Genomic DNA, 144,179 nt, shown 5'->3' on the forward strand with positions numbered 1-144,179 from the left:
ATATTGTGCGCAATTCTGGTCTCCTTCCTTTTGGAACGAAGTTGTGAAACTTGAAAGGGTTCAGAAAAGATTTACAAGGATGTTGCCAGGTTGGAGGATTTGAGCTATAGGGAGAGGCTGAACAGGCTGGGGCTGTTTTCCCTGCAGCATTGGAGACTGAAGGTTGACTTTACAGAGTTTATAAAATCATGAGGGGCATGGATAAAGTCTTTTCCCTTAGTGGGGGAGTCCAGAACTGGAGGGCATAGGTTTAGAGTGAGAGGGCAAAGATATAAAAGATATATAAAAGGGGCAGTGTTTTCACGCAGAGGGTGGTATGTGTATGGAATGAGCTGCCAGAGGATGTGGTGGAGGCTGGTACAATTGCAACATTTAAGAGGCATGAATAAGAAGGGTTTGGATGGATATGGGCCAAGTGCTGGCAGGTGGGACTAGATTGAGTTGGGATATCTGGTCAGCATGGGAAAATCTGTCTCCATGCTGTACATCTCTATGGCTCTATGTTATATAATTTAGTTCACCATAAAAAAAATGTCAGAATACTCATGACTAACTAATACTTTTCCAGTGCAAAAATAGAAATACAAACTCACAAACCAAGAATCACACTTAAACAAATGCAATTTCACCGTATTGAAAACCAAACACACAGTTATTTTAAAGTTCGTGATAGAAAGTGACTTAGAAAACATTTGTTTAGATTAATTAAGGCTGTTTTTACTGACATTCATAGTGCATGAGCCCTGTGTGAAATGTCTTGCCATGGCATATGTGGGCACATTTATTTTCAAGGGTTTTTTGATGTATATGTGTTCCTGAAATGATGACATTGCTGGTAAATGCCAGCCTTTGACATGTTGAGGGAGTGGGCAGCTGCATTGTTGATGCGGTATAATGTGGATAAATGTGAGGTTATCCAATTTGACAGCAAAACCAGGAAGGCGGCTTCTTACCTGAAGGGTGAGAGATTGAGAAATGCGGAGGCATATCAAGACCTGGGTGTCCTTGTAGACCAGTCGCTGAATGTAAGCATGTAAGTGCAACAGACAGTGAAGCTAAAGGGTAAGTTTTCCTTTGTGGCAGGAAGCTTCAAGTACAGGAGCAGGGATGCCTTGCTGCATTTATAGAGTATTAATGAGACTACACCTGGAATATTGTGCAGTTTGAGGAAGGATGTTCTGCTAATGGTGGGAGCACCACAAAGATTTACCAGACTGATATCTGGGATGGCCAGACTGACGTATGATGAGAGACTGGATTGGTTATGATTGTATTAACTGCAATTTTGAAAAATAAAGGATGATCTCACAGAAACCTTTTAAAATTCCGACAGAGCTAGACAGGGTAAATGTAGGAAGGATGTTCCCAGTGACTGGGGGAGTCCAGTACCAGAGGTCAGTGTTTAATAACATAGGGCTGGACAGTCAGGACTGAGATGAGACAAAATCTTTTCACCCAGAGAGTGGTGATCCTGTGAAATTCTCTATCACAAAAAGCAGTTCTAATCAAACATTGAATGTTTTCAAGACAGAGGTACATGCGTTTTTCGGGATGAAAGGAATCAAAGAATATGGGAGAAAGTAGGAACAGGGTACTGTGCTATAATCATATTAAATGACAAAGCAAGCATGAATGGGTCTATACGTCCATCTCCTGCTGCTATTTTCTGCATTTCTGTTTCTTTTTGACCGTCTGGAATTGACCTTTGAGAAAGTGTTGATAAGTTACAATGAGGTCATATTGGAAAATAGTTGATGAAACAGCATCATAGCTTATTGCTTGCTTTGAATATAAATTATTCAGTAAGGGCAGGGTTCTTTTTCAATATTCCATCCTGAATCAGCACACTCACTGCATTGAGTTCTGAATGTTGTGCTGATTTGATATTGATGTTGGGAATATGCAGAAAGAGAGGGAGAGCAAATGGTTCAACTCATAAAGGTCTAATAATTTCATCCAATTTAAGCAGCTTTGAAGCATTTGTATTCACTGCAGATCATAAAAAAATGCTGCAATTACAATGCCTTGTCGCAAAAAAATGTTCAGATCAATCTGGTTTCAGCCAATATTTGGCTTTTGACAACCCTCAACCCTGAGTTACAGACACATCAATCTAATTAGGTATCCCTGCTAACTGCGGCTCATCCAGGAAAGGGGAGGTGTTAGAGGACATACAAGTGGCAGGGGCACAGAGAATGGGATTGGGAGGGCTGACAGGCACTGGGCTGGGGAGGAAGAATTGGGAGGGAGAGTTTGGGGGCAGAGGGGAGGAGAATGATCCCTTGCCGCAGCTCATCTCTCTGAGGTTAGGTTGAAGTCGGCTTTTCTGCTGAGAGTTAAAGGAGCAAGAATGGTTCAAAACCCATTACCATCCCTTGAAGAATGAGGAGAGATGTCGTGAAATTTAAATGATGTGGAGGTATTGGTGTTGGACTGGGGTGGACAAAGTTAAAAATCACACAATATCAGATTATAGTCCAACAGATCTATTTGGGAAGTACCAGCTTTCAGAGTGCTACCCTTTCATTAGGTCACTGTGGAGCAGGATCATAAGATCATAAGACATAGAATTTATTGCAAAATATTACACTGATTCATATATGACTGAAAAGATATACTGAGCAAACCTGAATTTTAAACAGCATGACATGTTTAAAATCCCTTTAGTTCTTTTGTTCCAATGGGATTGGGCTAGTGGGTGAAAGGAACAAACACTTCAGTGTACAAACAATGCACTGTCCCTTAAACATTCCAGAAAAGTGGAATAATAATAGAAAGTGCTGGAGATACTCAGCAGGTTTGACAGGATCTGTGGACAACCACACAAATTTAATGCTTTGAGTCCAGTCTGACGCCTTCACAGAGACACAGCACGTAAACAGACCCTTCGGTCCAATCTAATCTCATCCCATTTGCCAGCACTTGGCCCAGATCCCTCTAAACCCTTCCTATTCATATACCCAGAGAAACTCAGTTGGTCTGGCAGCATCTGTGGAGAGTGAAGGAGTTAATGTGGGGGACAGTGTATCATGGGAATCTTCACATCATTAGATTGAGATAAAGGGGAATAATCTGTTTAAAATTCAGGCTTGTTCAATATATCTTTCCAGTGATATATGAATCAGTGTAATCTTTTGCAGTAAATTATGTGTCTTATGATCCTGCTCCACAGCGTCCTAATGTAGGGGCAGCACTCCGAAAGCTAGTATTTCCAAATAGATCTGTTGGATTATAATCTGATTTTTAACAGTGGGATTTTGGAATGTTATGGCCAGGAGAATCAGGGAGATCCCCTGCTACTCCCTTCTACTGCCAATCCCAGCTTAGAGCTGCCTGTTCAATGTACACAGACTGAATACTTCAAAAGTGGTTTTACTTCCGCCAGTGCACTGATGGAACATTAAGGAGAATCTAACTGTGCTGGCTTTTCACAGATCCACTGTTGAGAGACATCACATGACCGATCATTCCATCCTCCATTACTGTATATTTCTGCACAGTCTTCATCAGAAGCATTATTTGGTTCACCCTCAGACCAAAACCTAAAGAAAAGATGAGAATACAATTCATGATGAGAATTCATACTGCAAATTAATGCAAAATCCCAGTGAGACTCAAACAGTTGAACTTCTAAGAATGGCTGAGTATGCCTGTCAGTTGTACTAAACCACAGTAATGAAACCGAATGGATTAACTGGCATTGACCTGGCCACCGGAAAAGACAACAGTTTATCTAGCCTTACCAAACTTGAAAATTCCACCTTTCTAACATCGGGGCTGAGGGTGTAGTGTGGGGGCAGACCCACAATTGTCTCACAGACTCATCAAGCAATAGCATTCCACCACTCTACTCACAGAATCTCAGCATCCTAACATCACGATAAATAGAATAGGGTATTTGCCTGTTCCACAGTAAGGTCAGGCACATGCATGATGGCACACTAGTTTCTGGCTGGGAAGGAATGACCTTGGAGAGTCCTCAACAATCTGTCCAGTCAAACATGGTCGTGAAAACCTCCTGCTGACCATCACTCAGTGTCCTGTCTGGGCTGTTGAATCAGTTCTGCAGCATTTTGAACATCATTTGAATACAAAGTTGAATAACAAGAGCACAGAATGTACTATATGTGGGGGAATCTCTGCCCAGCGCTGAGAGTGACTCAGGAGGACCTCTGCTGACTGAGCTTGCCAGTGACATAGTGGCTAGAATGAACCGGTCACAAGTGATGAGGGTTCCATCAAGAGGCAAAATCTACTTAACTTTGACCTCCCCAAGCTATGGATACATCTATCCATGTCAGTAAGTTAAGAACAAAAGGATTCAAGACTCAAAACTGGGCATCAGTGAGGTGCTATGGATCATCAACAGCAGTTGAACTGTAGTCCATTGTAACCTCATGGCTGGCAGAGTGAAGAATTTAAAATCTGATTGAAGATTTGTAGCTCGGGTGTCCGTTGTTGTGGTTCTGCTCGCCGAGCTGGAAGTTTTTGCTGCAAACGTTTCGTTCCCTGGCTAGGGAACATCATCAGTGCGGTGGGAGCCTCGTGTGAAGCGCTGCTTTGATGTTTCTTCCGGTATTTATATTGGTTTGTTCTTGCCGCTTCCGGGTGTCAGTTTCAGCTGCAGTGATTTGTATCTGGGGTCCAGGTCGATGTGTCTGTTGATGGATGTTCTTGCCGTTTCCGGGTGTCAGTTTCAGCTGTAGTGGTTTGTATATGGTGTCCAGGTCAATGTGTCTATTGATGGAGTTTGGGGATGAATGCCATGCTTCTAGGAATTCTCTGGCTGTTCTCTGTCTGGCCTGTCCTATGATAGTGGTGTTTTCCCAGTCAAATTCATGTTGCTGGTTGTCTGAGTGTATGGCTACTAGAGATAGCTGGTCGTGTCGTTTTGTGGCTAGCTGATGTTCATGGATGCGGATTGTTAGCTGTCTTCCTGTTTGTCCTATATAGTGTTTTGTGCAGTCCTTGCATGGTATTTTGTAAACTACGTTAGTTTGGCTCCTGCTGGGTATTGGGTCCTTTGTTCTAGTGAGTTGTTGTCTGAGCGTGGATGTTGGCTTGTGTGCTGTTATGAGTCCTAAGGGTCGCAGTAGTCTGGCTGTCAGTTCTGAGACGCTCCTGACGTATGGTAGTGTGGCTAGTCCTTTTGGTTGTGGCATGTCCTCGTTCCGTGGTCTATCTCTTAGGCATCTGGTGATAAAGTTGCGTGGGTATCCGTTTTTGGCGAATACCTTGTATAGCTGTTCCTCTTCCTCTTTTCGCAGTTCTGGTGTACTGCAGTGTGTTGTGGCCCTTTTGAATAGTGTCCTGATGCAGCTTCGTTTGTGTGTGTTGGGGTGGTTACTTTCATAGTTTAAGACTTGGTCTGTGTGTGTTGGTTTCCTGTGTATCCTTGTGGTGAATTCTCCGTTGGGTGTTCTCTCTACTAACACGTCTAGGAATGGGAGTTGGCTATCCTTTTCTTCTTCTCGTGTGAATCGGATTCCTGTGAGTGTGGCGTTGATGATTCTGTGTGTTTTTTCTATATCTGTGTTTTTGATGATTACAAAGGTGTCATCAACATATCTGATCCAGAGTTTGGGTTGGATTTGTGGTATGGCTGTATGTTCTAATCTTTGCATAACTGCCTCTGCTATGAGTCCCGAGATTGGTGATCCCATGGGTGTTCCGTTGATTTGTTCGTATTACAGCTATACAAGGTATTCGCCAAAAACGGATACCCACGCAACTTTATCACCAGATGCCTAAGAGATAGACCACGGAACGAGGACATGCCACAACCAAAAGGACTAGCCACACTACCATACGTCAGGAGTGTCTCAGAACTGACAGCCAGACTACTGCGACCCTTAGGACTCATAACAGCACACAAGCCAACATCCACGCTCAGACAACAACTCACTAGAACAAAGGACCCAATACCCAGCATGAGCCAAACTAACGTAGTTTACAAAATACCATGCAAGGACTGCACAAAACACTATATAGGACAAACAGGAAGACAGCTAACAATCCGCATCCACGAACATCAGCTAGCCACAAAACGACACGACCAGCTATCTCTAGTAGCCATACACTCAGACAACCAGCAACATGAATTTGACTGGGAAAACACCACTATCATAGGACAGGCCAGACAGAGAACAGCCAGAGAATTCCTAGAAGCATGGCATTCATCCCCAAACTCCATCAATAGACACATTGACCTGGACACCATATACAAACCACTACAGCTGAAACTGACACCCGGAAACGGCAAGAACATCCATCAACAGACACATCGACCTGGACCCCAGATACAAATCACTGCAGCTGAAACTGACACCCGGAAGCGGCAAGAACAAACCAATATAAATACCGGAAGAAACATCAAAGCAGCGCTTCACACGAGGCTCCCACTGCACTGATGATGTTCCCTAGCCAGGGAATGAAATGTTTGCAGCAAAAACTTCCAGCTCGGCGAGCAGAACCACAACAGAGTGAAGAATACAGAAGGTATGTTGGGAATAGCACCTGGCATATCAGAAACCTGACAAATTGGTGAAGTGACAATGCTGGACACAGAACATGTAATGATCAGAGAATTAAGGACATGATAGACGGCACTAAATGATCTCAACAACCGACAAGTCAGATCTAATGCAAGAAAAATACTGCAGATCTGAAACAAACACTTAGAATGCTGGAGAAGTAGCAAATATGATCGCTTCAGTTAAGAATAAAAGGATACAGAAAACAGGGATCAATAGGCCATGTAGTTTGACATCTAGCATGGTCACGGTGTCAGTCAGAATTTGTCATGAAGGAGGTTATTACTGGGCACTTCCAAGAAATAAAAACAGAAAATACTGGAGATGTTTAACAAGTCTGACAGAATCTCTGGAGAAAGAAATAGACTAGGTTTCTCTCCACAATGCTACCAGACCTGCTGAATTTCTCCAGCATTCTTTGTTTAGGCCAGCTTGAAGCTCTGTAGTCCCACCACATATAGTCATGAATGGTGGTGGACATCAAACAACTTGCTGAAGGAGGTGGCGAGAAATACAGAGTGAGTAATCCATCTCATCCACCTCCAGTGGCCACCAGCATCACAGCTGCTGGTCTACAGCCAATTTGATTCACTCCACATGATATCAAGGAATGGTCAGAGGTTATAGATATGCAAAGACTATGGGCCCTAACTTTCTGGCAACAGTACTGAAGACTTGTGCTGCAGAACTACCATGGCCCAAACCAAGCCCTTTTAGTAAAGGAAAAAGTATCTTTCAGAAGAATCAATGCTTCTTCAATAGTATTTTGTTTTAGTTATTTAAAGCAGTCAAAGATTATTTTAAAATATAACATCTCGAAGTATTACCCATGCAGCTAAGCATTGGATATTTAAAGTTTTGAAGCTTTGATTTAAAGTTTTGATATGTACAAAATTGTAACAATATCTAATCTTCTGTCAGTCATCCACAGAGTCTTTCAAGTGAGTGGATGGTTTAAATATCTACTTCTTATTTTCTCCCTCCCTGTTACCCAAATCATACATTTGCTCAGTTTCATTTCAAACACCTAAATACTGCTTCCTGCTCTAACAGTGGTAGAAGAGCAGGAAGACAGTGAAGATACACTGTCACTCAATCTTACACATACCGCCACCAGCTCAAAGATAGACACGACAAGCAATTTAAAAGGTACAAGAGAAGTAGGATCTGCAAATGGTGAAACATTGCTGTCAGGTCGGAGAGAATGGAAATCTCAGTTGCCAGCTCACCAGAAGGTGAGTTTACCCTCTGCTATGGCTGTAGAAGATGCAGAAGACAACTTCAATGCCCAGGCTATACAGGAAGAGTGATGGGTATGCACTTTAAAGTGCTCAGAGAATTGAGAATCTTGCCAGAAGGTCTCCATTGAAATTTCAAGGTGCATTGAAGAATCTGGTACTAACTTGGCACAGGGCCTTGTGCAGAGATTGGACCCCATTCCTCAAAGATTTGGATGGTCACTTTCATTCATAAATCTGTGGAGTCAAACAGGGTCCGGAATCCTTGCAACACATGCACTACTGTTCCAATATCTTCGTGTGGGCAGTAGGATCTCAGACAGATGCTGGTATGGCTCTAAAAACCAGAAGGTAATGCAACTCCAGCAAAGCTCGTGAAAAAGCTGTTCTCTATCAAGAGTGCAACCTAATAGGCTCTGCCACTATGGTGCCTGTTGAAAATAGCTACTTCTACTCTCCCCTTTCTTTTCTAGCAGCTTGTTATTTTCTCCACACTGTCCTGGTCATTCTCAATGTGAGGAATAAACACTCCTTCGGCAGCACTGGAAGTTACAGATTTTTGAACAAATCCTTCAATCACCAAAATAAAATCAGCCAGATCAGCTTATACTCTATCAAAATATTTTAAAAGTCCAGAAATGCAGGGAGGGATTCCGGTTTCTGGATTGGAGGGAGGGATTCCGGTTTCTGGATAGGAGGGAGGGATTCCGGTTTCTGGACAACTGGGGTTCTTTCTGGGGAAGGTGGGACCTCTATAAAAAGGATGGTCTACACTTGAACCTGAGGGGCACCAGTATCCTTGGGGGGAGGTTTGCTAGTGCTCTTTGGGAGGGTTTAAACTAACTCCGCGGGGGCATGGGAACCAGGACTGTAGCTTTAGGGTACAGGACCTTGAGTGTAGGGAGGTTAGGAATAATGCAGCGATCTCTAAGGAGGGTGCCTGTAACCAGAAAGGTGGATTGAAGTGTGTATACTTCAATGCCAGAAGTATAAGGAATAAGGTAGGTGAACTTGCAGCGTGGGTTGGTACCTGGGACTTCGATGTTGTGGCCATTACAGAGACGTGGGTAGAACAGGGACAAGAATGGCTGTTGCACGTTCCAGGGTTCAAATGTTTTAGTAGGATCAGACATGGGGGTAAAAAAGGGGGAGGCGTGGCATTACTTGTCAAAGACAGTATCACAGCAGTGGAATGGACGATGGAAGAGGACTTGCCATCTGAGGTAGTTTGGGCTGAGGTTAGAAATAGGAAAGGTGAGGTCACCCTGTTAGGTGTTTTCTACAGGCCTCCTAATAGTCCTAGAGAAGTAGAGGATAATATTGCAAGGATGATTCAGGAAAAGAGTGAAGGTAGCAGGGTGGTTGTTATGGGGGACTTTAACTTCCCAGATATTGACTGGGAGAGCTATAGCTCGAGTTCATTAGATGGGTCGGTGTTTGTACAATGTGTGCAGGAGGGTTTCCTGACACAATATGTCGACAGGCCAACAAGAGGGGAGGCTATATTGGATTTGGTTCTAGGTAATGAACCAGGCCAGGTGTTAGACTTGGAGGTAGGTGAGCACTTCGGGGACAGTGACCACAACTCGGTGACTTTTACTTTAGTGATGGAGAGGGATAATCGTGTGCCGCAGGGCAAGAGCTATAGCTGGGGGCAGGGAAATTATGATGCAGTGAGGCATGACTTAGGATGTGTGGATTGGAAAAACAGGCTTCAAGAGAAGAACACTAATGAGATGTGGGGAGTGTTCAAGGAGCAGCTACTGCGTGTCCTCGATAGGTATGTACCAGTCAGGCATGGTGTAAAGGGCCTTGTGAGGCAGCCGTGGTTTAGTAAGGAATTGGAGTCCCTTGTGAAAGGGAAGAAGGCGGCATATGTAAAGATGAGGCGTGAAGGTTCAGTAGGGGCGATTGAGTGTTATAAGGTAGCCAGGAAGGAGCTAAAGAGGGAGCTAAGAGAAGCGAGAAGGGGACATGAAAAGTCTTTAGCTGGTAGGATTAGGGAAAACCCAAAGGCTTTCTATAGGTATGTCGAGAATAAAAGGATGACTAGGGTAGGTATCGGTCCAGTCAAGGATAGTAGTGGGAAGTTGTGTGTGGAGGCGGAGGAGATTGGAGAGACATTAAATCAGTACTTTTCCTCAGTATTCACTCAGGAACAGGACACTGTTGCTGATGTGAATATGGAATCACAAATAATTAGAATGGATGCCCTGGAAATATGCAGGGAAGAGGTTTTGGGAATATTGGAAAGGATGAATATAGATAAGTCTCCTGGGCCTGATGGCATTTACCCCAGGATCCTATGGGAAGCTAGGGAGGAGATAGCAGAGCCATTGGCCTGGATGTTTATGTCGTCGTTGTCAACAGGAATAGTACCAGAGGACTGGAGGATAGCGAATGTGGTCCCATTGTTCAAGAAAGGGAGTAGGGATAGCCCTAGCAACTATAGGCCAGTGAGTCTGACTTCAGTGGTGGGCAAAGTCTTAGAGAGAATGGTAAGGGATAAGATTTATGAACATCTGGGTAGGAATAACGTGATCAGGGATAGCCAGCATGGTTTTGTGAAGGGCAGGTCGTGCCTCACAAACCTTATTGAGTTCTTTGAGAAGGTGACTAAGGAAGTGGATGAGGGTAAAGCAGTAGATGTTGTGTATATGGATTTTAGTAAGGCGTTCGATAAGGTTCCCCATGGTAGGCTAATGCTAAAACTTCGGAGGTATGGCATTGAGGATACATTAGAGGTTTGGATTAGGAATTGGCTGGCTGGAAGGAGACAGAGGGTAGTAGTTGATGGATTATGTTCATCTTGGAGCGCAGTTACTAGCGGTGTACCACAAGGATCTGTTTTGGGACCATTGCTTTTTGTTATCTTTATAAATGATCTAGAGGAAGGATTGAAAGCTGGGTAAGCAAGTTTGCGGATGACACAAAAGTCGGTGGAGTTGTGGATAGTGAGGAAGGAAGTGGTAGGTTACAGCGGGATATAGATAAGTTGCAGAGCTGGGCGGAAATGTGGCAAATGGAATTCAATGTAGCTAAGTGCGAAGTCGTTCACTTTGGTAGGAATAACAAGATGATGGATTACTGGGCTAATGGTAGGCTACTTGGTAGTGTGGATGAGCAGAGGGATCTTGGTGTCCATGTACACAGATCTCTGAAAGTTGCCACCCAGGTAAATAGTGCTGTGAGGAAGGCATATGGTGTACTGGGCTTTATTGGCAGAGGAATTGAGTTCCGGAGTCCTGAGGTCATGTTGCAGTTGTATAAGACTCTGGTGCGGCCTCATCTGGAGTATTGTGTGCAGTTTTGGTCGCCATACTATAGGAAGGATGTGGAAGCTTTAGAACGAGTGCAGAGGAGGTTTACCAGGATGTTGCCTGGAATGGTAGGAAAATCTTATGAGGAAAGGCTGAGGCACTTGGGGCTGTTCTCATTGGAGAAGAGAAGGTTTAGGGGAGATCTGATAGAAGTGTATAAGATGATTAGGGGTTTAGATAGGGTAGATACTAAGAACCTTTTACCGCTAATGGAGTCAGGTGTTACTAGGGGACATAGCTTTAAATTAAGGGGTGGTAGGTATAGGACAGATGTTAGGGGTAGATTCTTCACACAGCGGGTTGTGAGTTCATGGAATGCCCTGCCCGTATCAGTGGTGAACTCTCCTTCTTTATGGTCATTTAAGCGGGCATTGGATAGGCATTTGGAAGTTATTGGGCTAGTATAGGTTAGGTAGGATTCGGTCGGCGCAACATCGAGGGCCGAAGGGCCTGTACTGCGCTGTATCCTTCTATGTTCTATGTTCTAAATGCACTGGAATTGCATAGAGTTGTAGAAATGTGCTGAATAAATATTCAAGCAATTAACTTGCAACTAGAACATAGAACATGGAACAGTACAGCACAGAACAGGCCCTTCAGCCCACGATGTTGTGCTGACCACTGATCCTCATGAATGCACCCTCATATTTCTGTGACCATATGCATGTCCAGCAGTCTCTTAAATGTCCCCAATGACCTTGCTTCCAAACTGCTGCTGGCAATGCATTCCATGCTCTCACAACTCTCTGTGTAAAGAACCTGCCTCTGACATCCCCTCTATTCTTTTCTCCAACCAGCTTAAAACTATGACCCCTCCTGTTAGCCATTTCTGCCCTGGGAAATAGTCTCTGGCTATCGACTCTATCTATGCCTCTCATTATCTTGTAAACCTCAATCAGGTCCCCTCTCCTCCTCCTTTTCTCCAATGAAAACAGTCCGAGCTCAGTCAACCTCTCTTCATAAGATAAGCTCTCCAGTCCAGGCAGCATCCTGGTAAACCTCCTCTGAACCCTCTCCAAAGCATCGACATCTTTCCTGTAATAGGGCGACCAGAACTGGACACAGTATTCCAAGTGCGGTCTAACCAAAGTTTTATAGAGCTGCAACAGGATCTCACGGCTCTTAAACTCAAGCCCCCTGTTAATGAAAGCCAAAACACCAGATGATTCCTTAACAACCCTGTCCACTTGGATGGCCATTTTAAGGGATCTATGTACCTGCACCCCAAGATCCCTCTGTTCCTCCACACTGCCAAGAATCCTATCCTTAATCCTGTACTCAGCTTTCAAATTCGACCTTCCAAAATGCATCACCTCGCATTTATCCAGGTTGAACTCCATCTGCCACCTCTCAGCCCATCTCTGCATCCTGTCAATGTCCCGCTGCAGCCTACAACAGCCCTCTATACTGTCAAGACACCTCCAACCTTTGTGTCATCTGCAAACTTGCTGACCCATCCTAGTTTGTTGGTCTTTTTAACAAACACTGTTGGGAGGTTCTGCATGCCACTGAGGGTGTGCTCAGGTGTGGGAATTTCAGAGGGTGGAGGCTGGAGCTCTGGATGAGTTACACCAAGGTTTGTCTGCTGCGTACAAAGCTGGTGTACATTGATGTGCATGTACACAAACTCTCTTATTAATACAGCAGTCAGCACTCTCTGCAAGTGAGTGCCCACACACCAGAGATGTCACTTTGCAACTTAAAGGGATCTCATCGTGCCCGTTAGACAGCTCCTGTCCTGCTCAGCTTCAGTCCATTCGTCTCTAATTTTCCAGTTTAACTAAATAGCTGAAGTTAAACTTGAAAACACATCCAGCTTTTATTTTTGTGTCTAGTGTCCCAAATATTGTCCAAAATGTACAATCAGAAAGTGAGCTCACTTTACAGAGGAAGTGTAGTCCATTCCATCCACCCAACGCCAATGACCTTCAGAGATAGAATCAGTGAGTCCAATCCAGTAACGTTTGTTTTGAATCAACGTTTTTATAAATGCCTGCCAAGTAAATAAAAGGGTTATTACAGTAAATGGAATAAAGCAGGTTGTTGGTATTGTTAATGGCAAGCTATCTACTTAACAATCCTCTACCTGAAGACTCAACTAGCTTCACTCCCTTGGGAACAGCAGTGATGAGTATAAGCCTGTCTTTATAAATGATTAAATACTCCACTCTTGTTATTCTATTTTCTATTCATTCAATGGATGTGAGTAGTAATTGTTGATCATCCCTAATTACTGGTGGCGAGTCACCTTCGAGAATGGTAGCAGTCTAAGGGGAGTGGTTAAAGGATTTTAACCAAGCAACAGTGAAGGAACATCGATACAGCTCCAAGTCAGGATGGAGTGGTTCTTGGAGAGGAATTTACCAGTAATAGCCCTGAAAATTTCACAGGTTTGGAAGATGCTGTTGAAGCAGCCTTGATGAGTACGATGTTAAATACTGTTCCCACTGTGCAATGTTGATGGTTAACTGCTGACAGTGGTGATGTGATGTCAATCAACAACAACAAAGGCCACTTTGTCCTGGATGGTGTCAAGCTTGCACACTGTTGGAGCTGCATTCATCCAGGGAAGTCGGAGTATTTGATCACATTTTGGTCTTTTAGACAGTCTTTGGAGAGTTGGGAGGTGCTTGCTACAGGATTCATAGAATCATACAACATGGAAACTGGTTGTTTGGCCCACCATGTCCACGCTGACCAAGAAGCCTAAAATTACCTTTTGTTTTATTTTACCTGCACTTGGTCCATAGCCTACTCTGCCCTGGTCCTTTGAAATGCTCAACCTTGATATTTCTTAGATGTTGCGAGTGTACCTGCCTTTACCACCCCATCAGGCAGCATGTTCCAAATTTCTACCACCTTCTGGGTGAAAAATCATTTCTCAAAACCGCTCTAAATGACTTACTCTTCACCTTAAACATATACCCTCTAATCTTAGTCACCTCTGCATAGGGAAAGGATTCTCTAGTTCATGCTTCTCATAGTTTTGTAAACAGCCTCATAACAAGGATTTTCCATTGTCCAGGCAATATCCTGGTAAATCTCTTCTGCACCATCTCCAGTGCAATGATGTTATTCCAGTAGTGTGGTCACCAGAATTGCACACAGTATTCCGTCTGTGGCCTAACTAATATTTTATAAAGTTATAAGAAGACTTCCTTGCTCCTATAGTCTATGTCCCAGTTAATGAAGGCATTACTATCTTCACTATCCTGTCTACCTGTGCTGACACCCTCAGGGATCTGTGGGCTTGTAAACCAAGGTCCTTTTGTCTCTCAGTACTCCCTAGGGACTTACATTCATTGTCTGTATCTTTCCTTGATTAGACTCCTAAAATGCAATAGCTTACATCTAACAAGATTAAATTCCATTCGCCATTGCCCAATTTACCAGTTGATTAATATCAGACTGTAGCCTGAGACCATCCTCCTCACTATCAACAACACCAAAATGTTCATGTCATCAGCAAACTCACTAATTATACGTTCTATTATTACATCTAAGTCATTCATGAGCATGACAACTAGCAAGGATCTCAGCACCAATGCCTGTGCTATACCACTGGTCACCGGCCTCCACCATGACTCTTTGCCTCATATTTGAAAGCCAGTTTTGGCTTCAGTTTGCCATATTACCGTTGGCCTCCTTGACTCTTCCCTTTTAGACAAGCCTTTCATGTAGGACCTTGATAAAGACTTCACTGAAGTCCAAGTAAACCGCATCTTCTGCATGATCTTCAGCAAGATAATTAGCCACCTTTTCAAAAACCTCAACTGAACCAGTCAGACAAGATCTCTCTCCAACATATTCACACTGACTATCCCTACCCTTCCAATTCATCTTGTTCATCAGAATTGTTTCCAATAATTTCCCTACCATTCTCATCAGACTAGCTAGTCTTTAATTACCTGGCCTATTCCTGCTGACGTTCTTGAACAAAGGAATCACATTAGCTATTTTCCAGTCATCTGGCTCTTCAGCTGTGGCCAGTGAAGTGGTGCTTGTATGGAATGAGCTGCCAGAGGAAGTAGTGGAGGCTGGCACAATTACAACATTTAAAAAGCAAGTGGATAGGTATATGAATAGGAAGGGTTTGGAGGGACATGGGCCAAGTGCTAGCAAATGGAACTAGATTAGGTTGAGATATCTGGTCGGCATGGACGAGTTAGACTGAAGGTTCTGTTTCTGTGCTGTACATCTCATAGACTCCTGCAGCACAGAGACAGGCCCTTTGGCCCAAGCTAGTCCATGCTGATCAAAATGTCTACCTACGCTAACATCATTTCTCTATGCTTGGCCCATATCCTTCTAATCCTTTCACATCCTTGTATCTACCCAAATATCTTTTTAATGTTGTTAATGTGTCCACCTCAACAACTTCCGCCAGCAGCTCATTCCATTTGCATGCCACGCTCTCTGTTAAAAAAAAGTTTTCCCTCAGGTTCCCTTTTATTCTTTGCACTCTAACTGATACCCTTCTAGTCCCTGATTCCCCAATCCTGGGAAAAAGACTGACAGCATTTACCCTATCCATGCTTGACATGATCTTATACACTTCCATGAGATCTCCCCTCAATTTCCAATGTTCGGAAAAAAAGTCTTAGCTTGTCCAACATCTCCCATAACTCAGACCATTGTGTCCTGGCAATATCCTTGTAAATTTCTTATGCACTCTTTCCACCTTAATGCATCCTTCCTGTAGCAAGGTGACCAAAACTGAACACAATGCTCCAATTACAGCTTTACCAATGTCCTGTAAAACTGCAACATTATTTCCCAACTTCTATACTCAACGCCCTGACTGATGAAAAAGCCAAAAGTCTTCTTCACTGCCCTCTCTACCTGTGACTCCACTTTCAGAGAACTGTGCACCTGAACTCCAAGGTCCCTCTGTTCCACTGCACTCCGCAAGGCCCTACCATTCACCATGAAACTCATACCTTGTTTTCCAAAATACAAGACCTCACACTTATCTAGATGAAACTCCATTTGCCATTTTTCAGTCCATTTCTCCAGCTGATCAAGGTCCTGCTGCAATTTCTGATAACATTCATCACAGTCCACAATACTGCCTATTTTAGTGTCATCTGCAAACTTACTAACCATGCCTTTGTATTTTCTCATCCAAATCATTGATATAGATTACAAACAGCAATGGCCTAGCAATGACCCTGAGGCACTCCTCAAGTCACTGCCAGGGTCCTAGCAATCTCCTCCCTTGCCTCCCATAGCAGCCTGGGATAGATAACATCATGTCTAGGGTTTTTATACAGTTTATTACCAGGTAAAGCATCTAATATCTTCTTGTTAATCTGAACATGTTCTAGAACCTCACCATCCCAAATTAAATCTCCAGCTAAATGTCTTTCTCTGCTGTGAATACAGATGAGAAATATTCATTAAAGACCTTACGTACAGATTACCCCTTCAGTCAGCGGTTAGCATTGCTGCCTCACAGCACCAGGGTCCCAGGTTTGAATCTAGCCATGGGTGACGGTCTGTGTGGAATTTGTACATTATACCATCATCTGCAAGTTGGTTGGACTGGTTTCCTTTCACAGTCCATAGATGTGAAGTTTGTGTAGACTGGGAATGTTAAGTTGTCCATAGTGTCAACTGATGAATAGGCTAGATGGATTAACCATGGAAATATGGGGTTACTGGGATAGCGTGGGGGTCTGAGTCTGGTCTGAGGTGGGAGCTAGGTCTGCAATTGTTTGGGACGTTGTTCAGCGGTTCAGTGCAGACTCATTGGGCTGAAATGCCGGAGATTCTATGATTCTAATAGGTCCCACACTTTTCTTGGGAATCCTCTTGCTGTTAATACACTGAGGAGATGCTTGGCGTTTTCCTTAGTTCTATCTGCCAAAGATATTTTGTGGCCCCTCTTGCCATCTTGACTTCTAGTTTAACAATCTCCTACACTCTCTATATTTTTGAAGGGCCTCCGCTGTTTACCATGTGCTGTACCTGACATATGCTTCATTCTTCCTCTTTGTCAAATACTCAACAGCCAGGCTTCCCTGGTCTTCCCTTTCACTCAGAGCAGAATACAGTGGCCTGAGTTCTCACTGCACTACTCTTAAAAGGCTCCCACTTTCCAAATGTAGACTGACCTGCAAATAGGTGATCCCACTCGATGTTCACCAGATCCTATTGAATTGGCCTTCCCCCACCCCCCCAAAATTCTGACACTTAACTGCTGCGTTATCCTTATCCCTTTGCATGACACCTTTTATCCTTACTGAGTTATGGTCACTATCCGGGGAGAAAGTGAGGACTGCAGATGCTGGAGATCAGAGCTGAAAATGTGTTGCTGGAAAAGCTCAGCAGGTCAGGCAGCATCCAAGGAACAGGAAATTCGACGTTTCGGGCATGAGCCCTTCTTCAGGATTCCTGAAGAAGGGCTTATGCCTGAAACGTCGAATCTTCTGTTCCTTGGATGCTGCCTGACCTGCTGAGCTTTTCCAGCAACACATTTTCAGCTATGGTCACTATCCCCAAAATTCCCTTTGAAGCTTCAACCACTTGACTGGCTTCATTCTCTAGGATTAGTTCGGACACTTCCCTTCTCCAGCATAACCGTCTATGTTCTGACACTAAAAGATCTCCTGGATGCACTTTAAAATTTCCAGCCTGTTTAATCCTTTCACACTAAGGCGACCCCAGTTAGTGTTAGCACATCTGGAATTAAGAATCTACCATTGACCATGAAACTGTTGCTGATTGTCAGAAAACCCCACTTGGTTCACTGATCTCCTCCAGGAAAGGAAACCTGCCATCCTGGCCTGGTCTGGCCTCCATGTGACTCCAGACCCACATCAGTTGTATCAATCACTGTAATGTCTCAACAAAGAAATGAAATGGATCAGACCACAGCACATGGCCTGCAGTGGTTCAAGAAGGAAAACTAGGGTAGAGCAATAAATGCTGGCCCAGCCAACGATGCCCAAATCACTGAATCAGAATAAGTTTAAATTTCTTACTTCTATAACCCTGTTTCTCTTACATCTCTCTGTGATTTGCCTATATATCTGCTCCTGTATCTCTTTTTGGATGTTAGGAGGCCTGTAGTATGATCTCTGCAAAATAATCATCCCATATTATTTATAATTTTTACCCGTATAGCCTTACTTGAAGGTCTTTCTAAGATATCCTTTCTCATTACTGCAGTGATGGTTTTCTTTGTCAATAATGCAATGTCTCCACATCTTCTACATCCCTCCCTGTTGCAGCTGAATGTTGAGCTGCCAATCCTGCCCTTCCTTCAACAATCCTTAGTGATTGCAACAATACTATGTGTTTCCTGTCTGCTGGACTGTCCTTCCATATCTGTTTCTGAGATGCTAACCTTCCATTGTAGCTACTGTATTTATATAGCTCATTCAGTTCAGCATTTGTCAATGATAACCCGCATGATGTTCATTGTGAGGGAATCATTGATGATAATGTCATTGAAAGACAAGGGCTGACGTTTAAATTCTTTCCTGTAGGAGATCATCATTGCAGTGAACTTGTGCAGCATGAACATCACTTGCCAATTTCCAAACCTGGATATTGTCCAGGTCTTGTTGGATTAATGACTGCTTTAGTATCTGAGGAATCGGGATGGTGTGAATCATTGTGCAATCATCGGTGAACATCCCCAGTTCCGATCTTATGATGGAGGGAAGCTTGTTAATGAAGCAGCTGAAGATGGTTTGGCTTAGGACACTACCCTGAGGGAATCTTGCAGACATGTCCTGGAGCAGAGATGATTGACCTCTAACAACCACAACCATCTTCCTATGTGCCAGATATGACTCCAACCAGCTGTGAGTTTTCTCCCTGATTCCCAATTGCTCCCAATCCCTGGTATGCTGTGGCTCCTTGATGCCACACTAACTCTACAGGGACAGCTTGTCTAGGGGAGTAGCAAGTTCTGGACCAGAGATCTTTGGTACTATTGCCGGAAATCTGTCAAGAACTGTAGCTTCTGCAGTATCCAATGACTCCAATTGTTTCTGGATATCATGGAGCCTGGGAATTTCTGGACAGCAACATGATCCAAGACAAGGCAACCATTTCAGTGATGGGTCATTGCTGCTTTATTCACGCTGGACACTGAGCTGAAGATAGTGAAGGTGAAAGGTTACCTGGACAGTTTGTTCCCTTAACACCCTGTTTAGGTGAAGTAGGACTTCAAGAGTTGGCCAGTGATGAGCGGCAGGAGGATGTGACTGTGAGCCAAGTTGGTGTTGGGATCCAGTGCTGGAGTGCTCTCATGTCTTGATTTTTACCAGCAAGTTTGAGGTAGTTGTTAGCTGTCTGGATAAAAATAACTATTGTGGGTGTAATTGCATCTAAAATTACCAAAGCTCCACAATGTAGGAATCATTCACATAGAGGCTGTGAAGTGAAAATGACAGTGTCAATACTAATGTTATTTTCCCATGGCTGAGCAGTAGGGAACATTAGGGTACAGTCTGTAGGTTAGGGATCAATCATTTAGGACTGAGATGAGAAATTTCTTCAGTCAGAGGATTGTAGTCCACACCAGAGGGTGTGGATTGCAGACTGAGTTTGACAGATTTATGATCTCTCAGGGAATCGAGGCATACTGGGTAGTGAGTGAGATCAGAAAGGAATGCAGATGACTGTCCGTGATCATATTGAATAGCAAGACAGGCTTCGGGCTGATCTTGTCGAATCTTGCTGCTTATATTCTGTCTCCGTGAATTTCTAGTCAATATTGTTCCTGAGGTCACTGAGAAATGACCAGAGGTTGGTGTGTTTGAAATTGTTTGAATCTCTTACCTGTTCCTCCGGCTTGTTAATGACAACAAGGTTGGCATCCAGTGATGCACAGGCTCTCTGGGCCTCTGTCCAAGTCTTGCTTTCTGATGAGAAGTAATAACAGTTTTGTTGAAATCGCCTCCAGTCTTCAGGACATTTCCCAGATAGTTCTGCGAGGACATGGAAATAAATGTTTGAGCTAACAGGGACACTGCAGTACCTCATTAATTCCTTGCTCACTGAGATTTTACCAATATTGTAATATTACTGGTTACCCACCATTACAATGCCTTGCCCAAAGGAACGTTCGACACTGAGACTCACTGTCTAAGGGTATGATGTTTAAATCTCAGCTGAACCAGACCCAGTCCCTTTGCAGCACACACTGAAGCTAGGAAATGAGTCCAGCCAACCCAATGATTTGTAACTAAAGACCTGCAGGTCCCAATCCCAGAGACAACTTGCCAGTCCCAGGAATCACCAGGACTGGCCAACCTTGTAGAGGTTAATCAGAAACAGCCAGAGGGAGAGGCAGTCAGGGAGGGATTTGCAGAAGAGAGAAAATGGTTAGCAGGATAACAAATGTGAGAGAAAGGGGCTTTGGGGTAAGGGTGGTGTCTTGAAGCATGATGAGGTGAGGCTGCAGAGGAACGATAAGGGAGATTTGAGAGATCGAAAAGCAATGATCTGATAATCACTGATGACCCATGTAAAATTGTGAGCTCCCCTTTGGCAAGTGTCAATTATGTGTTTTATTCTGGATGTTTTTGGGGGAATCAACTAAATAACAAGCTCAGTCATTCAGTTGATGTTTCTAGTTTTGCTTTACCCAGTTTAGTTTCATGAAGGTGGATGAGAGGGGTTGCTTGTGGGCCATGTATTGTCAGACTGTGGAAGTCTATAATTCTGCTCCTGTTGGTGGCCCACAGCACCTTGCGGATGCCCAGTTTTTGCTACCAAGGCTGCTCCTGACCATTCAGTCCGGTGACAGTACCAGACTCCACAATAGAGGTTATTCTCAATATGTTAATGAGAGTTTGATTTCTTCAGGACTGAACAATGTTCACTTTCACCCATGTCACAGTGGAGAGATAAGTCTGTAATGCTGGGAGAAGATGAATTTGAACAGAATCTGTCACCTGTTTGGTTTCCTCACCTGTCAATAGTTTCCTCACCTGTTACAGCGCAATTCTGGCAACTTTCAAATTCATTCACCAACTGTACTGCTGATTGGTTCTCCACAGCAGGTTATGCTCTGTGTACTAGTACCTTCAGCCCTTCCTCCCAGTACTATTCAATGTCAAGGGAAGGTGTTTCATTGAAAGTTGAATGCTGTGTGTGACACTGAAAGATACTCTTGCCCCCTTGACCAAAAACCATAGAACATAGAACATTACAGAGCAGTACAGGCCCTTCAGCCATCGATGTTGTGCTGACCTGTGATACCAATCTAACCTACACTATTTCATTGTCATCCATATGTTTATCCAATGACCATTTAAATGCCCTTAAAGGTAGCAAGTCTACTACTGTTTCAGGCAGAACATTCAATGCCCTTACTACCCTCTGAGTAAAGAATCTACCTCTGACATCTGTCCTCTATCTATCACCCTTTAATTTAAAGCTATATCCCCTCATGCTAGCCATCACCATCTGAGGAAAAAAGCTCTCACTGTCCACCCTATCTAATTCTCTGGTCATCTTGTATGTCTCTATTAAGTCACCTCTTAATCTTCCTCTCTTGAATGAAATCAGCCTCAAATCCATCGGCCTTTCCTCATTAGACCTTCCCTCCATACCAAGTAACATCCTGATAAATCTTCTCTGCACATTTTCCAATGCTTCCACATCCTTTGTATAATGCGGCGACCAGAGCTGTATGCAATTCTCCAAGTGTGGCTGCATCAGAGTTTTGTACTGCTGCAACCTGACGTCATGGCTCCAAAATTCAATCCCTCTACCAATAAAGCATAACACACTGTATGCCTTCTTAACAACCTTCTTAGTGGGCGGCACGGTGGCACAGTGGTTAGCACTGCTGCCTCACAGCGCCAGGGACCTGGGTTCAATTCCCGCCTCAGGCGACTGACTGTGTGGAGTTTGCACGTTCTCCCCGTGTCTGCGTGGGTTTCCACCGGGTTCTCCGGTTTCCTCCCACAGTCCAAAGATGTGCGGGTCAGGTGAATTGGCCATGCTAAATTCCCCGTAGTGTTAGGCAAGGGGTATATGTAGGGGTATGGGTGGGTTGCGCTTCGGCGGGTCGGTGTGGACTTGTTGGGCCGAAGGGCCTGTTTCCACACTGTAAGTAATCTAATCTAAAAAAACCCTATCAACCTGGGTGGCAACTTTCAGGGATCTGTGCACATGGACACTGAGATCTCTCTGCTCATCCACACGACCAAAAATCTTACCTTTAGCCCAGTATTCTGTATTCTTGTTACTCCTTCCAAAGTGAATCACCTCACACTTTTCCACATTAAACTCGATTTGCCACCTTTCAGCCCAGCTCCGCAGTTTTTATATGTTCCTGTGTAACCTGCAACATCCTTCCACACTATCCACAACTCTACTGCCTTCAGTGTCATCCGCAAATTTACTAACCCATGCTTTTTCGCCCACACCCAGGTCATTTATAAAAATGACAAACAGCAGTGGCCCCAAAACAGATCCTTGTGATATACCACTAGTAACAGAACTTCAGGATGAAGTCTAGGATGAATATTCCCATCAACCACCATCCTCTGCCTTCTTTCAGCTCGCCAATCTTTGATCCAACCCGCTAAATCACCCTCAATCCCATGCTTCTGTATTTTGTGCAATACTGCGGGGAACTTTATCAAATGCTTTCCTGAAATCCATATATACTACATCAAAAGCTTTACCCTCATCCACCTGTTTTGTCACCTTCTCAAAGAACTCAATAAGGTTTGTGAGGTATAACCTACCCTTCACAAAACCATGTTGACTATTCCTAATCAGCTTATTCATTTTTAGGTGATTATAAATCCTATCTCATATGATCATTTCCAACACTTCACCACAACCAAAATAAGGACCACTGGTCTATAATTACCAGGGTTGTCTCTACTCCCCTTATTTAACAAGGAGACAACATTTGTTATCCTCCAGTCTTCCAGCACTATTCCTGTAGACAATGACGACATAAAGATCAAAGCCAAAGGCTGTGCAATCTCGTTCCTAGCTTCCCAGAGAATGCTAGGATCAATCTCATCCGGCCGCAGGGACTTATCTATTTTCACACTTTCCATAATTACTAACACCTTCTCCCTGTGAACTTCAATCCCATCTAATCGAATATCGTGTATCTCAGTCTTCTACTTGATAACATTGTCTTCCTTAGTGAATACTGATGAAAAACATTCTTTCAGTGCTTCCCCGATCTCTTTGGACTCCACTTCTGTCCTTGACTGACCCTAATCTTATTCTCCATTAGGCCAGTGGGGCCATGAGCTTTTGTGAAGACCGAGGTTAATGTTGAGGACTGCAGTAGAAATTCTCACATGACTAATTGACCCGAATTATCCGTCTGGTTTGTCAGTTCTGTTGATGAGTGAACACTTTAAATCCAGTTGATCAGAAATTAAATGTAACATAGAACTGAATAGGGTCCTGCAGCTTTCATTCAGCTAAATCCTATCCTGATACTAAAGTCCAAAGCAGCATTTCACCTAGTTTTATAATTGAAGACCTCAATGATCCACATCAGAGATCATTGATGCAGTGTGTGGGAGTGAGCCTGCCTGAGGAGGTGCTAGCAGGTTCCTGCTGTCTCGAGCAGCACACTGATGAACCAAGTTTAGTTTCCTCTGGTAACAGCTTGTCCTCATCATGTAACCCTTCAAACATAGGTAACCCTCTAATTAGTCAGACCTGACCTTAAATTAATAACTGAAGCTGTGTTTGGGTCTGTCAGGGCACACGTTCTGAGTAAATCTCCCAATGGAAGCTCAGAATGAGGCCAGGGCACCTCATTTAAATTCTCCATGGCAGTTTCCTGTCCAAAATCGATGAACAGCTCTGACCCCAATGCAACATCCCGTGAGAAAGTGGGAAATAACAGCTGCAGTTACACATTGCATTGTAAACTCTCTCTTCTCATGACTGTCACCCGTGTACAAACGTTAACAAGGCTGATATACACCTTTCCTGTCATCCAGCTACATGCAACATTCCTCACTCAGTTCCACCCTTAACTGTACAGAGAAACAGCTGTAGTACCACTTCCACCTCATTCCCTTGCAACACCCCAAAGATCCTTCCTTCATTTCCAGGGCTCTCCTATTTCTCATTGGTGCTATAACTTATTGACATGGTTCACAATGCCGTGTCAGTTTACCATGTCCTGCTAAAGAGTGTCATGGAGACTTCACAATGACATCTTACAATTCCTCCAGTCACCATAAGACCATACAACATAGGAGCAGAAATTAGGCCACTCAGCCCATCCAACTCTGCTCTGCCATTCAATCATGGCTGATAAGTTTCTCAATCCCATTCTCCTGCTTTCTTTCCATAACCTTTGATCCTCTTGGCAATCAAGAACCTATCTATCTCAGTGTTAAATATACTTAATGACCTGGACTCCACAGCCTTCTGTGGCAATGAATTCTTATAGATTCACCACTCTCTGGGTTAAGAGATTTCTGAGTTGAAAACTGTGGCAATGGAAAAGCACAGCTGTTCAGGCAGCATCCGAGGAGCAGAAGAGTCAATGTTTTGGGCAGAAGGCCTTCATCAGGAATGTGAAGGCGAAAGGGGCTGAGAGATAAATAGGAGGGTGGGAGGTTTCTCCTTATCTCCATTCTAAAAGGTCTTCCCTTTACTCTAAGGCTGAGCCCTCGGTTCCCAGTCTCTTCTCCCATTAGAACCATCTACGCAACATCTATTCTGTCCAGGCCATTCAGCATTCTGTAAGTTTCAATTCGATCTCCCCCTTCTCCCCCCCCCCCCCCGCCCTCCAGTTCTTCTGAACTCCATGGCACAATTGCAACATTTAAGAGGCATTTGGATGGATATATGAATAGGAAGGGTTTGGAGGGATATGGGCCGCGTGCTGGCAGGTAGGACTAATTTGGGTTGGGATATCTGGTCGGCATGGACAGGTTGGACTGAAACTGTTTCCATGCTGTATATCTCTATGACTCTATGATTCAGCCCAGCCTCAGAGTGAGTGTCGAGAAATTGGTGAACTCTTTGAATTGGAGACATCAGTCAAGACCACTTACTGCTATTTTGCATTTGGGCTAGATCCATCTTGAAGTCAGTTTCTAATGTTTTCATGTCACTGGACAGCTGTGTAACTGAAAAGGAAACATGATAATTCACATATCAGCATAATGTTTAATAGTGTATGTTTCTCAAATCCCACAGGGAGAAAATTACATGGTAAACTTACCTGTGTATCTTGCCTTTGATGACCCCATGTGTACACACTGTTGTTAATCTGCTGCTAGTGATTCTGCTCTGGGTTTCCAAGCTGTGCGCGCGCGCACACACACACACACACACACACACACACACACACAGTAGTTGCTCTGTTGTGATGTCTGCTTTATAACTTCTAACCTGCTTTACTGTTTTAAATAAACTAACCAACAGAGTTAATCAATTGACACGTAACAATTCATTATTCGCCCATTCTGATGAACATGCCGATCCAAAATATATAAAATGTGAATTCAAAATGCAGGACTGAGGATTTCACAACAATCTCCACCCTGATAAACTGAATGGGTGACATCCCAACAGGCCCAGCCTCACACAGGTCCATCTTCACCTAATCCGATTCACTCCGTGTGATTTTGAGAGACAGCTGAGAGCACTCAGTGCAGCAAAGGCTGCAGGAACTGACAATATAACAACTGCAGCACTGAAGACATGTGCTCTACAATTTGTTTTCTTCAATTCAATCCAACTGTCCCAGGGAAGCTCCAACATTAGGATCCTCTGCCTGTATTCTATAAGCACTGAGGGTGCAGGAGAGAGGCAGTAATGTCACACAGTGAAGTAGTGAGACAGAACAGAGATGAGGTGATGGGACAACAGTGCAGGGATTAAGGATGGACATCACACCACAAGACAGAGCATGGAAATTTCAAAGGCCCTGCTCTCCTGTCCAGCTGAGGCAGAGTCCGGGAGGTTTCTAATTCACTCCAACCAACTCAACAAACTGTAACCAGGACCCAAAAACACAGAAGCACTGTTCTGAAGAAGGGTCACTAGAATGAAAATATTAACCCTGCTTTCTCTCCACACATGCTGCCAGACGTGTTGAGTATTCCCATCAAGTTTTGATTTTGTTTTTCAAGAGGACAGTGTGGTTTGGATATAACAGCTTCATTTGTCACAAATTTTACTGTCCAGAATCAGACGGAATGATTAATTACATAGCACTATAACTGTACTGATTAACTGTTAGACTTTAGTTCCTGACACAGATAAACCCAGGTCATAACACTGAATGCTTACTCCAGTGACTGTCACACAAACAGGACCATCCTCCTTTACACCATCAACAGGTGGAACTGCAACCCTCCTGAATCGAAAGGATTTCAGCCCAGTCTCAAAGTGAGTGTCAAGAGAATGACTGGATCCTCTGACAAATTGAGAACTCTCTACATTGTGGAGACATGATGATCAGTCACACCCACTCACCGTTGTGTTGCAATTGGGCTAGACCCATCTTGAAGTCAGTTTCTAACATTTTCATGATGGTGAACAGCTGTGTAACTGAAAAGGAAACAGATGATAATTCACACATCAGTATAAAGTTTAATATGTCTCTCATATCCCACTGGGAGAAAATTACATGATAAACTTGTCAATTTATCTTGCCTTTAAGGACCCCATCTGTACACAATGTTGTGAGTCTACTGCTCATGATTCTGGTCTAGGATTACAAGCTGCACACACACATACACACACACACACGCACAACAGTTGCTCTGTTGTGATATCTGCTTTATAACTTATAACCTGGTTCACAGTTTTGAATCAACTATCTGTTAAGGACGAGGCCAGACTACTCATAACTGAAGTAGGAAGCCCAGACCATAACTTTACAACTTGTTTCGTTAAGTATGAAATGAAAATTCCCTGGAGTAAGTTAGCTAGGTTGACTACCAGGTTTAAAAACAGGCAAAAATGTATTCACAAAATTACAATGAAACACAAAGAACAGAATAAATAACCCTTGCAGATCTCAGTGTATCCAAACTGGACTTAATTATGCTGTTCCACATATACACAATAGTCCCAATTAGCAAACCACTTCCACACAGAGCAAAAAAATGAAACAAAAGCTGACAGGTCAAATTTAGAAGGGCAGAAGGAGAGAGAGACTAGCAGTCTGTTCCTCCATAGAGCACAGCTGAACTCCCCCTAGTTCTGGACTGAACTATTCACCTGGAGAGCTGGCCATACCCGCAACTTATGCAGGTTTCTTCTGAAACATGACCACTTTGGCCTGAAGTCTCATCTGTTTACATATAATGAAAAGGCCTCTGAAAATGCTTTTTCATCTCTGTACCAAAGTAACCACCTCGGAGCCGGGAGGTGAGTTACAGCTCCTCTGAAGAAAACCAAGGGCATGGCATCCTTAAAAAAAAAACAGCTTTGTGACATAACCAACAGAGTTAATCAATTGACAAGGAACAGTTGATTATTAGCCCATTCTCATGAACGTGACATGGTAAAAAGTGGTGGTAAACAAATTGCTGATGAGACTTATTATCCTTAAAGTCAAAAATTAGTTAATCCATGCAGTGGGAGAGTTTCAAAATCACAGTTTGCTATCAAGGAGAAAAGTTCCTTTCAAGAGATTTGCTTGAGAGAGACAAGTGATCAGGTGTGTGAAAGATTGATGGCAAGTAAAGTAAGGACAATGATATTCCACCTGAATGTGCAGAAAACTCCCTCATTTAGACTCAGAGAGATGTGCAGCACGGAAACAGACTCTTTGGTCCAACTTGTCCATACCGACCAGATATCCCAACCCAATCCAGTCCCAGCTGCCAGCACTCGGCCCATATCCCTCCAAACCCTTCCTTTTCATATACCCATCCAGATGCCCAAGACCACCCTCTGTATGAAAAGGTTACCCCTTAGGAATCTTTTATATCTTTCCCCTCTCACCCTAAACCTATGCCCTTGAGTTCTGGACTCCCCCAACCTAGGGAAAAGACTTTGTCTATTTATCCTATCCATGCCCCTCATGATTTTAAAAACCTCTATAAGGTCACCCCTCAGCCTCCTATGCTCCAAGGAAAACAGTCCCAGCCTGTTCAGCTTCTCCCTGTAGCTCAAATCCTACAACCCTGGCAACATCCTCGTAAATCGGTTCTGAACCATGCCAAGTTTTACGACATCTTTCCAATAAGAAGAAGACCAGAATTGCACGAAATATTCCAACAGTAGCCTAACCAATGGCCTGGAGTAAAAAGTGAGGTCTGCAGATGCTGGAGATCAGAGCTGAAAATGTGTTGCTGGTTAAAGCACAGCAGGTCAGGCAGCATCCAAGGAACAGGAAATTCGACGTTTCGGGCCAGAGCCCTTCATCAGGAATGATTTCTGATGAAGGGCTCTGGCCTGAAACGTCGAATTTCCTGTTCCTTGGATGCTGCTTGACCTGCTGTGCTTTAACCAGCAACACATTTTCAGCAGTAACCAATGTCCTGTACAGCCACAACGTGACCTCCCAACTCCTGTACTCAATGCTCTGACCAATAAAGGAAAGCATACCAAACACCTTCTTCGCTATCCTATCTACTTGCAACTCTACTTTCAAGGAGTTATGAACCTGCACTCCAAGCTCTCTTTGTTCAGCAACACTCCCTAGGACCTTACCATTAAGTGTATAAGTCCTGCTAAGATTTGCTTTTCCAGATTTGCAGCACCTCGCATTTATCTCAATTAAACTCCATCTGCCACTTCTCAGCCTATTGGCGCTTGTGGTCCAGATCCTGTTGTAATCTGAGGTAACCATCTTTGTTATCCATTACACCTCCAATTTTGGTGTCATCTTCAAACTTACTAACTGTACTTCTTATGCTAACAGCCAAATCGTTTATGTAAATGATGAAATGCAGTGGACCCAGCACCAATCCTTGCGCCACTTGACTGGTCATAGGACTCCAATCTGAAAAACAATCCTCTACCAGTGCCCTCGGTCTTCTACTGTTGAGCCAGTTTTGTATCCAAATGGCTCGTTCTCCCTATATTCCATGAGATCTAACCTTGCTAACCAGTCTCCCATGGGGAACCTTGTCAAATGCCTTACTGAAATCCATATAAGGTCACATCTACTGCTCTGCCCTCATCAATTTGCTTTGTTCCTTCTTCAAAAAACTCAGATCAATTTTGTGAGACATGATTTCCCACGCACAAAGCCATGTTGGCTATCCCTAATCAGTTGCAAATGTGTTGCTGGTCAAAGCACAGCAGGCCAGGCAGCATCTCAGGAATAGAGAATTCGACGTTTCGAGCATAAGCCCTTCATCAGGAATAAGAGAGAGAGAGCCAAGCAGGCTAAGATAAAAGGTAGGGAGGAGGGACTAGGGGGAGGGGCGATGGAGGTGGGATAGGTGGAAGGAGGTCAAGGTGAGGGTGATAGGCCGGAGTGGGGTGGGGGCGGAGAGGTCAGGAAGAGGATTGCAGGTTAGGAGGGCGGTGCTGAGTTGAGGGAACCGACTGAGACAAGGTGGGGGGAGGGGAAATGAGGAAACTGGAGAAATCTGAATTCATACCTTGTGGTTGGAGGGTTCCCAGGCGGAAGATGAGGCGCTCCTCCTCCAGCCGTCGTGTAGTTGTGTTCTGCCGGTGGAGGAGTCCAAGGACCTGCATGTCCTCGGTGGAGTGGGAGGGGGAGTTAAAGTGTTGAGCCACGGGGTGATTGGGTTGGTTGGTTCGGGCGGCCCGGAGGTGTTCTCTGAAGCGTTCCGCAAGTAAGCGGCCTGTCTCCCCAATATAGAGGAGGCCACATCGGGTGCAGCGGATGCAATAGATGATGTGTGTGGAGGTACAGGTGAACTTGTGGCGGATATGGAAGGATCCCTTGGGGCCTTGGAGGGAAGTGAGTGTGGAGGTGTGGGCGCAAGTTTTACATTTCCTGCGGTTGCAGGGGAAGGTGCCGGGGGTGGAGGTTGGGTTGGTGGGGGGTGTGGATCTGACGAGGGAGTCACGAAGGGAGTGGTCCTTGCGGAACGCTGATAGGGGAGGGGAGGGAAATATATCCTTGGTGGTGGGGTCCGTTTGGAGGTGGCGGAAATGGCGGCGGATGATACGTTGTATGCGGAGGTTGGTGGGGTGGTAGGTGAGAACCAGTGGGGTTCTGTCTTGGTGGCGGTTGGAGGAGCGGGGCTCAAGGGCGGAGGAGCGGGAAGTGGAGGAGATGCGGTGGAGGGCATCGTCGATCACGTCTGGGGGGAATCTGCGGTCCTTGAAGAAGGAGGCCATCTGGGCTGTGCGGTGTTGGAACTGGTCCTCCTGGGAGCAGATGCGGCGGAGACGAAGGAATTGGGAATATGGGTTGGCGTTTTTACAGGGGGCAGGGTGGGAGGAGGTGTAGTCCAGGTAGCTGTGGGAGTCAGTCGGTATATAATAGATGTCTGTGTTGAGTCGGTCGCCCGAGATAGAAATGGAAAGGTCTAGGAAGGGGAGGGAGGAGTGTGAGACAGTCCAGGTGAATTTGAGGTCGGGATGGAAGGTGTTAGTAAAGTTGATGAACTGTTCAACCTCCTCGTGGGAGCACGAGGCAGTGCCGATACAGTCATCGATGTAGCGGAGGAAAAGGTGGGGGGTGGTGCCAGTGTAGTTGCGGAAGATGGACTGTTCCACATATCCTACGAAGAGGCAGGCATAGCTGGGGCCCATGCGGGTGCCCATGGCAACTCCTTTAGTTTGGAGGACGTGGGAGGATTGAAAAGAGAAGTTATTCAGGGTGAGGACCAGTTCAGTCAGTCGAAGGAGGGTGAATCAGTCTTTGCGTTTCCAAATACATGTACATTCCGTCCCTCAGGATTCCCTCCAACAACTTGACCACCACCGACGTCATGCTCACTGGTCAAATTCGGAGATAGATGACCTCTGACACAATTCAAAATGTTTCAGCAGGAATAAAGCTATGTGGAGAGATTTGACAATTTAGGCCTATGTTCTTTAGAATTTTTTAGTTTAAAGACATGATCTAATTGAGGTTTTCAGGATATTATCAGGCAACATCAGGGTAGATGAAGATAAACTATTTCCACTGGTTGAAGATTCTAGGACACACACACACACACACACACACACACACACACTCTCAGAAGCAGGGCCGAGCCATTCTGGAGCGATGCTGGAAAGCACTTCGACACGCAACGAGTCAGTGAGATTGGAACTCTGTTCCTCAAATGGTGGCCAATACTAATTAAATTATGCAATTTAAATTTGTGATAAAAATGTTCGCATTTTGTCTATCATGGGATACAAGCCCAAGGCAGATAAATGGAGTTTGGTCACAGATCAGCCATGACCTTATTGAATGGTACAGTAGGCTCAAGGGGCTGAATGGCCTCCTGCTGTACCTATATAAAATCCAGTGATTATGGGACATATATACCAGCAACATAACTCAAAAAGTCTTGAATTCCTTCCAGCTGGTTAAAGGAGTTACAATATAAATTTAAAAGTGAGGATGTCAAAGATAGTAAACTCAAGATCAATAATAATGCCCCATGGTGGTAAGTGTAGAAATGCAAGGACATCTCAGATGAATATATATGACTGAAAAGGTTGTGTAGGTTGGAGGGATTCAGATTTCTGGGATGTTGGGACCATTTCTGGGGAAGATGGAATAAGCAGGATCGGTTGTACCAGGGCAATGGGGGTGGGGTGCTGTCTGATAATGTTGTCATAACGATTTAAAACAAGAATAGCAGAGGGGTGGGAACCCAAGCAGGGAGACAGAGTCATAGAGATGCACAGCATGGAAACAGACCCTTCGATCCAACCCGTCCATGCCGACCAGATATTGGATGGAGGAAATACACAAAAGGCAGGATAGTAAGGAGCAGAAGTGGAGCTATAGTATATACTAAAATCAAGTTGACTAACAAGGTTAACAAGACAAACCTCATGTCAATATGTCTCAGTCAAAAAGCATTCTAAAGAGTCTGGATGCATTAATAGTGTAAATAGATCTACCTGTACACGGTGTAATGGACCAGGCCGTACCCCTTCAAACATTTCAAGAAGGTAACCCATACCCTAACGTTTTTAGTTATTTTAAACAGGTTTGTGGCAGATATGTCAGAATGGGCCCAGCTGGCTCAAGCACTCAGATTTAAACAAAACGGAAATCCTTCACATACTACTGAGTGAAACACAAACAAAAGAGAACAGAATTAAGAACAACTTAACCTATTTGGAAACCCAGTCGTCTCCATTGCAACTTAATGATACTGTTCCCAATACCTGAAACATCCCCATTAACAGCCTTTTCGCAAAAATGGGAAAAGTAAAACCCAGGTTCTTCCAGAGAGAGAGAAGAGGATCAGCATGGAGCTGTTTCCTTGGGTCCCCAGCAGCTTCTCAGGGTTCCCAGCTAAAACCTGACCAGCAGCTGCTGCAAACAAAAGCAGCCAGACTGCTAAGTGCAAACCAAACCCTGAATGGGAGAACTGGCCACTCTCCTTCCATTGGACAAATTGTTTAAAAAACACTTTAAAACTTTTTCATGTAGATCATTCCAGACATATTGGAACCTCTGCCTTTCTGACCCCTCCGAAGAAAAGACCAAGGACAACATCACCTTATTAAAGGAGCAGCAGTGTCACAGCAGTTGTAATGTAGTTGTTAATACAAGGTCATGGCTGCAGGGTGACTGAATCTCTGTGGTTATTTAATATTTATGGATGGCAGACAAGTAAGAAAAGAGTTGGGGTGGCATTGTCTGTAAGAAAGTAAATTAATGCAATCGTGACCATGGACAATGGCTGAAAATATTCTGTTGTATAACTACATAGATGGAGCTAAGGAACACTGAGGGCAGGAAATGTTAATCGGAGCTCTCTTTTGCCTCCCAAACAGTAGCAGAGGTAAAACAGAAGGTAGTAAACAGGAAACCAGAGACACATACAATAAGGGCACCAGTGTATGTGACTTTAATTTACATTTCGATTGGACAAGGGAGAAAGTGAGGACTGCAGTTGCTGGAGAGTCAGAGTCGAAAAGTGTGGCCATGGGAAAGGTTAGGAATATCCGAGGAGCAAGAGAGTCGATGTTTCGGGCATAAGCCCTTCATCAGGAATGTGGCAGCCAAAGGTTAATACTGCAGAGGAGGACTTTCTGGAATGTTTACATGTTTTTTAAAATGTCAGTACATTTAAGGAGCCAACTAGACAGCAAGTTATGGTAGACTGGGTATAGTGCAGTGAGAAAGGATTTATAACAATTTTGTTGAGTCGGGTGTATTGGGGAAGAGTATCAATAAATTATAAAATGGTTCCTTAAGGGGGGAGAGTGAGGAAGTTGATTCTCAAACTCAGGTTCTGAATCTGAATCAAAGGAGCCAGGAGGGTGTCAGGCACAAGTTGGCCCTAATGGATTAGGAAGTGTTATTAAAAGGGTTGCTGTGGATCGGCAGAGCTTAATATTTTTAAAAATGTTTATGTAAATTACAATTATTTATTTCTATAACAAAAATACAACAAGAAAGGTGACTAAACCATGATAGAAAAATAAGTTGGGGTAGTTTTAGCATCAATGATGTGGAGAATGCTTGAGTCTAATATAAAAGTCATAATGGCAAAACAATTGCATTAATGGGATTAAACAAAATCAGCATGGGTTTATGAAAAAGAAATCACGTTTAAGGCATCTACTGAAGTTTTTTTGAGGATATAATCAATAGATAAGGGAGTGCTAATGGATGTGTTTTTTGAGATTCCATGAAGGCTTTCCTTATAGTGTGGAAACAGGACCTTCAACCCAACAAGTCCACCCTCTGAAGAGTAACCCACCCAGACCCTTTCACTCTATATTTAGCCCTAATACACCTAACCTACACATCCCTGAAAACTATGGTCAATTTAGCACAGCCAATTAACCTAACCTGCACGTCTTTGGATTGTGGGAGGAAACAGGAGCATCCAGAGGGAACACACACAGACATGGGAAGAATGTACAAACTCCACACAGTCGCCCAAGTCTGGAATCGAACCCGAGTCCCTGGCGTTGTGAGGTAGCAGTGCTAACCACTGAGCCACCGTGCCACACCCTTTTGATAATGTCCCACATAAGAGGCTAGTGGGTAAAGTTAATGCACATGGTTTTGGGGGCATCATGCTGGTAGGAATGGTAATAGTGTAAGGGGCAGTGAGAGACAGGAGATGATCCTACAGCAGTATGTATCAGAACAATGTAGAAGGAGGCATTGCCATACTTGGATCTTGGGAATAGAAACAGAGCAACATAGAAAGTAAGTAACATTCGACCCTATCATTCAATATGGTCATGGGTGATCATATTTAATTTTTTGAGGATGTAACTCTGAAGATGGACAAGGGAGATCCAGTGGGTGTAGTGTATCTGGACTTCCAGAAAGCTTTTGTTAAAGTCCCAAATAGGAGGTTAGTGAGCAAAATTAGGGCGCATGGTATTGGGGGCAAAATACTGATTTGGATTGACAATTGGTTGGCTGACAGGAAACAAAGAGTAGTAATAAACGGCTCCCTTTTGGAATGGCAGGCGGTGACCAGTGGAGTACCGCAGAGATCAGTGCTGGAACCGCAGCTTTTTACAAAATATATTAATTATATAGAAGATTATATTAATAGTAACATTAGCAGATTTGCTGATGATGCAAAGCTGGGTGGCAGGGTGAAATGTGAGGAGGATGTTAGGAGATTACAGGGTGACCTGGACAGGTTAGGTGAGTGGACAGATGCATGGCAGATGCAGATTAATGTGGATAAATGTATGGTTATCCACGTTGGTGGCGAGTACAGGAAGGCAGATTACTACCTAAATGGAGTCGTTAGGTAAAGCGGCAGTACAAAGAAATCTGGGTGTTCTTGTACACCAGTCAATGAAGGCAAGCATGCAGGAACAGCAGGTAGTGAAGAAAGCTAATAGCATGCTGGCCTTCATAACAAGAGGGATTGAGTGTAGAAGCAAAGAGGTTCTTCTGCAGCTGTACAGGGCCCTGGTGAGATTGGACCTGGAATATTGTCTACAATTCTGGTCTCCAAATTTGAGGAAAGACATTCTGTCTATTGAGGGAGTTCAGCGTAGGTTCACGAGGTCAATTCCTGGAATGGCGGGACTATCTTATGTTGAAAGATTGGAGTGACTGGGCTTGTATACCCTTGAGTTTAGAAGACTGAGAGGGGATTTGATTGAGACATATAAGATTATTAAAGGATTGGGCACTCTGGAGGCAGGATGGGTGAGTCCTGAATTAGAGGACACAGCTTAAAAATAAAGGGTAGGCCATTTAAGGCAGAGATGAGGAGAAACATCTTCACCCAGAGAGTAGTGGGTGTGTGGAATGCTCTGTCCCAGAAGGCAGTGGAGGCCCAGTCTCTGGATTTGTTTAAAAAAGATTTGGATAGAGCTCTCAAGGGCAGTGGAATCAAGGGTTATGGAGCTAAGGCAGGAACAGGATAATGATTGAGGAAGATCAGCCTGATCCTATTGAATGGTGGTGCAGGCACGAAGGGCAGAATGGCCTACTCCTACACCTATTGTCTATTGTCTCAGTATGCCATTCCCACTTCTCTCCATACCCCCGATCCCTTTCACCTCAAGGGACATGTCCAACTCCCTGAGGGAAGAAATTCTTCCTCATAGAGTCACAGAGTAATGCAGCATAGAAACAGGTCCTTCGGCCCTAACTGGTCCATGCTGACCACTCAGCTAATTCCACATGCCTGCCTGATACTCGGGTTTGGGATATCTCATCTGGGCTGTAGAGGAACAGGAGTAGGAGGAGAAAGATCAAGTGGTCGTGGTCCATGCAGTTACCAGTGACATGGATAAAACTAGGGCAGAGGTTCTGCTTAGGGAGTCTGAAAAGCTAGGAGCTAAATTAAAAAGCAGAACCAAAAGGTAATAATCTCTGGATGACTAACTGAGCCACGAGTTAGTTGGCACAGGGTCAATAAGACTAAGTAAGTATATGTGAGGCTCAGAGATTGGTGTTGCAGAAATGGATTTGAATTCGTGGGATGTTGGGGAAGAAGTGGGCGGCACGGTGGCACAGTGGTTAGCACTGCTGCCTCACAGCGCCTGTAGACCCGGGTTCAATTCCCGACTCAGGCGACTGACTGTGTGGAGTTTGCACGTTCTCCCCGTGTCTGCGTGGGTTTCCTCCGGGTGCTCCGGTTTCCTCCCACAGTCCAAAGATGTGCGGGTCAGGTGAATTGGCCAAGCTAAATTGCCCGTAGTGTTAGGTAAGGGGTAAATGTAGGGGTATGGGTGGGTTGCGCTTCGGCGGGTCGGTGTGGACGTGTTGGGCCGAAGGGCCTGTTTCCACACTGTAAGTCTAATCTAAAAAAGGGACCTGCTCTGAGGGGATGGTCTTCATCAGAACTGTACTGGGACCAGAGTTCCAGCAAATCGCTTAACTAGGGTTTTAAACTGAATAGGGGTGGGGGGGGGAACAGATCAGTTATAGGGGAGCTTAGAAAACGCAAATTAAAGGAGGAGGTAAGAGTGCAGAACTCAGGAGAAGATATTAAAATCTCCAGCACAGACACAAATCGAGTGTTTGGAAAGGGTTAGCTGTCAAACTTCAAGCACACTGAACAAACGAATTACAATAAGAAAAGGGATGGTTAATCCACGACTGAAGGTGTTATATCTGAATGCATGCAGTGTAAGGAACATGGTAAATGAGCTTGTGGCACAAATCGAAATTGGCAGGTATGAAGTGGTGGGCATCATGGAGACATGGCTGCAAGGGATCAGGATTGGGAGCTGAATATTCAAGGATACCCATCCTATCGAAAAGATGGGCAGGTGGGCAGATGGGATAGGGTTACATTATTAGTAAGAAATGAAATTAAATCAATAGTATGAAACAAAGTAGGCACAGATGGTGTTGAACTGTGTGCGTAGAGCTGAGGAACAGCAAAGTTAAAAAAAAAACTATATTTGGAATTCTGTACAGGCCTCCAAACAGTAAGATTGGGGGCACAAGATACGCCAGGAGATAAAAAAGATATGCAGGAAAGGCCAAGTTACAGTGATCATGGGGGATTTCAATTTGCAGGTGGGCTTTGAAAATCAGGTTTGTAGTAGATTTGGAAATGGATTTGTGGAATGAATGTGAGATGGCTTTTTGGAACAGCTTGTGGTGGAGCCCACTTGGGAACAGGCAATACTGGATTTAGTGTTGTGCAACGAGGCAGACTCGGTAAGGGATCTTAAGGTGAAGGACCCCTTCGCAGGCAGTGATCATAATATGATTGAATTTATTCTGCAGTTTGAGAGGGACAGCTGAATAAAGGCAACTACAGAGGCATGAGGGAGGAGCTGGGTAGAATTGATGGGGAGAGGCCTAGCAGGAAAGACAGTGGAACAACAATAGCAGGGGTTTCTGGGAGCAATTCAGGAGAGACAGCAGCGATTAATTCCCAGGGAAGAAAAAGCATAGTGCAGGGAGGGTGAGGCAACCATGGCTGACAAGGGAGGTCAGGAAAAACATAAAAGCAAATGAGAAAACAAATAATGTGGCAAAGGGCAGTTGGAAACCAGAGGATTGGAAAGCTTACACAAATCAACAGAGGGCAACAGGAAGGGAAATAAGGAGAGAGAAGAATAAATCTGAAGGTAGCTTAGCCAATAGTATAAAGGATGATTAAATCTGAGGATAAGCTAGCCAGTAATATAAAGGGAAAATTATTCTGAGGGTAAACTAGCCAGTAATATAAAGGAAGACAATGTAATGGAAAATTATTCATTTACTGTGAAATTTCAAGAGAAGGCTTTTCTTCAAATCAATGCTGTCCTGATCTTTGTAAACGATGCTTTGATGAAAGCCTGCAGTTAGCTTATCTCTGTTTGAATTCTGTAAGCATTCAACTCGACTTTGCGATAGTCGAACTCAGCGAAAGCTGAATAACTGTTATGTCTAGGGCCAGGGGATGAGAGGATAACAACTTGTGTTTCCCTAGTCTCTGCCCTTGAGAGTGTGATAAGGAACGTTGTAAGGCAGGCTTCTGTGTAATGTTTCGGTACTCTTTGCATTGAGGCATCCAAATTAGTGTAATGAGTCAAAATCCAGCAGGATTTTTAATAAAGACCCTTTCTTTGCTCTTGTAGTAATTGAGTCAAGTCGATTTAATTTCCACGACAGTAAACCTGGTGGCTTGTCCGGGATCCCAATACTGGGTGAGATTCTGAAGATTCCCAGGAGGCGCAGGCGCCAGTGCCTTGAAGATCTTTCAATTCATCTCAAGCATTGATTTGGTCCCTTTGCATGAGAGGACTGGGAATTCGTGGATCGCCCCAGCACTGGGGGTTCAAATCGAATAGACTCGGGGTAAGAGTCGTGGCTTAAGTAATCCTACATAGAGACTCATTCTAAGAGAATAAATGCAACAGGAAAAGGGTTCAGTAAACTCTCGCGTGGTATTAGAGTAAAACCCCAAGGGAAGAGTGTGTAGGAGACAGCAAGGTTGAGGATGATTTTAGACTGAGAACCACCACTGGCTGAGTTGGACTCGTCTAAGACGTATCAGGTACGTGGTTTCTTGGTTTATGAAAACCAAGGCATTGAGGCAAACGCGCCCAATGCGAGAGGGGACCTCCGGAGGTAAAAAGCAAGTCAAAAGGAAGAAAGATGAGAGTGAGTGTGAGAGAGAGAGAGAGAGAGCTGAACACTTTTCCAGTTACACTAAAAATGGACTCTGGCAAGAGCAAACAAAGGGAGAATCCACACAGGACTTGGAATGGCCAACGAAAAATACAATACATGCTAAATAATTACGTCCCAGAATCAGTAGAGCAGTTAGAATTGTGGATCAAGGAATGTGGTTTTCCGGAAGGAGAAAGTTTGAGTAAAAGACAGCTGGAAATGTTGAGGTCGAGGTAGGAAGAGAGAGAAAGGAGAAAAGGAAGAGGAAAATAGAATCGGTGAATTGGAGTGCTTATAATATGTGCAAGGCTGAGGCTGATATCAGAGAAAGGAAATTTTAAGTAAAAGATCAAATGCGCGTACAAACACCAGTGCACATGCAGACACGTGCGGGAAAATAACCTAACGAAGCTGTACAGTGTCTTAATTCTGTTTCAAACCCTGACCTTGATGACTGCCCTCTGAGACCTACAGCCTCCCCTATGAGATCCGCCTGGCGAAGGTTCCAAGTCAGCGGCCCCGCCTCAGGGTCTGCTGAATCACCGGTAGCAGCTCGTACCCCCAACAGATCGAAGCAAGAAGGCCAAGAGAAGTATAAGTGGCCAGCAGTAAATGTCCATGCCAGAGTAGCCAACCCACAAGCAGAAGAAAATGGAGACTTTAATGCTTTTATTGCAACGCTGGCAACCGCCTGTAGGAAGGAATTCCCAGTGCAAATGGACATGATCAAAATAGCAATGTGTAAACAGCGAGAAGGTGAGACAGTGTCCCAGTACCTTACGCGCCTCACTGATGTCTGTAATGTCCATGGTGGACTGAGACCACCTGAAGACATAACGGCAGCAGAAATCACGCCGTATGAGGCACACCTGAGGAACAGCTTCATCAATGGAATGAAGAATGAAATAGGGTAAAAGATGGTCACCCGGCCATTGGAGGAAGGTACTGCAGAAAAGGAGGTCGTGGAAAAGGTGCGGGCAGAGATACATCTGGCGGGTGCTTTGTTTGCGGAGCAATGGACCACTGGGCGAGACAGTGCCCACACAGACAGCCCCAATCGGCCCTGGAGGCTGAGCGACAGGGTGACTGACAGGGGAAGGCTGAGGTGGAAGTGGGCAGCCCACAAGGTATAGGTAAGCCTCTTTATGCTTGGCAACGAAGACTTGCTTATGCTAATCGCTTCTACTAACCTTATGGGCACTGAGACATGTCACACCTCTATGTTGGGTGCTGAGATTGTGAAGTGTGGACAGTATGTCCAATATCACAATGATGCATAGAAGTTGATGCCGACCTCTATGTTACATGTGGAAGGTACATCAGTTACCTTTTTGGTAGATAGAGGGGCAACATAGTCAGCCCTTAAATTAAACCAGTTTAGACAATCAATGAAAATAAAGATGAGTGAAAAGTTCCTGAACACAATGGGTGCATCAGGAGTCATGGTGCAGGAGAGATTTTCTGCACCCCTATTGTCGAAACTAGTAATGGGGAAACATTCCAATTCTCCTCCTTGTTATCGGAATTTTGTCCTTTAAATCTGATGGGTCGGGATCTCATAGTGAGACTGGGGTTAGATTTGGTCAGTACTCCGACAGGCTTGCAGGTAATTCAAAGGGAAGATTTACCAGTGCAGGCTGTAAAATATGACCCACGACCCCGATGTATGTCTATGAGTGGCGATTAAGCCAGAGAGCGATAATTTCAGTGAGTGATTCACTCACCCTGGAAGGAAGCAACCATGTTAATCCTATTAACACTGATTTTCTTGCTGGTGATATGCTGCACTGAACATCACACATACACCACAATGGCCCTGACAAACCATTGAGAAGGATTGGTTCAGGAGACTGGTTAAACCAGGTCAGTTGTTATTGTGCTCATTTTTTGGAGAGATCACGTGTGCAGTCAGTGTGAACTTATCTAAGGTATCTGTAACAGCAAGCAGATCCTATCTTTTTGATGTGGAAGGCTCCGCTCCTCACGTGTCACTGGTGGTGACAGGTGGCAGGATTTGGGACCATGGATGCTAATGGCATAAAGAACGAAAGGTTGAGTCTTCAGGGACAATGTGGGTATCTGGTTCAATGCAGATATGTGAACATATAAAAAGAAACTAAATTGGCTAACACAGGCTAATAGGACAGTCCAGGTAACCCCCGCTAGCCCTGAGAAGCATTGGGGGATAGCCTGGTGTTTCTTTAAGATAGAAGTCTCGGACCCAAAATTAAAAATGGTCCCTACTGAGCTGTGGGCAAAGGGCAAACATGATGTGGGCTCATACGGGGCTGTGAGCCCATAAGGTTAACCCCAAAGTCTGAGTATCGTCCTTGCAGAGTACAATACCCTTTAAAACCCAAAGCTATAGAAGGAATTATTCCAGTCTTTGAATCCCTCTTAAAGGCTGGAGTGAAAATCCCCTGTGAAAACTCACCAGTGAGAACCCCCATTTTTCTGGTCAATAAGGCAAACATTCCCAGTGAACCAGAGGAATGGAAGTTTGTTCAAGACTGGCAAGCAGTCAATAACGCTGATGTTCCACGCGCCCCAAATGTTCCCAACCTTATAATACATTGGCTCAAATTCCACTGGACAGCAAATGGGCTCTGATGTAGATTTAGCAAATCCCTTCTTTAGTGTACCAGTACACCCAGATAGTCAATTCTGGTTTGCTTTTTCATTCAAATGAAAATCATATACCTTCACGCAGCTTTGTCAAGGTTACTGTGAGTCCCCCACCATATGTAATGGGGCTCTGCGCAGGAGTCTGGAGACTCTTGCTCTAACCCCGGGGTCAGCGCTTTTACAGTATGTAGATGATCGCTTGATAGCAGCACCAACAAAGGAATGATGTCAGAAGGATACCCTTGCGTTGCTCTGCCATCTAGCAAGAGAAGGGGCACAAAGCCAGTCTCACAAAGCTACAATGTGTACAACAACAGGTGAAGTTCTTCGGTCACTTAATATCTGAACAAGGGAAGGCTATTGGTCAAGACAGAGTTCAAGCAATCCAGCAAATTCCAAAGCCTGAAGAAACAATTACTATCCTTTTTGGGCATGTGCTCCTACTGTAGAATGTTTATCGCACATTTTGCAACCCTTGAGGTGCCCCTAAGTGACATAGCCCATGGCAAAGGTTTGCAGAACCAGAGTCCGTTGCAGTGGACCCCAGGGCTGAGAGTGCCTTTGTTGAATTAAAAAAGGCGCTCCAAACTACACCTACGCTGGGGATTCTGAATCCAAACAAGCCTTTTGTACAAACGGTGGATGAGAAGCGTGGCTGCATGACATCTGTGCTGTTGCAGGATCATGGGGGAAGATTGAGGCTGGTGGCAGATTGTTCAACTAAACTAGACCCCGTAGCGGCAGGATTGCCTAAATGCCTGCGAGTCATGGCCGCAGCTGAAAAGGCTCTTATAGAGTCCAGGGATATAGTTGGCTATGGTGAATGAACCCTTCTGCTCCCACATGCAGTATCCTTACTGCTGTCCGAGCAAAGGACCGCACACATATCAGTTATTGGAGATGCCTAACATTACAATAAAGTGATGTAACGTCCTTAACCCTGCTAGCTTTCTCCCCACGGAAGGAGATGGAGACCCACATGGTTGTGTCGCTATAACTAATGAAATTTGCAGCCCTTGACCAGATTTGCAGGATTCGTAGTTTTTGTGGATAAGTCAACATTCAGGAGCAAGGAGACGGGCCAGAATTGTGTTGGGTATGCTGTAGTGACTACATATGAGATAGTCAAAGCGGGACCACTCCCTTCTCATCTGTTGGCACAAGCAGCGGAGCTGATTGCCTTGATTGAGGCCTGTAAATTGGCTGAGGGAAGGACAGTGAATATTTACACCGAGAGCAGATACACATTTGGGGTTGCACATGATTTTGGAACTCTGTGGAAACACAGGAGCATCTTGATCTCCACCAGAAAGCCCATCACACACCGCGGCCTGATTTCTGACCTCCTGGAAGCGGTCCTATTGCCTAAATCAATCGCTGTGTGTAAATATGAAACTCACATAAAAAAATAATGATTTTATTTTCCAAGGCAATGCAAGGGCAGACTCAGCAGCAAGAACTGCAGCCCAGCAGCTGCCAAGTGAGCAGATTGACTTGTGTATGACAAAAATTTGTACCCCAACAGACGTACGGGAGTTACAGTCACAGGCCACACCGGAAGAAAAGCATGAGTGGACAAAAGCAGGATGCAGTGTGAGGGAAGGAGTATGGTGTGGTCCCAATGGTAAACCCTGTCTACCACGATCATTATTTCCATTCTATGCCAAACTGACACACGGTAAGGACCATATGTCAAAAGGGGTGGGGGGGAATGTATCACAGTATTTCGGCACACTGGTACACCCACGGATTTACTCATTACTCCCAGAAGTATTGTGAATGATGTGTTACCTGTGCCATTAATAATGTGGGGCAGGGGAATACAGATGAGTCAGGCAGCACACCCCCAACCCCAAAAACCTTTTGAACATTTTCAGATGGATTTCATTGAACTAACACCCAGCGAAGGGAAAAGGTACTGTCTGGTAATAGTTGATCTGTTTTCCAAATGGGTGGAAGTGTTCCCCACCCCTAAACAGGATGCCAGTGCAGTAGCCAAAGCTTTGCTAACTGAGATAATTCCGAGATGGAGCATCCCTGAAAGGCTTAGTAGTGACAATGGGACAACATTTGTCAATAATGCCTTACAGCAGATCAGTGATTATCTGGGAATAAACATGAGACAACACTGTGCCTACAACCCAGCGAGCGGTGGGGTAATGGAAAGAGAAAATGGTACCTTAAAAAATAAATTGACAAGATGTTATGTTACTGTATAAAACTCTTACACTTTTATCTGAAATACAGAATCAAGTGAAAGCAGCACTACCCCAACCAGCAGGAGGGAAGCTGCATGATCTAGACCCTGGAAACTGGATAGTGGTGAAAGACTTCAGGAGGAGAAACTGGAAGGTGACGAGGTGGCTGGGACCATTTCAGGTGCTCCTCACAACACAGACAGCAGTTAAGATCGCAGAAAGAACCACGTGGATACAAGCCAGCCATTGGAGGCGTTTAGCTGGGCCTGAGGAGACATCGGACGGCACCGGAATCAATTAAGTGCAAGTAGTGATTAAAGCCTCATGTGAATATGAGGCTGCCCCAACTCACACCTTTAGCAAGCGCCCTGGTAGGACTATTCATAAGGGCAGGTGCATTGCGTGGACCCCACCCTAGCATGGCTTTGACAAGTGTGACGTGTGAACATGGGATGTGTATAGGGCACACCAGAGCAAGTGACGATACCACCACAAAGCTGTGTTTTGGGCAGGGGGTGTCTGAGGAAAGGCCTGGTGTTTCCTAAACATTTTCTGATGTGTAGCTATTCTGGCTCTGTATTTCTTTGTTGTTGTTGCTGTAGTTGTCCTTGCTGCCATAAAATGATAAAAAGGAAGGCAATGTAATGGAAAATTATCCATTTACTGTGAAATTAATTATCCATTTACTGTGAAATTTCAAGAGAATGCTTTTCTTCAAATCAATGCTGTACTGATCTTTGTAAACGATGCTTTGATGAAAGTCTGCAGTTAGCTTATCTCTGTTTGAATTCTGTAAGCATTCAACTCGACTTTGCGATAGTCGAACTCAGCGAAAGCAGAATAACTGTTATGTCTAGGACCTGGGAATGAGAGGATAACAACTTGAGTTTCCCCAGTCTCTGTCCTTGAGAGTTTGATAGGAACTCTATAAGGCAGGCTTCTGTGTAATGTTTCGGTACTCTTTGCATTGAGGCATCTGACTTAGTGTAATGAGTCAAAATCCAGCAGGATTTTTAATAAAGACCCTTTCTTTGCTCTTGTAATAATTGAGTCAAGTCGATTTAATGTCTATGACAGCAATATCCTCGTAAATCTTCAAAGTGGACCACAACCAATGGATATTTATCCTCCCACTCCAAGTTCCTCTGCAGCCCAGATGAGATATGCTGAACCAAGCAGCAGGCAGACAATTGGAATTAGCTGAGTGCTCAGCATGGACCAGTTTGGGCCAAAAGGCCTATTTCTAAGCTGTATTACTCTATGATTCTATGATAAGAATTTCTTCCCTCAGGGAGTTGTGAACCTGTGGAATTGTCTCCCACAGGAAGTTGGATACACACTGCTATAGGATCATCTCCTGAATGCAATCGATGATTGCCTGTCACTCACTGCCCCTTATGGTATCACATTTGCTACTCAATGTTTCACTTCATTAAAGTGTTTGGAGATCAGAGATAGGCTGAAACCTCCATTTTGTTTGCTATGGTGAGTTTATTGGAGACAGCCCAATGAGATTTCCCTTCTATCTTCCCAAATGTTCTTTATTAACTAATGACCTTTTACTTTGGGATGTCCCTCACATCCAATGCTAGTGTTACCTTATCACACGCCACTCCAGCCACTCAACAGCTACGTCCCAGAAGATGAGCACCCCTTTGTGCCAGGTCCATTGTTAAAAGCTCCCTATGTACCTTGATAAGCAGTGTCAGTCTGGAACTGCTCTGCACAATTCCTGGCATTTGCTGTGGCCATGGTGGACAGGTGGAAATAGGTGCCCCACTTTGTGGGTAGGACCTGAAGGCCCTAACAGACAGAGGACCTCCCCCTCCCCTCGGATCTGCAGTGGAGGCCATGAACCCAGAACATCACATTCTGATCTGAGGCTATCATCCAGGTTTAGTGCATAAATAGTGAGAAAGATCCAGTTCGAGGGGAGGAAGGTTATGTCCTTTTCTATTCTGCCAGCATAAATGCCAACACCTTCCCTCCAATGCCTTCTGTTGCACCCACCTCCCACCAGGGCTCATGTTCTCCCACTTTCACTGTTTCCTGTAACATCTTCCCTCACTCGGTTATCCAACCCAACCCCTGACACCACTAACACTACATGCCTTCCGCACTGCCCATATACCTCCCACCTACAACAGCAGCAGCTGAGCTGCCCACTTTCATCCTCCTTAATGCCCTCTCCCCCTTCTCATCCCACGAGAGGTCCAGCCCACACTCGGGGCAGAAAGCCTCAGGACCAGGATTTGCCTTATGCCCCTTTTGTGAAGGTTCCTGACTCTAACCCCCCTGAGTGACTGACTGAGTGTATCCAAGCCTCTGGAATGGCATTCCAGTGACTTCTCATAACTGAAACCAGTTGACAATTAATACAAACACCCTGCCTTTGTGTCTGTACGAAATGACATGACAAGATAGCAGTAATATGAGGAGGTTGACTTGCTCGCTAAGTTGGTAGGTTTGGCCTTGACAGGATAGCTGTGGAAGGGTTGGTGATTTCCCCTTGTGGGAGAATCTAGGACCAGAGGTACATTATGTTAGATTAAAGGAATACCCATTTAAGAACAAGATAGGGAGTAATTTTTCTCCTGGACGGTTATGACTCTCAGACGGCTGTTAACTACATTCAAGGCTGTGATATGCAGCTTTTTAATCAGGGAAATCAAGAGTTATGGGGAAAATGCAGGAAAGTGGAGTTGAGGGTTATCAGATTCGTGATGATTGAATGATAGAGCAGACTCGGTGAACTGAATCATCTACTTCTGTTCCTCCATCTTGTGGTCCTACAACATCTCTGGAGTGAGACCTGTTGAGGAAAGAAAAGTAATCCCCACACGGGCACATGCTGCTATCAGTGATTCCTTCTACCTTCTCAATATCAGGTGAAAGCAACTAGAGTTCAGTCAGACAAGCTGCAGAATCAGGAAATATTGCAATAGAATGAGCATGTCACTGGGGTGCTCCCATTACTGATACAGACATCACCTCCTCCAAATGTCAGCCCAATTCCCTCTCTGACTGGTGAGTGATCCTCATGACATGGCATTAAGATTCATAGCAGAAGCGGCAATGCAAAGTCTAGAACAAACAGCCCTATCAACCATCAAACCAAAAATGTGGGTCCGCTATGTAGATGACACCTTTGTCATCACAAAATGAAACAAGACATTTAACATCATCAACAACACCCTTACAGGCATAAAGTTCACCAGGGATGAAGAAACCGACAACAAACTCACATTCCTGAACGTCACAGTCGAAAGAACAGGCAATGGAGAACTCCAAACCTGCGTATACAGAAAACCGACAAACACTGACCAAATACTTAACTACACCAGCAACCATCCCAACACACACAAATGAAGCTGTATCAGAACACTATTCCAACGAGCCACCTCACACTGCAGCACAGACGAACTTCAGAAAACAGAGGAGAACTACCTATATAATGTATTCAAGAAGGACGGATACTCAAAAAATACAGTCCGCAGATTCCTCAAGAACAAACCACTACAAGCAGACCAGACACACCAGAAACCCTAACCGCCTTACCATACATCAAAGAAGTTTCAGAAATGACAGCCAGACTACTACGACTCCTCTGAATCCTAGTAGCACACAAACCCACCAACACTCTCAAACAAAAATTAACAAACTTAAAAGACCCAGTACAACCCATAGACAAAACCAACATCATCTACAAAATTCCATGCAAGGACTGCCACAAACTCTACGTAGGAAAAACAGGAAGAAAGTTAGCCACCAGGATACACGAACTTCAGCTAACCACAAAAAGACACGACCATCTCTCCCTCGTAGCCCTACACACGGAGGAGAAAAAAAACACCATTTCGACTGGGACAACACATCAACCCTAGGACAGGTTAAACAAAGACATGCCAGAGAATTCCTAGAGGCCTGGCACTCCAACCACCACGCCATAAACAAACACATAGATCTAGATACCATCTATCAACCCCTCAGAAAACAAACAGGAAATGACATCACCACAAACCCCAGGAACCCTGTCCAGGACAAACATATAAATAGAAAGCATGAGACAGCAGCTTCGCTCCACTTGGAAGTCGCCACTGATGATGTTATCTAGTCAGGTAATAAAACGTCTGGATATCAAACCTACAGCTCAACGAGCAAACCTACACCCTAAATTAAGAACTGTCCTGTCCTGATCTTGACAATGTTGAGTTCTCTGGGATTTTTCATCAAGAGGATTTGGTGTGTGAAATGGTGGTGAAATTGGGAAGACAACGCCATACCAACAATTTCCATGGGGAATGTTAGGCTGTGGGTGCACTACTATCTCCTGCTATTAAAGCAATGTTTAGGAAGACTTCACAGTTTGAGATCAGGTCATAAGGCTTTATGATGCTGAGCAGTGGAAGCAGCAATTGAGGGGCTCAGTCCATCTCACCGAGATCTCTCAATAAATACTCAGTATTCTGTAACTGGGCAGATGGTAGTGATGTCCTTGTTAAGATAAAAGTCACTTGGTATTTATGGTCAGCTCAGGTCACAAACACTTTCAAATGTAACGGTATCCAACCCCACCACTGACCCCAGACCGACAATTCAAAGCCAACAATGTCACTGGCCTGAAATGCCCTGCCAACAACTCATCATACCCTTGAACATCTCCCTGTTACACAGCCCTGCTGGGCCCCATTCGACTGTGTCATCCCTTTCACCATCAAACAGGTGAAACAGACATTTTCCCTCAGCTTACAGAATGGACAAAATTCAAAATCTATCAGGATAATATTTATATGGTTGACATTAGAACAGAAACTTATTGACACAACATTTTCACATAAACCCGAGTACATCCTGGTGGAATGACAAAGTCTTATTCTTCCTTTACCGAAGATGCATCATTGGTACAGTTCATGTTGCTTCAGAAAATTAACAGTTGAGCTGCTCCCATTGTTGAGATCCTCTGAGATGATGTGCTCTGGGTTTGGATTCTGTGAGGGCTTTGTCAATGACTGCTTTCCCCTGCAGGGGATATACTTCCCCATGAGGAGACAAAGCAGCAAGTGGGCTACTGACTGAGGTGAGGCAATGGATGAGGTGCAGTGCTTTGAGTGGAGTCCAAATCTCCTTCCGCCATTATCACCCAGGCTCATTTCACTGCTACATTACATTTGTCAATTGACATTGGAGTATTCATACAGCACTAACCCTAACCTTACCATGACACAGTTTAAAATGTCACAACACTTACAGAGTATCACTGCAGTGATAAGCGTCACCACGGACAGCAGGATGGAGATACCCAGGAAAATGTAGATAACGAGAGATGACCATTTTCCTTGGACAGATTGAACACCTCCATGATCTGTAAAGTGTAAGAGAAGGTCATCACTGAAAGGATCAGAGGAGCCCACTTTGTGAACATGAGTGCAAACCCTTTCTCGTTTGTGCTGGAGTAGAGATAGCACAGCAGGTTAGGCAGCATCCAAGGAACAGGAAATTCGACATTTCGGGCCAGAGCCCTTCATCAGGAATTCCTGATGAAGGGCTCTGGCCCAAAACGTCAAATTTCCTGTTCCTTGGATGCTGCCTAACCTGCTGTGCTTTAACCAGCAACACTTTTCAGCTCTGATCTCCAGCATCTGCAGACCTCACTTTTTACTGGAGTAGAGATATTAAATCAACTGTCTCACTCTGATGAAATAATGTAAAATGATTCATGGAGAATGTACTGTAATTCACTAAACTGCCAGATAAATTCACACTTTGGGATAAGTGCACAATTCCAACAGGGATCCTGTGGAGTAACATACATTTCTCCCAAGTACTTACTGTAATAAATTACATGCAACTTCATGTCTTACTGAGCCTTTTCAGAGGTAAGGATCAGTCACACTGTTCCAGTTTGAATTCTCATGCAGACCGGAGGAGACATGGTTCATTAATGTGCCATTCATTTCTCCATGCAAACACTTCTTACATTTTTCTCTGGAGAACATCATTAAAGTGTTTCCCTGTTTGCTGTCTTTGTCCAACTTCCTGCTTGTCTCCCCTGAATTTCTTGACAGAAGAATTTGTTTTCCACTTTTCCAAGATAGTGCTAGCACAGTGTCCCTCCCTTTCCTTGGCTTCAGCTCATTTGGGCCCTGGGTATCAATAGGTGCTAGTCCTCCCTCTCTGATCCTCTTAGAGGTGATGACAATGTCAGTATCTGGGTCCATCACAATGAGTGCCACATTGTTTGATCCTGTTCGTGTATCAGCAGGTTTATTTTCCAATGGGTTTCCCCATCGGTACCCAAATATGCAACAATTCTTCAGAATCTGAAAACTGTAAACCATCATGTTTGTGTAAATGCTATACTCAAGGGAGTTGGGGAAATGGAATAGACACATTTGGAAAAATGCAATTTAAGCTGACCATGTAAAGTTTGTGTGATGTGTTGTGAAAGAGAATGTGAGGAATTTGAATTAAGCAGGAACATCAGGATTACCTTCCGATCTTGGCAATGATCATTATCTCAGTGACAGCTGGCCAAATGGTTTCTGTGTGCACATGCAGAATATTTGTTCTCAATTGTTAGTTATCCATTCCAGACAAAACACTAAAGCATGGCTTTTGTACTCTTCAAGCATGATGGATTCTTTCCTTTAATATGTTGAACATAACTGATTGTTTAACTTTATTTTCTCTCTTGCTTATTATTTGTACAGATCTTCTTAATAATAATCTGCTCCAGAACCTAGGCACCAGGTTAATATCCTTCTGAGTTAACTCATTGACTTGTTATGATGCCATCAGCGATTTGTGAACGTAAGATTAAAGAGCACAGAGTATCCTGACACTTTTCAAGATTTAGATTTAGATTTAATAGTTCTTCATTCAAAAATACAGTTTCCCACACTTCGACTAAACATCGCTTGAACATTTTCTGTGAAATAGTCACTTTTTTCAATTGGTCTTGCAGCATATCATATTCCACCTCCCCATTTTTGTGTTGTTTGCCAGTCCCTTAACCATGCTATTACATTCGAGCCCAATATGTTGAGATGTCAAAGTAATAGATGGAGTGTTTATCCTGGAAGGGTCCCCAGTGCAGACAGCCTTCCACGAACAAAACAATTGCTCCTCTAACCTTGGCTCCTGCTGTTCAGCCAACTTTGACCTAACAAACCTCTCAGAATTTCTGCAGAATCTCTATTTTTCCGCTCCTCCCCAGAAAAACAAAAGGATTTTTTTTTGCTGAGTAGTGAAAGCTGATCCTGGTTTTACTGCTCTGGTGGTAGCCTACTCACCACTATATCTTTGGTATTGTACTGTTACCATGGCCTGAGATTACAGTGTTAGTCCTGACTCTAATTCCATATTTCAGCCAGGGATTCAGCAAACCCAGTACCATCTGACTTATTCAGGGATGTGTGATGAATCCACGATCTATAATCTACTTCTCATTTCCATGTGACCAAGATATGAATTATTAACACACACAGAATTTGAATGAAGTCTGCATTTCTTTCTGTCGAGTCCTGTCCTAAAACTGTCGAACATTATGTTCTGACATCTTCATGTGAATTTATGATCTATTTTCTTGTTCCTGTAATGCATGTGAAATAATTGTGCAGTTGTACTTGTCACATAAGTTACCTGAACATAATGTCAGCTGATGTTAAAAAGACAGGAACACATTTAAGTACATTTATCTTACATTAGTGAAGGCAAGAAAAAAATCTCTGCTCTGTTCCCTGTTTCAAAATTCATCTCTCTCTCTACATATTTTACCCTGATGAGTCGTAATGCCGAAGTGGTAAAGAGCATAATTCTTTTCAACACAAATTATATTAAACATCAATAGCTCAAGATGTTAGATGGTGTCAATTTGTAATCAATTACTCTGTCGCAGAACAAAGCTCCATTTGTTTGGGTACTGCCTTCGCCTGCACAGAGTGTGTTTAATAAACTACACCATAATTGACAGTGGTTAGTATTGCTGCCTCACAATGCCAGGTACCCGGGTTCGATTCTAGCCTCAGCTGATTGTCTGTGTGGAGTTTGCACATTTTTGCCATGTCTGTGTGGGTTTCCTCTGGGTGCTCCAGTTTCCTCCCACAATCCAAAGATGTACTTGTTAGATGAATTGGCCATGCTAAATTGTCATAGTGGTCAGGGATATGTAGGCTAGGTGCATTAGTTGGGAGCAAATATAAAATAATAGGGTGGGGGAATAGGTTTGAGTGGGATACACTTCGGAGGGTCGGTGTGGATTTGTTGAGCCAAAGGGCCTGTTTCCTCACTGTAGGGATTCTACAATTCTCTGAATATGTTCCTTCGTGATTTTGGCTGAATAAGTCACTTTGATGTATTTTTTAAAAATCTAACTGTTAGTTTAGAGCATGATTTCAAATTCTGGTGTCATTCCAAGTGTGGTCAGCATTTCAGATAGAAAATGAATAACACAGTCAATGACAGAAGTGTTGTCCATTTTAAGGATGTTGTGCTTGAGAAACACTGGGATAACCTTCTATCCAGTGAAATCAGTCAGAAACAAACAATGGAAATGATGCCATTGGTATAACACCGAGTGAAACCTCACTTTGTATTGGAAAGAAATCATTAATCAGACTTCTCAATCAGTGTACAGAGCGTGAACACAAACTGTAATAGTGGGATTAATCATTCAGACATTCATGATGTGTGTGACAGTCGAAATCAGCTGCAAAACAATGCGTCTCATTCAGGCACCTACAGTCGTGGGTTAAAAAAAATCATGGGAATGCCTGACAGGCCAATACACAGAGATTGTCAGACTGGTATCAGTATTAGCTTCCCAGCAATTATGTATAAATTTCATTGTAAACAAGCATATTGAGTGTGAATGTTACAGCATCAGATTTCAATCACTAGAAACAGGTTTTTCAACAGTGTACCGTATATACTCGTGTAAAAGTCAAACGTTTTGGACTATTTTTAAAACGTTAATCATTTTAATGGTGTCATTATCTGAATAAAAGTGTGAGATATTAGCTACATATATCTTTAATTTGTGGGGTTGACTAATACCCGGTACTAGTTTTGAGGGGCTGAAATTCATGCTGCAGATCGAGATACCGTATTATTAGCAGAAGTCGATTTGATCACACAACTAATCCCAGATAAAGAAGAAAAACACAATGAATTATGGCAAAGGGAATTACCGGGTAACCAAGAGAACCAAGAATGAATTATGAGGAGGATAGTTTATTTGAACATTCCAGGATGAAAATTTAACATGTCAAAGATTCAGTGAAACCTTGCAAAATCCCACTGTTCAACAACGTCATGGTCTGGTATAGTGGCGCACTTAAAGTGAAACCTTTATTGAATTCTGGATGCATCAATGTCTTGAACTTTCCTGCCAAATTCTCCCATTTACTCTCTATGTTAAGAATCTCAGCAAAATTAATAAACTTGTCAAATACTTAAAGATATATGTAACTAATATATCTCACTTTTATTCAGATGTTATTGCACCATTAAAATGATGAATTTTTTTAACAATATTACTTTTGGATGGACAGTGAACAAAGTGCGTTAAGTACTGACAGACTCAGTACGGTCTGAATGAATGAATGAATCAAAATGTGCTCTCGTAAACCAAAGGAGAGTTATGAATGAATGAATAAATTCATTAATTAATAGAGACATAATATAGTAACAAAGAGTGATGAGTGCAATTGCTGGTATGAATGGATGAATGCTATTTCCTTTAAGTGAATTAATTAGAACATGCAGTTTCCTTTGTAAGAGGTTTATGATGTGATATAGTGGGGTCAACTTTTACACAAGATATATGGAAAATACAAGATTTTTTGGCCAAAACTAAGGGAAACTCTTTTACATGAGATCAACGTTTACACATGTATATACAGTAATTAAAGTGGCCACGACAGTGTTCCAGAAACGGGATCAACAGCTTGGCTCGAAAATCAAACATTATGATATTCTGATCATTTGTTCAGGATTATAGAAACATAACAGGAACAGTGAATCAGCCAGAAGGGAAAAAGCAGCATTCAGTTTAATGAAGAGAGGGGTGATATCCCAGAGAAGTAGTGAAATATACAATCTACCTCCCAAGTGAGGTCAGAAGTGGGAATGCTCACTGATAATAGCACAATGTTCAGCACCATTCATGATTCCAGACACTGAAGCCGTCCTTGTTTAAATTCAACAAGTTCATCCAGGCTTGGACTGACAAGTGATAAGTGACATTCACGTCACAAAAAGACCAGGCAATGACCATCTCCAGGCAGAAAACAGCCTACATATTATCCTCTGCCATTCAATAATGCTCCCATCAAAGAATCCCCCTCGATCAGCATCCTGGATTTTACCATTTACCATAAACTGAGCTGGACTCACCATATCAATGCAATGATTACAAGAACAGGTCTGGGCCGGAAATATTGTGCTGAGTAATCTACCTCCTGACTCCCCAAAGCCTGTCCACCATCTACAATGCAGCAGTGTGATGGAACACTCCCACTTGCCTGAATTGGTGCAGTCCCAACAACACTCAAGAAGCTTGACCCCCTCCAGGACAAAACAACTTGCTGGATTTGCACCACATCCACAAACTTTCAGCCACTCCACCCACCAAAGCTCAACAGCAGGACTGTGCACTATTTGACAGAATTGTACTCCAGGACAATCTGTAACCTCATGGCCTGCATATCCCCCATTCAATCATTAACACTAAGTCAGGGGTTCAATGGAGAGTGCAGGAGGGTATGCCATGAGTATCACCAGGTATACCTGAAGTTGAGGGGAAGCCACCAAACAGGATTACTTGCACACCAAACAGCATAAGCAGCGAGTGATAGACAGAATGATGTGATCCTATGACCAACGGATCAGATTGAAGCTCTGTAGTCCTCCTATATCCAGTCAGGAATAGTGGTGAATGATTAGATAATTAACGGAGGAGGAGGCTCCACACGTATCCCCATCCTCAATGATGGAAGAGTCCAGCACATCAGTGTAAAAGATAAGGCTGTAGGTCTCATAGCAATCATCAGCCAGAAATGCGAGTGGATGATCCATGGTCTCTAACAGATACCAGATTTCAGCCAATTCAATTCACTCCATGTGATATCAAGAAACAGTTGAAGACAGTGGATAGTGCAACAGCAAGGGTCCCTGATAACATCCTGGCAATAGTACTGACGACTTGTGCTCCAGAACGTGCCGCTCTCCTAGCCAAGCTGATCCAGTAGAGTTACAACACTGGCATCTACCTGACAATGCGGAAAATTGCCCAAGCAGCATCTGCTCAGCAATAACTTGCTCAGTGATGCCCAGTTTGGGTTCTCCCAAAGTCACTCAGCTCCTGACCCCATTCTAGCCTGGGTTCAAAAATGAACAAAAGAGCTGAATTCCAGAGGGGAGGGCAGGGGAGAGAGAGACAGCCCTTGACATTAAGTCTGAATTAAACCAAGTGTGGCATCAAGGAGCCCTAGCAAAACTAAAATCAATGGGTATCAGGGGGCAATACCCAAGACCCACCAGTGAAAAAAAAATAGTGCGTGTGCCAATGCCCTGAATAGTATCCTTGTCCATGCCAGTAGGTACCGTTGGTACATGGTGAATGTGCTGTTGGAAGAGTATCATTGCAAAATGATTACAATTGGCCAATGTATGGTATATAACTGATATCAAAAGAAGTCATGTGGAGCAAGCGGAGGATGCTATTCCTATGAAATAAATAAGATCACTGATGGTGATGGGCTGATCTTCGCTGCTACCATGGGCTACTGTCACTTCCAGACTACCTCGAGGTTACTAGTTGCATCTGGTAATGGTTACTGTGAAGGAAAGACTAGTGCCAGCGCTGAAATCTCAAGACTATTGTCTGTAAAGTGACAGCACTGCTGATGGTGTAGCATCAATGAATATTATTCATTTGTGGATGTACAACTCAGATTTGAGGACAAATTTATCCATAAAAAATGCAAAGTACAATTATTGTTGGAGGAACAGGAACAGAGAGAGTGGGAGGCCAACTGGTGATGGAGAAACACATTCAGGTTTTGTTGAAATATGAGGAAGCAATAATTCCAGGGAAGAACCATTATCTCAAATGGTGATGGCCATGTTAGGTTATTAACACAGGATTATTAATCCAGGAAGCGGGATAATGTTCAAGGGATCCATGTTCAAATCCAAGTCTTGGCAGATGATAAAAATCTGGAATTAAGATTCTAATGCCAGTTAACAGGTAAACAAAAACTCATCTAGTTAATTAATGTCATTGTCCTTCCCTGGTCTCGTCTGTATATGACTCTAGATGTGGTTGACTCTCAACTGCTCTCTGGGATGAGCAATAAATACTGGTCTGACCAATACATACTGGTCTGGTCAATAAATACTGGCCTGACCAATTAATACTGATCTGGCCAGCCAAGTCCATGTCCTGTGAGTGAATACTTTAATACAGTGAATACTCTGTATTGGGTCTTTTAAGTTCATGAGCTGCTGTTTTAGTGTGTTGGTGGGTTTGTGGGCCACTATGATGCCAAAAGGTCTGGGTAGTCTGGCAGTCATTTCTGAGATGTCTTTGATGTTGGGGGGAGTGGCGAGGGTTTCTGAGTACACTTTGTCTGCTTGTTTGGGTTTATTGCTGAGAAATCGACAGACAGTGTTCATTGGGCACCCATTCCTTTTAACAGGAAAACAACTTATACAGACCAACTACTGAACTACAGAAGCAATGATCCCAACACCCACAAACAAAGTTGCATTAGAACATTATTTCAATGAGCCACCACACACTGTAGGACAGGGAACTATGAAGAGCAAAGGAAAATCACCTCTACAGCGTATTCAAACAGAGGCATCACCAACCCAAGAAAACCTAAACACATAAAGAGAAAGCGGGGTATAACACCAGTGCTTCACCAGAGGCTCACTGATGATGTTACCGAGTATGGTGAGGAAACGTCTGAAAGCGAGCAAACTTACATCCAAACAATGGAAAATTGCTGTCGCCAATATCAGGCAAAAAACTGGGTAAAAACAAGGACTGCAGATGCTGGAAACCAGAGTCTAAATTAGGGTGGTGTTGGAAAAGCACAGCAGGTCAGGCAGCATCGGAGGAGCAGGAAAATTGATGTTTTGGGCAAAGGCCCTTCATCAGGAATAGGGGCAGGAAGCCTTAAGGGTGGAGAGATAAATGAGAGGAGGGTGGGGGTGGGGAGAAAATAGCATAGACTACAATCAGTGAATGGGGGTGGGGATGGAGGTGATAAGTCAGAGAGGAGGGTGGGGGAAGGTAGCAAAGCCGTCAGTAATGTGGCTGAAATGTTATTTCTATGTTAACTGTAAATGTCAATTACAACAGACACCTTTGTGCAAGTTTAGAGACTACTGGAACTGCCCAGGATTCAGTCCCTTCTAGAGTTGGGGCCATGTAGCAGCATTACCAAAAGATAAAGCCCCACTGTCCTTAATCACAAGCACAGGTCGGAATAAGTGCAACAGAAGCTGGCCATCTCTGTTGTGAATGTGGAGCAGGAACTGTAAGGAGAGCTTTGCCCTTCGGTTGTGTATTTGCAATGGTGAAACTAGATCTGGATGACGCATGTGGGCAGGACATGATCTGCAGGATTTGGATTATTCCACACAGTCAGGGCAAGAGGTAGGAACATTCATGGAAACAGATCTGCTTTGGCCAGTCCTTTGGATTCGAAATCTACAAAACTTGCTGATTGTACATGCTTTATTTATAAAGGACATTAAAAAAGTTATAATTCTCTTGAAAAGTGACTTCTTAGTCAGAAAGCAAACCATTTAAAAAAACACAGAAGCTACCTGGGGTAGATTTGTGAAAAGAGTGGAACTAACAGGAATTCAAACTAAACTAATTAATTCCTGGGAGGATTGTTTGAATTAGAAATAAGGTCCCCTTCCCATAGCTCCGACATGCACCAAAATGGGACAGCTAGCAATCCTAACAATGAAAGCTGCTTGCTCCCCGATTCTCACAGCTCTCAGTATCCCCAGTGAAGCACTGTCATCTGTTTGTTAGTCATTCGTGTTCCCAATATCCTTCCTCCTCCCATCTAACTGACAGTTATAACAATGTCCTCAGGATCAGTATGATGAAGCTGCTCATGACATTTATATTCATAAATTCTCCAACTCCCTTCAATCAGACAGCAATGCTGCTATTGTAATCACCTTTGAAGGGAGTACACAAGTGTTTCCATGGATTTCTGGATCACTCTGAGAGTGTCTGTATTAGACTGAGAGGAACGGTATCTTATATTGATCATTCTCCATGCGATAGCCCAATATTAGTTGCAGTTGCTCATGTAACTGGAGAAATACTGCTCAACAGCTGCCCTTAAATAGACATCAATCTGTTGCTAAAATGTGGTTTATCTCATCTCTCATTCTTGCAGCCAACGTGGTGACAATTCCAAGTCTCTCCGGAAGACACTGTGGTATTTCCAACTATATGTCCGTCCACGTGGTAGCCATGACAACAGCAGATCTGCTGGTTCTAGTCATCAGTGCAATGGGGTACTGCACCTTCAGTTCCCATGTCCCAATTTCCTTCCTGTCCCAGTCTCCTGTGTGGAGGTTCCTTTCATACCTGACTATTGTCAATTTGGACTGATGGGATCAGTTCCCAGTTTCCTTCCCATGTGACTGTTTCAATGCTGTCTGTGACTATCAATATCAGCAAGAAATGCAGGAGTGCTCACAACATCACTGTCCTTGGTCAGTTTCTGTTGGTACTTCAACCCCAGTAAATCATTCACAGGGTGCCCTGGGGATGTCGGTCAAATGCAGGGCTTTTCTCCTCAGCTCCAGGGACAGTGTTCATCTGGTTTCTCAGCATCTGGCTCCTTTGGCTTCCTTTCCTATTGACCCTCGTGTTGAATTCTTGAACTGTCTGGTCTATTCCCCTGGCAAACAAAACCCACAGAGCACACCCAGGCTACAGAGACTGTCTCAGTCATCCACAGATTGAGAACCGGAGGAAATCAATCATGTTGATGTTGCAGTGGATCGGGTCCGTTCATATTGTTGTGGTTGACAGGGCAGTGAGCTTTGTGTCTACCAGAGGATCACACCCCGCTTCTCCAGAGCCGATGGACACATTGCTTTTTGAGTAGAGGCTTTGCTAAAGTTTCTGAGTCATGTACAGAACCCATGAATTTAAGTAGCCCCCCCCCCCACTCCTCAACCCCATGTAAATTTAGAAAGGAACTGAAAAATATGAAATCCCTCTGGACACCAGCGCTGAGACTGTTTGGGAAATTCAACTAAAATGAGATTTGTTCACAACTGAAGCTCGGTTCCAATTCAACAGAAGAGCTGAGATGTTTGGAAATCAGGATCAAAGCCTGAGATTTTTGGAAAGGTTCAGGGGGTCTGGCAGCATCAGTGGGGGAGAAGTCCGAGTTTGCCAACTCTGGTTTGGCTTCCAATTTCCATTTGCTTTCCATCACTGGGGTTCTTTCTTTGTGGTGGTCTCAGGAATCTCAATTCATTACTTTGGGCAGAGTTAGTTTATTTTGTGAATAACGTTTCTTGTCTGCTCTGGTTTCATAGCACCTCATGCTGCATTCATTTTTCCATGACTTGGAGATGCCGGTGTTGGACTGGGGTGGACAAAGTTAAAAATCCCAAAACACCAGCTTAGAGTCCAACAGGTTTATTTGGAAGACTAGCTTTCAGAGCACTGGTCCGTCATCAGGTGGTTGTGGAGGTTAAGATGATGATCACAGAATTTATAGCCAAAGGGATCCAGTGTCATGGAGGTGTGATACTGTAAACAATCCCAGATTAAAACTTTCACCTTTTATAATGGAATATGCTGGTTTCTGTTCGACATGTAAATCCCAGAACTTCCCTCAAATTACATTCTCAAGTTAGCCCAATGTTTGAAACAATAGGAGTGAAGCGCACACTTATCAGTTTATGGGGTGAATTTGTTTTTTCAGAATTACATTTTATTTTGCTCAAAAACTGTATGAATCCATGTAAAACTCTGTACAACTATAAGGAGGGTTTGTCATTCTGACATAGCATTGGGCCACGGACAGATTTCACACCTATTGGTTGAAAAACTCAACTAATTTGAGAATGTAATTTGGGGGAAGTTCTGGGATTTACATCTCGAACAGAAACCAGCATATCCCATGATAAAAGGTGAGAGTTTGAATCTGGGATTGTTTACAGTATCACACCTCCATGACACCGAACTCCTTTGGCGATAAATTCTGTGAGCATGATCTTCACCTCCACAACCACCTGATGAAGGAGTGTCGCTCCGAAAGCTAGTGCTTCCAAATAAACCTGTTGGACTCTAACCTGGTGTTCTGGGATTTTTAGTTTCATTTTTACAGTGAGACCATAGGATAGGCCATTCGGCTCATCAGGTCTGCTCAACTTTTCACTGAGATAATCTGGTCATCTTCTCTATTGTCCTGATAAATACTGCGGCCTGAGAGAGAGAATACAAACAGACTGACTTCAGCCGTGCTATTGAACACGTGGGGTGATGGAGGATTGCAGATTCAGGAGATCTTCCAAACCACATTCATGCATCAATCCATTCACACTCCGAGCCTTATGACCATTGATTATTTCGAAGGTGCCCAAGATGTTTGTGAATATTGAAGGAGTGGGTTTGAGTAAGAGCCTCATTTCCAAACAGAACGGTCCTCCTGCACCACGGTGAGTGTCTCAGAAATTCGAGAGTAATTGATCTGAGGTTCTTTTCCTTCAATATGATTTCATGTGTTGGAATCCCTTACTGTCCTTAGAGCTGATGGAGGTGCTTCTTGAGCTGATCTTGCTGGGTTTTAATGCCCTGCATTTGGCTGTCCCACACTCTAAAAGTAACCCAGGGGCTGGAAATAATTAGCAGCGTTGATTATGCATAGCAAATATTTAGAAATGAAAATTGCAGTGTGACTTATTGTACTGCAATCAGAATGGTGATGAACTGTGGAATAAGGTGCAGTTATTCCCAGAGAAAGACAATGCGTCCTGACGGCCGCCAATCCAATCGGAAAGAAATCCTGGAACTGTTCTGGTATTACAATAAACCAAAGTGTAATGACCATATACAACACATTCTGCTTGCATCTTATTGGCTAATCCAAATGGTCAGTGTAGTTGGAGGAAAGGAGAGTGCAGCTGATGTGACAGTGGGCTGCACCATCATGTGATTTAAAGAAAGATTGACCCACACTGTGTCCGGTTCAGGGCGTGTGTTAACACTGATGGTGTTTGTACCTGATGTGCAATACTGTCTCAGTGTGAAATGCTGGAACACATTCTGCAGTCACCATCTCTGACACTCAGTACCCTTTTGTTTACCAGATGGAAGCAAAGAATGGGTGTGTTTCTCATGTGGGACATGGCAAAGATATCAGGGAGAGATCATCAGGTGGTCTTGGATTGCGGTGGTTCTGATCTCTGAAGTTTGCATCACATTTAGCTCACTTGCAGTCATTGCTTAGACTTTTGAGTACAGGACTTGGGAGGTCATGTTGAGGTTAATCTAAGTTGTACAGGGAATAAAGACCATTTCTCAATCAGACACTTCCCTCCTCGTCAATTCTTCAATGTTTCACTATCTCCTCCTCAACGTCTTCACTTCAAGATCTTCCACAAAGATTTCAGAGTGAGTCAATAACTCCATCAGTTAAAGGGATTCTCACACTATTTTTCTGACCAATTGATTCATTATTCACACCATTGGTGAGGCCTTGTCTGGAGCACTGAGTCCACTTCTGGTTGCTCAGTTATGGAAAAGTTGTTATTAAACTGGAGAGGATTCAGAAAAGATTTCCCAGGATTTCCCAATCTAAAAATAGATTGAAAAGGATGGGACTATTTTCACTGGAGCAGAGGAGGTTAAGGGGTGACCTTATAGAAGTTTATAAAATCATGATGGGTATAGAATGGCAGGTGTCTTTTCCTGAGGCCTGAGGTTATAACACTTCGAGATTAAAGGGGATTATTTTTTAAAGTGTGAGGAAAAATAGTTTAAAAAACGTAAGGGGCAAATTCCTTACACAGAGAGTGGTTCGTTTGTGACATTAACTTCCAGAGAAAGTGATGGATATGGGTACAGTTATAATGTTTAAAAGACATTTGGATAAGTGCATGAACAAGGAATGTTTGGAGGGATATGGGCCAGTAGCGGCCAAGTGGGACTAGTTTAGTTTGGGATTATGTTTGACATGGACTGGTTGGACTGAGGGGTCTGCAGTTTCCATGCTGTCTGCCTCCATGTGAAATCAGAACTGTCAATGTGACCAATTAGTATATTGAAGTGCTGTCGATGTTACACTTTATAGTAAAAGAGATTGAACTATTTGGCTTTTTATTCTCACGATGTGTTCCCATGAAGTACTCGGGGAACAGAGATCCCTCTGAAACAAACCTATACTGGAGAAACCTTCACAGAGATCATGAGATATCTGTCCCCCCAAAAAAATCAATTCCAACAGATCATCCATCCTGTTTACCACATCATCACAGACACCCCTTTGTGTCTTCCCGACACCCCCCCCCCCCCCCCGCCCTCCCCCGCTCCTTTACATAAAACTGTCAATGCTGGAATGTTTTAACATTAGACCTAATGGTCATGCACTTGCTGAGGTCACACATAAATGTATGGGTCATACAAAACCCACACATATCATCAGTTATTGTGTCATCTGCATCGTTAAAAAAATCAAAGACACATTTCTCAATCAGACACCTCCCTCCTCGTCAATTCTTCCATGGTTCACTATCCCCTCCCCACATCTTTGCCTCATGGATTTCAGTGTGAGTCAATAACACCATCAGTTAAAGGGATGGTCACACTGCTTTTCTAACCAATTGATTTATTTCATTGTTTGTTCACAACACAAACAGTTAAAAGGGATGGTCATGGAAGAGTGTCTGACCATATTATGTTACCTCACTGATCAGCTCTAAAATCCATTAATTCTGAAGAAGTGGAATTTCTTCACAACTCTTTGTCTCAAACAATGAGAAATATTTACATTGTTGTTCATTGATCTGAAGGTGAGTTACTTCCAGTTAATTAACAAAGATTGAGTAACCTGTACAATAATGACTAGATTATGAATGTTTACCTGACTTTAGGTTTTGCTGTTTCCTGTCTTGTTTCACTTGATCATAATTCACATTGGTGTAAATGTTGTCTAGCTCCATGTTCTCACTCAGAGGATCTTCACGCCTTTAGCAACAACTAGAAAAAAACGATGTTTTTCTCAGTTTTAGTTCCTACTTTTCTTGTGAAAACCACATTCATAGATTGTGTCTGGATTAACTTGCAACAGTTTTCTCTACCATCACTGATGCAATTGAATTTGCTTAATGTGCTTAAAAGTAAAATACCACTTCTGTAATCAGATGCTAAGAATGTAATTGGACTTTCTTTATAGCTTAATTTTCCTGTACCTACCTTTTCACAAAATTGTGTCCAACTGGGCAAGGGCAGCAGAAATTTGGGAACACGACAACTTCAAAGTTCCTCACCAAGCCTGTTACCAACCATCCTGTTACGTCACGGGGTAAACCCTCCTGCTTCGTATAAACCAGCAACACAGAAGTGATTCATCCCATGCAGTGTTCTGTGAAAATTTGAGAGGACAAGAACTATTTAAAGTATATATTAACAATTTTATTTCTTAACGTATAACAGAGAATAATTAACTAGCACCTGTTCACAACTCCTTCCTCTAACCTATCCTTTATTCTCCCTTATATAATACTCAGACAATAAACACCTGACTAAGATTTTCCAAAAATTCAAGTTCTCAAAACCTGCCAGCTGTTGAATCTTCTTTTTAAATCTTCCAATCTTCTGGCACCTCACCTGTGACTATCGATGATACAAATGTCGCAGCAAGAGACCCAGCAATCACTTCTCTAGCTTCCCACAGAGTTCTCGGGTACACCTGATCAGGTCCTGGGGATTTATCCACCTTTAACCATTTCAAGACATCCAGCACTTCCTCCTCTGTAATATGGACATTTTGCAAGATGTCACCATCTATTTGCCTACAATCTACATCTTCCATATCCTTTTCCACAGTAAATACTAATGCAAAATACTCGTTTAGTATCTTCCCCATTTTCTGTGGCTCCACACAAAGGCTGCCTTGCTGATCTTTGAGGGGCCCTATTCTCTCCCTAGTTACCCATTTTGTCCTTAATATATTTGTAAAAACCCTTTGGATTCTCCTTAATTCTATTTGCCAAAACTGTCTCATGTTCTGTTTTTGTCCTCCTGATTTCCCTCTTAAGTTACTTCCTTTATATTATTCTAAGGATTCACTCAATGTATAGCTGACATGTGCTTCCTTTTTTTTCTTAACCAAACCCTCAATTTCTTTAGTCATCCAGCATTCCGTTTACCTACCAGCCTTTCCTTTCACCCTAACAGAGTTGTTGAGTCCTGTCCGGTTAGGGAGCTACAACGATTAGCGAACCCCACTCGCTCTGGCCTGGTTCGATGATGTCCTTGTCAAGCATTGCCTCCACTCCACCTGGACCTGTCTGGCTTTGAAAGGATTAAACTAATAGGGATGTTGTTTCATCAGAGCAATATTCCCTACGTCTACTTCATGTACAATAGCATTAGTCCTCCCCAACTGATTCTTACATATGTCCTCATACTGCAGTAACAACTATGCTCCTGAGACAGATAGCTCACTAACCTATCCCGCTCCTCAAGGACTTCTTCATTTTTTAATCTATTTTGAGGGACATCAAAATCTACATCATCGGGATTAGATTCCTCACTCTGCGGGGAAGTAGCTAACACCTGTTTCTCCTGTTCTTTCTCTCCAGTATAATACGGCTTCAATGTGTTCACATGACATACCCAAAACTTTTCTTTCTATCAGGCATCTTTACTAGACAGGTCACCTGACTCAACTTTTTCTCAATTTGCTTTAAAGGTTTAGTGATAACTGGACTAGCACATTATCCCCATAAGGAAAATGTCCGAGTCATCTGCCACCTGCTTCATTCTATACTGTGCCTTGTTTTGCTGCTGTTTAGCTAACTCACTTACTCGATTTAGTCTCTCCCTCACCTCAGATATGTACTCTAAGTGTGAGATATCTGACTTTGGTCCTGTCAATTTTTCTTTAATTAATTTCAAAGGACCTCTCACTTCATGCCCAAATATAAGAGATAATATTTATAATCATCTAGAAGCAACAGTTTGATTTCAGATAGTCAACATGGTTTCGTCAAGGGCAGGTCGTGTCTCACAAACCTCATTGAGTTTTTTGAGAATGTGACCAAGCATGTAGATGAGGGTAGCTGAAAATGTGTTGCTGGAAAAGCGCAGTAGGTCAGGCAGCATCCAAGGAACAGGAGAATCGACGTTTTAGGCATAAGCCCTTCTTCAGGATGAGGGTGGAGCAGTTGACATGGTGTACATGGACTTCAGTAAAGCCTTTGATAAGGTTCCACATGGTAGGCTGTTGGCAAAAATGCAGAGGCATGGGATTGAGGGTGATTTAGCAGTTTGGATTAGAAACTAGCTTTCTGAAAGAAGGCAGCAAGTGGTGTTTGATGGAAAATATTCAGCCTGGAGTCCAGGTACTAGTGGAGTTCCACAAGGATCTGTTTTGGGACCACGGCTGTTTGTCATTTTTATAAATGACTTAGATGCAGACGTAGGTGGATGGATTAGTAAATTTGCAGATGACACTAAAGTTGGTGGAGGAGTGGAAAGTTTGGAAGAATGTTTACAGGTTGCAGGGGGATTTGGATAAATTGCAGAATTGGGCTGAGAGGTGGCAAATGGAGTTCAATGCAGCTAAATATAAGATGATGCACTTTGGAAAGAATAACAGAAAGGCAGAGTACTGGGTCAACGGAAAGATTCTTGGTAGTGTGGATGTGCAGAGGGATCTTGGAGTCCATGTACATAGATCCCTGAAAGTTGCCACCCAGGCAGATAGTGTTGTTAAGGAGACATTCGGTTTCATTCATAGAGGGATTGAGCTCCGGAGTCACAATATCATGCTGCAACTATACAAAACGCTGGTGCGGCCACATTTGGAATATTGTGTACAGTTCTGGTCCCCATATTTCGGAAAGGATGTGGAAGCATTGGGAAAGGTGCAGAGGAGATTTACCAGGATGTTGCCTGGTCTGAGGGAAAGTCTTATGAGGAAAGGCTGAGAGATTTGGGTCTGTTCTCATTGGTACGAAGAAGGCTAAGAGGGGGTTTGATAGAGACATACAAGATGATCAGAGGATTAGATAGGGGAGACAGTGAAAGTCATTTTCCTAGGATGATGACATCAGCTTGTACGGGGGAGGCATAACTACAAATTGAGGGGTGAGAGATTTAAGACAGATGTCAGAGGCAGGTTCTTTACGCAGAGTGTGGTAAGGGCATGGAATGCCCTACCTGCTTACGTAGTCAACTCAGCCACATTAGGGAGATTTAAACAATCCTGAGATAAGCACATGGATGATTTTGGGGTATTGTAGGGGGACGAGCTAAGAATAGTTCACAGATCAGCGCAACACCGAGGGCCGAAGGGCCTGTTCTGCGCTGGATTGTTCTATGTTCTCTGTTCTAACTGAGTAGATTCATTTGGGGCATCTCGAATGGCAAACAAAATGAACGGGATACCTTTATCCCAATCATTTGGGTGATCCTGACAGTCTGCTGTCAACATGGTCTTCAAATTCTGATGCCACCTTTCAAAAGCTCCCTGGGATGCATTTGATTTAAAGTTCTGTATACCATAACCTCCTTAAACAGCCGAGCAGTTAAATTAGATCCTTGGTCCAACTGAATCTCTCTGGGTAGCCCATGCCGTGTGAAGAAAGCTACTAACTCCTCTTCCACCCTGTTTACCTTAATGCTCCGTAATAGAATTGCCTCCGGAAATCTGGTAGGTACATTCATTATGGTTAGTAAGTATTGGTTCCCACTTTTAGTTCTCAGGAGGGGACCTACACAATCAATTACAACCCACGAAAAAGTTCTCCAAATGGGTGAATTGGCAACAAAAGTGCAGGTTTTATTACCGCCTGTGGCTTACCTACCATTTGGCACTTACGGCAAAAGTTCAAATCACCCTTGTGCATTTCAGGCCAATAAAAATGTTTTTATACCTTAGCCCGAGTCTTTTGTACCCCTAAGTAACCTCCTACAGGTAGTTCATGTGCTTCCTGTATCACTTCCTGTCTGTATGTTACAGAACCTGGTACACTTTGGCCCATTTCTCCTCTGCACTAACTTGCCGTGGTCTCCATTTCTGCCATAGGATTCTATCTTTCAGATAATGGTCCTCAGGAATATTCTCTATATCCTTTTCTGAGTATGTATCCACAGATAGTCCTTTTATCATCTTGTCTTGCTGTTGCAAGTCCATTAGCCTTTCAGGATTAAACACCTCTGTCTGACCCTCTGCCTCTTCAGGTCTTTCCTGCACCATTACATCAAACACAGTGTCCGCTAACTGAACCTCAACTCCTTCATCTTTCTCTTTACTTCTCAGTTCATGCTGTGGCTTATGATCGTGGGATCTGTTTACTACGCAGTCTGGGAAAATACCAGGATATTTCTGTTTTAACTCCTCAGTTTCTTGGTCTTCCTTGGTCTTCTCCACAACAAGAGGTGCCATTCCCACCTCGATTCCTGATAAATTGTTCCAAAGAGCAAGCTGAATTCCTGAAACTGACACTCTGTCAATCACTCTCACTGTAATTTCCCCAGTCTTGAGTTAGCACTCCAACATGATCATACATAGGAGAACACTAAATTTTAGTCCATCTCTCCCACAAATTACCACACCTGCAGGTAACAGATCAAAAAAATGTATATTCGCTCATCCCTTATCTGGTTAGTTCTTGTACCTCTCAAAATTATAAATTCTTGCCCATCTGCCCTTGCTCCTTCTGAGTAAACTTTACCCACAGAGACAAATTCTTTGTAGAGATCAGGCACTAACGCCATACCTAGCCCCTTCCTTGGCTGTGCACTCTCCTGCAGTTCCTTGGTTCTTCTTGGGGTCTCCTTTATTACCCTCACTAATGCCACTGGCTTAGCTTCTTTTACCACTTCTTTTCCCACAGTGCCTTTCTTTAATGACCAGCACTGTGAATTTACGTGTCCCACCTCTGGCAGTGTAACACCTTTTCCCAGTGTCCTTCTGAAATCACCGGCACTGTAATCTTCTGTGCTGATGGACTTTAGGCTCAATCTATACACTTATTTTCTTTTATGTGTGAGTCAAGTCCTGCACGCTCTTTAAATAAAGAAATAAGAAAAAACATTTAATCTTACACTTTTAGTTTTATTCTAACAATAAGTGGATAAAGTATACAGAGCTCTGGGTCTTAACCTTTCTGTCCCTGACAAACTACTAAGTTCACAAAGAAAAAAGACCCCTCTCTGTCCCTGACACAGTCTTTTATACCATACAAAACATCATACCATCACTCAAGTGAAATTGTCTTCTCATTGGCTGTTGCTCCGACTCCATTCCCCGCCTCCTCGCATTTCCGGCTCTCCGATCTCACGTGACCTTCGCTTTTCGGAGACAAAGGACCACCATGCGGCCTCCTTTCGAGCGCGAAACGGCAGTCTCGTCCACTTCCGGGGCGCGAAACGGCAGATCACGTGACCTCCCGGAGCGCGAAACAGGGAGACCACGTGACCGCGCCCGCGTCTCGGAGCATCACGTGATCATCCTCTGCGCACGCATCAGAGGACCACGTGACCTCCGAGCGCAGAGGACACGCCCCTCAGACTTGACAATTTAGTTTCCAGGTAAGTTTTTTATATTTATATTTACAACTCCCTCTTTTGGTCTCATGAAAATGAGACCAACAAACCAGTTTTACGCATCACATTCACCCTCCGACGCATAGTCCTCCTCTCTTGCCAGGGCCATGGTTTCCGCCGCTATTTGTGACATCTGATAGGGTGGTGGAGCCTTCCCTTCAATTGCTGTAATAATTACCCTGTTCAACAAAGATCTGATACAGGGGATACAACAACATCCACACAACACGAACACAATGGTCATACCAGCGAGGGACATAAACACAGACACAATTAATCCTTTCCATTTCACTACCCATGAATCGAAAATGCCTCCTAGAGGGTTGTCAATACCTGAATGTTCATGCATTTCTTCAGACAAGGTTCTTAATCCTTCCAGGGCTCTGGTTACCGAGCCATCAGGTGCTGTATTGTTGGGGATGAACGTACAACATTGATCTTCAAACATAGAGCACACTCCCCCCTTTTCTGCCAACAACATATCTAAGGCCATTCTATTTTGTACTGTCATCAATGAGGTCCCTGCCAATTGTTCAGAGAGTCCCGCCACGGCGTCTCTAGTTCTATTGGCTAGCCTGAGTACATTGTAATGTACATAATTAATTCGATCAACGTTTTTATTCAGCATAACTGGGAATAAAGCACTAATGATTGGGAGATTCTCAAATCCTGTTGTTACCTGGTCTACCAACTTATATTCATGAGGTACGCCGCGGGGAACCCCTATTACAAAATAAAAGCTTCTGTCGTCAATTCCACAGTAAATCTGTATCTTTTCAGAACCAGGATTAATGTTGAATCTTGTCAGGGTTAACAAGAGTGGATTTTTTAGCTCTGAGAATTGATCAAGTTGCCCCTTTGTCAGGCTCACATGGTCTCTAACCTCCCATCTATTATCCGAGGGTGACGACTTCTTAGGTGTCCATTGTACCCCAGTCCATGTTATTACATTATCCCACGACGGACATGGGTCATAGTAAATAGTGTAGGTACAAAGATATACATCATACTCCGTCCAGTTCCCTGTATTTTGGCCACAGTCAATTACTTGACATAAGTCAAACTGGTATATCGGTATATTGTCTCACACTTTTTATCATGTTTAATGTCTACCCGGCTCCCTTAACATTTGTCCATCTCTTGTCCTGTTGATCTCTTATTCCTGGGACTCTCTACCTCGTCTGTGTGTTTGTCCCTCGCGGTTGATGCCATTATTAACAGTATCATAACACTTATACATAAAATAGTGAAAACTCCCAACCTTAACGGCCTAGGATAATGTGGGCTAGTTACTAAAATAAACATGATATTCGTTACACAAAAATTAAAAGTTTAAGACCCTTCTACTCTTTTTCTGTTCTTTTTTGTTCTAGAGTTCTCGTTGGCGGTTCTGTGGCCGCACACTGGCTCCAATGGTACCAAGTGTCTCCTTTCCCTTGTAGTCAGACCGCATGAGATGTCCTTTCCGCCACCAAGTAAGGTCCTGTCTACCATGGCTCCGACCATTTCCGTTTGATCACCTTCAGCAGGACCCACTCTATGGTGGATGGCGCCTGGCTCTGTAGGTCCCCCTTTTCCGATCCAACCTGTTTAGAGAAAGCTGAGACCAAAGCTGTTAGTTGGTCATAATAAGGTTTGTACCTTATTGAGACTCCTCCCTCTAACATCTGTATTCCAGCTCCTGGTCCTGGAAACTGCTGCCCTGTTGTTAGCTCGTTCGGGGTAAACTCTGTAATAGAGTTTACTGAGCTTCTAATAGACATTAAGGCCAAAGGTAGGGCATCCACCCAGCTTAACTTCGTTTGTGCACACACTTTTCCTATTTTTCCCTTTATGGACTGGTTCATTCTCTCCACTTTTCCCTGTGACTGAGGATGGTACACCGTTCCAAACGCATGTTTCAGTCCTAAAGCTGCTTCTACTTCTTGCAGGTCTTTATGCTTAAAATGTGTGCCATTATCTGACCTGACTTTCTTTGGAAACCCATGCGTTGGAATATATTGGTTTATCAAAAATTTGATCTCTGTCTTTGCATCTTCCTTTTTCGCAGGTATCACTTCTGGCCAACCAGTGTATGCATCCACTGGTACCACCTACATCCGTTTACTCTCTCTACCATGTCAGTGTAGTCAATCCCTATTTCCTGACCTGGCATTCTTGGGGGAGGAAATTTTCCGTCTTGTGGTTTCGCTGTTGCTTTTACATTATATTCTGAACACGATTTACATTCTCTGATATAATTTTCACTCATTGCCTGTAGTTCAGCCAATTGGGCTGATTCTTTGCCGCCCTCTGTTGGGTCAAGGGTAACACTTACATACATCAGCACCTGCCTGCATCCCCCTTTTTTCTGAAAAAGAACACCATTTATTGTGTGTTCTTTTTCAGAAATATCGAGGAAAAATGGCTCTTTGTAATCCGGGACCGCTAAATCAGCATCCCGTGTTAGGGTCTGTTGAAGAGATATAAAACTGTCGTCTGCATCCGTGGTCCACTGCAAATGGGCAAACAAATTTCTCATGCCTTGCTCATTTACCATGGCCCTGAGAGGGAAAGTAAGCTCCCTATATGAAGGAACAAATTGTCTACTATATCCTGCCAATCCAAGAAAATGAGAGCATGTCTTTTACAGTGACTGGTTTGGCATGATGCAGAATGGAGGATCTATGGGACGGAGACACACCTGTTCCCTTACCAGAAATAACTCTACCCAAAAAAGACACCGTTCGTCAGCAGCATTGTAATTTAGCCCATGAAATTTTGAAACCGACGTTATACAAGGGTAACAGCAATGAGTTTGTAGCTGCCAAACAAGAAACATGGTCGGGTGCCGCCATAAGAATGTCATCCACATATTGGATCAATCCCACCCCCTTTGGGAGCATCAGATCTTTCAGCTGCTGTTTCAGTACCTGATTAAGCACCCCAGGTGACAAAATGAACCCTTGAGGGACCCTTGTATAACAAAGTTGTTGGCCTTTATAGGTAAATGAAAAATGTCCCTGAAATGATCAGCTAGGGGCAAACAGAACACGTTAGCCAGATCAATGCACGAGAACCACTTATGGTCAGGGGTCAGCACAGACATTGCAGTGTAGGGGTTTGGGACCGAAATTGTTGGAGTAGAAACGACACTGTTGATCCGTCTAAGATCATGCGCCATCCTATATTTGCCTGTAATCTGCTTCTCTACAGGTAAGATAGGAGTGTTCCAGGCTGACTGAGAGGGTTCTAGCACCCCTGCTGCTATCAATCCTTCAATTGTGTCGGCGATGCCGGCTTCAGCCTCTGGTTTGTGTGGGTATTGTCTCTGCCAAATCGGAGTGTGGTCTATGAAATCGAATGTGATTGGTGAGACGTGTTTGCAGTAACCAACGTCCGTCGAACCTGCTGACCACAAGGCATCCGGTAGTGTATCAAGCATCGCTGCAGCCTGTGGATGGTCCGTCTTTTCCCTGCCATGACACCTTTCAATCTGCCTATGTTCCAACAACACCTTGTCAGTTGTTCTGTGCACAAGACAATAAGCTTCAACTGAGGGTGAATATTGCAAACCGGGTAACTGAGTCCAAACCCAATCAGTTAGCTCTATCAAGCGTTTGGACATGAGTCCCAGATCTTTGGCCTGATATTCAGCATGCACTGCCAATGTGAAATGCAGTATAGCTTCTTCAGATATCTCATACCATTCCAACTGTTCCAGAGTTAGTTCCATAACACCCACCACACCTTCCAGGTGTTGATAGAATGCATGCGGATAGATTTTATTGTCATCTGTCGTAATATCGGGTCACATGAAGGGGATCTGCAGGAGGAGCATAGGGATGCAGCCCTTGGTTATATAAAGACTGTATGCCGTTATTCTGCCCTTTCTCAGGTTCAAGGAGTCCCCAGTATATATCTGCCCACTGCCCTTCTGCCATTGGTGATGCGTCTGGTGATAATATCACTTGGGGTCCAGAGTGAATCATTGACATAGAACAATTAACAGAATAACCAATTGGAAAGGTCAGTACGAGTCTGTCTGGTCCGCACAGAACCAGGACCCCGCATCTCTCCAGCAAGTCACGTCCCATCAAATTCACAGGGCATGCAAGTGATGAAAAGTCTGCTCGGCCACTGATGTGATCAGTGGCGATGTCAAAGGCAGATTAGGAGGCTGATTTAAGGGGACATACTGTCCTCGGATCAATCCCTGGCGTCCCTGGGGGCCCCACAGCCAGGGACAATTTTCTTCCTCAATGCCCAGGTTGGCCACATTCAAAACAAGTGTCCGGTGGCTAACCTCTGACTCCTCCACGGCCCCTTCCTCTACCACTCATTCCTCCTGGAACACCTCTTGGCCTGCCCTCCTAAAAGGGGGTAGTATGGCATTGAATCAGGTGCCGGGTCTAGACTCTGCCGGTTATTTTGTGGCAACGGCTGCTGTACCATCTGATTAGTCGTCTTTTGGGAGGCCTTCTTTGTCTCATTAACCTTCCGTCTAGCCTCATCAAGCTGTAACTTCAGCAACTGCACTTGTGCTGACTCATTGCTCCGTTTATCTTCATTCTGTTTTGTCCTATATCGCTTCATATGATGCATCAAATGTTTTTCCCACTGTTTTGTAGAACACCCTGGGATATCAGGATTACTCTCCATTACCTCTTTTACTTCCTTAGGTATCCCTGCCATAACGGCATTCCTAAATAACATGGTCTGTAGCTGACCTGACCCTGGATGGCTCCCCGCAGTATCTGTCCACGTGCCTTTACATCTTGCCAAAAAGGCAAGCATCTTCTCGCCCTCCTTCATTGTGAAGGTGAGCGAGTGCATCGCTCCCGGTGGAATCGGGAATCTATCCCTCATTGCCCTTCCCACACAGTTGGCATGCTGCGCAAACGGGTCCGAGTCAGGTATTAAGGTGGTCCCCGCAGACACTTCAATCTGCTGGACCTCCCACAAAAATCAATTGTCTGCCCAACAATGCTCTCCAATCACCCATGGCCAACTTGAAGCCTAGTGTGTATTGGCAAAATTTAGTCATCCAGGGTCCACCTCCCTCCATGGGTGGGGACATTTTATCCAAAATACAATTCATATCCGTACAGGTAAAGGGCTGATACACATCCCCCATAAAAGAGCCTTTATAATCTACAGGCAGTTGGTGCTGATATTTTATGGGCAGCCGCAATATCTCCGTCCGTCACAAATCATAACTGTTGTCAAACGGAGGCTGTACCCCTGAGAAGCCCTGTTCAGTATGCATGGTAAGTGAGCCTTTTAAAGTGACAGGGTACGTGTTTGGACCGCCCCCTGGGCGGGACTCCTCGTCTTCACTATCTGTGCTACTCCTTGACTCCTCCTCTCTTCTTTCTCTTCGGCTTCTTTTGTCCACTTTCTTCCAACCAGTATTGACCCTTTGTTTCCCTTTCCATGCTCTTCTACTTCTAATCCAACCTACTCTTCTGCTTCTCCCAAAAACGGTGACAATTTCTTCCTCTCCTCTTCTTCAGGGACTTTGCCCTGCTTTTATAAATCTTCCCATATTTCTGCATCACTGTTTTTTTGTTTGTTCTTTGCAAGCCCACTAATTAACTGACCTCTAACTTTACCCCTCTGCTGTTTTACGGACAACACTAAATCAGAAGAACATCCTCCGTTTTCTTCACACTCTTTATCAAATTCCCTATCATTTTATGTATTTCTGTTTTTTTTTAAATCCTCCTGTCCAATAACCAATCGGTTTATACTTAATTTAGCCAAGCACCCAACCCAATTCAAACAAATCCGGTTGTGAATCAATCTGTATAAAATACACCCAAACAACTTACTCTTACAGTTAAAGTTATCAGCAGTTTCGTTATCACCTTTAAGTTTCTACTGCCTACTCTTTCTCACTGAGACACCACCGTCTTTGTCTCAGAGACATCACTGGCTTTTCTACTACCCTCCGTACATTCCCAATATCATTTCAAAACTTACAACACATCAATTATCAACCAAAATTCGTGAGTGGTGCTTTTATGAGATCCTGCTCAAAGGACTTTAAACCTTCTCACACATACGTACCTTGGTGTTTTTATGAGGACTCTAACCCCATGGGACTTTAAACCCGTATGTATCTAACCAACACTTGTGAGCGGTGCTTTTATGAGATCCTGCTCAAAGGACTTTAAACCTTCTCACACATACGTACCTTGGTGCTTTTATGAGGACTCTAACCCCATGGGACTTTAAACCTGTACGTATTAAATCAATACTTTATCCATTTACTATTACTAGGACACTTGCAGTCTAGTGACAACAATCAATTTAGTATCTCCAATCGCAGAACTTCGATATAAACAGGTGTCTGCTCACCTTTTGTTTTTGCGGCGCTGCTTGTTGTCATCACCAGACGTCAGTGTCCGTTGTTTCTATTTTTCTCGCGTTTACGTCGCTCAGTCTGGATCACGTCGGGATCACGTCAGGATCACCATCTGATGGACTTTAGGCTCAATCTACACACTTATTTTCTTTTATGTGTGAGTCAAGTCCTGCACGCTCTTTAAATAAAGAAATAAGAAAAAACATTTAATCTTACACTTTTAGTTTTATTCTAACAATAAGTGGATAAAGTATACAGATCTCTGGGTCTTAACCTTTCTGTCCCTGACAAACTACTAAGTCAGTCAGTTCACAAAGAAAAAAGACCCCTCTCTGTCCCTGACACAGTCTTTTATACCATACAAAACATCATACCATCACTCAAGTGAAATTGTCTTCTCATTGGCTGTTGCTCCGACTCCATTCCCCGCCTCCTCGCATTTCCGGCTCTCCGATCTCACGTGACCTTCGCTTTTCGGAGACAAAGGACCACCATGCGGCCTCCTTTCGAGCGCGAAACGGCAGTCTCGTCCACTTCCGTGGTGCGAAACGGCCGATCACGTGACCTCCCGGAGCGCGAAACAGGGAGACCACGTGACCGCGCCCGCGTCTCGGAGCATCACGTGATCATCCTCTGCGCGCGCATCAGAGGACCACGTGACCTCCGAGCGCCAAGAACACGCCCGTCAGACTCGACAATTTAGTTTCCAGGTAAGTTTTTTATATATATATTTACAGTGCCCACTCCATTACAGTGAAAACACCTGAGGCCTTTCACCTCCTTTCCACCCTCTTGCGCTTCTTTAACCTGTGGTAAATTCTTACCCGTGTTCTCTACTCTTGGTTTTGTAGTGTATGATCTCCCCTTCTCTCAACTTCTTTTCCCCACAGGATGAAATTCTGGCCATGAAATTCTCATGCACAAATGTATTCATTTGCTAATTCTGCTGCCCCTCTCTCCTCCTGAACTTGCTGTTCCTCCACATGAATTCTTACCATCTCTGAAAATGAGTTTTTAAACTCCTCCAGCAGAATAATCTCTTGTAGATTCTCAAAGGTCTTATCTATTTTTAAAACACTCGCACATCTATCAAAATGATTGTGTTTAATTCTTTCAAATTCAACATAAGTCTGACCTGGTTCCTTCTTTGTGTTTCTGAACTGTTGTCTATATAATTCTGGTACTAATTCACAAGCACTTAAAATAGCCTGTTTAACTTCTTTATAATCTGTCGACTACCCATCTGACAGTGCAGCAAATACCTCACTAGATTTGCCTTGCAGTTTAGTCTGACTAGCATTCCCCTAAACTCCTTTGACCACCCTATTTGCCTCACCAATATTACAAATAAAATAAAGAAGGCTTCATCATCTTTTGCATCAAAATGTGGCAGTGTTTTGAAATATTTGTATACATCACTATCTTCTCTTTTAATCCCCATCCTGTTAACATGACCTTGCTGACTAAGTCTCAACTTCTCAAGTTCAAATTCTCTATTTGCTCAGCTAAGAACTATCTCTCTCTTCTTCCTCTCTCCCTGTCTTCTCTCTCTCTCTTTCCCATTCTCTCTCCCAGTTTCATTCCTCTCTCTCTCACTCATTGTTTATCTTTTAACTCCATTTGCCTCAAGTTTAAGTTTTTCTACCTCTCCTGCACTTGTCTGGTTCTCTGACGCATCTATGTGTTTGAGTAATTCCCTTACAATTTCAGCTTTACTTTTGTCCTTGGTCAAACCCAAATCTAATCTCCTTGCTAATTCTAAAAATATGGTAGTTTTCTTTCCTTCTAAACTTGCTTGATAAAATTGGGCATCATCTTCAAATCCCAGAAACTCTTCAGCAATTTTAAGAGCCATCTCATTTTTAATTTAATCAATTACAAACCACCGAAATTAAGCAAATTGCCTCACCTACATTTTATTTAAACATCTAGGACACTACCTGCAAGTGTTTAAATCTGCTGGGAATTTTAGTACCCTGACTTTATTCAAAACTTGTTCAAATCCCATACCCAAGCCCCCAAAATGTGATGACACGGGGTAACCCCCCCTGCTTAATTTAAACCAGCAACAAGAAAAGATCTACCCTGTGTAATCTGTGAAAATTCAAGAGGCAAGAACTATTTAAAGTACAAATTAACAACTTTATTTCTTAAAGTATAACAGAGAATAATTGACTAGCAATTATTTACAACTCCTTCCTGCAACCTTTCTTTTACCTTCTCTTACATAATACTAATCCGATAAAACCCCCCAATTAAGATTTACCAAAAAGTTCAAGTTTAAAAACCAGCCAGCTATTGAATCTTCTATTTGGGTGTTCCTCTGTCTCCTTTTCTTCTTCTTGGGGATTCTGCCTCATAGGTTACAGATTGATAAAAGTACCGTTCAGAGAGCTATTCTCTGAGCAGTCTGCAGATGTCATTAGCTTGGCAGTTCTCCTCCCAACTGTTCAACTTTCCTTGGTCTTATACCCCCAAAGCATTGGCTTTTAAGATTGTCAACATACGAAGTTCAAACTTGGTTGGAGTTTTGTATTTTTCAGGATGTAAGTTAAACTGTCCGGCCTAATTTGAATTTGTTTTAACATCTCCAGGCAACTAGCTGATCAAGTTGTTCAACCAAATGTTCCGTTATATCGTGTTCAGGACACTTGGTGCTGTGTCAGGTAATTCTGCTAGCTTTTAACTTCCTTAAAGGTACAGTACACCAGATCTGTACAACAATTCTGACTTAGAAATATATCAGCAGTTCCTTCATCATCAGTGGGTCAAAATCCTCAAATTCTCTCTGAAAGGGTTTTGTGGGTCAACCTCCAACAGATCAGACTGCAGAAATTTAAGAAGGCAGCTAAACTTCCCAAGGAACACTGGTAATGGGTGAGAAATGCTGGCCCAGCCAGCGATACCCACGTCCCATAAATGAATAATGCAAATGCATGCATTGCAAGATTTTTCCCTTCATCAATGACCTTTCAGCATCCTTCCTTTGAGTGTGGATTTCCAGCCCTTTGTGTGTGCATTCCAATTCTCATTCCAAAGAGAGCGGACTTTCATTTGTTCCAGATCTCGCTGATTTATCATTCTTTTACACATCCCCAGTTTTGATTTGGAGTTGTGTACTGAGCAAGAAATGAACTTCAGCCTGTGTTAGTAAAGAAGGAAGAGAGAAGAAGCGAGCCAGTCTTGGAGGTGAATTGCAGGCTGGTTCCTGATCAAAAGGTTCTGTGATACCTCATTATCAGGGAAGGGTATTGTGTTTAGACAGAAGGCAGATGCTCCCCATTAACGAGGTCCATAACGAGAATGGGTTCCAGCAAGTTTGGGAGACGTTATGCTCCAGCAGATGGAAGTTACTGAAAGATAATTGGGATGATGGTTAGTCTGACAGGGAAAGGCCAGAGTTTGGTTTGATTGGATTTTATTTGATTTATTATTGTCATATGTATCGAGACACAGTGAAAGATATTGTTTTGCATGTTATATAGGTACGTCGTACTATATATAAGTACATTGGGGTGATCAAACAGGAGGCAGTATACACTGTTACAGTGACAGAGAAGGTGCAGAGAGAGATATTTGAGATGTTCATTCAAAAGTCTGATAACATCAGGGAAGAAGCTGTTCTTGAATCTGTTGGTACGTACTTTCAAATTTCTGTATCTTCCGCCTGATAGAAGAGGGTGCAAGAGAGTGTAATGGGTGGGAGGGGACTTTGATTATGCTGGCTGTTTTCCCAATGCAGCAGGATGTGTAGACAGAGTCAATGGATGGAAGGCTGGTTTGTGTAATGGACTGGGCCATGTTCACAGCTCTTTGTAATTTCTTGCGTTCTTGGACACAGCAGTTACTGTCCCAAGCTGTGATGGATAGAATGCTTTCTATGGTACATGTATGAAACTTGGTAACAGCCATTGTGGAAGTGTCGCATTCCATTAGCCTTCTGCGGAAGTAGAGGCGTGTTGTGATTTCTTGACCATAGTGGTGACGTGAATGAACCAGGACAGGTTATTGATGATCTTTACTCCTGGGAAAATGAAGCTCTTAAGCAACTCCACCTCAACACCATTAATACAGACAGGGGCATGTTCCTCCACTCTGCTTCCTGAAGTCAATGACCAGCTGACTTTGATGGAGAGATTGGGTGTCACAGTGGCATAGTGGTTAGCACTGCTCCCTCACAGCGCCAGGAACCTGGGTTCGATTGTAGCCTCGGGTGACTGTGTGAATGTTCTCCCCATGTCTGTGCGGGTTTCCTCCAACCACAAGGGATGTACTCAGATTTCTCCAGTTTCCTCATTTCCCCTCCCCCACCTCGTCTCAGTCGAACTCAGCACCGCCTTCCTAACCTGCAATCTTCTTCCTGACCTCTCCGCCCCCACCCCACTCCGGCCTATCACCCTCACCAGTTGGGGAACAGTCAGATTCTGCACAGTGCTCTGAACAGTTACTGATGAAGTCTGTGATGGGAGCTGTGTGCTCATTTAGATTGGTAACTGAGTTCTTGAATATGGACCAGTCCACTGATTGCACAGTTGTGTAGGAGCTGGTCCATTATCTCAGACCAGCACTGTCCACCTTTCTGTACTGGATCCTCATGTTTCAGTTTCTGCTCACAAGCTGGGAGAAGGAGCACTGCCTTATGGTCTGATTTTCCCGAATGCAGGCATGGAATGGAAAGCTTTGATGGTCTTTGATGGTTGTGTAGCAATGGGGCAGGGTGGCTGGCCCTCTGATGGGTCAGGAGACGTGTTGGTGATATTTTGGGAGCACATTCCTGGTTGTAGTCACCGGACATGATGAACAAGGCCTCGGGGATTCTGTCTCCTGACCATTGGGAGTGATGTGTGAGATTTGGGTGGTGTTTTCTGGGAGAATGAGTTGGGGCACAGGGTGATTTGTGTGTGTGTTGATGCTGCACAGGGTGATTTGTAAACTCCTTGCCAAACCTCCCATTATCAGCTATTGGAAGCCAGAGAGTAGATATCAAGTTATGTGCATCACTGACATCCTCTGAATGAAGTGAAAAGATAAACAAAACCAACATCTTCAACAACTCAGTGAAGAAATAACACTCTGTGCCTGTGGAACAATTTGTTGTGAAAACCACTGAAATGATCTTGTGATTTGTTAATTGGATTTTATTTATCCCTTAACTGTGTTTGGCTGTCTGTCTGCCTGTCTGTCTATGTGTGAATGTGGCTAATACAATCAACACGTTCAATGCATGTACCCCCTCTGTGAGAAAAAGTTGCTCCTCATGTCCCTTTCAAATCTTCCCCCTCTGACCTTTAAGACATGGGCCTGCTAGTTTCCAACTTCGTGACTGAGGGCTGAAGGACCTGTACTGCGGTGTAATGTTCTGTGTTCAACGTTCTATTTTGTGATGGTCTGTGGAAAGGTGGGTCACGGATATAGTGTACTCTTCCTCGTTAAATCAGGATTTGGAGATGCTGGTGTTGGACTGGGGTGTACAAATTTAGACGTGTCAGATTGTGGACATAGATACCACTATTACGCGTGGGGACACCTCCCACCTTGTACATGGCAGGTACTCATGTGACTCAGCCAATGTTGTCTTTCTTATACGTTGCAGGCAAGGATGCCCGGAGGCATGGTACATTGGGGAAACCGAGCAAAGGCTACGACAACGGATGAATGGGCACCGCACAACAATCAACAGACAGGAGGGTTACCTCCCAGTTGGGAAACACTTCAGCAGTCCAGGACATTCAGCCTCGGACCTTCGGGTAACCATCCTCCAAGGTGGACTTCGAGACAGGCAGCAGAGGAAAGTGGCCAAGCAGAGGCTGATAGCGAAGTTCGGTACCCATAGGGAGGGCCTCAACCGGGACCTTGGGTTCATGTCACATTACAGGTGATCACCATTGCACTATACACACACACACACACACTCTCACACACACACTCTCTCACACACACTCTCTCACACACACACAGGCACTCCTATACACACAGACACGCACACAGACACTCACACACACCCTTATAGACACACACACTCCCACACTCACACATGCACCCCCTCACAGACTTAAGACACTTTGCACTTGCTACACACACAGATACGCTTTCTCACACTCACCACCCCCAACCCAGAAAGACACACACACAGAGACAAAGTCCCACATGCACACATATATTTTGTGGGGTGAATTTCTATTTGCAGAGTTACATTGTACTTTGCTCAAAAACTGCATGCATTCATACAGAACTCTGAGCTCAGAAACTGCATGAATTTATGTAAAACTCCGTTATCTCACTTTTTAGATTAGAATCAATCTAAACATCATGGCATAGACAGAGAACACAGGGGGCTAACACTTTCAACATATTATCTAGCTATCACCATTGTTAACAGCTAACCCGAGAATGCAACTTTTAAAAAAAGGTTTTCTGATTTACACATGAAAGAAGTGAAACTATCACTGTATTCTAACAGATGAAAGGCTTAACAGACAAGCAATTTTTCAATGTATAATTTCAGTTACATCACATTGTAAATTTTTGCTATAATTTCTGTGTGTTAGGATTGAGCCCTCCACTACCACCTGATGAAGGAGCGTCACTCTGAAAGCTAGTGTGCTTCCAATTAAACCTGGTGTTGTGTGATTTTTTGCCTTGTTAAATCTGAACTGGTTGTGAGATTCCACATTTCTCAGTGAGAATCTGAGTCACGTGGTCGTTTCAGGTGACCTTTATTTTCAATACAGCTCCATTTCTCACAGCTATAAGGTACACGAAAAACTTCAGGATGCCTTAACATATATCATTTAAAGTTAGGCCACAGTCTCGCTCCCCCTCGCTCCCACTTTGATTACTATTGGTCAGTGGCACCTCTGTAAGTATCTCTCTACACAGAATGTGACACAGTTCAAGCTGACTTGAGCAATTTCAATGTATTTCCACTTCTGATAATCACATCACTGAACGACAGATTGATAGACAGGCTGTTTACCCATTTCCTAGCTAACCCCTGAAATGTTAATTCCAGGCCCACCTCTGTGTCTGCCTTCAATGTTAGTATTAATGGAATGTTCACAGTATTTTCCCCTGTCCAGACAAATGCAAAATATCTGCTTGATGAATGATGGAGAGTTATACACACTCGTCTACAATGCCCTGCCTGTTCTTAGAGATAAGAACCCCCCGCTTCACCCAGTTTGGGTTCCCCCAGGATCACTCAGCTCCTGACCCCATTACAGACTTGGATCAAACATGGACAAAAGAACTGAATTCCAGAGGGGAGGGGAAGGGAGGGGAGGGGAAAAGGACAGCCCTTGGCATCAATGCTGCATTTGACCGGGTGTGCCATCAAGAAAGCCCTGGCAAACATGTGTATCAGGGGCAAACTCTCCGCTGGTTACTGTCATATCTGACACAAAGAAAGATGGTCATTGGAGGTCAGTCATCTCAGATCCAGGACAGCTTTTCAGGAGTTCCTCAGAGCAGTGTCCTAGGCCCAACCGTCTTCAGCTGCTTCATCAATGACCTTCCTCCCATCAGAAGGTTCAAAGTGAGGATGTTCACCGATGATTGCACAGTGTTCAGCTCCATTTCCAACTCCTCAGGTACTGAAGCAGTCTGTGTCCAATTGCAATAAGATCTGGGCAATATCCAGGCTTGAGTTGACAAGGCGCAAGTAACATTCACACCACACAAATGCCAGGGTATGACCATCACCAATAAGAGACAATTTAACCACTACCCTTTGGTATTAAATAGTGTTACCATCACCCAATCCCCCACTATCAACATCCTGGGAGTTATCATTGACCAGAAACTCAACTGAACTCACCACGTAACACAGTGGCTACAAGAGCAGGTCAGAGGCCAGAAATACTGAGGAGTGTAATTGACCTCCTGTCTCCCCAAAGCCTGTCCACCACCTACAAGACGCAAGTCAGGAGTGGGGTGGAATACTCACCACTTGCCTGGATGAGTGTAGCCCCAACAGAAGCAGCCCCACCTTCTCTCCCTTCAATAGACCGGTCAGAGGCTTATGATCTGTTACCATGACAAACTCCTGACTGGAAAGGGATTGGTGGAACTTCCTCACACCCCAGAGATGACCACCAAACCTGCCTTCTCTCTCTGGACATACTTGTGTTCAGCATCAGCCAGAATCCGGGAAATATAAGCTGTCGGGTGTTCCTCTCTGCTGGTCCACGGGTGAGCCATCATTACCCCAATAACGCACAGGGAGGCACCACATGTCAGCACCACGTCTCTAATTGGGATCATTGTGGGCCAACACCTTAGACAGTGTTACCTGCTGCTTCACTTCCCTGAAGGCTATTTCTTGTGTGTGAGACCATTTCCAAGGCTGACCCCTTCCTGAACAGCAGATGTAAGGATTCCAGGATGGAGGCCGGTTATGTATGAATTTTCTGTAATAGTTCACCAAGCCAAGGAAAGTCCTGAGTTTCAGTATGGATTTGGGAGCCAGTGCATGTTCGATCACCCTCACTTTATCTTCCAAAAGATGGAAGCTGGTCTTGTTACCTTGGTAACCCAAGTAGGCCTCTTGGGGCCCCTGGAACACACATGTTTCCATTCTAAGGTATACACACACCTGGGAGGAGCGTTGAAGAACTACATTGTAGCTCTCCCAGTGCTCTTTATCGGTCTTCCCTGTTATGAGTCCATCATCCTGAAAAATGGCAATGTAGGGTAGAGTTTGTAAGATGTTCTCCATGGTCGGCTGGGAAAGGCCACAGGCTGCCAATACCCCAAGTGGCTGTCTGGTATATTGATATAAACCCTTCTGGCTATTCATTCTAGCATACCCCTGGGACCCCTCATCCTGTTCTGATTGTAGATTGGTGTGGCCCATGTCCACTTTCACCTGAAACCCCACAATCTGTGTCTTCATGAGGTTTACTTCATCCCAGCGTGGTGAGCAGAGTTAACAATGGCCAGTGCTTGGTCCTTGTCCCAGTCTCCATGGGGAGATTTATTCAACATAGTGTCCCCTGTAGCTTTCAACAGCTGGTGATGAAATATTGGGGGGTGGGACGGTGAAGATTCTGGGACACACAGCTCCATGTAATTCACTGATGCTGACGTGTGAAGGGGAATTGATATTGGCCGTGTCGGTGGAATAAGGATGAATCAACATCCATTACTAATGTACAATCTGGTGAAATATTGTGCTCCTGTGGCTCTGCCTCCCAATGGTTTCAGGGTTAGTCACCATGATTGGTGTCATGATGGGGATGGTCCTATTCAGTTCCCTGTAATCGATGATGAGCTCCAAAGAGCTATCTGGTTTCTTAACCAGCCGTCTACAAGACCGCAGTTGTGAAACTGGTGAACACATCATTGTGCTCCGTGAGGATTGCCTGTGCTGCTGGGTCCTCAGTCATTCTGGTGAGGTTAATTCACCATTCCCTATGGTACACATTGTGTGTGTATGTGTGTGTGTGTGTGTGTGTGTGTGTGTGTGTGTGTGTGTGTGTGTGTGTGTGTGTGTGTGTGTGTGTGTGTGTGTGTGTGAAAGGTAAATGCCGCTTTATGGTGAGGTCTGTGTCTGAAATGTATTTGCTGCCGGTACTGAGATTACCCAACACTGCTGGGTGCTCACAGACTGTGTCTCCCAGATTCAACTCTTCAGGTTCTCTCTCATGTCCCATCCAGAGAATCAGCTCAGAAGCATTTTTGAACATGGGGTGTGTCAAGCATTATGAATATCTCAGGAGGTGTTCAGTTCTGTGTTCCTCACCGGGAATGCCCACCACGTCATTGGTGACCAGGCCCCACCCCACACTGTCCCATAAGGTACTGCACATTCACGGAGGAGAGCTGCAACTCCATTATCCTTCCAGATGTGGATCCAACTGCAGGCATTTCCCCCAATAGGTTTGGCTGCATGATCTCCTGTACCGAATGAGCTGCTGCATGTCTCTCCAGCCCTTTCAGTGCTGTAGACTGGAGTCCTGAGGCAGTGCTGGGACTGGGAACCATGTCGTACCTTTGTAAGATGGACCTGTGCTCCCTTAATTGCAGCGATGGCTGCTACCTCGCCCCTCCCTACTGCTCATCTAAAAATGACGAACAACAGTGGCCCCAAAATAGATCCTTGCAGTACACCACTCGTAAATGAAGTCCAGGATGAGCATTTCCCATCAACCACCACCCTCTGTCTTTTTTCAGCCATCCAATTGCTGATCTAAACTGTTAAATCACCCTCAATCCCGTGCCTCTGTATTTTGTGCAGTAGCTGACCGTGGGAACCTTATCAAATGCCTTTCTGAAATCCATATAACACCACATCCACCGCATTACCTCATCAAGATGTTTGGTCACCTTCTCAAAGAACTCAATAAGGTTTGTGAGGCACGACCTACACTTACCAAAATCATGTTGACTGTCCCTAATCAGCTTATTCCTTTCTGGATGATTATAAATCCTATCTCTTATAATCCTTTCTAATACTTTACCCACAACCGAAGTAAGGCTCACTGGTTTATAATTATCATGGTTGTCTCTACTCCCCTGTTGAACAAGGGGACATTTGCTACCCTCCAGTCTTTTGGCACTATGATGACATAAAGATCAAAGTCAAAAGCTCCTCCCTGGATTCCCAAAGAATCATGGAATAAATCCCATCCAGCCCGGGGACTTATCTATTTTTACACTTTCCAAAATTGCTAACACCTCCTGTGAACCTCAGTCCTATTAGTCTAGTAGCCTGTATCTCAGTATTCTCCATGATAACATGCAAGTGTGATGAGAGAGTTTCATTTAGCAATTCTCCTATCTCCTCTGACTCCATGCATAACTTCCCACAACTATCCTTGTTGGCCCTAATCTTACTCTCGTCATTCTTTTATTCCTGATATACCTATAGAAAGCCTTAAGGTTTTCCTTGATCTTATCTGCCAACGACATCTCATGTTCCTGCTGGCTCTTCTTCGCTTTAGGTCGTTCCTAGCTAACGTGTAACTCTCAAGTGCCAAACTGAGCTTTCACATCTCATCCTAGCATAAGCCTGCTTCTTCTTCTTGACAAGAGATTCAACTTCCTTAGTAAACCACAGCTCCTTCGCTTGACCACTTCCTCCCTGCCTGACTGGTACATACTTACCAAGGACACGCAGTAGCTATTCATTGAATAAGTTCCACATTTCAATTGTGCCTTTCCCCTGCAGTTTCATTCCCCATCCTATGGATCCTAAATCTTGTCGAATTGCATCGTAATTGCCTTTTGTCCAGCTGTAACTCTTGTCCTGCCTTCCGTCGCTAAAGTAAATTAAAGTGAAGAAAGAGATTTGTGAATCCCTTTTGCTCAAGCCCAGGCCATGTTCCTTGTCACCTGCTGTTCTGTGTGGGTGGAGTTATCTTGGGATCACAATTTCCAACGACTTCCCCCACTGCCTCAGTGACAATCTGCCTGTTTTGTGGTGTTAGTGCAGTACTGGCTGTAGGTTACCAAAGCTGCTTGTGCACTCTGTCCATAGCCACATGGCAAATGCAGCTGGTGCTCTCACTATTCCTGCCTACGCTGAGTTAACACTTCACGGGCTCCCCCAGACTGTATCCTGCGGTGGCGAGCATCGCTGGTTCCATGGCCTTCAGCTCCTCTCCTGCCTCACTCTGTGGGTTGCACTGTGGGCCTCAGGCACATTCACATTAATGTGTCAAGCCCTTTGCTGGTGGTTGCTGGGGAAAACCATGTGGGGATCAGTCGTGGGACTGGAACAGGGGGATCTTGTATCTGTCATTAGAATATTGTTCTGAGTTCATTGGGGCAGGGTAGGATCTCGGGGTCAGGCACCCACAGGAAAAAGGAAGACAAGGAAGCCGAATCCAGAATCGGAGCAACTAGACAGTGGGGTCAGGGACCAATGGGAAAAGGGTTGAGGAAGGTTGGGAGCACAGGAGGTGAGAGATATAAAAAGGGTTGGGGAGCAATAGACAAGTAAAAAAAAAACAGCTAGTGTTAGATTAGATTAGATTCCCTATAGTGTGGATACAGGTCCTTCGGCCTAACAAGTCCACACCAACCCTCCGAAGAGTAACCCACTCAGACTCATTTCCCTACATTTACCCCTGACTAATGAACCTCACACTATGGGGCAATTTAGCATGGCCAGTTCACCCTAACCCGAGTTCATTGGGGCAGGGTAGGATCCCAGGCGTCAGGCACCCACAGAAAAAAAAAGGCAAGGAAGCCGAGTCCAGGATCGGAGCAACTAGACAGTGGCACGGTCGCTCAGTGGTTAGCACTGCTGCCTCACATCACCATGGTCCCAGGTTCAATTCCAGCCTCAGGTGACTACCTGTGTGGAGTTTGCACATTCTCCCCGTGTCTGTGTGGGTTTTGTCCGGGTGCTCCAGTTTCCTCCCACAGTCCAAAGATAGGCAGGGCAGGTGAATTGGTCACGGCAAATTGCCCATAATGTTAGGTACATTAGTCAGAGAGAAATCGGTCTGGGTGGGTTACTCTTTGGAGGGTCAGTGTAGACTGGTTGGGTGGAAGGGCCTGTTTCCACACTGTAGGTAATTTAATCTAATCTAATCAACCTGCACATCTTTGGACTGCGGGAGAAAACAGGCGCCCCACTGAGAGCTGAAGGAAAGCTTTAAAACCCAGCAAGGAGGTAGCAATACCCAGCTGCATGGAGTGGCTACGAGATACAGAATGGGAGAAGGTGAGGCAGTGAGGGAGCTGAGAGAAAGTGAAGCAGGACCTGGAGGAAGAAAGGTCCAGCCAGCAGAGCAGGAGCAGAGGGACCAGATGAATGGTGAACACTTTGGGACAGTTTGAGACTCAGTGAGATAGACCATACCAGGGGCTGCAGTGTTTGCTCAGTGATCGGGACACAGCTAAACAAGAAATACCAAAACCCACAGGCTGCCTAACCCTAACCCGAATCCTATCGCACTATTTGAGTTGCCAATGCAGGACTGAGCAATTAAAGACACAATGTCCCGGGCCCATGGAATCATGGACCATGGGGCCAGTGTTTTCGGGATAGACTGGGAGGAAATGGAAGTACAAGAGTGAAGGTTGGAGACACCTACCCACCCCACCTTTCCAGAGGGAGTCGATCCTTTGACAGCCCCAGGCCCTGTACTGGCCTGGTTTAGATTTCCTTTCATACAACATTACATAATGGACACAGTACAGAAGGAGGTCGTTCAGCCCATTGTGTCTGTTCTGGCTCGTTATGTCTCCAACTCACCCCATCCCTGCATCCTTTTTCTTTTCAGATAAAATCCGATGCGTTTTTGAAGGCCTCAATTGATCCTGTCTCTGCAGTCTTCTCAGACAGTACATTCCAAATCCTGATCATCTGTTGCATTCTGTGATTCCCCAACTCTGAACCAACTCTGACTGTTTGTACCCCTCACCCATTCCCTCTTTCACCCATTTGAAGTTAGTCATCACATTGGGCAGTTAGCCCCTTAAGTCAGGCACAGGCCTGAAAATCCAAGAGTTCAAGGTTAGTGGGGTTCAACTTCAGAGATTAGACCAACTCTTCTAATCAAAGATCACTCAGGGGCGCCAGTGTTGTCTGTGCTTTGGACCAGTTAATGTGTTATTAAAAACACTTTACCCCAGTGTTCTTGTCAGTGGGTAGGCACAGGGACAGAGAACTCAGTTTGTGTTTCAATTATGTCCTTATCCCCCTTGCCCTAGACCTTCTGGATTGCTCTGTGGCCTTTAGCCAATGGGACCATGGGCAGAGTTCAAAGCGTCCAATGGGTTAGCACCAACCCCCTTCACTGTTGCCATGTCAGGGGAAGTGTAAGGTGCACATCCCCCACCACTGGGCCAGGAGTCACCGTTTCAGGAAGTTCGGATTGACACTTCTCCTCACACAGACCTCAGGCTGGCTGTAACTGGTTCCCCCCGAACCTTTGTAACCTCTTTGACCACGGATTGCTCTGTTCTCTGCAGCCGATAGCTGCTGGCTGCTGTTTAATTTAGTTTGGCCAATTTTCTGTCAGGCCAGATTTCTCCAGCTGTGAGCCAGTTTAGAATGTCCAATGTTGGGTACACAGTCTCTTAATTATCTTCATGTGTCCGGCGTATGGTAAATAATTTGGAGGAACCATATCTCGAACACCATAAAGGAGATGTGGAAAATGGAGACTGAGGTGATTCAAGTGAGGACTGTCATATGAAGCCAGCAAGAAGTGATCCTGAGGACAGTTGTTCCCTGTGTTGGTGCCTATCAATATGTGCTCACAGGATCACCAAAACCCAGTCAACTGAGGACTTACCAGGAATAAGTCAATTTGTCCTGATGCAGATTATTCCTCAAATTCAGGCTGTATTCATCACAAAATGCGATCTCAGATGTCGAGGTAGTGATAAATAAGGTGTATACATCGAATCTCCTCCAATTCCAGCAACAAGGAATCTCTATATCTGACCCGGGAATGACATGATACTACAAGAGAAGTCTGCAAACACATCAGCATCACAGAGGCAAGTGTGACCTCCGATCCCAAGAGACCAGTTGGTCCCACCCCAACATTCAAAGTCTCCGCTCGCTGGGGATAAGGTTTTTAATGTCAGACAGAAAGAGCTCGAGATTTAGGGATTAGCTGTGGTGATAGACCACAGTTATCACAGTAATAGGAAACAATAAAGGCACATAATGGATGTGAAGACGAGAACTTTAGTTTAAACTTGCAAGTTTCCAAAGAGATGAAATGTATAAAAAGTAAAATTTAGAAAGAGGTTATGTCCATTGAGCCACAAAGTGGATAGATACTGAGCAGAGTAAACAATCTGTCCTGTTGCTGGATTTCCCATGTCACGGGAGGGACAGAAAGGATATTTATGAACTAGTGCAACTCAATATTAAAGATTCACTGAGCTCTACTGAAAGTACTGAAGGAAACGAGAGAGGAAATTGGAGGCTGTAGTCATGATTTCTCAGTCCTTCTTCACATGTAATTCTGTTTTTAGTGCAGAGAGTGACCGATGTCACTGTTTCACAACAGGAAGGTCAGCTGTGTAACTGCAGCTGATCATCCAATGTTCGTTTGGACTCAAAGCGGAATCTTCGGTTTCTTTGGTGAAGTTTAGTTTTGGTGGGTTTCATGGAGGGTACCTCTCTGTGTGAGGCCTGACCAGGAGTTTTATAAGGAATTGAAGTAAGGAATTTACAAACAGATAAGGATAGATTCAGCAAATGGACCCCAATTTTGCAGATGGAGTTTAATGTGGAGAAGTGTGAGGTTATCCATTCTGGCTGGAAGAATAGAAAGGCAAGTCATTACAATCACACAGAGGGTGGTGCGTGTATGGAATGAGCTGCCAGTGGTGGAGGCTGGTAGAATTACAGCATTTTAAAGGCATATGGAAGGGCAAATGAATAGGAAGGGTTTAGAGAGATAAAGACCAAATGCTGCTGATGGGACTAGATTAATTTAGAATACCTGGCCAGCATGGACGAGTTGGACCGAAGGGTCTCTTTCCACGCTGTACATCTTTATGACTCTACAGCTCCATCAGCCAGATTCATTGACGGGGTCAACGCCAACTCAAGCCTCGTGCTCCTAGTTATGTGGGGAAACCCTTCGAGCTGATTCCCATGAAAGAAAAGGGCAGCCAAGATCGACTGAAATTGGGGGAAGTTTCAGATTGTTTTAATGTCGAGGGGCATGGGGGTCCTCGTGCAGGAATGAGAGGAAACCAGTCTGCAGATTCAGCAGGGATGAAGGGGGGCTCATGGAATTTCAGCATTTATTGCTGAAGGAATAGAGTGAAAAGGTAAGGAAATGTTTCTGCACTTGTACAAGGCATTAGTGAGACTGTGCTGGAGTGCCGTCTCCTGTTTAGGGCTGGTAACTTGTGAGATTTGATTTGGTTTATTTTTGTCCCATGTCACTAAATACAGTGCAGTGCAGGGAGAGCATAACGTACAGAGACCATCGAACAGGGCGAAGGATACAAAGACATGCTGCCAAGAGGGTGCACAGAAAAACAAGGGCAACATTCAATCGGAAATGTGCCAGGTCCATTCAGAAGAATAACAGCAGGGAGGAAGCTGTTCTTCAACCTGTCAGTGCGTGTGTTTAAACTTCTGTATCTTCGACCTGACCGAAGAGGTTGGAAGAGATTTTCATTGGGGTGGGAGGGGTCTCTGACGATGCTGGCTGCCTTTCCGAGGGATTGAGAAGTGGAGGTGAACAGTGGATTTCAATCAATCAGAGATGAGGAGAAATGACCGCGCTCAAAGTGTCTTGCATCTGCAACATTCACTTTCCCCAAAGTAGGGTGGATGTTGGGACATTGAGTAAATTTGAGGAGGAGATTGACAGCTTTTTAATTAATAATGGGCAGGAAAGTGAGTGAGAGACTGAGATGTGATACCGGGTGTGTGGAATGCCCTGCCCGCAGTGATAGTAGGGTCAGGCACATTAGGGACATTTAAGTGACTCTTGGATAGGCGCATGGACAATAGTAAAATGTAGGGGATGTAGGTTAGATTGATCTTAGAGTAGGATAAAAGGCTAGCACAACATCGAGGGCCGAAGGGCCTGTACTGTGCTGTACTGTTCTATGTTCAGCCATGATGATGTTAAATATGCAGAGCCTATTTGAGGGGCTGAATGGCCTTCTCTTGCTCCAGCCCTTCCATTCTAACTAAACATTCCTCATTATGCTCCCTTCATCTGATTCTACACCCATCTTCCTGGGAGAATTTGCCACTCATTGGACATCCACTGCAAGAGGGGCATCTTTGGACCAGGTCATCTTTAACAGGTCGCTGTGCACCCAGACAAACACTGGCAATTTGGCAATTCCTTTCACAGGCACTATAATGGCCAAGCAGCCACTATGTTCATGGGACATGACCAACAAAGAGGGATCCTCCCTCACACAGGAGAAAGTGAGGACTGCAGATGCTGGAGATCAGAATCGAGAGTGTGGTGCTGGAAAAGCACAGCAGGTCAGGCAGCATCCAAGGAGCAGGAGAATCAACATTTCGGGTATAAGCTCTTTATCAGGAATCCTGCTGTGCTTTTCCAGTACCACACTCTCCACCCTCTCACACATTAAAACCTCATTCTCTCACCCTGTTCGCTGTTTAACCACCAGGCCCCACAGTTGGCCTCGCCTATATTACATCTGACCTTGCAGCTTTCAAACATTGCTACTGTCCCCAGTGCTCACCGCTGAGTGTGGACATGAAACTACAGGACGTGTGTGAAATTTACCCAGAGCTGGAGAAATCAGGTCTGACAGAAAATTGGACAAAATAAATAAGATGGTCACCAGCAGAGATTGAACACAGAGAACCGACATTGTACAGGGAATAAAGATCTTTACTCAATCAGACACCTCCTTCCTCATCAATTCTTCAATGTTTCACTATCCCCTCCTCAACATCTTTACTTCAAAATCTCCCTCAATAATTTCAGAGTAAGTCAATAACTCCGTCAGTTAAAGGGATGGTCACACTGCTTTTCGGACCAATTGGTTTATTTCATTGTTCACAACATTGAACATTGGTGAGGCCATGTCTGGAGCACTGTGTCCAGTTCTGTTGCTCAGTTATAGAAAAGTTGTTAATAAACTGGAGAGGATTCAGAAAAGATTTCCCAGGATGTTGCCAGGGATGGAGGGTTTGAGATATAAAAATAGATTGGAAAGGATGGAACTCTTTTCACTGGAGTGGGGAAGGTTATGGGGTGACCTGAGAGAAGTTTATAAAGTCATGATGGGTATAGAATAACAGGTGTCTTTTCCCGAGGATGGGGCATCTCAAGATTATTTTTAAGGTGAGAGGAAAAAGATTTTTAAAAAATCATAAGGGGCAACTTGTGAACACAGAGAGTGGTTTGCAGGTGACATTAACCTCCAGAGAAAGTGATGGATATGGTTACAGTTACAATGTTTAAAAGCCATTTGGATAAATACATGAATAAGGAATATTTGGAGGGATAGGAGTAGGCAGGTGGGACTAGTTCAGTTTGGGATTATGTCTGACATGGGCTGGTTGGACCAAGGGGTCTGCAGTTTCCATGCTGTCTGACTCCGGGTTATGAACAGTGGGAACTGCAGTCAGGTCGGTCACAAAGATTCAGGGGGAACCGGTTAGTGGGGCATAGAACATAGAATATAGAAAAAGACAGCTCAGTACAGGCCCTTTGGCCCTCGATGTTGCGCCGATCCAAGCCCACCTAACCTACACTAGCCCACTTTCCTCCATATGCCTATCGAAAGCCTGTTTAAATACCCATAAAGAGGGAGAGTCCACCACTGCTACTGACAGGGCATTCCATGAACTCACGACTCACTGAGTAAAGAATCTACCCCTAACATCTGTCCTATACCTACCTCCCCTTAATTTAAAGCTATGCCCCCTCGTAATATCTGACTCCATACGTGGAAAAAGGTTCTCATGGTCAACCCTATCTAAACCCCTAATCATCTTGTACACCTCTATCAAGTCACCCCTAAACTTTCTTTTCTCCAATGAAAACAGCCCCAAGTGCCTCAGCCTTTTCTCATACGATCTTTCTACCATGCCAGGCAACATCCTGGTAAACTTCCTCTGCACCCGTTCCAGTGCCTCCACATCCTTCCTATAGTATGGCGACCAAAACTGCACACAATACTCCAGATGCGGCCGCACTAGAGTCTTATACAACTGCAACATGACCTCAGGACTCTGGAACTCAATTCCTCTACCAATAAAAGCCAGTATGGCATATGCCTTCTTCACAGCACTATTTACCTGAGGACACAAAGGTGTCAGAATCTTTTCTGCAGCTCTAACTCCAACGTTAATCTCTCCACGAGCTGCTGGAATGTCTCCTGAATTGCAACGCACAGAGATATCTCTCTGTTCTTCACTTCACCCACAGCAGGAAACAATATATTCTGTGTAGGTGGAGTTTTCCGGAAGATCCTGGAAGAATGCTGCTGGACTAGTTCGGTGAGGCTGGGATTCGCGGTACTCTGGAGAGTGAGTTCCATCTTTAATCGAACTGTTCAGTCTAACTGCTGTAAAGGCAACTGAACGAGACTGAGTCTGTGTAGTTGGAAACTCAGTGAGAAGTGAAGTTAGATATCTCTGGGTATTGTAACTCAGGAGACACTCCAGCAGCCATGGCTTTGCTGACTGAGTGAGCATTTAATGCAATTTTGTCCTTTAGAGAGGGTGGTGGGCAGCTGCCTTCTTGTAACATTTGGGAGAAATGTACCACCAATTAGATGGGGGGGGGGGGTGGGTGTGGGGACAAGGGGTTAGGCTAGAGTTTGGGAGAAATGTACTCACAATTAGCCAGGAGGGGGGGCAAGGGGTTAGGCAGAGAGTTTGGGAGAAATGTACCCACAATTTGGTTGGGGGGGGGGTGGATCCATGGAGTCAGGGAGAGAGTTTCAGGATTTTGACCCAGTTCCAATGAAGAAATGGCAGCATATTCTCAACTCAAGATGGTGAGTCACTTGGCTGAGAAATTGCAGGTGGTGTATCTGCTGCCCCTGTCCTTCTTGGGAGTGTTGATTTGTTCAGAATGTGCTGTCTGTGGAGACTTGGTGAATTCCTGCGCGTGGGTTTGCAGCGTAACGGCAGCGCGTATGCCTCTCTCAGAGGAGGTCGTGTGTTCAAATCGAGTCAGGCTCCCTCCCGCTCAATTTCTCCTTTTCACAGCAGAGAGCGGCGCGAGCTGGGCGGAAGTGAGGTTGGAGCGCAGAGCTGGTCGGGAAAGTAAGTGATTGGTATTTAAAGAACTTACCTCGATGCCAACGGTCTTTTCACCACAGAGAGGGGCGCGAGCTGGATGGAAGTGAGGTTAGAGCGCAGAGCTGGTCGGGAAAGTAAGTGATTGGTATTTGAGTGGGTGTGTTCTAGACTTCGTAGGGCCTCCCTCCCATCCTCCTCCTCTAACCTAACTTTAAAGTCCACAGGTAAGCGACTCAGTGTTATTGACTCAGTGTTCTTGTTTTTGGAGACAAAGTGTACAGTCATGGCAGCGCAGGCAGTGGAATGTTCCTCCTGCAGGATGTTTGAGGTAGGGGTGACCACCGATACTCCTGCCGACTTCGTCTGCAGGAAGTGCAGTCAGATCCTGCTCCTCACCGAACGAGTTAGGGAACGGGAACTGGAACTGGAGTTGGATGAACTGAGGATCATTCGAGAGGCTGAGAGGGTGATTGATAGAAGGTACAGGGACATAGTTACGCCGGAGAACAGATGTAGCTGGGTAACAGTTAGAGGTGGGAAGGGGAATAAGCAGGCAGTGCAGGGATCCCCTGTGGTCGTTCCCCTAAACAATAAGTATACAGCTTTGGAAACTGTTGGGGGGGACAGCCTTGCAGGGGTAAGCTGCAGTGACCGGGTCTGTGGCCTAAGTTCTGGCTCTGAGACTCAGAAGGGAAAGGGGGAGAGGAGGAGAGCGCTAGTTATAGGAGACTCTCTAGTTAGAGGGACAGACAGGCGGTTCTGTGGACATGGGCGAGACTCTCGGATGGTTTGTTGCCTCCCGGGTGCCAGGGTCCGAGACGTCTCAGACCGTGTCTTCAGAATCCTTAAGGGGGAGGGTGTGCAGCCAGAAGTCGTGGTACACATTGGCACCAACGACATAGGTAGGAAGAGGGGTGGGGAGGTCATTCAAGAGCTCAGGGAGTTAGGCTGGAAGCTAAAAGCTAGGACAGACAGAGTCGTCATCTCTGGGTTGTTGCCAGTGCCACGTGACAGTGAGGCAAGGAATAGGGAGAGAGTGCAGTTGAACACGTGGCTGCAAGGATGGTGTAGGAGGGAGGGCTTCAGGTACTTGGACAATTGGACTGCATTCTGGGGAAGGTGGGACCTGTACAAACAGGACGGGTCGCACCTGAACCAGAAGGGCACTAATATCCTGGGGGGTAGGTTTGCTAGCACTCTTCGGGGGGGTTTAAACTAATTTGGAAGGGGGATGGGATCCGGACTTGTAGTCCAGCAAGTAGGCTAGCTGTTTGTCAGGATGTCCAAGAATGTAGGGAGGCTGTGGAGAAGGTAGCACTGACAGGGAATACTTGCGGACACAGAGATGGGCTCAAGTGCGTATACTTCAATGCAAGGAGTATCAGAAATAAGGTGGGTGAACTTAAGGCGTGGATCGGTACCTGGGACTACGATGTTGTGGCCATCACGGAAACGTGGATAGATGAGGGACAGGAATGGTTGCTGGAGGTTCCTGGTTACAGATGTTTCAGTAAGATTAGGGAAGGTGGTAAAAAAAGGAGGGGGGGTGGCATTGCTAATTAGAAATGGTATAACGGCTGCAGACAGGCAGTTCGAGGGGGATCTGCCTTTGGAGGTAGTATGGGCTGAAGTCAGAAATAGGAAAGGTGCAGTCACCTTGTTGGGTGTTTACTATAGGGCCCCCCAATAGCAGCAGAGATATGGAGAAACAGATTGGGAAACAGATTTTGGAAAGGTGCAGAAGCCACAGGGTCGTAGTCATGGGCGACTTCAACTTCCCAAATATTGATTGGAAGCTCTTTAGATCAATTAGATTGGATGGGGCGGTGTTTGTGCAGTGTGTCCAGGAAGCTTTTCTAACTCAGTATGTAGATTGTCCAACCAGAGGGGAGGCCATATTGGATTTGGTACTCGGTAATGAACCGGGACAAGTGATGGGCTTGTTAGTGGGTGAGCATTTTGGTGATGGTGACCACAATTCTGTGACTTTCACCTTGGTTATGGAGAGAGATAGGTGCACACAACAGGGTAGATTTTACAATTGGGGGAAGGGAAATTACGATGCTGTAAGACAGGATTTGAGGAGCATAAGTTGGGAGCATAGGCTGTCAGGGAAGGATGTGGTGGAAATGTGGAACTTTTTCAAGGAACAGATACGACGTGTCCTTGATATGATGTACCTGTCAGGCAGGAAAGAAATGGTCGTGTGAGGGAGCCTTGGTTGACGAGGGAGGTTGAATGTCTAGTAAAGAGGAAAAGGGAGGCTTACATAAGGTTGAGGAAACAGGGTTCAGACAGAGCAGTGGAGGGATACAGGATAGCCAGAAGGGACCTGAAGAAAGGGATTAGGAGAGCTAAGAGAGGGCATGAAAAATCCTTGGCGGTTGGGATCAAGGATAACCCCAAGGCATTTTATGCATATGTGAGAAACATGAGAATGACGAGAACGAGGGTAGGTCCGATCAAGGACAGTGGGAGATTATGTATTGAGTCGGAAGAGATAGGAGAGGTCTTGAATGAGTACTTTTCTTCAGTATTTACGAACGAGACGGACCGTATTGTTGAAGAGGAGAGTGTGAAATGGACTGGTAAGCTAGAAGAGATACTTGTTAGGAAGGAAGATGTGTTGGACATTTTGAACAACTTGAGGATAGACAAGTCCCCCGGGCCTGACGGGATATATCCTAGGATTATGTGGGAAGCAAGAGAGGAAATTGCAGTACCGTTGGCAATGATCTTTTCGTCTTCACTGTCAACGGGGGTGGTACCAGGGGACTGGAGAGTAGCGAAAGTTGTGTCCCTCTTCAAAAAAGGGATTAGGGATAACCCCGGGAATTACAGGCCAGTTAGTCTTACTTCTGTGGTAGGCAAAGTAATGGAAAGGGTACTGAGGGATAGGATTTATGAGTATCTGGAAAGACACAGCTTGATTAGGGACAGCCAGCACGGATTTGTGAAGGGTAGGTCTTGCCTTACAAGTCTTATTGAATTCTTTGAGGAGGTGACCAAGCATGTGGATGAGGGTAGAGCAGTGAATGTAGTGTACATGGATTTTAGTAAGGCATTTGATAAGGTTCCCCATGGTAGGCTTATGCGGAAAGTCAGGAGGCATGGGATAGAGGGAAATTTGGCCAACTGGATAGAAAACTGGCTAACCGGTCGAAGTCAGAGAGTGGTGGTAGATGGTAAATATTCAGCCTGGAGCTCAGTTACAAGTGGAGTTCCGCAGGGATCAGTTCTGGGTCCTCTGCTGTTTGTAATTTTTATTAATGACTTGGATGAGGGAGTCGAAGGGTGGGTCAGTATATTTGCAGATGATACGAAGATTGGTGGAGTTGTGGAGAGTGAGGAGGGCTGTTGTCGGCTGCAAAGGGACTTAGATATGATGCAGAGCTGGGCTGAGGAGTGGCAGATGGAGTTCAACCCTGCCAAGTGTGAGGTTGTCCATTTTGGAAGAACAAATAAGAATGCGGAATACAGGGTTAACGGTAGGGTTCTTAGTCAGGTGGAGGAACAGAGGGATCTTGGGGTCTATGTACATAGATCTTTGAAAGTTGCCACTCAGGTGGATAGAGCTTGTAAGAAGGCCTATGGTGTATTAGCGTTCATTAGCAGAGGGATTGAATTCAAGAGTCGTGAAGTGATGTTGCAGCTGTACAGGACTTTGGTTAGGCCACATTTGGAGTACTTTGTGCAGTTCTGGAAAGATGTGGAAGCTTTGGAGAGGGTGCAGAGAAGATTTACCAGGATGTTGCCTGGAATGGAGAATAGGTCGTACGAGGATAGGTTGAGAGTTCTCGGCCTTTTCTCGTTGGAACGGCGAAGGATGAGGGGTGACTTGATAGAGGTTTATAAGATGATCAGAGGAATATATAGAGTAGACAGTCAGAAACTTTTTCCCCGGGTACAACAGAGTGTTACAAGGGGACATAAATTTATGGTGAAGGGTGGAAGGTATAGGGGAGATGTCAGGGATGGGTTCTTTACCCAGAGAGTGGTGGGGGCATGGAATGCGCTGCCCGTGGGAGTGGTAGAGTCAGAATCATTGGCGATCTTTAAGCGGCAATTGGATAGGTACATGGATGGGTGCTTAATCTAGGATAGATGTTCGGCACAACATCGTGGGCCGAAGGGCCTGTTCTGTGCTGTATTGTTCTATGTTCTATGTTCTATGAATCTTGTAAATGATACAAAGTGCTGCGACTGTGCAATGCTGATGGAGGGAGCGGATGTTTGTGGATGTGGTGCCAATCAATTGGCCTGTTTAGTCCTAGATGGTGTTGAGCTTCTTGAGTGTTGTTGGAGCTGCACCATCCAGGCCATTGTGGGGTATTCCATCCCACTCCTGACTCGTACCTTGTGGAGAGGAACTTGCTGCAGTATTCCTCACTTCTGACCTGCTCTTGTAACCACTAGATTGATACAATGAGTTGAATTCAGTTTGTGGTCAATAGTTGGGAGGTCAGTGATGAAATGTCACAGATGATGATGAGATGCTGTCTTGTTAGAGATGGTCATTGCTTGAGGTTTGTCTGGTGTCAATGTTACATGCAACTTGTCAGCCCAAGTCTGTGTATTGTTGAGGTCTGACTGCATTTTGACATGGTCAGGTTTAGGATTTGAGGTCAGAAGTCACATGACAGCAGGTTATAATCCAATAGGTTGATATGAATTTACAGGCTTTCGGAGTGCTGTTCCTTCGTTAGGTGATGGGCAGCACTCCAAAAGCTTTTTTTTTAATAGAATCCCTACAGTGTGGGAACAGGGCCATCGACCCAATAGGTTCACACCGACCCTCTGATGAGTAACCCACCCAGACCCAATCCCCAAACCTTATTACTCTACATTTACTAATGCCCCTCACCTGCACATCCCTGAACACTATGGGCAACTTACCTTGGCCAATTCACCCATCTCCGGACTGTGGGAGGAAACCAGAGCATCCAGAGGAAACCCACACAGACACAGGGAGAATGTACAAACTCCACACAGACAGTCAGCTGAGGTTAGAATCGAACCTGGGTCCCTGGCACTGAGTCAGCAGTGCGAACCACCATGCCTTGTTGTGATTTTATATAAACCTGTTGGACTCTAACCTGCTGCTTTGTGACTTCTGACCTTGTCCACCCCAATCCAACACCAGCACTTCCACATCCTTAGTATCTGAGGAGTCGGGAATGGAGCTGAACATTGTGCAATCCTCAGTGAACACCCTCACTTTCTGATGGGAGGTGGGTCATTGATGAAGCAGCTGAAGATGGTTGGGCCTAGGACACTACTCTGAGGGACTCCTACAGAAATATCCTGGAACTGAAATGACTGACCTCCAACAATCACCTTCCTTTGTGTCAGGTTTGACTCTAACGAGTGGAGAGTTTGCCCCCTGATGCACACTGATTCCAGTTTTACTATGGTACCACACTCGGTCAAATGCAAACCTAATGTCAAATGCAGTCACTCTTCCCTCACCTCAATTGACATCGCTTCAACCTAGCACAGGACAAGCAGTAGTTTAATCTCTTGCAGTACTTGGCCTTGCCAGTTCCTGAAGTGCAGTGTTGAGGGAATATAATTCTATTGACAGTGAAAGGTGCCCACACACATTCAGTGCTCCCACTGTGTGGTGTCGGTCCTTGCAGCTGGTCATCCTGTGTGACCTGTCTCTGCAGCAGCTTAGTTACACTGAGGGAACAGTGAGAGTGAGGCATCACTCACATTTCTGGAGCACAAACGATAATCCATTCTCGACTTGCACGTAACTGGGTTCTTCTGCCTTGGCAACTGGCATTGAGCTGCAGGGCGGCCTCACTTCAGGTCCCCTGGGTCTGAGGGAGGGTTTTGTAATCTGCAGGCTGCTGGCCTCCCATGGCGTTCTGGGACCTGAGGAACAATGGTTAAAGACTTGTCGAATAAACTCTCTGCCCACTCTCTGCAACCAGACCACAATGTCAAGCTATGAACAGGAGCCTTGGAGCTGAAGGCCAACCTGTGTCAGTTGGGTGGATTGGCCGTGGGAAATAGGTGGGAGGCTGGGTCTGGGTGGGAGGGTCTTCTGAGAGTCAGTGTGGACTCAATGGGCCAAATGGCCTCTCTCCTCACTGTCTGTGATCCTACAGTTCCATGATTCTAATGGGCACAACTGTTACCTTGTGCCATTGGAAACAAGGGGGGCTTTTTCATTTGAGAGCTTCCCTGGGTCAGAACAGTTATTACCCCAGAATGGAGCATCCAACAATTAAGAACTGCACTCTGTTTGAAGGACTTAGCAGGTTTTCTAGAAATGTGCTGGAAAGGCACATAACCCTGGAAGTATCTTGGAAAAGCAGCAGAGACTCCACTGACAGACTACAGATGTTCAAGAGGAAATGAAACTCTTCCCTAGAGAGTTTAGTAATAGCATGAAACCCAGCTCTGCAGAAAGAGGATGTGGGACACCACTCAGCATTCTGAACTTTATCAGCCTGTTTATATATAGCAAGTATCTCTGGGAACTTCAGGTCGTTAGATCATATTCAGGAATTTAACATTGATTATCTTGTTTTTGCTTCGTTACTGGTTTAATACAATCCTCGCTGTTTTATCAGTGCCCTTCTTGTGTATGTTCACTACCTTTGATACTAAAAAGTACCTGGGAAAATCTGTTTTAAATAACATTACAGTCATACTGTGTGGACATGTGTATTTGACTATGGGCTCCTGCTGCCAATCTTTTGCAGATCGCCTGGACCAGAATCTTTCGTGAAGCAAGTAAACTCCAAGTAAAATGAGAATTATAAAGGAAGGCAGTGTGGAACTCCGAAGGGACATTGACAAGTTGGTAGGCAGATGGGTTTTAATGCTGAGAAATGTGAGTGATGCAGTTAGTTCAGAAGAACATTGTGCCTTGACACGGGGGTGAACCCTCTGTCCATTAAACCAAACACTCAGAAAAGGAAACCTTGCCTCGTAATCTGTTAAAGTACGAGTGACAGAGAACTCCTGAATTCCACTATTTAAAGAAAATAATAGCAATTTATTCTTTCACTCTAAAAGTGAACATTAAGTAACTATTCACTAAGCCTCCCTTTCTCTTTACTGATTATATCTGCCTCTTATTCTATAACAATTTACTGTTTCAATAAAACACTTATTAAAATTACATCAACTATTCAGACAGCGGCTGGCATCTTTGGTGTCTGTTTTCTTTGAGCTAAAGATCTCCCTGGTTCATCATCTTTCTTTTTCCTGCGAATATGTTTCATATGAAAAGGTCCCTTTGATACAGAGTGTTTCAATGTCTTGGGTCTTTCTTGATGGCAGTTACTCTGACTTTCAAAATGCCTGCTTTTTTTATAATCCCAATATCGGATTGTCTCATTGGTTCAACATTGACAAAACAATAAATTCAAACTCGGTTGGTTTTAGTATCCTGAGGCATAATTGAAACTGATTGGTTTCACTCGAATTGCTGTCAAAACAGCAACCAACTCAGATATCTATTTCATAGGCAAATGTTACTGATTTTCAATTTTCCAGAACATTCTGAGACTGCTAGCTAGTCATCTCAGACAGGGACTTGGAAGCTTTCAATGCAGGACAGCATTCTCTCTCTCTCTCTCTCTTAAAGGTAGAGTATAGGCCTTCAACTTCATAACAATTGACAGATAATCTAAAATGGAGATCAAATGCTACACGGGATGCAGGAGCAGAGGGACCTGGTATGCACAGAGAAGTGAAGGTGGCACAACACGGGGCAAGAGTAATTAATCGGAGACAGTACAGCACAGGAACAGGCTCTTCGGCCCAACGTGTCTATGCTGACTGTGATGCTATTCGAAACTAATCCCTCTGCTTGAACATGGTCCAAATCCCTCTATTTTCTGCCTGTTCACGTGTCCGTCTAACTGCCTCTTAAACTTTGATATTTTCCCTGCTTCTACCACTTCCCCCAACAGCAGGCTCTAGGTACCTACTACTCTCTCTGTAAAAACACTTTCCTCACACACTTCCCTTAAACTTTACCCTCTCATCTTAAATTGATGCCCCAAAGTATTTGACATTTCCACTTTGGGAAGGAGGCTCTGACTGTCCACTCTATTCCAGCCTCCTGTCATTTTATAAGCTTTGACCTGATCACCCTTCAACCTTTGACGCTTTAGCTAAAAAGAATCCAAGTTTGTCCAAACTCTCCCTATAGCTAATACAGAGCTGAAAATGTGTTGCTGGAAAAACGCAGCAGGTCAGGCAGCATCCAAGGAACAGGAGAATTGACGTTTCGGGCATAAGCCCTTCATCAGGAATGAGGAGAGGGTGCCAGGCAGGCTAAGATAAAAGGTAGGGAGGAGGGACTTGGGGGAGGGGCGTTGGAAATGCGATAGGTGGAAGGAGGTTAAGGTGAGGGTGATAGGCCGGAGTGGGGTGGGGGCGGAGAGGTCAGGAAGAAGATTGCAGGTTAGGAGGGCGGTGCTGAGTTCGAGGGATTTGACTGAGACAAGGTGGGGGGAGGGGAAATGAGGAAACAGGAGAAATCTGAGTTCATCCCTTGTGGTTGGAGGGTTCCTAGGCAGAAGATGAGGCGCTCCTCCTCCAGCCATCGTGTTGTTATGGTCTGGCGATGGAGGAGTCCAAGGACTTGCATGGCCTTGGTGGAGTGGGAGGGGGAGTTGAAGTGTTGAGCCACGGGGTGGTTGGGTTGATTGGTCCGGGTGTCCCAGAGGTGTTCTCTGAAACGTTCCGCAAGTAGGCGGCCTGTCTCCCCAATATAGAGGAGGCCACATCGGGTGCAGCGGATGCAATAGATGATGTGTGTGGGGGTGCAGGTGAATTTGTGGTGGATATGGAAGGATCCCTTGGGGCCTTGGAGGGAAGTAATTCCAAGGAACAGGAGATTCAACATTTCGGGCATGAGCCCTTCTTTTCCAAGGAACAGGAGTTTTTCCAGCAACACATTTTCAGCTCTGATCTCCAGCATCTGCACTCCTCATTTTCTCCTTGTAGCTAATACACTCCACTCCAGGCAACATCATGATAAACAACTTCTGCTCCCTCTCTAAAGCCTCCACATCCTTCCTCTAATGTGGTGATCAGATCTGCACACAATACTCCAAATGTGGCCTGACCTTTACACTCAGTCCCCGGACCAGTGAAGGTAACCAAGGCATGTACCTTCTTTACCACCTTACCTGCTTGTGTTGCCACTTTCAGAGAAATGTGCAGTATATCAATGCTCCGAAAGGTTTGACCATTGACTGTATATCTTCCTCTTGTACATCCCATCTGCCGTTTCTCTGCCCAACTTTCCAAACAATCTATATCCAGCTGCGTACTAAGATATCCTTCCTCACTATCCATAATGTCACCAATTTTTGTGTCATTTTTAAAGAAAGTAGCTCAGGTATTTCCAGAAAATGTGGAAAATCCATTATTAAAAAATCCTTTGGAACTTAAGACTTCCAAGTAATATTAAGAGTAGAATGTCTTTATAAATCTAAACAATGACAGGAAGCTACTGGGGAGGCCTGTTAGTGCACTGAACATACTGCTCGGTCAGTGCCTTCAGACAGTCCCACTGAGGACCCTTCAGAGTTGTCTATAGCACAGCCTGTCTGGGTCTTACTCCACTGTCAGCTGGAACATCAACTATCACCTTCCCTGTCTGGCTCCAGTCCATTAACATCTGACGCCTCACCACGGGCAGCTCCTGACACACTGTCCTTTCATTTGTTGTGTATCGCCATGATTGAAGCAGCAAGTGTCAGAATATCTAACAGTGCCCTTCATCAGTGGTGTGACGCCATTCACTTTCTAACTCTGGGACTTCTGTTATGGGACAGCTGACATTTCCCGAGTGACTGAAAGTGAAAAATTAGAAAGGGAGTGTTTGGTGGGAGAGGAGTGTGAGTGATGGTTAGGGATGGAGAGGTTGGAACAGAAATCAAGAGGTTTGTGGTCACACCATCCGAAAGGTGCAGGTAATGCCTGATAGCAGCATGTGGGTGAGGTGGGGAGGTTTGAGCAGGTCTCAGCCCAGCATCTTGAATGTTTTCCTGTAGCCCATTTTGTACAGGGGTTGTGGGGAAATCACCACACGTTCCCTTTAATTCGGATATTTATTAATAAATCTGACAGACAATCCAGGGCTGAAATAATGATTTATACTTTATTACATGGACCAATCAAAATACAACCTCTCAAGTAATTAAGTTTATCTCAAAACTTAACTTGGCTCTGACCTGGTAAGTGTTGGAATTCAGTTCCAGTCTCTGTCTCTGGAAGTGTCCAGGCTCTGATTCTTGTCCAGTGTTATTCCTCAAAGTTCTGCTGCTGCAGATTCCCAGAGTTGGATACTTCTACAGGTTTCTCTCACTCAAGCATGTTATCCCTTAGATCCATGCTACCTGAGGGCACTGAGGGGTTGATCATTCCCACTCTGGAAGTTGATTTCACAGTCAGTGCGGGGGGGAAGGGTATTGTGGAATACCATCTCCAGGGACAAACCTGTGAGATCCTTTATGTGTGCCCGGCTGGTCTGTGCCACCGTCTCCTGCCCTCGAAATAGCTGTGGTGGGGTTGACACTGTCACACACCTCCTGCTGGGATGTGCCTTTGTGAAGGAGGCCTGGAGGAAGATGCAGTGGTGTGTGTCGAGGTTCGCCTCGAGCAGCTCCGTGGTGTAGGACTCCATGCCCTACAGTCTGTTCCCCGGGACACACACTGCCACACACACCGGCTGTGCCTGGAGGACCATTCGCTCAGTGAAAGGTGTTCTTTGGTCTGCCCAAATCTTGTTGGTCTATCAGAACAAGGAGTTGGTCCTGACTGAGTGTTGCAGACTGGCACACTCCAAGGTCCAGGACTACATGCTGAGGGACACGTTAAAGTTTAGGGCAGCTGCCGCTAAAGCGCAGTGGGGTAAGACCACCGTCTCAGGGCTTTCTGCTGAAGGTAAATGGGGGGCTGTTCAGTAACTGGACTCTCCCAGTTCCCCAGTGTAGGTAAATATTAGTGTTGTAGGTGGAAGAGAGGTCATTGGTTTTTCAGACAGAGTCAGAGTCCAATGTTTTGTTTATTTACTTGATATGCAACTGTACAGAACCGAATTCTGACGATGGCCTCAGACAGGATTTTGGAGTCTTCATTCAGCAAGAATATTGTGAGAATGTGGATGGACAAAGACTTTTAATGAATAAACTTTTTGAAATGAAATCCACTCTTGGAGTGGAGCTGGCAGGCAGTGTGGGTGTGTAGGGCATTATGGAACAGTCAACCCTAACATGACATTCCTGGGGCATTTCTGTCGCTCCTTCCTCATCCAACCACAGAGAGAGGAGGAGTAAGGTTCAGAGGAGACCGAACATCGAGAGAGGACGGTTGGCAGCGAGAGTTCCGGTGGGTAAAGGAGGACGAGTGGAAATGACGTCAGGAAGGTGTTGTTGGTGAGTAGCAGCTGAGTTTTGAGAAACAGTTACTGGAGCCGAGCTCACCAGCAGCTTCATTGTGGTATTAAAAGTATTTGACATTGTAAGGATTAATAACATTAAAGGGGTAAGACACAGTAGGAGATCTCCAAGTGGTTGTCTGCTCCCCTTGCTCGATGTGGGAAGGTGGGCACATTCCCAGTGCCCGGGACATACATGGGGACAGGAAGTTTCCCCATCTACTGCTCCTGGAATCCTGAGTTTTGGAGTTGGAGCAGGGACACTGTGGAGCTTCCATGGGACAGACTGTCGTGGTTAACATGTTTAGGGATGTGGTCACACCGGGGGCACACAGTCCCTAGGCAGGAAGGGAATGGGTGACCACCAGGCAGGGCAGGCGGGCTAAGCAGGCAGGTGCAGGAATCTCATGTGGCTATTCCCTGCAAAACAGACTGACATTGGTCAGAGAATTGAGTACAGGAGTTCGGAAGGTCATGTTGCGGCTGCACAGGCCATTGGTTAGGCCACTTTTGGAATTCTATGTGTAATTCTGGTCTCCTTCCTATCGGAAGGATGTTGTGAAACATGAAAGGGCTCAGAAAGTATTTGCAAAGATGTTGCCAGGGTTGCAGGATTTGAGCTACAGGAGAGGCTGAATAGATTGGGGCTGTTTTCCCTGGAGTATTGGAGGCTGAGGGGTGATCTGATAGAGGTTTATAAAATCATGAGGAGCGTGGATAGGATAAATAGACAAAGTCTTTTCCCTGGGGTGGAGGAATCCAGAACTAGAGAGCATAGGTTTAGGTGAGAGGGGAAAGATATAAAAGAGTCCTAAGGGGCAACTTTTTCATGCAGAGGGTGGTATGTGCATGGAATGTACTGCCAGAGGAAGTGGTGGAGGCCTGTACAATTGCAATATTTAAAAGGCATTTGGATGTGTGCATGAACAGGAAGGGTTTGGAGGGATATGGGCCAGGTGATGGCAGGTGGGTCTAGATTGGGTTGGGATAGATGGTTTTCATGGATGAGTTGGACTGAAGGGTTTGTTTCCCGTGCTATATATCCCTTTGACTCTCTGACTCTATGATCGTTTTGAAGGAAATGGCCTTTCAATGGATATCAGCAACAGCCAAATGCATGGCACTGCGATTGGCTCTGCTACAGAGAGAGGGAGAGCTAGGCATAGAAATGTGGTTCAGGGGATTCAGGTGTCAGGGGAACAGATCGGTGTTTCTGTGGCTGCAAAGGCGAGTCCAGGATGGTGTGCTGCCCCCTGGTGCTCAGGTCCTGGATGTCTTGGAGCAGGTCCACAACATTCTGGAGGGGGAGGGTGAACAGCCAGTGGTCATGGCACATATTGATACTAACAACAGGGAACAAAGGAATGAGGTGCTGAGAGCAGAATATAGAGAACTAGGAAGAAAGTTGAAATGTAAGACCTCAAAAGTTATTCCCTCAGCATTCCTCCCAGTGCCACACACCTGTCAGAGTAGAAACGGCAGGATACACAGGATGAAAGCTGGAGCGAGGGGGAGGGTTTCAGATTCATGGGGCATTGGGACTAGTTCTGGGGGGAGGTAGGGCCTGTACAAACTGGAGGGGTTACACTTGGGTAGGACTAGGACTGATGTCTTTGGCGGGAGCTAGGGCTGGTTTGGGGGGGGGGGCGGGGAACTACTTCATAGAGTGGTTGGGGACGGTTTAAACTAGTGTGACAGGGGGAGGGGAACCAGAGGGGCAGGGCAATAGATGCAGAACTTGAGGGAGGTTTAGGAACCAAGGCAAACATTACTAGAACAAAGAGCAAAGAAAATTACAGCACAGGAACAGGCCTTTCGGCCCTCCTATCCTGTCCCGATCCAAATCCTCCATGTCAAGCAGTCACCTATTTTCTAAGGATCTGTAACCCATTGCTCCCTACCCATTCATGTATCTGTCTGGATAGTCCTTAAATGACGCTATCATGCCCACCTCTGCCACCTCCACTGGCAATGTGTTCCAGACACCCACCACCATCTGTGTAAAGACCTTTCCACCCTCACCTTCTTGAAACTTTTCCCCTCTCACCTTGAACTCGTGACCCCTCGTAATTGAGTCCCCCACTCTGGGAAAAAGCTTCTTGCTATCCATCCTGTCTCCCCCTCTCAGGATTTTGTAGACCTCAATCAGGTCCCCCCTCAACTCCGTCTTTCTAATGAAAATAATCCTAATCTACTCAGTCTCTCTTCATAGCTAGCACCCTCCATACCAGGCTACATCCTGGTGAACCTCCTCTGCACCCTCTCCAAGGCATTCACATCGTTTTGTGATGTGGTGACCAGAACTGTACGCAGTATTCCAAATGTGGCCGAACCAAAGTCTTATACAACTGCAACATGACCTGCCAACTCCTGTACTCAATACTCCGTGCGATGAAGGACAGCATGCCTTATGCCTTCTTGACTACTCTGTTGACCTGTGTTGCCACCTCTGAACATCAATTTACCCTAGAACTTTCTATTTACCATATAGTTCACTCCTGAATTGGATTTTCCAAAATGCATCAACTCACATTTGCCCGGATTGAACTCCAGCTGCCATTTCTGTGCCCAACTCTCCAATCTCTCTATATTCTGGTGCATTCTCTGACAGTCCCCTTCACTTCCTGCTACTCCACCAATTTTAGTGTCATCTGCAAACTTGCTAGTCAGGCCACCTATACCTTCCTCCAGATCATTTATGTAAATCACAAACAACAGTGGCCCAACGTGGATCCCTGTGGAACACCACTGGTCATAGTTCTCCATTTTGAGAAACTCCCTTCCATGACGACTCTCTGTCTCCTGCTGCCCAGCCATTTCTCTATCCATCTCACTCGTACACACTGGGCACACACGACTTCAAGAGCAAATTTCACGAACAGGTGAAGCTCTGAAGTATGTAAGGAAAGTAGGGAAGAACTTAAAAAAGGATTTAGAAAGGTTAAAAGGGGTAATGAAAAGTCATTAACAAACGAATAAGGAGAATCCCAAAGATTTTTATAAAGATATAAAAACCAAGATGGCAGCCTGAGAAAGGGTTGGCCAACTCAAGGACAAAGGAAGGAATCGATATGTGGAGCCAGAAGAGGTAGGTGAGCTCCTAAACGAATACTTGGTGTCAGGATTCACCAACGAGAAGGAATTGGTGGGTTCTAATGAGATCCATCCCAGAATACTGAGAGTGACACAGTAACAAGCTGCTGGAGCATTGGCAGCCATCTTTGTTTCCTCTTCGGCCACAGGTGAACGCCCAGAGGACAGGAGAATAGCCAGTGTTGTCCCAGTCCAGGAAATTACAGGCCTATGACCCTCACATTGGTGGTAGGGAATTTATTGGAATCATTCTCAGGGACGAGATCTACACGCATATTGAATCAATTGGATTTATTAGCAATAGACAGATTGGTACAAAAGGTGAAGTCACATGGTATTAGGGGTGAGCTGCCAGGATGGATAGTGAATTGGCTGAGTCTTCAGAGACAGTTGCTAGAGGCTTTTCGGAACAGAGGGCTGTGCCTAGTGGTGTTCCACCGGGATCAGTGCTGGGAACTCTGCTGTTTGTGATCGATAGAAATGATTTGGAGGAAACGTAGCTGGTCTGATTCGTGAGTTTGTGGATGATAGAAAGATTGGTGGAGTTGTGAATCGTGAGGAGGACTGTCAGAGGATTTAGCAGGATATAGATCAGTTGGAGGCATGGGCCGCAAAATGGCAGATGGAGTTTAATCCCAACAAATGTGAAGTGATGTATTTTGGAAGGTCAAGTACGGGTGGAAATGATACAGTGAATGGCAGGACCCTGGGGAGGGATCTGGGTGTACAGGCCCACAGATCATTGAAGGTGGCCGTGCAGCGAGATAAGGCAGTAACAAAGGCCAATGACATGCTGACCTGCACTGGAAGGGGCACTGAGAATAAGGACAGGCAAGTTATGCTGCAGCGTTACAGAACTTTAGTTAGTCTATACTTGGAATACTGCGTACAATTCTGCTCACCACACTCCCAGAAGGAAGTGGATGCTTTGGAGAAGGTCCAGAAAAGGCTGACCAGGTATTGTGTGGAGGGGGGGGAGGGGGAGGGGGGTGTTGAGGGTGCTGGGGTTTAGCCATGAAGAAAAGCTGGATAGACTGGCATGGATAGAGTGGAATGTGTGTGGCTTTTTCTCAGGGTGGAGGGATACTTACTAGGGGAGGGGAAATATTTAAAAGATTTGTGAGAGGCAGGTTTTTCCCACAAAGGGTGGTCAGTGCCTGGAACGTGCTGCCAGGGGAGGTGGTGGAAGCAGATACAATAGCAGCTTATAAGGGGTACCGAGACATATCCATGAATAGGAAGGGAATAGAGGGATACGGATCCTGTGTGTGAGGATGGTTTCAGAACGGAAGGACAAAATCTGGAGTCCTCTCCTCTGGAGTTTGTCTTTCTATCAGGAGGAGCTCTCCTGCTCCCTGTTCCATTCAGAGTGAGCTATCTGTTAGAAATAGCCTGACCTGGATTGAACCACCATCCTTCAGGAGAGTGCGGAACCTCTTGATGACCCATTTGTCGTGAGGCAGTAGGTTATCAAGTCATGTGACCTCCCCTTTCCAAGGGGACAGCTTGCTCATGTTGCTTTGGCTCCTTCTTAATTAAATTAGAATCATCGACTCCTGGCAGTGTGGAAATAGGCCATTTAGCCCAACAGGTCCACACTGACCCTCCAAAGAGTCACTCACCCAGGCCCATTGCCCTCCCCACTACTATATGTTTACCTTTAATTAATGCACCTAACCTACACATCCCTGAATACAATGAACAATTTAGCATGGCCAATTCACCCTAGTGTGTACATCCCCGGACTGTGGGAGGAAACCGGAGCACCCAGAGGCAACCCACACAGATATGGGGAGAATGTGCAAATTCCACACAGACAATTGCCCAAGGCTGGAATCGAACCCAGGTCTGTGGCGCTGTGAGGCAGCACTGCTAATCACTGAGGCACCGTGTCATCTATGTGTTGCTTTTAATTCCTTTATGACAGTTTCTTCTTGTCCCTTTCCTCTTCTGAAACAATTTATTCCAGAAAGAGTTATTGTTGATTCGTTCAATCCATGAAGTTCTGGAAGTTGTGAAGCTGACATTGTCGAGAGCTGAAGATGTGTTGGTGGAAAAGCGCAGCAGGTCAGGCAGCATCCAAGGAGTAGGAGAATCGACGTTTCGGGCATGAGCCCTTCTTCAGGATTCCTGAAGAAGGGCTTATGCCCAAAACGTCGATTCTCCTGCTCCCTGGATGCTGCCTGACCTGCTGCACATTTCCAGCAACACATTTTCAGCTCTGATCTCCAGCATCTGCAGTCCTCACTTTCTCCAAGTTGACCCTGTCACACAGACTGTGTCAGGGTTGGCCCTGTGATATGGCACACCATCCCCTCCATCAGGCTGAAGGGTGTACAGGCCTCATGCCTGGTCAGCTCTGTTCCTGTCTAATGTGAATAGCCCTGAGCAGTGAGATCGAGGACAAATTGCCAGTGATGGTGTTGTTCAGTGTCGGGCTGATGGAACTGCCATTGCTGGTGGGGAATGGGGACAGTGAGAGGTGTGTAGGGCACTGGCATCATTTGAAGGTGTATAACGGTGGGAGGCAGTATGTTAGTGAGTGTTTGAAAGGGAAGTTAGATCACATGAGCAGAATGAGAGGTTGGCGGGCTCCTGAAGATTGTGACAATCTACTGTGACTGTCTGTGTGGGGTCATCACCCTTCCGGTTCCCTTCCCTTCCCTTCCCTTCCTTTCTCTTCCCTTCCGTTCCCTTTCCTTCCCCTTCTCTTCCCTTCCTTTCCTTTCCCAGCCCCTCTGTTCCCTTTTCCTTTCCCTTTATAATGTACTCTCGCACATTCAACAGCGCTGAGGTTAAGATCCTAACCTGTCAACATCCTCTTGTGATCCCGCCTGTTCTATAATGAACTGTCCAGTTGTGCAGTTAGCCTTTTGAAGAGGAGGAGCAGATAGTTATCTCTCCCACTCCTTCAAACAGTTTTGATGTATTTTCCTCTGGAAGCTCTATTGGTGTGCCTGTGCTAGATCCCCACACAGATATAGCTCAGCAGGAGATATTGGCAGACAGCAAGGGGATTGGGAGCATTGTTTCGATGGACAATTTAAAGAGCAGTTGAAGTTTTTCGAAGAGACCTTTGAATGACTGCTTGCCTACTTTGACAATCTCACGAGTAACTCCAAGCCTTAGGGCCCATAGGGCTCATGGATTCTGTCCAGAGTGAGTTCTGGGTGAGTGGACATAGTGTGGCCATGGGGAACATGAGGGAGTAGGGGAGGTAAGGAAGCAACACGGGAATCATGGGAGAGTGAGGAAGGGCCAAAGGCGCAGGGATGAAGGGGAGTGCACCTCACACTCAATTACAATGTCCCAGTGAATGAGGGAGGGTCTGCTGGCCTTGGCATCTGCCCACTTCCATTCCTGCCCCAAACCTGTTTCCACAGATCCTGATGCCACCCCTTTCTCACAGTGAGAGCAGCATGGGTGGGCACTGCCAGGCAGGAAACAGAGTAGCAGTGCTGGGCTCTACATCACAATTACTGCCCGTTCCAGAACTGCCTACCCCACAGCTGCCTGTCCCACAGCTGCCTACCCCACAGCTGCCTGTCCCGCAGCTGCCTGTTCCAGAGCTGCCTGTCCCACAGCTGCCTGTCCCACTGTTGCCTGTCCCAGAGCTGCCTACCCCACAGCTGCCTGTCCCAGAGCTGCCTGTCCCACTGTTGCCTGTCCCACAGCTGCCTGTCCCACAGCTGTGAATCTCCATCGGTTTTGCTGTAAGGCCAGCATTTCAAGAGTCTTGTTCCTGAACCACACGCCTCAAAGCTGTCAACGTAGCGATATGGCAAATTGTTGATGTGTTTAGCAGGACTGACTTCAAATCCACGTGATGCACTGACCTTATTTAATCAAACGTTGTGATTCCACTGATTGGTGTGATATTTCAGTAAAAAGTGAGGTCTGCAGATGCTGGAGATCAGAGCTGAAAATGTGTTGCTGGTTAAAACGCAGCAGGTTAGGCAGCATCCAAGGAACAGGAAATTCAATGTTTCGGGCCAGAGCCCGAAGCCTGATGAAGGCCCGAAACGTCGAATTTCCTGTACCTTGGATGCTGCCTGACCTGCTGTGCTTTAACCAGCAACACATTTTCAGCTCTGGTGTGTTATTTCAAACTAGTTATAGTGAAGTTGGGAAATAAACATCACCTGAATGAATCCTCTTTAACAACCGTACTTATTGGATCTAATATCAGTCCAATAACAAGCACTTGCTAATGGGCTCCTGAAGATTGTGACAATCTGCAGAGCTATCTGTCTAAAATCCCGAGCGAGGGAGAGGAATGCCTGACTCATTTACCAAGGTGACTCCAGACATTGGCCAGCTCCCCACACCAGCACAAAAGCAAAATGCTGAAATAGTTTTCTGCTGATCAGGCATAATTTTTGTTTGTGTTTTATTTAAGAAGAAGGAACTACAAGGAACATTTCTCTCAGTTCTTCAAACAGGGGTTCACTTGATAACAAAGTTCCTCCAGCTGTGTAATGGATCCAACTGATGCATATGAATGTCTCACTGATGGCCGTCTTGATCAACTGAAAAAAGGCAGAGGAGATCAGGAACTGGCAGGTACTGAGCAAAGATCATTCCTGTGTTGTTTATTCAGTCTGAGTTCATCTAGAATTCATTATCACATGCCAGTCAATTAACATATTGTCTAGCTATCACCCATTGTTAACAGCAAACCTGAGAACGCAATTTTTTAAAAAAGGTTTTGTGATTTACACATGAAAGAAGTGAAATTATCATGGTATTCAAACAGATGAAAGACTTAACAATCAATGTTTCAATGTATAATTTCAGTTACATCACACTGTAAATTTTTGCTATAAATTCTGTGTGTTAGGATTGAGCCCTCCACTATCACCTGATGAAGGAGCGACGCTCCGAAAGCTAGTGTGCTTCCAATTAAACCTGTTGGACTATAACCTGATGTTGCGTGATTTTTAACAATCAATTAACGACAGTGAAATCTCTCCTCGAGTGAACATCTTGTCAGGAAATGTCACTTCCCCAGGAGAACTGATGGATGATCAATGAAACAGAACAGGGGTCAGAAATCTCCTCTTCAGTCTCTTTAATTGATAGTGTTGCTAATTCACTTTGAAATCATTGAAATCTTATTTAAGATAAATTCATCGGATGAGATTGATGAAGTTTTGAAAGAGTTAGTTAATTTTGTGAGATGGATGCAACTGTATTGTATTCCATCGAACCATATCGATGACAAGGGCGAAGTGTGCTGATATTTCACAGTGTCATTTTCATCACGTTCGATGGAAGGTTTCTCTTTCTGAGAACGAAGGGTTTCCTTGGGTTATTATCCCAAACCTGCCTCATTAGCGACTGACTCCATTCCTACAATGCTCCTGTTGTCCAATACTCACCCAATCCGACCACTTGCTGCAGCAGGAAGAGATCACAGCTGCGGAGATATCCCTGTGTACCTTGTCAGCCTTGGTGCTGGCACATCCTCAAGAGGATGTTTCCCAGCTGGACACATACTGCCTGTCCCACAGTTGCCTGTTCCAGGGCTGCCTGTTCCTGAACTGCCTGTCCCAGAGCTGCCGGCCCCAGAGCTGCCTGTCCCACTGTTGCCTGTCCCACAGCTGCCTGTTCCAGAACTGCCTAACCCACAGCTGCCTGTCCCACAGCTGCCTGTCCCAGAGCTGCCTGTCCCACAGCTGCCTGTCCCACAGCTGCCTGTCCCACTGTTACCTACCCCACAGCTGCCTGTCCCAGAGCTGCCTGTCCCACAGCTGCCTGTCCCAGAGCTGCCTGTCCCAGAGCTGCCTACCCCACAGCTGCCTGTCCCACTGTTACCTACCCCACAGCTGCCTGTCCCGCAGTTGCCTGTCCCAGAGCTGCCTGTCCCAGAGCTGTCTGTTCCTTAGCTGCCTGTCCCAGAGCTGCCTGTCCAAGAGCTGCCTGTTGCAGGGCTGCCTGTCCCTCAGGTGACTGTACCAGAGCTACCTGTCCCACCTCATGACCTTCCCCTTGGTAAAGTTGGGGCCATGGGTGCCATGTTTTGCCTGAATGTCCCGGTGGATGAGGAGGGTGTAGGACCCTCGACCATGCCAGTCTCGTCCGAAGGTGCCACCCAGGTCAGTGCAGTTCCAGCTGTTTGTAGGAACACCCAACAGTGTAGGAAGTCAGTCAAAGGCCTTTTTCCCTGCCCCTGGGTTAGCATCACCACCTTCTCTCTGCTGCTTCTCTCTCTCTCTGTCTCTCTCTCTGTGAAAACTGGAACTGAACATTAAGGCTCGTGCTCTCCCGCTCTTGCTATTGTCTGCAGCACCTTCTCGGGACTTTTCTTACCCATGCCAACTTCCTCCACTGTGGTTGAGTAATCACCCACTCACTGAAGACATCTCTCCACATGTTCCTGATCTCCACCAGCCCTAACCACTGAGTTGTTCACATTTTCCCACAGTCGACCTTTGGCTGGGTCCCATTCCAGGAGAAAACAGCCTGTTCCTGAGCAGTGAGGGTCGAGACAGGGGACGGGTTGGTGATGAAAGGGGTTTCACATCGCCTGTGATGGAGGAGTGCTGACCCTGACCACTCCAGGCAGCTCCCTGACTCTGCCCATGCCCCTGGGCTGATACCAGAGGCTGCCGCTGTCTCTCTGAGCTGGTGATCTCGGTGGAAGACTGTAGTCCTTGTGGTGATTGGGCACTACCCTCCCCTGCCATTGGCACAGAGCCATTCGGTTGAAGCACATGCAAGTTCTCTGTTACCTCAGCTGCTGACACAGGGTGTAGCAGTGACGTTAATGTGGTACAGTGCAGCAACAGGCTCAGCCCTTTGCCTAGTCACTGACAATGAACACGATAAGCTGCCTGGTGCTGTGGGCGTACTGAAAGACAAGGCAGGGCAATGTACGGTAAGGCAAGCATGAGGAACACAGACACGGGCACACAGACAATGGCACACAGATATGGGCACACAGACAATGGCACACAGACACAGGAACATAGACAGGGACACATAGACATGGGAGCAGAGACACGGGAACATAGACACAGGCACACAGACACAGGCACACAGAAATGGCAGCAGAGACATGGGAACACAGACGATGGCACACAGACACGGGAACGCAGACATGGGCACACAGACACTGGCATACTGACATGAACACACAGACACTGACACACGCACATGGTAACACAGACACTGGCACACAGACACTGGCACACAGACATGGACATGCAGACACTGACACACAGACATGGGAACACAGACACTGGCACACAGATATGGGCAAACAGCCATTGGTGCACATACACTGGCACACAGACATGAGCACACAGACATGGGCACACAGACACTGGCACACAGACAGGAACACAGAAAGGGGAACACAGACATGGCCACACAGACTGGCACACAGGCATGGGCACACAGGCATGGAAAGACAGACACGCCCACACACTGGCACACAGACATAGGCCCACAGACACTGGCATACAGACACAGTCATACAGACATGGGAGCACAGACACAGGCACACAGGCGTGGACACACATACACGGTCACACAGACGCAGGAACACTGAGGGTGTATGCTGTCACTGCTCTTGGAGGGTATCCACAGATGTTGGTGCCAGGAAGCCAAGGGTTTTGGAGGAACAAGCAGTGGGTCAGAGATGTCAGATTTCACACTCAGAATTCCATTTTGGGAATTAGAATCACAGAATCATTGAGATGTACAGTATGGAAACAGATCCTTCAGCCCAACCCATCCATGCCGACCAGATATCCCAACCCAATCTAGTCCCACCTGCCAACACCCGGCCCATATCCCTCCAAACCCTTCCTATTCATATACCCATTCAGATGCCTTTTATATGTTGCAATTGTACCAGCCTCCACTACATCCTCTGGCAGCCCATTCTATACACATACCACCCTCTGTGTGAAAAAGTTGCCCCTTAGGTCTCTTTTATATCTTTCCCCTCTCATCCTAAATCTATGCCCTCTAGTTTTGGACTCCCAACCCCAGGGAAAAGACTTTGTTTATTTATCCTATCCATGCCCCTCATAATTTTGTAAACCTCTGTAAGGTCACCCCTCAGCCTCCAACGCTCCAGGGAAAACAGTCCCAGCCTGTTCAGCCTCTCCCTAAAGCTCAAATCCTCCAACCCTGGCAACATCCATCTAAATCTTTTATGAACCCTTTCAAATTTCACAACATCTTTTTGATAGGAAGGAGACCAGAATTGCAGGCAATATTCCAGCAGTGGCCTAACCAATGTCCTGTACAGCCGCAATATGACCTCCCAACTCCTGTACTCAATACTCTGACCAATAAAAGTAAGCATAACAAACTTCACTGCGACTCCACTTTCAAGGAGCTATGAACCTGCACTCCAAGGTCTCTTTATTCAGCAACACTCTCTAGGACCTTACCATTAAGTGCATAACTCTTGCAAAGATTTGCTTTCCCAAAATGCAGCACCTCACATTTATCTGAATTAAACTCTATCTGCCACTTCTCAGCCCATTGGCCCATCTGGTTCAGATCCTGTTGTAATCCGAGGTAACCTTCTTTGCTGTCCACTACACCTCCAATTTTGGTGTCATCTGCAAACTTACTAACTGTACCTCTTATGCTCGCATCCAAATATTTTATGTAAATGACACAAAGTAGAGGACCCAGCACCGATCCTTGTGGCACTCCACTGCTCACAGGCATCCAGTCTGAAAAACAACCCTCCAGACCACCCTCTGTCTTCTACCTTTGAGCCAGTTCTGTATCCAAATGGCTAGTTCTCCCTGTATTCCATGAGATCTAACCTTGCTAATCAGTCTCCCATGGGGAACCTTGTCGAACGCCTTACTGAAGTCCATATAGATCACATCTACTGCTCTGCCCTCATCAATCCTCTTTCTTAATTCTTCAAAAAACTCAATCAAGTTTGTGAGACATGATTTCCCACGTACAAAGCCATGTTGACTATCCCGAATCAGTCCTTGCCTTTCCAAATACATGTACATCCTGTCCCTCAGGATTCCTGGCTCACAGTTCCTATTTTCCTTTCTTTTTTTTCTTATTTTATCTTTTCATCTCACAGCGGTAGTGTTTATTTTGCTCCAGCACCCATTTTCTGTATGCAATCAGACACAATGACTGAACATTGAGCACATTTAACGCTCTTCCTGTTCTACCAGCAGGAAGAAAGGAACCATCTGAAGGGCCAGTGACAAGCAGAGTCCCTCTCATCAAAGGCCAATGCTGCAGGATCAAACCGTGAAGGGGGACGGCAGGGAGGGACAGAGTTTCTATTCGGCAGGTGGTAGGACAGGAACTCAGATATGAATGATGTGAGAGCCAATGTTAATGAGGATGATGACAAGCAGTAATCTCCATTTCGAGGTACCTTGCTGTTCCTAAGTGAGAACCACACTCTTGGAACTCTAGGAGAAAAACACAACAAATTCCTCCCAACATTGAGAGAAGTCTCAGTGGCCTTTTCCCATCATTATCCCAGATTTCTCTCCATTATCTAAGGCCCTCAGGGCCTTACCAGGTTCTGCACCATGTTTCTGTTATTTGTAACTGTCCATAACCAATATCGCTTCCATTTATTGCTCAGGTTAGATCTTCAAGCTCCCGTCTCTGAATGTTCTCAAATTGAGGAAACACGTGTTTCCTTTACTCATTCCTGGGATGTGGGGGTCACTGGCTGGGTCCAGGACTCATTACCCTATCCCCAGTTGCCCCTTGAGAAGGTGGAGCGGAGCTCCCTTCTTGAAATGTCTATAGTCCATGTGTTGTAGGTTGATGCACAATGCCCTTAGGGAGAGATTTCCAGGATTTTAACTCAGTGTCAGTGAAGGTATGATGGTATATTTGTGTCAGGATGGTGCGTGGTTCAGAGGAGAACTTGCAGGGGGTGACGTTCCCATGCATCTGCTGCCCTGGTCCTTCTAGATGAAAGTGGCGAGGGTTTGGAAGGTGCTGCCTGAGGATGTTTGCTGTATTCCTGCAGTGCATCTTGTAGATAGTACACAGTGCTGCCCGTGAGTGTCAGTGGCAGAGGGAGTGGATGCTTGGGGATGTGATCCACAGGCCACTTTGTCCTTTATGTGTTTGTGTACAAGCTTCAATAACTTCCACTAACTGTTGGCCCCTCAGCCTCTTCTTCAGAATCACAAAAGAGAAGGTTTAAAGTCCTCTTCGTAAAATACTTCCCCGAACTGTCTCATTGATGACTTTCTCTTACACATTACAGAGTATCGTGGCTGGTCAAGAGAACTTACCCAAAGAAAATGGTCACCTCTGGTGATCTACCTTCTCCTGGGTGTCTCCATCCTGCTGTCTGTGGTGATTCTAGGCACTGTGTTTAAACTATGTAAGTTTTGTAATTCTTTAAAGTATGGCACTTGTTTTGTCAACAAAGCAATAACCGTTAACAAGGATAAATTGAGATATTCCTGCTTCAGCCTTTCTTATTGCTGGTGTTATTAATTCAGGAATGGGGTGGGGAATAACACATCAATCATCTGATATTTTATGGTAGTTAGCATTTCCACATTGTGAGTATAGAAACACTAATCTGAAAGGAAATTAGACTGAACTTTGGAAGGGGGTGATAGTCATTTCCGGCAGTAATGAGATGGAGTAGCACTGTACTGTTTCTCCTGTTCTCTTTCCCAGTATTGCTCCTTATTCCAATCTGACTGTTCCCCACCCAGCACAGCAGGAGCTGTATTCTCCATCACGGAGCTGGTGTGGCTGAATTAAATCAGCAGCACGATCATTCCTGATGAAGGGCTTATGCCCAAAACATCAATTCTCCTGCTCCTCAGATACGACCTGACCCGCTGTGCTTTCCCAGCACCACACTGTCGACTGTGAAAAATCTCCAGAATCTGCAGTCCTCACTTTCTCTGAGCACGATGTTATCCTGTCGGGTTCGAACCCACAGGAAATGCTGACATGTCTTCTCCATATGAACAGTTCCCTAAAGAAGGATAAATGTGAGAATGCTTTATTTCTTCAATGAAGTAAAATTGAGAATTAGACAAATAGGGAGAGATGGGATCTCGTGATATGGTTCCTGTTTAAATATGTTTGAATGCATAGTTTTTCCAGCTATGATCAAAAGCTACATGGACTCATTTGATTGATGCTCCAAGGATAATCTACTCATGAATTAACTTCCCTTTCCTGATGTTGCCCTGCAACATTAACCAATAAATCCCTCTGCTGGGTTTGTCTTTTCTGCCTGTGATTCATGGGAAGTTTACACGTTCCCTGGTGTCACTTGATACTCACCTTCTCTGTGTAACCTTTCACCCCTTCCCCCCACCCTGGTGTGCAACTCCATACCCTGTTGGGAAATATTTGGTGAGAGCTGTGCTCGGGGAATGGGGACTTTCCTCACCCTCTTCAGGTCCTCGGAGAAATCATTCCATAAGCTCATTGACTTGCGGATAGTCTGGAAGTCTGAACAGTGAGAGAAACTGTATGACCAGTCAGTACTCTGCGAACAGGGAAAGAATGTGCCAATTTAGCATTTCTCACTCTGTACAGCTCCTGTGAAGATGACTGTATGAGCGTCATATGACATGAGGGTCACAGATATTTAATTCTGTCTCCAAGTGGTTGAGAGATGACAATTTCTTCATTAGCTTCACTAATCCTCAGTACCTTACCATGAGCATTTATTAGCTGTGAGATGGACAGAGCCCATGACCATCTCTACAATAGACCCAGGAGGGTCAGTGACACTGGTTGTGGGTTTACTCCCTGAGTTAGCCATGCTCTGAAAAGTAAGTCACAAAATTGGAAACCCAGGAATGGACATCAGCAATCCCAAAGTCAGGTTGCAGTTCCTGATTTGAAAGAGCTCCAGAGCCCTGGGTTGGGGGGAGGGGGTTTGTGTGGTGGTTGGGGGGGGGTTGGGGGCGGGGAGGTGACTCTGACCCTAAAGTGACCAGGTGAAGTTGAACGAAAGGGAGAGAATGGAAATAAGACAATGAAATGTTCCATCGGGAACAGCTCGGGAATTAACAGTGTCAGGCATATCCAGGAGAAAAAGATCAGGCTGGGTTACCAGATTAGGCTGGATTAATGAATCCTCCACACATCTCCCCAAGCTGGCCATCGTGACTGAGAGCCCCAGGTGGATACCCGGAGCCACCCTTTTAGTTTGGAGGAAGGGAGTGAAACTGAGGTTGTTCAGAATGAGAAGGGGAGCAAAACATACCTGACCTCATCCTTCCCAATCTGCCAGCTGCAGGGACATCTGTCCAGGACAGGATCAGTAAGGGTGACCAGTAAGGAGACAAAGTCCCACCTTCACATTGAGAATGCCCTCCATCGTGTTGTGTGGCACTATCACCGTGCTAAATGGGACAGACTTCGAACCGATTGAGCAACTCAGGATGGGGCATCCATGAGACACTGTGGGTCATCAACAGCTGCAGAACTATATTCCAGCACAATCTGTAACTTCACGGCCCAGCATACCCCCCTCCCAACTATTACCATCATGCCTGGTTCAATGGGGAGTGCAGGAGGGCATGCCAGGAGCAGTACCAGGCAGACCCGGAGATGAGGTGTCTACCTGGTGAAGCTACCAAACAGCATAAGCAGCAAGTGATAGACAGCACCAAGCCATCCCATGACCAGCGGATCAGATTGAAGCTCTGCTGTCCTGCTATATTCTGTTGTGAACAGTGGTGGGTGATTAAACAACTCACTAGAGGAGGAGCCTCCACACATATCCCCATCCTCAGTGATGGAAGAGCCCAGCACCTCAGTGTGAAAGATAAGGCTGTAGCTCTCACAGCGATCTGCAGCCAGGAGTGTTGAGTGAGTGATCTAGTGGTCCTCAACATCACAGATACCAGGCTTCAACCAATTCGATTCACTCCACATGATATCAAGGAGCAGTTGGAGACACTGGATACTGCAAAGACTACGGGCCCTGACAACATTCCGGCAATAGGACTGACGATATGTGCTCCAGAACTTGCTGCTCCCCTAGCCAAGCTGTTCCAGTACATTTATAACCCTGGAATCTACTCGTCAGATATGTCCTGTACATGAAAAGCAGGACAAATCCCACCCGGCCGATAACTGCCCATCAGTTTACTCTCGATCATCAGTAACGTGATGGAAGGGGTCATCAACAGTGCTCTCAAGCAGCACCTGGTCAGCAATAACCTGCTCAGTTTGGGTTCCCCCAGGGTCACTCAGCTCCTGACCTCAATGCGGCCTGGGTTCAAACATTGACAAATGAGCTGAATTCCAGAGGGGTTGGGGTGGGGCTGGTGGGAGGATGTGGGCAGAGTGACAGCCCTTGACATTAAGGCTGCATTCAACTGGATGTGCCATCAAGAAGCCCTGGCAAACATGGGTATCAGGGGGCAAACTCCATTGGTTAGAATCATACCTGACACATAGGAAGCTGGTCATGGTTGTTGGAGGTCAGCCATCTCAGCTCCCGGACATCTCTGCAGGAGTCCCTCAGGTAGTGTCCAAGGTCCAACCATCTTCGAATTCAAGGAAGACAAGGAGTTCAAGAGAATGATGGGGGAGGAAGGATCTGGATGCGTGATGATATCCATTTGTTGAAGTTTGTGATCCTTGACCCCTGAAGGCACAGAGTGAAGTGAAAGATGAAGTGAAACTCTGGAAGCTGGACAGCTTTGAGAGAGGCTGAGTCAGTCCCTGTTGAAGGGAGAAATCAAGGCAGCTTGCATGTGGGTCTCCTGGCATGGGAAGGGTACAAAAGATGGAAGACCACAGCACTTGGAAAACATTGTCACCATCAGGCCAAGTTAATTTGGATTTGGGAAAGGGAAATCATGCTTGAGAAATCTACTGGAAGGTTTTGAGGATGTAATTAATGGAGTTGATAAGATGGAGCCAGTTAATGTGGTTTTCTTGAACGTACAGAAAGTTTCAACTCGGTCCCATGTGAGAATATCATGTCAAATTAAAGCACATGGGACTGGAAATGGTGCACTGACATCGATAGAGAACTGCATTGTCGGAAAAGATACAAAGAACATGAATAAATGGGTATTTTTCCAAGTTACAGGCAGTGATGAGTGAGCCACCAAGGGACAGTGGACAGTGGACAGTGAGGAAGGTTATCAGAAATTTCAGCAGGACCTTGATCAGCTGGGAAAGTAGACTGACACACATCTATCCTGGGACAGGCTAAGCAAAGATATGCCAGAGAATTCCTAGAGGCCTGGCACTCCAACCACAACGCCATAAACAAGCACATAGATCTAGATGCCATCTATCAACCCCTCAGAAAACGAACAGGAAATGACATCACCACAAACCCCAGGAACCCCATCCAGGAGAAAGATATAAATAGAAAGCAGGAGACAACAGCTTCGCTTCACTTGGAGGTCACCACTGATGATGTTACCGAGCCAGGTAATGAAACGTCTGGGTATCAAACCTACAGCTCAGCTAGCAAACCTACACCCTAAACCTCAACCTGAGCTACAAACCTTTACAAACCTTGCAAAGTAGACTGAGGAATGGCAAATAGAGTTTAATCTAGACAAGTGCGAGATGTTGCATTTTGGAAAGTCAAATCAAGGTAGGAGTTTCATGGTGAACAGTGGGGCCTTAAGGAGTGCAGTGGAACAGAGGGACCTTGGAGTTCAGGTGCTTTGTTCTCTGAAAGTGGAGTCACAGGTAGACAGGGCAGTGAAGAGGGTTTTTGGCACACTGGTCCTCATCAGTCAGGGCAGTGAGTATAGACGTTGGGAAGTTATGCTGCAGTTGTACAGGACATTGGTGAAGCTGCATTTGGAGTATTGTGTTCAGTTTTGGTCAGTTTAGGAAGGATGCTATTAAACTGGAAAGAGTGTGGAAGAAATTTACAAAGACGTCACCAGGACTCAAGGGTCGGAGTTATTGGGAGAGGTTGGACAAGCTGGGAGTTTTTTGTTTAGAGCGTAGGAGACTGAGGGGGGAATCTTATAGAAGTGAATAAAATCATGAGAGGCATGGCTAGAGTGAATGTACTTAGTCTTTTTCCCAGGATTGGGGAATCAAGGACTGTAGAACATCAGTTTAAGGTTAGAGGGGACAGAATAAAAGGGAACCTGAGGGGGCAACATTTTTACACAGAGGGTGGTACGCATATGGAATGAGCTGCCAGTGGAAGTGGTTGACGCTGCTACATTAACAACATTTAAAAAGGCATTTGGACAAATACAAAGGAACTCCAATTATTTGAACGAGATGGGCAGGCACAATTTCGTTCAGATAAGACAATAGACAATAGACAATAGGTGCATTCAGCCCTTCGAGCCTGCACCGCCATTCAATATGATCATGGCTGATCATTCCTAATTAGTATCCTCTTCCTGCTTATCTCCATAACCCTTGATTCCACGATCTTTGAGAGCTCTATCCAACTCTTTCTTAAATGAATCCAGAGACTGGGCCTCCACTGCCCTCTGGGGCAGAGCATTCCACACAGCCACCACTCTCTGGGTGAAGTTTTTCCTCATCTCTGTCCTAAATGGTCTACCCTGTATTTTTAAGCTGTGTCCTCTGGTTTGGCACTAACCCATCAGCGGAAACATGTTTCCTGCTGCCAGAGTGTCCAATCCTTTCATAATCTTCTCTGTCTCAGATAATTGATTATTCAGTTCGTGGATGCAATGCCTTTCCTCTGGGTCTCGGAGTCTTCTGAAGTTTCCTTCTTTCTCGCTCAGCCTGCCTTGTTCCCCTCGCTCTGTGTCAGGCTTTGTTTCTGAGCAGACACATCCTTGTGTGTCAGGGTCCTGCAGTATTGCTGAAGCCCCCCACCAACATCCCCCAATTCAGTTCAATGGGATTGACACAGTGAGCACTTGTTCAGGAGACTAGACAGCAGGACACCGTGTGTGAGATCCCACTCCCGATCACCCCCGCCCACTACCCCATCCACCCCCATCTGTCTGCACCCCCTTCCACCCCCAGCCCCCTACCCCATCCACACACCCCCATTCGCTCCCCCGTCTACCCCCGCCCCTTACCCCATCCATCTGTCTGTACACCCCTATCCACTCCGCTCCGTCTGTACCCCCTTCCAGCCCTGACCACTTACCCCATCCACCCCTGCCCACTCCCCCATCCACCCTGAGCATTCTGTAGCTTGGGATATTAGTTGTTCTCTTTGATCCAACATGGACCTTCCTGTCTGTGGCCGATCATGCTCCAGTGAACAGACATGTAGGAGGCTGGGAGAACACAGCAAGCCCGGGACTATTAGGAGGTTGACATGGCAACGTTTAGGTGGAACCCTTCTTCAGGATTACACTGTTCCCCTGTATTTCTCCACTTTCTTTGTGAAATATCTGACCTGAACTCCACTTCTACCCACTTACCCGGTTCTGATGATATCTCTTAAAATGGTTTGCACAAAGGAATTCTGAACTTATTCCTTTGGTGAACTGGTGATGATTTTCAGCTGAAGATCTCTAGTTAAAAGGTAGCTCACTAACCAGTAGATATAATTTTATTGATTTCACCCATAAAGATCTCTCCTAAATCTCTCCAGTGGCATGGTGGCTGAGTGGTTAGCACAGCTGCCATTCAATGTCAGGGGCTCAGGTTTGATTCTAGCCTTGGGTGACTGTCTATGTGGAGTTTGCACATTTTCCCCGTGTCTGCATGGGGTTTTCTCTGGGAGCTCTAGTTTCGTTCCACAGTCCAAAGATGTGCAGGTTAGGGTCAACTGACCATGCTAAATTGCCCATAGTGTTCAGGGATGAGTAGGTTAGATGCATTAGTCAGGGGTAAATGTAGAGTAATAGGGTTGGGGAATGGGTCTGGGTGGGTTACTCTTCGGAGGGTCGGTGTTGATTTGTTGGGATTTGATGATCTATGATTCTGTGATAATCTAATGAAAAGCTAAGACTGTGATCTTGTTCTCCAAACGGTGCCACTTGATCTAAAATGTTGCTCCTGAAAATGTTAGAGAGAGTTTTTCTTAGATTAGATTACTTACAGTATGGAAACAGGCCCTTCGGCCCAACAAGTCCACACTGACCTGCCACCCGCCCAGACCCATTTCCCTATATTTACCCCTTCACCTAACATGACGGGCAATTTAGCATGGCCAATTCACCTAACTTGCACAGCTTTGGACTGTGGGAGGAAACCGGAGCAAACCCACGCAGAATGTACAAACTCCACGCAGACAGTTCCTGAGGCAGGAATTGAACCGGGGTCTCCGGCGTCGTGAGGCAGCAGAGCTAACCACTGTGCCATCCACTGATCCAGGTGTTCACAATTTCGAGGAGCCTGGACAGCGTGAATAGGAAGAGATTGTTCGTCTGAGAGACAATGTTGGGTTAGACGATTAGTAAAGGAACTAACAGTGCCATGGTTAACCAGGCTTCCACAATGACCGGTTCAGTTCTGGAGTGTACATCTGGAGAGTTTGACCAATCTGGTTAGAGACAAAAACACTGCAAATGTTGGAATCCAAAATAGACAGGCAGGAAGCTAGAAGAACACAGCAAGGCAGATTCAATCATGGTTTTCAAAAGAGAATTACATCAGCAGCTGAAGAGAAAAAGAACTTGATAGAACAAGGCAGGAGAGTGAGAAACAGGTTGTATTCCTCTTGGACAGAGCTGGCATGAATTACTTTCTATGCTTCAACAATTCTCTGAGATTTTCTCATTGATATTCTTGCAGCTCGAGGAACCTCTGAGCAGACTGAAAGCTTCATCGCTGAACTTAGGAATGAAATTTCACAGCTGAAGGAGAGTAAGTGTAATTTCCAGTAAAGTCCATGAATGATTCATAATACTGTATCAGTACTGACTGTGATTCCTGAGTACAATCATATCTGGGGTGGTCACATCAACAAATGATTCTAAACAGTGATAAGGAGCAATTGCTTCTAATCTCCAATAAAAACCTTTTACAGATTGGCAAATGAATGCAGTTACTGTACCTTAGGCTACAATTTCTGAGAGGAGTTTTAAAAGTTTAAGTCCATGAACCCCAATAACAGCATCATCGTGTTTCATGCTGATGGCACTGCTCAGTGTTGACTCTTTCAGACTCATGTCCAATACTTTTCCCATGCTTTACTTTTCATTATAACGATTATACATTGTGTTTATAAATATTTTTTACAAATGTTACATTTACCACGATTAAATCATCATCCACTTCACAAATTCAGGCGATCCAGTGGTTTCACTGTTCTCCTGGATTTTGAATTACCTCAAAATGCCTGGACACTTCCATTTCACTAACGGGTGGATGGGAGCCTGCATTTTGTATTACATATGCATAGTAAATGCTTCAGTGCAGCTCAGTTGGCTGGATGGCTGGTTTGTGATACAGAGTAACACCAACAGCATGGGTTCGGTTCCTGTACCAGCTCAAGGTTTGATGGATATCTCACCACTTCAACGTCACCCGTTGCCTGAGGTATGGTGACCATCAGTTTAATCTCCCACCGGTTACCTCCTCTAACAAGTGAGCAGCATGATGAGGCCTTCACTTTTACACAACAGCAGAAATACCGAACTGAACAATTCAAAGCTTTTTTAAATGAGGGAAAGAAACACATTTTTAAAACATGACACACAACAAGACAAGGAAGAATATCATTGCCAGGAAGGTGTCGTTCAGAGATGGGTGAAATAAAATACTTAATTGGACATCTTAAAGAAAATAATTCTGAAGATGCAGAATTACTTCCAAACTGGGGGGATACAATGACCTCGTGGCATTATCACGGGATTGTTAATCCAGAGACTCAGATCATGTTCTGAGGACCTGGGGTTGAATTTTACCACAGCAGAATTTGAAATCAATAAAAATCTAGAATGAAGCATCTAATAATGACAATGAATCCATTGGTGATTGTTGGGAAACACCTATCAGGTTCACTAATGTTCTTTCGGGAAGAAAACTGCAATTCTTACTTGGTTTGACCTACTCCAAACCCACAGCAATGTGGTTGGCTCTTCTGGGTAATTAAGGGTGGATACTAAATGCTGGCGTGGAATGATGAACACAAAGATTCAAAATCAAATATCGAAGAACTAGTTCACTTTCACATTCAACTAGGGCTGTAGGGTGATGGATTTGTAGCTTACCACGATATAACCAAAAAAATTAATTAACTCCTGTCAAATTTTGAAATTAATTAAATCTTCAAACAAATAAAATTATTGAAAGAAGGGGAAATCCACAGACAATTAATGATCTCAACATGGGACAACATGACATTGCATTTAATTGTCACTTTCACAAGCTCAATAGCTTACTGATTATGTTCTTTCCAAAATGGCAGTACCTGCTTGTCTTGTGTATTATTGGAAACTCGTGGGATGATGTTGGTGAACTAACTGCACAGAGGCCGGTATCCCATCACCAAGTCATCCTTTATTTACATGTGACTCGCTAGCTCAGAGCCAGCTCCTAGAATGAGGAAATTCTCTGAGACTCCTGTCAGCCAGGGCTCCCTGATTGGTCCAGATTAATGGCTCCAATCAGGGAACTCATTTTTAATGAGATCTGCCTGGCCAACCACCTTCCAATCACGGTGGGTGGAATACTGACAGAAAATCCTGACATCATATTTTCTGTGAGGACATTGGGTGAAAATATATTTCCTTGTTTCAACTTGGGTGCTCATACCAAATTGTACCTGTGTCCATGGGTTATTACACTTTTCTCCTCACTTAACTAAACAGTTCATGGTTTTCAACAGTTCTGTCAAATCTCCTCTTAACCTTCTCTCGGCTGTGAGCAATCGCACCTTCTCACCCCATGGAAGTAGCATTTCTCTTCCCCACATCATCCTAGTAAATATCTTCTGTTTCATCTTTAAGGGCTGGATGTCATTCCTAAAGAGTGGTATCCAAAATCGAACGTACTATTCTAGGTGAGAGTGAGAAACTAGTTAGAAAGGTTTAAAATAACTTTCCGGCATAAATTCAGGATCCCAAATGTTTTCATAATTGTAATGTCTTCTGTCAACATCAAAAGTTGCAATCCCGTAGCGCTCCGTTCCAGTATCAATTCCCAAATTCTATAATTTATTTTGTTGCTTCTCCTCATCCTTTGTTCAAAATGCATCACTTCCCCATTCTCAGCTGTAAATCCCTTTGTGTTCTGTCCCTGTCCAATTCCCCAATCTGTTTCTGCCTTCCTGAAGTCTATCATCGTCCTTGTTACTGTCTGTTACATTTAGTAGCACTTCACTCTGTGAGAGCCGATATCTTTGACAATGGGATCAGCTTTGACAATGGCTGAAGTTGTGAGAGTAGTCATATCTGAGAAAACTATATCGCTGTTGGGAACTGTAGGAATTTCAAGCATTTAAAGAATGTCACAGCACAACATGATACTATTTAGCCCAACGTGATGGTTGTGGCTCTTTAAAGAAACAAGCATGATTTCCGAGCAGGAGTAAGGTCAGAGCTAATTCTGATTATTCCATATTCCCGATAGAAACATTTTCTAATCTACCTACTCAGAGATGTGACGACATTACTCTGGAGCAGGTGGGACTGAACCCAGACCTCCTGGTTCAGAGGTCGAGATATTACCACTGAAATCCTGTAAGTGCCATGTAAAATGTCAGTAAATAAGGAAATCTGTAAGATACTGTTGTGCCTCAGCTGTTTCTCATGTTTATCTCAATACCCTCACAGATCTGCTTCACATCCAACTGCCCGACCAGTGGAGCCAGGGGAAACAAAGGCGTTACTACTTTTCAACACAGAAAACAACTTGGAAAGAAGCTCAGACATTCTGTGAATCCATGGGGGCCCACCTTGTTGTCATTAACAATGCTGAGGAGCAGGTTGGAACAATCTGTTCATTCGGTTCATTGGTTGTCAGACTGCAGTCTCACTTGGAGCAAATCACTTGTTCCGTTTTTCCTGTTAGGTTATGGATAAGAAGCTGAAGTTGTTGTGAAAGGAAATGATTTATGGAGGGTGCACTGACTCACTATTTCAGATGTACATCCCATTTAGCAGCTGCAGTGGGCCACTTAGCCCCTGGAGTTTGCTCCATTATCCAATCAGATCACAGCTGGGCAGATTGCTTCATATTTCTGCTGACTCCAGGTAACCATTCACCAGCACCACCTCCCCCGCCCTCCTCTGCTAAACATCAATCTATATGTCTCTGACTTCAGAATATTCAAGGACACTGCTTTCACCATCTGTTCAAAGAATTTTAACACTGTGTGAGGTACGTTATTTTGTTATGTGATTAAAATTTACCAGCACCCACACGGCCTTCATATCAGGAGGGCTGGAGTACAGGGATGCAGCTGTTATGCTGTAGTTATACAAAACTTTGGTTAGACCCCACTTGGAGTACTGTGAGCGGATCTGGGCACGACACCTTAGGAAGGTGTTATGGCCTTGGAGGGGGTCCGTTGCAAGTTTGCTGAGATAAAATCTGGAATCCTGGAGTTATGTTATGTGGAGAGATTAGACAGATAGGACCTTTTAGTCTCTGAAATTTAGAACATTAAAGGGTGATCTAATCGGATTTTCAGGATATTATGGATAGATAAAGACAGGTGTTTTCTATTGGCTGAAGATTCTGGAATTCACTGGAGTTTAGGTGAATGAGAGGTGATCACATTGAAACGTATTGAATTGTTACGGGGTTTAATGGGGTAAATGCTGAGAGGCTGGTTCCCTTTATGGGAGAGTCTAGAACCACAGGGCACAGTCTCAGAATGGAGGAGTACCATCTTAAGACTGAGAGGAGGAGGAACCTCTTCTCTCAGAGAGTGGAGACTCTTTGGAGCTCCTTACCACAGAGAGCTGTGGGGAAGAGTCCTTGTGTATGTTTAAGGCTGAGCTAGATTAGAACATAGAATGTATAGCATCACAGTGCATTATAGGATGTTGCATCGACCCGTGAAACCAATCTGAAGCCCATCCAATCATATGTTTATCCTTAAATACCAATAAAAGCTCACACACACATGCCTTCTGAACAACCTTATCAACCTGGTTGGCAATTTTCAGGGTCTATGTACATGGACACCAAGATCTCTCTGATCATCCACACTACCAAGAATCCTAACATTAACCCAGTATTCTGCATTCCTGCTGCTTCTTTCCAAGTGAATCACCTCACACTTTTCCACATTAAGTTCCATTTGCCACATCTCAGCTCAGCTCTGCAGTTTATCAATGTCCCTCTGTGACCTGCAACATCCTTCAGCACTATCCACAACTCTATCAACCTTACTGCCATCTGCAAATGTACTAACCCATCCTTCCACACCCTCAAAATGACAAACAATAGTGTCCCCAAAACAGATCCTTGTGATACGCTACTAATAATTGAACTCAAGGATGAGCATCTCCCATCAACCACCACCCTCTGTCTTCTTTCAGCTAGCCAATTTCAGTTCCAAACCACTAAATCCCCATCAATCCCATGCCTCTGTATTTTCTGCAACAGACAACTGCGGGGAACCATATCAAATGCCTGACTGAAATCCATATACACCATATCAACTGCTTTACCATCATTCACCTGTTTGGTCATCTTCTCAAAGAGCTCAATAAGGTTTGTGAGGCTTGTGGGGTGATTCTTGATTGGTTGGGGAATCAATAGTTACAGGGAAAATGCAGGAAAATGATGCAAGGACTGTCAGACCAGCCATGACCCTGTTGAATGGTGGCACGGGCTCGAAGGGCTGAATGGTGTATTCCTGTTCCTTTCTTAAGGGGTTAAAAGGTGACTAGCATGGTAGAAGAAAGTGAGGACTGCTGGGAATCAGAGCTTAAAGATGTGTTGCTGGAAAAGCGCAGCAGGTCAGGCAGCGTCAAAGGAGAGGAGAATTGACGTTTCAGGCAAAAGCCCTTTTCAGGCTTATGCCCAAAATATCAATTCACCTTCTCCTTTGATGCTGCCTGACCTGCTGTGCTTTTATAGCATGGTAGAATTTGTTGTACAGTTTGAGAGACAGAAACTTGGGTAAGACACAAATGTGGTAAACACAAACGTGGCTAATAATAAAAGAATGAGGTCAGAGCTAACTAAAGTAATTGGGAAAGGAGCTTGGAAACAAAGATGGTTGTGGACAAGGTCAGATATTTAAGAAAATATTTCAGGGCTCACATCCAAGATATGTCCCAGAGGAATAATGTAAAAATCAACTAAAAATGTTCAAATATTTAATAAAGAGGGAGAAAATAAACTGTGAGAGTCAACATTCAAGTAATATCAAGTTGCATGACTAGAGCTTCTTGACAAATCTAAAAAGGAACATGTTCCTTTCCTGAAGGAGGTTGGGAAATAATAACAGGAAACCAGGAAATGACTTCAATAAATACTTCCCAAAAGTCTCTGCAGTCAAATACATGAATATCATCTCAAACATTGAGTGACATGGTGGCTCAGTGGTTAGCACAGCTGCCTTGCAACACCCGGGACCTGGATTCAATTCCAGCCTTGGGCAACTGTCTGTGTGGAGTTTGCACACTCTCCCCATGTCTGTGTGGATTTTCTCTGGGTGTGTTGATCTCCTCCCATAGTCTAAAGATTTACAGGTTTGGATGGATTGGCCCAGCTAAAATATCCTGTATAACAAGCTCAAACCCATAACCAAGGCCCATGTTAATATCTTTGCTTGTTTCAGTCTTTGTTGGTATTGTCTGTCCATCATATACGATAGCTCCTAACCTTGACCGTCTGCATACCTTTTTTTATTAGTTTCAGCTTCACACTTTACAAACCATGCGGTTTAAATTTCAGCCATTCCTAATGTAACCTATCGGGGATTAAAATGGAATCCAATGTCAGGGAGAGGTATTGCTTGCGTCATCCCCTCAGAGATTATACCAGGAATGGAGACGTTACTGGGCAGACTGCTCATCCTACGATGAGTTAAGACCCTCAAATGATCAAATAATGAAAGACAATTTTGAACTAAAATAAAGAGACCAAGTTTTCTTGTTTTCATGTCATTTAATTGCATCTAATAGTAACAGCTGTTATTACAAAACATTCGATTATAGTCAACACTCCAGTTTTCATAGTAATTTACTGTTGCTGAACTAACAGCTCTTTACGAGTGACCACTAACACAGATACATTGTTGTATCCCATCAGATGTATTTGCAACAGAATGGACGATGCACTAATTGGATTGGACTCCATGACACTGTTGAAGAAGGGAAATGGCGTTGGGTGGATGGGACAGATTATGATTCAAATATGAAGTGAGTAGTGTTTTCATTGCACGATGAGATAATTTTCACTTTAACTGCCTGGGCAGGAACTCAGCAAAGAGCATCAGCCACCAGATTGAATCGAGCCAAGTTTTAGCTTGTTTTCTGTTCCCCAGCGTACTTTCGATCTCAGGGACTTCATCACTTCATTATCATGAGGCAGTACCTTTTGCATGAATCATTTAAAATAAATATGTTTTGTGATTGACTGTGAATTGCTTTTAAACAACCATTAAAAAGCCATCCATTGCATTTTCTTTTGTTCCTGTATTTCTCCAAAGAATTTGAGGAGGTTGGGCAGCATATCCCCAATTCCCTCTGTTCCTGCTCCCTTTTAAATTGAAGATCATCTCGTTCACATTATTTATTCCTTGCTCTTCCTTCCCAGTACATTACCTTACAGAGTACAGGGGTTCAAGCTCTATCTGTAATCTGTACGTTGCTTCTGTAAGATTGTCAAATCTTATACATCCAAGTTGCATAAAATTAACATCACAATAATGATATGAAAATAGCATTTATCTCACCTCAATCATATCTAATCATTGGTCTGAATTTTCCAAACATTGGGAATGTTTCATGCAGTGCTGATGAGTGTAAAGGAGCTCCAAACACTGCTGTACATTTCTTCTGGAATCTTCTAATCTCATCTGACCCAGAAACATGTCCTCCATGTGAGGTGTCCTTGCAGTAGCATTCCGGTGAGAGGACAGGAAGTGGATCAGAGGTGGGTCACGATGGTGCTGTGGAGCTGCTGTGTGTGGGATGTTAATCTCCCTGGCCATGAGGTGTGTGAGCCTGTGGCCCAGGGAGTGAACCCTGAGATGATATTACTGGGTGTACAGAATAGAGGACCAGAGGAGCAAGCAGCTTGCTGGAGCCACCAGGCAGCTGCTGGAGCTTTATACCAGAAACCCCGACATCTCGTTCCTACGCAGCATGTGCCTAATCCTACCTGTGTGTTAATGAGGTGACATTATATAATAATGAGTGATAATCCCCGTTAATAAGATCTCACGCTGTCCATGACCTAGAACCTCAGCTCAAACTCTGGACTTCAGTTAGAAACTACAACCTGCTGTTTCTGGGGTCCAGGAAGCCCTCACTCGATTTCTCCATCATTCTCCCACATTCCTTGCCATAACCCAAGACATGTAGAGACTTTATAAGAACATTCCTTCTATGTGTGGTGAATCCCCATTATGGTGTTTGTCAGAGAGCCCTCAGTTTCCAGGAGAAACTCTTGTCTGAATTAGAGAAAGTTCTGAAATGAAATGTAATATTGAGCAGTCCATTGATTCTGTTCCATGTTCTCTCCTCTTTCAGGTTTTGGGACAGCAGTCAGCCGAATGGCCATGAAGAAGACTGTGTGGTGATGTCCTGCAGTGGACAATGGCATGATTGGCCGTGCGATTCTATTCATACCTCAATCTGTGAAAAATCAGCATAACGTTGTTTTCCTTTTTGTTGCAATTGATAGAAATCTGTCAATAAATATTCAATCTATGTTGTTATGACCAAGTTGGGAGGAATGTTACACATCACAACATCGTTCATTGTCTGACCCAATTCCTGATTCGGACAATCAAATGGTATTTCCACACTAAGCTTGAAATAAAATGATCCATTGATCAGATTTCTTTAAAAAATATCGATTTATTATGAAATAAAATTATTCAATGAAGATATAAAATTATTTAATGCACTTTGTTTGCAAAGGGAAAATATAAATGCTTACCCAACATACGTACGCGCAAAAAGTCTCACACACATTATTTCTCTCACTCACACACTCACACATACAGTCTGTCTCTCTCTCACACACACGCACACAGAGTCTCTCTGTCTCTCTCTCTCTCTTATCCCTCTCTCTCTGTCATATACACACACACACACACAGAGCAACACACTGCAATGATTCACTTTGGTGGAATGAACTGTTTTCACCTGGAAAAGCCAAGGAATGTTTTTAAAATTATTCATTGATGGGATGAGGGCAGCACTGACCAGGTCAGCATTTATTGCCCCTCCCCAAGTGCTCAGAGGGCAGTTAAGAGTTCACATGTGGCTATGGGTCTGGAGTCACATGTAGACCAGAACGAGTAAGGATGGAAGATTCCTTCCCTAAAGGACATTAGTGAATCAGATGAGTTTTTCCAACAATCGACAATGGATTAGACTCTTAATTCCAGATTTTACTGAGTCCAAATCACACCGTCTGCCATATAGAGATTTAAACCCGTGTCGCCAGAACATTACTTGGGTCTCTGGATGAACAGTCTAGTGATAACACCACTGGGCCATTGCCTTCACAATTATGATCAGTACGGTCTCATGGTTGGCTGTATCCATGATGGACATTCAATTCCAAATGGTCTCCTACCCAACAGGCTTCACATGTTGTCATCAGACCGCACCTCCCCCCATGTCACATGTATTGATTGCTCCCTTTCTGGGTTCAGGGACATTAGGGGCAACCAACAGTGGGTCTTTGATCAAAATAGCTCCCAGCCTCTCAAACTCTGTCCAGCACTCTCCCGATCACTTTTACAAATAATGACTGGATCAGTCGGGCAGCTGTAGGGATGCAGTTTGGAACAAATTTACAAAAGGAACAAACATTCCAAAAATCTCATAAGGTCAGGACAACATTGTGGGCCGAAGGGCCTGTACTGTGCTGTACTATTCTATGTTCTATGTTCTCATTTGGTTTTCAGGTTAGGGACCCAAGCTTGTCCTTTTCCTGGTCTTGGCCGCATTCTCTTGCCTCCCATATGCTCTCAGTAGGTTAACTAGGCTTTTGCAAATTCAATTTTGGTAAGGTGTTTCAGTAACTCAGCTGAGTGTAATTTTCTAAATACGGCTTCTAATTGTTCCAAGTGTTGCTTCAGCGTGTTATGACATAGCGGGATGTTAATATAAACTACACAACAACATAAACAGAACTGACTATCATGTGATCGATCATCTCCATGGAAACTAGTGGGAGCATCACCTCACGGGAATGCCATTTCTCAGCGTCGAAGAAAGCCATCTGATTGGATAAACACCAACAGCTCTATAGCTCAGTGGGTATCCTGATCTCAAAGCTAATTCACTAAGAAACCTGGCTTTCCCAATTCCATCGATGCAGTTTTCCATTGGGAAATTGTGTGGAAGTCTGCCTTTGTTCACCTTTCTGTAATCCCTGCAGAGTTTGGTTGAACCAATGAGGCTGAGGCAGGAGCAACATCTGGGAAACACCAGCTGCTTTGATTGTGTTCAATCATGTGGTTTCCCAATCCGGGTTGGAGTTTTGCTTTCACCTCGGCCTGTCTCTCTGGATCCAAATGACAGGAATGCTGCTTTATAGCAGAGGACTCTCCTACATCACACCATGCATTAGTAAGGCTGCCTACCCTAGACTGTTCCTAAAGACTTGTGAGAACCTTCCCCTTCCTCTACATTGGCACATGAAAGCCTGTTTTCTAACCTCCCCAATAGTTCAATGTTAGATAAATAGGGAGTAGGCGTCTCAATTTGGCAAACCCTTGGGCCTCCTTCTGCTCCAGACTCACTCCCCCTTCATCCTCTTCTGTCCTAATTACCTCAGATATATGCAGTACATATCCTCCTTATATAGTGGCATTGTTTCGAATACTGAACCAACACAGGGAGAAAGTGAGGACTGCAGGTGCTGAAGCCTCATTCCTGATGAAAGGCATATGCCTGAAACATCGATTCTCCTGCTCCGCGGATGCTGCCTGACCGGCTGTGCTTTTCCAGCACTACATTCTCGACATTGAAATAACACAGCCTCATCCTTTCTGTGGTAGCAATCAAATATGTTACCTCACCAATCCTTTGGATTACCTTGTGTAGACGAGTGAATCCATGTTTTCACCTCGTCCAGGCAGTTAGAACAATAGTTTATCCCTTTTTGAAATGTATGAGATTTGACGCGCTCACCAGCCAGTATTTTCACGGCTGGTTGTGAAACACGAACGTGCTCTGGAATCCCTGTGTAGGCTTCTGTGAGCTGTTCCTGGATCACAGATCCGTAGTCGGGTAACTTGGTAGATTAGCCTGACCTCAGTCATGGATAAGATCCCGGAATCAATTTTGAAGGATGCGGTTTCTGAATACTGGGAAGTCCATGGTAAAACAGGGCAAAGTCAGGGAGGTCATGCCTGATAAATCTACTGGAATTCTTTGAGGAAGTAACGAGCAGGTTAGATCAAGGAGAGCCAATGGATGTTATCTACCTGGACTTCAAGAAGGTAAGTAAGGGCCCATGGTGTTAGAGGCAAGATGCTAGCATGGATAGAAGCTTGGCTGTCTGGCAGAAAGCAGAGAGTGGGGATAAAAGGGTCTTTCTAAGGATGGCAGCTAATGACAAGTGGTGTTCCACAAAGCTCAGTGTTGGGACCACAACTTTTTACTTTGTGCATTAATGATCTAGATGAACAGGAACTTAGGGCATTCTGGCAAAGTTTGCAGATGATACAAAGATAGGAAGGGGGACAGGTAGCATTGAAGAGGCGGGAGACAGCAGTAGGATTTGTAGTGCTGGAAAAGCACAGCAGGTCAGGCAACATCCAAGGAGCAGAAGAACTGACGTTTCATCAGGAAGGGACTACGCTCAAAACATCAACTCTCTTGATCCTTAGATACTGTCTGACCTGCTGTGCCTTTCCACAGCACTACACTCTCGACTCTGATCTTCAGCATCTGAATCCTCACTTTCTCCTCCCTGCAGAAGGATTTGGACAGGTTAGGAGAGTGGGCAAAGAAGTGGCAGTTAGAGTACAATGTGAGAAAAATATGAGATCATGCACTTTGGTAGGAAAAATAGGGGCATGGGCTGTTTTCTAAATGAGGAGTAAATTCAGAAGTCTGTAGTGCAAAGAGCCTTGGGAGTTCTAGTCCAGGATTCTCTCAAAGTAAACTTTCAGATTGACTCAGTAATTCGGAAGGCAAATAGAATGTTGTCATTCATCTCGAGAGGATTTGAAGCAGGGATGTACTTCTGAGATTCTATCAGTCTTCTGTCAGACCACATTTGGATATTGTGTGCAGTTTTGGGCCCCATTTCTCAGGAAGGATGGACTGGTGCTGGAGCATGTTCAGAAGAAGTTCACAGAATGGTCCCAGGAATGAAAATCTTAACACGTGGGGAACATTTGAAGACTCTGGGACTATGCGCAATGGAGGTTAGAAGGATGAGGGGGGGGTCTAATTGAAACAGTACTGCGGAGAACTAGCTATTTGGATACAGAACTGGCTCAAAGGAAGAAGACAGAGGGTGGTGGTAGAGGGTTGCTTCATGGATTGGAGGCCTGTGCCCAGTGCAGTGCCACAAGGTTCGATGCTGGGTCCTTGACTTTTCATCATTTATGTAAATTACTTAAGTGTGAGCAAAAGAGGTATAGTCAGGAAGTGTGCAAATGACACTAAAATCGGAGGTGTAGTGGAAAGCGAGGAAGGTTTACTTGGATTATAACATGATCTTGATCTAATGGGCCAAGGGGCTGAGGAGTGACAGATGGAGATAATTTAGATAAATGCAAGATGCTGCAGGAGTTATACATTTAATGGTCAGGCCCTGGGGAGTGTTGCTGAACAAAGAGACCTTGGAGTGCAGGTTCATAGTTCCTTGAAAGTGGAGTCACAGGCAGATAGGATAGTGACAATGGCGTTTGGTATGCTTTCCTTTATTGGTCAGAGGATTGAGTATTGGCGATGGGAGGTTATGTTGCAGCTGTACAGGACATTGGTTAGGCCACTTTTGGAATTTTGCATGCAATTCTGGTCTCCTGCCTTTTAGAAGGATGTTGTGAAACTTGAAAGGGTTCAGAAAAGATTTATAAGAATGTTGGCAGTGTTGGAGAATTTGAGCTATAGGGCGAGGTTGAATAGGCTGCGGCTGTTTTCCCTGGAGCGTCGGAGACTGCGGGGTGAGCTTATAGAGATTTACAAAATCATGAGGGGCATGGATAGGGAAAATACACAAGGTCTTTTCCTTGGGATGGGCGAGTCCAGAACGAGAGGGCATAGGTTTAATGTGAGAGGGGAAAGATATAAAGGAGACCTAAGGGGTAACACAGAGGGTGGCGTGTGAATGGAATGAGCTGCCAGAGGAAGTGGTGGTGGCTGGTACAATTGCAACATTTAAAAGACGTCTGGATGGGTGTATGACTAGGAAGGGGGTGGAGGGATATAGGCCGGGTGCTGGCAGGTGGGACTATATTGGGATATATGGTTGGCATGGACGAGTTGGACCAAAGGGTCTGTTTCCGTGCTGTACATATCTATGGCTGTATGACTCTGTATAGAATACTAAATAGCATGGACAGTGTAGATGCTAGGAAGATATTTCCATTTGGAGGAGAGAGTAGGACCCAAGGGCACAGCTTCAGAGTAATGGGAAGACCTTATAGAATGAAGATAAGGAGAAACTTCTTCAGCCAGAAAGTGGTGAATCTATCAATGCTACAGAAGGCTGTGGAGGCCGGTCATTAAGTATATTTAAGATAGACATAGATAGGTTCTTGAGTATCAAGGGGATCAAGGGTTATGGGGAGAAAGTGGGAGAATGGGGTAGAAAAAACATATCAGTCATGATTGAAAGGTGAAAGCCCAAACCAAAATACAAAAACATATTTATTGGCTTGGACCATGTCAGGATGCAGTTGACCATCATGGATATGCCTCATAGATTTCCAAGGAGTCATTCCATTATGCAGTATCATGGCAAAAAGGGAAGACCAATTTTAACAGCATTATATGGGACCTGGCAAACATAGTCTGGGAGCAGCTACATTTGAAAAGTGGGTGGAATGTGGAGGTGCTGGTGTGGGACTGGGGATGGACAAGGTCAGAGGTCACACCGGGTTATAGTCCAACAGGTTTATCTGAAATCACAAGGTGTTGGAGCGCTGCTCCTTGATCAGGTGAAGGGAAAGTGGGAGGCCTGAGAATATAGAGATATGATGATACTAGTGCTTCAGGAGGTATATTTTGTCCTGTTTTTGTTGTGAAGAGAGACTGAGATGGAATTGCAGAGCAGTCTACTCAAAGAGCCCAGTGGAAAATGTGACATGGAGTAATAGAGAACTTCTTGCTTTGGAAAATGCAGTTTATCCTTGGCAATGATATATCTGGGTCGCAGGTGGGAGTGAGGCCTAAGTTGGTTGAAATGCCAGTGGAACATCAAGCACTGAGGTGTTATAGGACGTACATCCTGGGATTTTTCCTAACTGTGTGATAGTGAGGTCACAACACCACAGATTGAAGCAGGAGTAGAAATCAAGGATTAAAGATCAGGAAGTTGAAGATTATTTCTTAGACTGTGTTGAATAAAATGGTGGAGGAAAAACAAGAACAGCCAGAGGACAAAGTGGATATTTATCGTTCAGAGAAATTAGCTGAATTACTACAGAGAGAGGAAACACTAAAGCATTGTATCAAAATATGTTCACAGAAAAAGAATCCGAGTGTGTTCCAGTGTCACTATCTTGATGAGGAAATGGAGACCATGCCGTGTTCAGGTGATGAGAAAGAGGCAGAAGTTCATTGAGTCGTATTGCCAGTGAGTTATAGAAAGGAGGTATTGCAGATAGCACATGTATTACCAGCAGGTAGTCATTTGGGGGTAAGGAAAACACAAGCCAAAATCAAAGAATATTTTTATTGGCTTGGACTGCATCAGGATGTAGTTGGCCATAATGGAGGTGTCAATTAGATCGCCAGGAGCCATCCCATTATGCAATATCACAGTTCAAAGAATTGTAGGAGAGTTACTCAAATGTTTCAGCAGATATGGATGAACAACAGTCAGACCAAGGGTCAAACTTTACATCAAATGTGCAGGTTAGGTGAGTTGACCATGCTAAATTGCCCATGGTGTTCAGGGATGTATAAGTTAGTTGCATTCGTTAAGGGTAAATATAGTGTAGGGGAATGGGTCAGGGAGGATCACTTGTCAGGATGTCAGTGTGGACATGTTTGGCCAAATGGCCTGTTTCCACACTGTCAGGAGTTTTATGATTCTATGAACATTATTCGATGACGTTAAGAAAAGCTTAGGAATAAAATAATTCAAATCTACTGCAAACAATCCAGTATCGCAGGGAGCACTAGAAAGATGACATCAGACATTAAGGACCATATTGAGGGCTTCTAGTCATGACTATCCAGATAACTGGGTTAAGGGAATTCCGCTTGTATCTTTTGCAATTAGAAACGCATCTAATGAATCAACTAAATACAATCAATTTGAATTGGTCTTTGGACATGATCTAAGAGGACTGCAAAAATTGATTTGTGAGTCAGAATTCAGAGATCACATATTTTGATTATCTGTCAAATGTTTGGGAATGGTTAAGTAGGGGGAAGAGTTAGCTAGACAGCATTTAAAAGTATTACAGTATATGATGAAACAGGAAGCAGACAGGAAATCACAAATTTGCAATGTTGCTATTGGGGATAAAGTGTTTGTGTTATTTCAGTGATAGGTGAACCTGTAAAGGTAAGGTTCAATGGACCTAATCAAGTTGAAAGGAAGTTAAATGAGGTGAATTATTTAATAATTCACTCTCCCATTACCATAAAGCTGGGTTACTCAAGCCTGACTCAATGAAAACTGGAAATACAAGTTAACAGCACACCAGCCACACTGAAATGAGCTGGTAATCAGGTGAAGCAGCAACATTGGACTAGTTGGAAGACAAACAGCATATCATACAATCCCTACAGTGTGGAAACAGGCCCTTCACCCCAACAAGTCCACACTGACCCTCCAAAGAACAACCACCCAGACCATTTACCCCTGACTAATGCAGCTAATCTTTGGACTGTGGGAGGAAACTGGAGCACCCAGAGGAAACACACACAGATGTGGGGAGAATATGCAAACTCCACACAGACAGCCACCTGAGGCTGGAATTGAACCCAGGTCCTCAGCACTGGGAGGTAGCAGTACTAACCAGTGAGCCACCATGTTGCCCATGATAGGTCTGAGCTCTTCCAAAAGAACAGATCACAAGCTCTGTCGTCCTCCACTTGTGAGTGGTGATGGACAATTGAAGAGCTTGCTTGAGGAAGAGGCTTCACAAATATTCCTCCCCGCCCCCCGCCCCCCTCCCCCACCTCCACACCGCTGATGGAGGAGCCTAGCATCTCAGGGCAAAAGGTAAGGCAACAGCTGAGAATAATGAGTGGGGCATGTTGGTTAATATGATCTGCCAGTTGTTGGGACATGTGCCATACATGCCTGGCATCACACTGGCATTAGAATTTAACTGTCATATTACTTATTAGTGCGGTCAGCAAAATATCTGTTTGGTTTGAGAGGAGCACCCCGTCAGTGGAGAAAACCACTCAGATTTCCCACGCAGCAGGATGAGCCAGTTAGCTTCCTGGGGCCATTTTGTCTGAGATCCCTGCCCCTTGCAGAGTCATGTGGGCTGGCCTGGACACTGCTCCAGATGAGCAGTGACAGCTGAAGGCTGCTGCCCTTCAGTCAGCTTGTGCTGGCATCCTCAGGAAAGTCTGTTCTCTGTTAGGGCTGATTCAGCAATTGGAATACCCTTTCCCAATGATCACGCTGGGCTCAGGGTTACACCAACTTAATATCATCAGACAGGCTCAGCACTGTGATGGATTTGCTCATGTACGAAGCTTCCTCCATACACCATCATAACTCTGTTTTATGGAGACAAAAGGAATTTGTAGATATATGCTTTTTATACAAAACGTGGTGTCCCAGAGACAACAGATTTTCCTGCATTCCTGGCGACGATGGATTTTCCCACATTCCCAGAGATGTCAGATTTTCCCACATTCCTGGAGATGACAGATTTTCCCACATTCCCGAAGACACTAGATTTTCCTGGATTCCCAGAAATGACAGATTTTGCCGCATTCCTGGGGATGACAGACCTTGGAGACCCAGAATTGTGATTGACAGTTAACTGTTCTTGCTGCCCCTCCTTGAAAAGAGAGGGCCAATAACTCAGTACGTTCTGTATAAAATGGTGCCTCGGTTTCCAGTCTGCTTCTTACATCCTCGGTTTGGTGAGTGCACGGTGAAAAGCTTCAACATCTTGTCACAGGGCAGTGTGTCACCCAGTAAGCAGCCTTTATTTCGATCAGTCAGGAAAAAGCAGGGTAGCTGTGAGGGGGAGCTGTATCTTTCCAATTATGTTTGGAGTAAAAAGTGAGGTCTGCAGATGCTGGAGATCAGAGCTGAAAATGTGTTGCTGGTTAAAGCACAGCAGGTCAGGCAGCATCCAAGGAACAGGAAATTTGACGTTTCGGGCCGGAGCCCTTCATCCTGTTCCTTGGATGCTGCCTGACCTGCTGTGCTTTAACCAGCAACACATTTCCAATTATGTTTGGACTTCATTGATGCTTTCATCATCCTTCGGTGCAAGTTTTCAAACATTGAAGTCCCGCATACAGAGTCTTCCAGATAGTGAGATCCTTTGCAGTCCATCCCCATTGCTCAGCCCCTGGCTGTTACTCGATTTCTCAGGGACAGAGAGAGATTGGAAAGCCATCTTTCAATGTCCTTCCCAAGCCGACCTGAATTACTGAAGCCAGTCAGAGCACCAGCAGTGACTGCCTTCCCATCACCAACCTCCTCTGCTCCCTTTCCCTCTCCTTCCCACTCACTGCAAATCCCCACCACAAATATCCTCCATGCCCACTTCTACTCTGCACCTCCCTCAGCAAAAAAACAATCTCCCCAATTCGCACACTGTCCACATTCCTTCGCTCCTTTCCCTCTCCTCCAATTCCTTTCCTTTGCCCTCACCTTGTCCCTCCACCTTTCCCTCCAATAACATCCTCCATTCCCCTCCTGAACCACTTTCATCCCCAGCCATCTGCCCACCCTTCACTCTTATCTCCCTCTCCCTTCTCTTCTTTCTCATTGCCCTCCACTCCCACTTTCACCGGCCCCAGTGAACTCCCTTCCCCCCTCCCACTTTCACCGGCCCCAGTGAACTCCCTTCCCCCCTCCCACTTTCACCGGCCCCAGTGAACTCCCTTCC

At 44.8% G+C, this 144,179-nt stretch overlaps 2 protein-coding genes across 3 annotated transcripts; one reads left to right on the plus strand and one right to left on the minus strand.

Annotated features, from left to right (window-relative positions):
• Positions 1-2,626: 2,626 nt before the first annotated feature.
• On the minus strand, positions 2,627-63,096 carry LOC132835985 (CD209 antigen-like protein C). Of its 2 annotated transcripts, XM_060855161.1 has the most exons (8): positions 63,026-63,096; positions 62,694-62,809; positions 48,797-48,910; positions 26,542-26,616; positions 25,113-25,187; positions 19,888-20,036; positions 12,972-13,084; positions 2,627-3,542 (listed from the first exon to the last, which is right to left on the minus strand). In XM_060855161.1, the coding sequence occupies exons 2-8, from the start codon at positions 62,770-62,772 to the stop codon at positions 3,401-3,403; spliced, it is 747 nt and encodes a 248-aa protein (XP_060711144.1). In that variant the 5' UTR covers positions 62,773-62,809; positions 63,026-63,096; the 3' UTR covers positions 2,627-3,400. The 2 variants fall into 2 exon arrangements, with proteins under 2 accessions (XP_060711144.1, XP_060711145.1); XM_060855162.1 differs by lacking the exon at positions 25,113-25,187.
• Positions 63,097-113,328: 50,232 nt separating this feature from the next.
• LOC132835986 (hepatic lectin-like) lies at positions 113,329-134,792 on the plus strand. The gene is made up of 6 exons (XM_060855163.1): positions 113,329-113,488; positions 119,160-119,279; positions 126,602-126,673; positions 129,586-129,737; positions 133,025-133,134; positions 134,470-134,792. Exons 1-6 carry the CDS (start codon positions 113,404-113,406, stop codon positions 134,591-134,593), a joined length of 663 nt encoding a protein of 220 aa, XP_060711146.1. The 5' UTR covers positions 113,329-113,403; the 3' UTR covers positions 134,594-134,792.
• The last annotated feature ends 9,387 nt before the right edge of the window (positions 134,793-144,179 follow it).

The sequence above is a fragment of the Hemiscyllium ocellatum genome, chromosome 45 (assembly GCF_020745735.1).
Source record: "Hemiscyllium ocellatum isolate sHemOce1 chromosome 45, sHemOce1.pat.X.cur, whole genome shotgun sequence".
NCBI lineage: Eukaryota > Metazoa > Chordata > Chondrichthyes > Orectolobiformes > Hemiscylliidae > Hemiscyllium > Hemiscyllium ocellatum.

Excerpts from the sequence above, each read along its gene's own strand:
- LOC132835986 (XM_060855163.1), top strand. The coding sequence starts at position 113,404 with ATGGATCCAACTGATGCATATGAATGTCTCACTGATGGCCGTCTTGAT. Across the intron at positions 119,280-126,601 it reads AGGCACTGTGTTTAAACTAT|CTCGAGGAACCTCTGAGCAG; the intron begins GTAAGTTTTGTA and ends ATATTCTTGCAG. Across the intron at positions 129,738-133,024 it reads TTAACAATGCTGAGGAGCAG|ATGTATTTGCAACAGAATGG; the intron begins GTTGGAACAATC and ends GTATCCCATCAG.
- LOC132835985 (XM_060855161.1), bottom strand. The coding sequence starts at position 62,772 with ATGGAGCTAGACAACATTTACACCAATGTGAATTATGATCAAGTGAAA. Across the intron at positions 26,617-48,796 it reads TATCACTGCAGTGATACTCT|TTACACAGCTGTTCACCATC; the intron begins GTAAGTGTTGTG and ends TTTCCTTTTCAG. Across the intron at positions 13,085-19,887 it reads TTAACAAGCCGGAGGAACAG|GCATTTATAAAAACGTTGAT; the intron begins GTAAGAGATTCA and ends TTTACTTGGCAG.